The sequence below is a fragment of the Melanostigma gelatinosum genome, assembly GCF_949748355.1.
Source record: "Melanostigma gelatinosum genome assembly, chromosome: 14".
Classification (NCBI taxonomy): Eukaryota; Metazoa; Chordata; class Actinopteri; order Perciformes; family Zoarcidae; genus Melanostigma; species Melanostigma gelatinosum.
The window spans coordinates 7236366-7362821 of NC_136647.1; the positions used below are offsets into that span (position 1 = coordinate 7236366).

Consider the following 126456-nt stretch of genomic DNA (forward strand, 5'->3'; position numbering starts at 1 on the left):
AATTTAGGTTAGAATATGTTAAACTTTATTTTCAGGTGTGAGGGGCACACCAGCAATTACTTTTCAAGTTGTTCAAAGCAGCGCAAATTGTGCTGATGACCTCTGTGCCCGTGCAAAGACAGAAGGCAGGTTTGAGTTTTATTGCCCGGACTACCAATCTTGTCTGTTATGCGACCCAAAGGAGTAAGCCTGGTCACATGAGTCTGTGTTAGCTGTCATCAAAGTGACTGGTTATCTATGGTGGGAGAAATTAGGAAGACAATGAGAGAAGAGAGTGTAGGAAGCTGAAGGTCACCTTTTGTTTCATGAAGCCTTGTGACAATAGGATGTGACAATAGGAAATTAGACTGGGCCTGATCTATTCTGAAGCCATTTTATTTCCATTAGGGCTGGTCAAAAAGAATCACAGAAAGTGCCACTTCCTACAATGAAATGCAAATTCACTAAATGAAGTGGTTTGTTCACATTATCAATCATTCCTTTCAACGTTTTGCTTGTACTACTGCAGTCATTCATCAGCTCCATTTCCTAAGCAGAAAATCGATAAAAAAAAAAAATTTGTAACTGATATTGAACGTTTCAGTAAAATAATGTGCTCATTGTGCACAAAGACATCTCTTTATGTTTGCTTCAAGAGGATCTGCTCAGTCTGAAGTTTACAAAGGCCCAGTAGAACAATTATTCTTTGATTTCACAAGGCTACTGCCATTGTGTGACTTTCTTTCAAAAGTAATTAAAAAAAGAATGGCAGGCTATACTTGTCACTCAAATTATGTGATCAAGAACTGACAGAACAAGCATTAAATGAACCTACACTTACGTGAATAAACACAAAAACTACATTACAGACAACCAGAATGTGTTATGTTGTTAGGACAATAAAAACAATTCAGCCAAGAAAATCAATGAAACAGCCTAGTTTGCTTTCAAAATAACTGTAATTAGTTTGTTGATAAGTGACAGACAGTTTTAGAGTTTGTCCAATGGGTTGATGGAAATCTGCTAAAAATCACGTTTAACACTATATTGTTTTGCCTTTGATGAAATATGGGGTAATTGCTGCAGAGATTATGTTCACCAAAAACGTTTCACCATTCCGCTGAGTGGAACAGTCTTCTAACACACAGAAGTTGAAGGGAGGTTGTTGTGCTGGAGGGTGAGTGTGTGTTTAGGTGTAAGGTGTAAAAAACTTGGATTAATGTCCACCTGAGCAGAGAATGAATTTGCTCTCGTTCTGAGTTTTTGTCTTCTTTTGGCTTGTTGTATAGCATTTAACATGACTGCAAGCAGAGGATTATAATGACTGTGTGGTGATGAAGCCAGTGAGTTAGCCTACACATTTCCTGTAAAATCTTTCAGAAGTTCAATGCATTGTGCATCAAAGTGGAACTGCAGGAAGCATTTACTAAATGTACATATTGACCGCAACTGTCACATTTCTTGTTCTTTTTTTAACTCTTGATAACATTTTGCAAATTATTGTGGATTATGTCCTCTGTCTTGTTCGTAAAAGACAAATGTTCACGTTCTGCTTAAGTAAACATAACATTTGAAGAATTTTTGGGATTTGAATGATGGGATTTCTTTGTTGGTTCTTTTGTGTATAATCAATGAAATACTGTAGAAATCTACTGTTACATGCTCACATGAAGTGTTATGACGTCATTGTGAATAAGGCAGTTCTGCTACTGCTTACATAAACAACCAGGGATGGATGGATGCATGTGACGGATTATATTAAAACCCACTCCCGTGACACTCCAAAGAACCAACACAATATTGCAAACACAATTTTACGATTCAAGCGAGACATAAACTCATCATTCCTTTATTCCTCATGTATGTGGGCACATATTTTAGTGCAATGCTTACAGTTTATTAAGTGTTACCACGAATAGTTAATTCATTGCAAACACAGGACTTTAACCCAGGAGATCACTGTTCGTATCCGTATGAAACACGTCACGTTGAGTTATATTGCCATTGTTCTATTACGCAACTTCATATTATAAACCAAACCACAAAATATTACTGGACCCAAATAAGTGTATTTGTACCAAATCAAAGGGTTGTTGTGTAAGTAAACTTAAAAACTAAGTAAACCTACTTTGGAAGTCCCTGACATGTCTGAAACTGACGCTAGATGCATGAATCAATTATGATGTATGAAACAAAATCCATCTATCTGGTTTTATCTGGTTTCTAATAGAAGTGCATGAGGTGAATATGCCAACAAACTCAATGAGGAGAAAATTAAATAAGTGTAACCTATAGAAACTAAGGGTAGGCAGCATATAAAATCAGTTTTGCAAATCAGAGTCCTTTAATAATTGATTTACTGGTGAGGAAAATATCAAGTCAATTGTATTTATATAGCCCAAGGGGCTTTATAAAGCGTACAGCATGGGCCATCCTCTTTCCTTAGACCCTTTATTCTGATAACAGAAAACTCCCATGTCAATGTGGGAGAATGAGTGATGTAGCAATGAAAATAGAGATGATTGATTTACTCTTGAATTATTGAACTGTTGTCGCCAAGTTTTAACTCCTACATTTAATGGTATATTGTGTCAGTGACCCCCTTTACACCTTGCATTAATAATGCGCTTTTGGTGATTAGATTGGATAGTGCTTGACAATGCTCTGTCTGCGCTCACCGTCTCCTATTCCTCTGTGTGCAAGTAAAGACCTACCTCAAAGTCACATTTGTGGGCCCTCTCCCCCTAAACGGTGGCGTTCTGAGGTTAATGTGTCCGCGCCGGTAACTGGCAGCGCCCGGCTGCATGATTGGATCTCAATCGAATGTGGCTTCGAAATGCAAGGTGTAAAGGAGGTTAACGCCTTGCCATTTCCTAGTTGATCAGTTGTTTGTTGGGTTACGAACTTTGTTAAGATCTCTTCCAATGATGATTTTTGAATCTGTGAATTTGTATGATGAGAAAAATCTGTGGAAAACAATACATTATCTAGGTCCATATATATTTGCTTTAGTGACATCTGCGCCAGTAATGGTTGACTAATAAGTTTCATTTTATGAATCAATAAAGACCAAATCTTTGCCTTGAATTGCAGACTTGACTAAATTCTATGGTTGTTAGGGCTTGATGTGCAGGATTATTGAAGTTGGCATATATTAGGGTTACATTTATTTGAATCAATAATGTAACCCTATTACCCTATTAGCATAAGCAGACCAGCAATCGTTCTTGGTTTATTCTTATTTTATTCCTGCCAGTTCTAACTGTCCTTGTCATTTCACACACTGCCTTCACCCCTCCTGTCCTCAGCTTTTCCTGCCATTCATGATTAGCACCTGCCCCTCATTCACTTTAATCAGTCTCCGGCTTCACTCATTTGCCACATCATCTATCTTGCCTCATAGCCTAAAAGTGGGGACTGGATTTTGCGCCCCATTCATTACTGTGAAGAGCAGGGTATTTGCTTCCCGTTGCAAATTGACCTCGGCTCTCGACTTCAATCGGATTTCAGTCTGATTTAATTTTGACGTGAAATTGTGAGGCTCTCTAATGTGCAGCTCGTTTGTGAGAAGGGGTGGGATTGACCTGCCTTTAATGAAATAACACAAGCAGCAGAGAAGAGACGTTTCTGCTTGGTGGCAGTTAGTGCAAAGACAGTTCTGTAATGACAATACAGTGTAATGAAGCTGTACATTATAATTTACAGCTTTGTTCATCTGCATGCCAAACTACCTTGCCCAATGTCCTGTTCTGCCTGCTTTATTATTATTTGTAAACTGCCTTTTTGTTGCCAACCTTGTTTCTAAGCAGACGACATGAACTGCCTTATTACCTTCTTTTGCCTCTGCACACTGCTTCTTGGTCCTCACAGAATTTGCGATGTAGGCATTTTTCACAGCAGACATTTCTACTTGTCATAGCACGTTCAGCGCAGGTGTTACTAATAACATTAACGAGGTCCATATAGGTCATGGCAGTGTGATTGAACCAGCATTCATGAACCAGGAGCCTAAAACCGAGGCAGCTAAAGAGAATCCAGCCGTTATTCATTTTATTAGATACACTTGTGAACATATGGCGGTTTATTATATTACTGTATTAAACATATTTCACTTGAAATGAAACTATAGCTCAAAGCCCCAGCAAAATGCTTTGAAAGTAAATTGGAGAGCTCAATTTTATGGAAGACCGCCTAAAATTTAAATCAGTTTAAGAAATTATTTTTATGATTATCATTATTTACAAAACCAATTAAATCAATGTGCAAATATAATCTAACTTCACTCTCTCTTCGGACTGTGGCCACAGTCAGAAAACAATCCTCATCACACTTTTTAAATCTTTCTTAAGCCTTATTGTCCAGTCCTTGTCCCTGTGCTGCAAAGTCAAAGGGCATTATCAGATCAACTCTGGTGCTTTGCCAATTTTCAGAATGCAGCTCCATATAAAAAGGTCCAATATCTAGATCACCAGCCACCATCAGTAGGAGGCTGTTACTGTCCTTAGGCTCCAGTAGCTTGAACATATGGAATCACTTCACTACTCGTTAGCCTGTTAACCACAAACACCTTAAAGTTGTGTGGCATTAGCTTCTTGAGAGGGACATGTTGACATTGTGTTGAGATAATGTTTATTTTCTTTCACTTATTTTAGATGATGCCGTTAACATTTTCCGTTTTTGGGCTAGTTTTAGTCAAATACTGTTTTCATGACATCATGGATGTTAGGCTCTCAGGACACAAGGAAATGATCTAAGTCAAACAAAAAAAAAAATCATCTAATGATCCTCATCCTTTGGCAACATGGGGAGCTCTTCCAAGATAATAACAATTATATGAATGAGAAGAAGAAAAAAACAGCCATAGAGACAATTTTAGTCGATGCAAATAAATTGCCACTGCAATGAGGATGATTCTGGTCTTCCTGCCCGATGATGTCTATGTTCTCAGACCAATTAATTCACTGCAGCATGAACTCCATCTTGCTGCGGCCCGAAACGCCATATAAATAATCAAAAAGCAGCATAATGCAATCGCTGCCTGCGGGAGCCAGGCGAGCTGAGACTGAATACAGAAGCGATGGCTGACGTGAGCCTGCTGCCACTGATGAGCTAAGAGGAGGCACTCAACAGGGAGTGTCTGAGCTGTGGCGCCGGTGCAGCATTGGCCAGTTAAATGGCCAGGCATCCAGTAACCAAACGGCCTTGAGGAGGAGCCAAGAGGGGCTGGCTAACTCACCGAGTGACTGACTCACCCTGCACAGCCACATGGTTTAATCAGAGAGCGCACAAACATGAGGCTACATGCTGTGCAAATTAACATCCACATCATTTGTCACATAACCATGCATGCATAGACTGTAGACCACACTCATTAATACTTTGGTTTATGACCAATACCTGCCAAACTAAAGAGTCTCAACTGTAATCTTAAAACGTGATGGTAATCATGGTTAACATTGTACCTGCTAAGTAGCATCATGTATTATGTTAGCATTGCTAGCACGACTGTGTCTGCGTACAACCTCACAGAGAAGCTGCAGAAGGAGTGGCTGTTGTCTTGTTGTCTGATGCAAAGGGGTCGGCTTGATCTCAGAACTTATTATCGATCACATTGTATTGAATGTAGGATAAGTCATCAAGCATATTTTGATAGTAGTTTCAATATGACATTTTATTTTTGACATTGACTGTATGTAGCAAACACAGTAGATAACTGTTCATTTGTCATTTTATGGACCTTTTGCTGAAAATGTCAGCAACAGGATTAATGTTATCAGAATTATTTACAAAATGTAGGAAAGGTCACTGACGAACTTTTACTGGTGCACTGTAAAAAAAAAAGGAAAGGTGGGAAAATAAAACCAAGATTAATTGTATTTTACTCTGCAGTCTTTTTACAAACTATCTCAGGTGGTTGTTTTTTTGCTTTCCATTTAAGGCTGCATACGAAGTGCATGGATCTCTATGTCTGATGAGGTGTCAGCATTTAAACATGTTTGATCGCTCTATTTGTTGCCCCACTGCGTTGCTTATTCATCTTGGAGATGGAAATGCTGGAAAATGTGCCTGTGTCAATTTGATGACACATAGGCATGTTAAATCTGTTATCTGTCATGTATGTTGAAATAATCACAATCTCGGTGTAGGAGATATTATCTTGGATATCAAAATACAGCCAGAGGGAGACCAACTCATCAAAGCATAAGAATGATTAAAGAAATCTCAACGGAGAAACAAAACCAGTTTCACTGTGCTTCTTGTTATGTTGTCATGTCCAAACCAATAACATATTGTCAAAGTGATACGGCTTGGTGTTCGAAAACGCGAGTACCTGAATGTGCTTGGAACATCATGATGAAAAATAATATAACATAAGGCAAGAAGCATCAATGTTCATAACACACATGCTGGCAGACTGACAGGAACTGTCATACTGCTGCCATATCAACTGTCTCATGCACATAACTACATCTCAATCAAGTTCTGATGATGCATGTATGAATGGTTTTAATAATGGAGCCGCTGTGCTGCAGTTTTAAAGGAACATGACCTGCAATGTGGCCCATTTTTCAAGCACCAACATATTTGCTCTATCGATCCATTTCACAACCATAGCATATATTTATTTCGTCTTTTGAGTGTAGTGTGTTGAGTGTGTTTTGTTCGTAGAAGAGAGTCAATGCAGCTCAAAAATATTTATTATTTCCCTACCAGAAAATGTAATAATAATATTTGTCTGTATGTGCAATGTGCTTTTTCTATTATGCCTTCGGTTGTGAAAATCCCTGTTAATGCGAAGAGGTTGTGGATCGTTTCTCCCACACAACTTCCTATTTTTTTTTTTCTTTTTTTTTTTTTTATCCCTCCAAAATGGATTCAATCAGAGGCACAGGATGTCTAAATTATTTAAATAGATTTCTGGTATAAGGATTTTATAATAATAGACTTGCTGGTTTGTTCAATATTTAGCATCAAACGATTTAGAAGATTATGGACAAAGAAGACTGCATGTGTATGTGATGTCTATATTTGTCAGTGATCCTATTCAAGCCAATTTTTCCACTTAACCTGAACTCACTAAGAACTGAAAACATTTTTATTCCAAGCTGGCATAGAATAACATACACTCACAGTCTAATATGGATTAATATGTGCAGCTTAACAAAGGGTTGCATTGGTTAAGATGTTCATCAACAGAAGAACACACACATTTTGTGGGTTTTGAAACTGTTTGATTCTCTTTTCAAAAACTAATATCCCCTTCCATGCTTTTGATGTCATGCAAATGAGGCTTCCTGGTGCATATGTGCTGTTCAGGGTGTGGAGATGTTTCCATGGATGTATAAACAGAATTGTGTATATATAGCGTTGGGGACGGGGCCCCATTCATTCCGATGAAAATTGTTAAGTGACCCAAAAAGCTAAAAAACTTAGACTTCTGTGTATAAAATGGCCTCAAACTTCTCCCAATCTTCTGCATTCATGGATCCACAGAGCAAGGGCACTAGTGTTTCCTTCAACCCCGCCTATAAACTCTTGTTCCAGCCTCGTTTTTAAATATATATATATATATATATATATATATATATATATATATATATATATATATTGTGATTTACAGACATCTCTTTCCCCAATGTAAGTCTATGGGAAAAACAATTTGTAGGCACAATGTCATCACGTGACGGACTGGAAGTTGTTATTCCACGGTTTGAACGCTATTTAAAATGTTCCTGCCTGGTGCTCTGCCCGGGGGGCTTGGCTATTTTGGACATTTCAAGCCATATCATTTTGTGCTAAAGTGGCTCATGAGCAGTTGTCTTTGCTGTGACAGAGGGTCGGCTTCTTCCTCCGCTTGTCTTTCCTATCGTCACAGGCATAGAAACACGTAATTATACAACATTTGTGCACAGTTAGGGCACCCTGTGGGATCCACCTGGCATATGAAGTCAACGATGTGGGTTTCACAGCGCCTCTCTTCCTTGACACATGCTACTCACAGGAAGTGGAGGTCATGTTGAATGGTGACCTCATCCACCCCCAGCACTCCATTGGCTTTCATACTGTATACTGTACACAGTGATGATCATTTCACTGACATCTGTTATTTTAGAAAGCCTAGCCGGAGGGGGTTTTTGGAAGATTGTGTGCAATTTTCCATCAGTGCTGTTTTTTTGGGTCTTTTATTTTATTTTTGGCCAAGAGCATTAACTGAATTCCATCCGTCTGTTATTGTGTGTAGATATTGGTGTGGTACGCCATCATCTGAGCATTTTTCGTTGACTAAATTACTGTCTGTTCTAAACTGCACCTAAATCAGGACATTAATTACCACAGTACAGATTCATGAGAGAATATGTAACTCTCGTCGTCTCTTTGCTTCATCAGGAGTGACCTATTTACATACACTCTGAGCAAAAATCTTCAATGGTTGGCAGCACACATATGAACTACGCATGCGGTTCTATTTATGCTTGCACTATAAATGTTTAACATCAAAGGGCATGTGATTAACATGCACGATCAAGACAGCAAAGGGGGGGGTCACATGCATCATGGAAACAGTGGATTGGAAGACCACCTCGTGCGTTTGTATGCAGGTGCGTACTTCTGTGTGTAGGTGTGTGTGTGTGTGTGTGTGTGTGTGTGTGTGTTCTTTGCCCTCTAGTCCTTCTGGTTCTTTGTTGATAAATAGGCATTTGGCTTGGATAACTGGTATCCACAAGAGAATTTACCAAATGGGTACATCTATCATGTAGAAAATGGTCTGTTGCCTGGCTCTGCTGAGGTCTGAATCATTAGAAAAGACCAGCCGTGTTGAAATTCATATTTGTATTATTAAAGTCCTTTTTTTTTCATCATCTTTTGAGGATTCGTCTGCCAGTCTGTAGTGAGAAGCAGGAAGAGCAGGAAATAAGTGGCATGGCTATGAACAGAGGATTTCAAATGTCTGTGAGGGACAACTTGCCATTACAAAGCATGTTTCTAAGTCGGTCTTTGTTAAGATCAGTCTTTAGAATGGCCTGTAAGTTGGTTGCACCAACCAAACTTAAGCCTAGTCTTATACACACCCATTATTGGCAATGCAGGGACATGTGAAAGGCCTCAAAACTATAGCTATTACCCAGCAGCGATGGACCCAAGAAAAGGAAATATCATGGTCATTGAGAAACAAAAAAATAAATAAAACAAAGATAATAAATAAGAGCTGTAACAGTTAAAGCCCGACACAAAACATATTGCCATTCTGTATGTAAAGTATCATCATTGTTTGTAGAAATCCAAGAGAACATCATATATCATAAAATAACTGCAGACTAGTTTCAATAGTTTTCAATCATTTCTTCAAATGCTGTGTTTATATCATATTGAGTTTATGCTACGTAGCCTAAAATAGTTGTGTGTACCTGCAGTGTCCGACTCTTTGTGAGCCACAGAACGCACCACGGTGGCCACGGTGCTTCCTTCTCCAGTCACCTAACCCGGCACATTGTCACCACCGATAGCTGTCTTATTAATAGCTTTTCACTTTCAAGTGGTTTCACGTCATTCAGATGCAGAGAAACTGTGAATTATTTTAGGAAATGATTACATTGGTCTGGACCTTGATGACCTCATAGCTGGCTATGGCCATGAGGCAATAAATAATTGTTCCGACTCAGATTTTGACTTTGAACCTACTCCTGATCGGCGTAACTATTCGCTCGGGTTTAGAACGGCAAGTTACAAACAACTTAGCTCAAGACCAGCCAAAAATCCAGCAAGTGCAACCGGTCTCGTGACAGAAAGCATGGCTTCAACCCTGTTTGAACCCATGGACGGTGGGAGGTTTGTAGCTGCCCTATGGAGATTTGTTCCTTGAAGGCTTGACTCAGTGTGTGGACTGGTTTATGTGAAGTCTAGTTTTTTTTCTCACCTACACCCTTTTTGTATTTCACTATATATTCACGTGCTGTGAGGTGCAATAAACTAAAATTATTAGCGGTTTCCTGTAATTTGTCTGTGTTTGTTAACATGTAGCACAGAAACTGAAAATATAAGAGAAGTGTTACTTAACAAATGTCAGGTGCAGGTGGTGTAAGGAAAGAAGAGCTAGTAAATGCCAGGTGTTGCCAGCAGATTATTTGTCAGCATCAAATAGGCTGATAATGTCACAGTCCTAAACTGTTGGCAAAATGGAACATCAACACCTGTCAGCACCCAATTCTCTCAACATCATGTGCACAACCTCATTTCCTAAGAGGCTGTTAGACCACTGCTAGGAAGCATTATATCTGCTCATGACAAGTGTATGTGTGTATAGCTTGTATTATGACTCTGAGCTGGCAACAGTCTTGACCGGAGGCAATATGTTTTCGGGGGTTGTCCATCTGTCCGTGTGTCTCTCTGTACGTTCCATTTTCTAGAATGCAATATCACAGCAATTTTCAACAATTTTCTATTTTGACGAGGTGACAAGTCCAGGGAGTGATACTGTATATTCCAAGGAGCTATAGGTAATACGTTTGAATTCAAAGGAAAACCTATTCTATTACAAATGTTTATTTGGCTTTTGGCCTAGAATTACTAAACGGTTTCTTAAAATGGGCTGTGTTTATTTGGGGACCAGTGCGGGGCACTTACAAATGTGTTTTCTCCTCCCAGGCTAAACAAAAGAGAAGTGTTTTATCTCCACTCATTGTAATTCTGCACCTCCCACACAAGGACATCAGCGCTTATGGCAGGTCTGCTGTAAATTGTTGTCCTTCATCCACCAACCTGTCAGAGAGCTACGGTGCACTTTTCAAAGGGTATGAGAAAAAAGGTATGCTCTAATGGCTTTTGACTGATGGCATCCCAGCACTTCAGTCTCTGATCATTTATTTCTTCTAACACAGTTCTTCCAATACAATTTCACATATGAAGATTTGTAGCTGTGACAGACGAGGAGGAACAGCATTTCATAATTTGCCACTGGGACAATTTAAATCATAACCCTTGCTTACGATGAAAAGTGTTTGCTTTAAGTAATATTAACCAGTGTTTGCTGAGGAAACAACTACATATTACTGTAGCTGTCAAGGTATTAAAGTTAACATTTCGATACTCTTTGTAAGGCAAGGCAAGGCAAGTTTATTTGTATAGCACATTTCAACAACAAGGTAATTCAAAGTGCTTCACATGAAACCATTAAAAGCATAAAGGCAAAAGTAAAGGAGATTTAAAACATACATTGAAACAATAATCGATGTCTCCCTGAGACATTACGCTGCACGCAATCAACCATACACTGCCGCAATTCTGCAATTACTAAGTAAGTGAACTGGAAATGTTATGTAGCTTCACTTCCCACAGGTACAACTTCGTAAAAAATGAATCTGAGTGGTTTGAGGTACACATTTTATGTCACACTGTAAAAAACAACAACAAAAAAGTCCTTTTCTCTTGTTCCTCTGTTTTTTTCTTTTTATGTTTATATTACATGTTATTGTTGTGTGTCTTTTACGATGTTTGCACGGTACGTGTGTGTGTGTGTGTGTATACAATTAATTTCCTTTTATGTGAAACACATTGTTTCTTCTTTTGTAGGGTTCAAATGACTAATTCAGCAAACATGTCCAGCTTGTTGCCTGCTGGGCAAAACCGTATCACAAAACGTTTTCACAAAATCCTGGTTTAGTTTAATGGTTAAAGCCACAATAATTGCTTGTCACAAGATCAATCTGTGATTAAGGTTGTAAATGTATAAATCTCTTTAAAATTTCCGCCCTAACCTTTTTAGACAATCTTAAAACGCAGCAGCTTGCACACAACGACCATCTAAAATGTCAAAACAGACTTAATTGACCAGTTTAGAGCATTTCAGTCTTTGACAAATGAAACATCTCACTTCAAACGCTGATTTATGTCCACACAACACGTGTAATATCACCCCGCAACAGCCTACGTGGGTCTCAGTCCTTCTTCAAGGGAAGCTCAGTATGTGCAATCAGACTGAGTTCTATCAAAACATCTCTCCCTGTCATAAATGTATGTAATCTTTGCAATTCATTCTCCAGTGCATATACATCAATGTTCACATCAATCACGGTGCGCTACTTCATGAGCAAGTCATTTGTGAAGGCACGTAGTATCTCCTTTTGCTATGTAGAGAAGCTCCCTGCACCAGAGGGGCGTCAATCTTTCCTACAACCTACACATGCTGTATTCTCACTTCATCTTTGCAATGCACATGGCACAGCATGTGGGCAATGCTGTAGAAAGAAAAATGGAAAAAAAAATCCTTTACAAAACAGAAATGAATAGAGGGGAACACAGAGACAGAAAGAGAGGGTGACTCACATGAAGAGAAACTGAAAATGAGAGTGTGACTCACATGAAGAGAAACTAAGAGGAAGAAGGCAAGAAAGAGACAGACAAAAGGAATTGTTAATGTGACTTATTCTGGCACTTGTCAGTAAACTGTTGCTATGGTGGATGTAGCCTACAACATGAGGGGAACATTTTGGGATTTTCCTCCAGGAGGACGTCTGCTTGCACATTGCAGCATCAAGGTTCAAAGTGACATTGTGCAACACAACAGAGGTGCAAAAACACACACACAGAAGAAGACACATGCACGCCCCACAACCACACAAATAGACCCATTATTAGACCGATCATTGTGTTCCTGACTTCAATTCAGCGTGTGGTCTTCTGCAAGCCCAAATCAGAGATTCGCACTCTGGCTACAACTACAGCTTCCAACAAATCCAGCTACACATTTTCTGGCAGAACATGTTCACATCTCCATGTTTTTTTATGAAGTCGTAGGTCAGCATTGTAGCTGAGAATCTGTTTCATTTTCTACATTGTGTAATCATGTTGGAGCTCGGGTGATTTCCTCGACAAGCGAGCCAGCAGCAAGACGCGCACACAATCGCACCGACACACACATTGCGACTGGCTGACAGTATCTTTGTTCTAATCAGAATCTTAATTAGTCTGCCAGCAGCGTGCCATTAACATATATTCCTCCTAATTAGCTCGGGACACACACATACAGAGCGACAGAGGCTGAGCCAGAGAAATTAAAGATGTTTCTTGAAGTCTTATGAAAGGAGAAAATGAATTAACAAAGCAGAAAAACAAAAATAAAGTTGAATCTGTCAACCTCGTTCTTCGAAAAAAAGCTCCGATCAGCTCCAATAGCTTTGGTGGGCAAAAAGACCTTGCTCACCAAAGTCGAGAGATTTTAAGTTTTATAATTCTAGCACTCCTTTCAGGCCAACGTTTCTGGCCTTGTCAAGTCAGTCATGTTACCTAGTTTCTGTGTGTCCATATTTCCACTGGACACATGACTGAATGGAAAACAAAACAGACTTATCTGTGAACACTCGACCAAAACAGATCTCACCATTGACTGAAACGCCTTTAACCAGGAGTAAGTTGATGGCTGGAGAAAAATCAAGGAGACCATTCACATCTGATGGCAGACATCTTTTATACACACACACAACACACCTCACCCCAATGCGTCAAATACCGCAGCTTCAAACTATACGCATCAAGTGATATCGTGGAATAATCTTTCCTTGCACTGGTGGCCACAAGACGAAAATTATAATCCTTTAAAAACTCTAGTAAGTGGACCTTGAGTAGGTGCAGTGGTACTTCTCATTATGTATGTAATGTGGGAATGTATTTATTGAAGACACAGTTCATGATCCAGTGTAAACAAATGTATTGCCCTGTGATGTATATTACAAATTTGGACTGGAACCTTGGCTTCTTCAATTGCTTCGGATGCAATTTCTCACAAGGCCATGCTAATGGATGAGTCACCCTCCACAATAAAGCTGGTGTGATATATTGGCGAAACAAACACTGCTTTCTTTTGTTAGTCTAATCTGAAACACCGGATGATTTAGAAAAAATGCTGCCGTGGGTTGTGCACAGACACGCACACACACTTTGGCTGTGGGTGATGACCAAAAATGGTGTTGTAGGTGAAAGATGAAAAGGAGCATTTTTGCATTCTACTCTAATGTCTTTGTTGTAATGCCAGGCTTGCCCACAGTTCTGTGTCATGACTCATGTCCTATACAAAGCTCCCCGAGCTCTATTTCTACACCAGTGTGTCTCAGTTTCAAATTCAGCGTCACGCTGTGCCCGTATGAAAAAAAGCAATGGAAACTAGAAAAGGTCTTTGTTGCTATGGGATGCAGATTTTTTAGATTAAGCTGGTTTACGCTTTGCTACGTATGCATTTCAAACACGCACATGAGCTGGAGATGGGACAGAATGTGCCAACAAAAAACGTTCAGTGGAACTTTGGACTGTTTTAGTGCTTTGCCCAAAGGCACTTGAGTTTTTGTTTCATGGCTTTTCATTCATCCCCATTTCTTTAGAAGCAAAATTCTGTCAGATATTATAGAGCAGGGGTCTTCAACGTTTTTCAGGCCAAGGACCCCCAAACTGATAGAGAGATGGAGCAGGGACCCCCGACTCTATATATATTGTATAACATTGTGTTTTATACAATGGGCCTAGTACCGTGTATACCTCTTGATTGTGCAGTCAATACTAAGCTATTCAAATAATACACAGGTTCATATATTCATGTTGTTATTTTAAACATGAGAGGTACAGTGAGTAGGTACAGTAGGGAGGCCGTGCCACTGCCATTCATAAACACACCTTGTCAGCTGATACCAATGCTAATATCAACATTGTCTGTTAATTGCATGATAATCATGCATACAAGCTACTCAAATAGATGTTTTCATTTTAAACGTGGAAACTAAAAATGAGTGATGGCCTACTAGTACCACTGCCATGCATAAAGATACCTGTTTATAATTCATACAATACTGAACTATTATAATAATGGACACATTCATGTTTAGAGATTTATTTTTTATTTTTTTAATTATTATTTTTTCAATTTTCTAATCAACCAAAAATGTTGTGGGCCCCCTGCAGTACCTCCGCGGACCACCTAGGGTCCTCTGTTATAGAGGGTGCAGTCATGTGGCACTGCTTCATATCAGCAGCCTGTCGTGACAGATGTCTTCCAGAAACCACATTCACTCATTAACAGCTCCATGTCAGTAATAGGATTTGAAGCAGCACAAGACCAGGGTACAGATCACACATGACCACTCATCACTCATTTTTTTTTTGTCAGTTTATGGTGATTCAGCGTATACGTGTGTCATACTGGTGCCCACATGACTGGGAGGGAGGATGTCTGAGCATGAACACGGTGGAACACTTTTCCTCTTGTAAGTCAGCGTGTTTGGTTGTGGTAAACTGATCCAATATCATGTTTAAAACTGTTCTCACTCCCAATGTGTCAAATACTGTTCAGTATCTTAATTTCTTAATTTCTAGGAGACCGCTATCAGTGTCTCGTGTCCAATGTAAAGTTTATTTCGTAACTAAAGTGACACTATGCATGTAACGAGCGTATATTGACAAGTCCCTGACATGTTTAAAATTGAAGCTACAGGGGTGCGTAGAGCGTCATTGGTTGAAGCTACAGTTATGTAAGTAAAATCATATTAAAATATCCCTTGGCTTCGATCATCAAAGTGTTAAAGAGAAGATCATTAAGTTTCGGTATGTTAAGGTTCTCATGGCGAAAACAAACTGACTTAGGTCACAAACTCAAGTTTCCGTCTCTGGGTGCAAGTTAATGAAAGATAGAAATAGACACGAGTAGAACAGGGCTGGGAAATATGTCCTCTTCCATCTTGAGACCTTGACAGATATCTCTAGTATTATATTCTGATTGATTTAATGAGCCAGGCTGCAAGGCCTCTTTGCTGTGTTGAAACCTCCATAAAACTCTGACGAGAGTCCTTGTTCACATCCAGAATCATGTTTTCTTAGAGGTTACACTTCTCCTTTGACCTCTGACAGCACATTCTTTCAAACGTACACTGACTATTTAGACTTTGGTTGTAGTCATCTTTGATGTGGTATACAATGGCAACACATGTATTGATGATGATCTACTGTTGTCATATGGCTTACTACCTGGTGTAGAGTCATTTTTACCAAATATATATGGCCAATAATTTATCAGCAGCCTTGATGCATTGAACGTGTGAACTTTAGAGCACTCAAATACGCAATGAGAATTTGATATACCTTCTTCAAGGCATACATTGTATGATGTCTTGATGAACTCAGTAATAATAGAAATATTAAAAGAAAATATTGATGTAATAATTATGAATTTCCTGGAGGACGAAGCTCCTGATCCAAAAGTCTGGAATGAGGCAGGAAAGCCTCTTTACTGAATGTGTGGCAGGGAGTTGTAAACTGCCTTTTTTTTTGTTTCAGCTCGCTAAAGATCAACTTGTGAGAGTTGATCTGCTGTGTGGCAGCTGCCCGTAGATGATTGACAGCATAACTGGTCGGTATTAGTTTGAACTGTTCTCAAGCAGATTGTTAGGGATTTGCTGATACCACACGACTCGAGCAGGGTCTCTCAGCATGACATAATCATTATTTCCATCAACATTTGAATGCGTATTACTGATCTGTGTGATGTGAAGCCTTGGGATTGAAATTGAAATGCATGAGCAGTGGTTTGGACAATTTAGCCACTCACTGCCAGCAAGTGTCGAGGTGACCTCAAACCCACTGAGCTGTGGAATAAACTTTGGCCATCAGCATTAAATCCACAAATCACATAAACTACAAATGAGTGTACCAGAATATCATCTGTACCATATTACGTTTTCCGCAAATCTTTTTTTTTTTTTTTTGAAAGTATGGTTACTGACTTATAAAAAATTACAATTGTAGAACAGCTTGTACACATAACGTACATGTACTTAAGAGAAACATAGTTTCTGGATGTAATTTGTTAACCTTTTTCTCTCAACATGGATGAGATTTGAGGGGAAAAAGAAAACACATTTCATACAACTTTAGCTGTGTTGTAAGTTCTGTGGTGTTACGTGTTATTAATTAGTACAACTAAGTAAATTTATCCCAATTAATTGTGTTATTTGAGGTTTTTCAAGCATGATACACTATAACTTGTCAACATGCTGGTCTCACTGGGTTTATTTAGCTTATCAACTTTTATTATTTATTACTTCCTGCAAGTGCGAAAATAAACACACAGATTTAGAACTGTATACAATATTTATTGACGATGTATTCATCTCCATAGGTTTTTCATAGTAAAGACAGACACTGACTTTTACAGGGCTTATCTTTGAGAAGGGTACAGCTCTGGGTTTCAGGGAATGTTCTCGTGAGTGGCACATCCAGGGATTTTTCAAGGTGGAGGGTGTTGAGAGGGTAGAAGGATTAATGCTCCTTGGAGTGAAGTCCAGGGTAGCAGGAGGCTAAGGCTTCTTCTGTGAGTGTGTGCAAACATACACTGTCACCAAGATGTGTCATTTAGGCTTTTAGGATGTCAGTCTGTCCTTGCTCTCCAGAGAAGACTCTGATGCTGTCTGATGAAAACCTTGCATTGTTTTCCAGGAATGAAGAGATAAAAGCCATTTTCAAACCATGTAAACCCATGCATTTCGTTCAACTTTATACAATGGATCTTGACTGGATTTTTTAAACATACCTGTATTACGTTTCCAGAATCACTGGAGGACAATGTATTCATTCTGTATTGTATAAATGTGAAAATTGCCAAAATTGGATTTACAAGGTTTTGCCAAAAACAGTGTTTGCATTTTTTTTTTCTTCTTTTTTTAAAACACAGGAGTATAGAAGTATAAAAATATATGAAACAGAAAAGCGCTGTGAAGTACAAACACATATTCAAAGAGTAGAACTTATGAAGCAGACCTTTCTTGCCAGGTGTCTGACGAACATGCATCCACCACACACTCGTATACCATGTCATACCACATACAGTATTAATCTGAAATTGAAGAAATTTATATTGGATAAGTTGAGACATGTCCTATGGCTGAGGTGGATTCAGTACCTTAATGAATTTTCAAATATTTGAGGTGTTAATATTCTGCCAATGCTAAAAGTGTGCCTTTCTGTTTGTACTGTAAATGTGCAATGTGCACAGTATGATAGGCCTTAAACAGAGAAAGCAAACGCAGTACAGAGAAAACATCTGAGACAAGCTCACTAAGGTACTTGTCCAATTCTATCCAAAAGTACAATTCTTGCGTTTAAAGTTGTAGTTTGTGGTTGTATTGTTGTTTGTGTGAATTGTGCTGACCTGAGATGGTTGACTTTCGGGCTGATACAAAGGCATCGCCAGCCAAAGCTGTTTCCTAGCTGATCATTGGTACAGGAAATTGTATTACTTTTGCTGACACATTTCAGCAAATACATGCTGCAAACGAATGTCAACTACATTCATGAATACAGTATATGTTGCATTTTGGAAAAACCAAAGAAATGCGCTTTGACAAACGGAGCAAAAAGAAAAAAAGGTGATCAAGTGACACTGTAAAATAGACTATTTACATAGTTCAAAATCAGCCTTTGCATTCGCTTAACATTACAGTAAAAATGATATTGAAAATTCCATTGAAAGTTATTAGCTATTTATTTCCATGATTAAAATGTTCCAATTGATGATTCATATTATATTATCTGATATATACATATTTATTTAAATATGTTTGTTTTGGGACGAGATCCCAAATTTGAGTGCAACTCATCCTCATCTATAGAAAAAAGTACAATGCCAAAAATCAGTTTAAGTAAACTTCAGAACCTATCTCAATTCCCTTTGTGTACGTTTTTAATTCTTAAAAAATAAACAAGAAAGATGAGAATAATTGTTTGACATAATCACCAGAACTATCAAAAACTCCCAAAACTAAACAATTTACTTGCGCAGTTTTCAATACTTAGATCAACACAATGTGAAAATGGTTGATTTTGATGAGTAACATGTAAACACCAGTGAGGTTATTGTAAGTTAGAACTGTGCACAATGTCAAAGCTTACGCGTCAGTTGTTGGGCAGTGCTTGTGAAAATGCATCATTGTGTCATTCTTAAAACAGTTGGAGCTGTTACGTAAATGCTTTTTAGAAAAATGTAAATATTCTTAATAACATCATTAATATTTGAAATACCAATCAGATATAGTTTCAATAAATTGTAATTACAGATTTATGTATGCTCAATTGTGAATTGAAATAAAGTGAAATGAGTGGATTAAACACAAAAAAAGCACAAATTAATTGAAAGAATTTCGTGAGAAAGGACAGAAGTGAGCAAAAAACAGAATATCAAGGTGGTACTACTGTACAGAGCATGCAATGAGACATAACTGTATGTGGCTACATTTTAAGTGACAAATTATAACATGAAGTGTTTACACACACCTTCACAATCAAAATGAATGGCATACCAGGAGTTTGATCTTTGTTGTTTGGTGAACTCAAAAGAATCACGTGAGACAAAGGCTCCAGTTCCTAGTTTGCATTTTAACATGATTTGTGAAGGATTTACCTTCTCTTCCTTTCTATGAGCCTTTGTCACTCGCACCGGCTCTAGCTCCTGATTTGGTACTTTGCGTATGCGGGAAAGAGGCCATAATGCCAGAATTCATTCATACGGACATTGTGGCAAATCTATAGGGAGAGGGATACGAAACTCTTATGTATTGCAGCCCTAGTTTTATTTCTACATTTTAACCTTGTAACTGAAACATAACGTGTGACTGTAATCCTGTTAATATAGTTCCTCCCTGTAAAACAGTCTCCATAAGCACCAGGTATTAGAAGAGCAACACAGCCTCTATGGCTTTTAAGAACTTGTGTGCAAAATCCTTTATACAAATCTACGTTGTGTCCAAAACACGGCATCATTAGTAAATAATCTGTAATTATCTGTTACATGTTGGTTTGGGATTCACGGCTATATCCTTTATGAGCATCAATACATTTTTCAATGGCAACAATGCTCGACTTGGAGGTTTGTAAACTAATGATAATTATATTCATTGGCTTGCTTGTCAGATGCAATGTATAAACTCATTGGCAACAAAAGGAAAAATCATCTGCAATATATATATATATATATATATATTTTAAAATAATGTCAAAGGCTGATATTTGAAGGTTTGTTTGTGCTTTGTATGCATTGTGGCCTTTCTATGGACCGATTGAGTCCTTTATTAAGCTTTAGTATCGGTGTTGTTGTTGAACCTTGAAAGAATAATCTTTTCTGTGAATGTGGTAAATACATATCCAGGAAGTCAGTATAGAGGGCTGGGAATTTTGTGGGTCATAGTATCCCTATAATAAAAGCTATACATGTGATATTTATGTGTATGTATATATATATACATCTAAAGACTAAACTACTTCCTTCAGATGCAGTCATCCCCAAAGACATTCAGACTGTGTATATGTGTTTTGGGGTATAATCCAATATCAATAATTATAATAATATATATTTAAAGCCAATTTGGCAAAAGACACATATTTCATATTTTCTTTCTTAGTGCAATCTAAGTTAAAACCTGGGATTTTTGGAATGTTGTTGATATTACATAATGCTTCCATATTAAAATGGTTTATGAACTGAGAAGATCCTTAGAAATAAATTATTAAATTATTATTTAGTATAATAAAGTAGAAAAAGATTGATACATTACATCCATGTTACATTATATTGTAAAATGTGAACTCCAGGCCCTTACAATATTAGTATGAAATCAATACTAGTAACAATACATTTTGTGTTTGACATAATTAATCTTAAAAAACTCTGCTTTAAATTATCATTTTGTGTCAATTGGTTTTTAACTGATATATTTTGGCAAAGATTTATGTGTGCTGTAGATCTAACATAATAAAAACATAAAAAAATATGCAAACAAACAAAAAAAATGGCAAGATACACAATGCAAAGAGTACCGGTATGTACAATTTAAACAATTACTCAGGATCAGGCACCTTATATATTTGTAATCTCTCTTGTATAAGGTTTTCACGTGTTAGCCAGCAAATGGGGTATTCCAAGATATGATGTTTCCAGTCCTGAATACTTCAGTCCAGTTTTACAAGATCACGTAAAAATTAAACAAACCGGATACAAACAACAAATGAGCAACATACTTTGCGGTTTGTTCTTGCACTCACTGATGTCCTTTGTTTCTTTTAATTGACGTAGTAAAGCCAGTAAACAATGTTGAAGAAGGAGAAGGCAGTGGGGAAGATGATCCTCGACCATTTGTCAATAGAGTTTACATCAGTCAAGTCTGGGATGTTGATCTTCAGCTGTGAAGCGCGCCTCCGTAGTCTGCTCTTCTTTTGAGTCATGCGGCACTCCAGCGTGTTTCGACCAAAGTTGTGCCTGGCCAGCCCTGCTTTGCGGGACTGTAGAGTCGAGCTATCGTAGGTCAGCATGGTATTTCGTGGGTCGTTGAGACCCAGAGCCAGCTCTGAAACGCCCATGTCGTTCTTGATGTCCAAGGTGCCCAAAAGGATGTTTTCATGTGGGTCCATCTACCCAAGAAAAAGAGTCACGTTTGCGTCGTGTATTCATATCATGCAACAACAGTTTTCTCGAAATTACATTTTTCTAAAATAATTGAAAAGCGAAGTACCAAAATTATATTTCATTAAACTATGGAGGAAAGGATTTTGTGTAACTAGCTCCTAGTGACAAACCCATAGAGAAGTATCATCTATAGAGTGTTTCAGCATCTTCGATCATTGTTTTGGTTTTACCTGCCAGCACCAAACATGGTAAACATGGAACTCCTACGAATGTTGGACCTACATTCACCAGGCTGCCAAAAACACATCTTCAAATATATGCTGATGTTAAACCTCTGTCTGCTAGATGTGCAAACCAGTAACCTCTTTTCAACTTAATAATGGAATAATATGTCAATGTTGTGTTTGTCCTGCTGCCTCCAAGTGGCCAAAATACAATGTAAATGTAAATGTGTACTCGCAGTTTAACACAGTTTGACATTTTTTTTTAATTTTTACATTTTAGCATTACCTTGTTCTTTTGTTCGCCAAGTCCAATTGCTCCGTCATCCACAAAGATTGGTTCCCACATCGAGTCATGACCATCAAGATCCCTTTGTTTCATTCTTGCATACAGAGTATCGTCTCTGCCGACTACATTCCCCACCAGCCACTGCAAACATAATCACGATGGTTACTTGGGCAACTGAAAAGTAAATGCAAATACATGTGGACATGAACTGCAGGTAAGGAGAAGTGTTATCAGAGGATTCAAAACAAAAGTCCAGTTTGACTGTCCTCCTTTGCCTTCACGTGATATTACAGGATATCAATGCAACGTTTTCTGCTCAGTAAGGACAGTGTTTTGCATTCAACTAATATCAGCACATCCATGTGCAGCCACGTTGTGGTGGCCATTTTGTATCTCTGCTAGTAACTGAGGAAGTGAACACAACTCTTTCTGTCAAGACAAAGAGCCAAGTGGCTCTGAGACCTTCTTTCCCTCGGTTGCAGCTGGCAACATGTCTCATTTGTATTTGAAACAGGGCTAGTAGAAGCTTATTAGGCTGCCTTCCTTGGCACACTAAAGGCAGGAAACATTAGGTCAACCCTCTATTTGAAGCGGTGACATTTCTTTTTTCCCCCCTTGTAATTATTCTAAGCTCCTTAGACAGCTTTATGAATAATTCAATTGAAATTCCACTGCAAAGTAAAGAAAAATGTGATTTTGTGAATCTAGAGCAAAGAAAATGACTTGAAAATGTGAGAATGTGGAAGCTCATCATCGAGTCTGTGCCTCCACAGAAGAAAATGCATCGATGGAGGCGTTTTTCAGAAACGTATTCTGAATTTGAGGAAATACAGGTTGACAAACTAAAGGCTATTTTCATTGTTTGAATCGTGCAAAATAAATAAACGAAACAAACTCCAGGCTACGGTATTCTTGCCTTGTTTGGATCCATCCTCATCTTTTCATTGTTAGCTGTAGTTAGTTTCTCAGCTGCCCTTTTCTGACGTTGAGGGCCTCGTCCAAAGAATATGTAGTTTACCAGCGCATACTCCAGCAGAGCCAGGAAGACAAAGACAAAGCAGCCCATGAGGTACATGTCTATGGCCTTGACGTAGGGGATTTTGGGGAGGGTTTCTCTCAGGTGGGTGTTAATGGTAGTCATGGTCAGCACCGTGGTGATACCTGAGGACAAAGACCGAATTCATTACATTATAACAGAAACAGTATGAATCAATAATGTTGCAGTTGAAAGTATTTCATTTTTATGTAATGCACTCACAAATTGACTTCTTCCATTTTTCTTTTTAGTAAATCAATAGCAACTAGAGACCACCTTGTGATGAGATCACACCAGCTGTGAAGCCAAATTGGGTCAGGGGCGTAAAGTGGGGTATTTGACTTTCCATTGGATTTGTTTCTGTGGTTTTATCACATTATGTGCCACCATCATTTCAAAACGTTACTCTCTGTACTGTTCGTATACTGAATGTGTGGCAGTTTTGTGTTCTAGTGCTTGCGACTGCGAGCCATCTTTGTGATTTACTTGATACCATGTCTGTGCTTGATTAAGCCTGCCAGGATCAATGAACCCAAGTGACTTACCCCCATGACATCAAACCATGCATCGGGAGACGAGCTAAAAGACGTGCACCTGAAGCGCTGCAGAGATTTGAAATTCAAATGTCATCCTTGGTCTTGTTCATTAGCAGAGAACGCCGACTGAGAAAAGTTGTAGACAGTTTTTAAATCCTCGCCCAGCAAGCTGTGGCTAATAGTTAGTCAGATGGAATTTGCATATCAACGTGTTGAGTTTCTGCTTATTATGATTGACACACTTACTTTTGCTGGTAGTCATTTAATTTCCTATTCTTGTTGTTTTTGCAAAGTAATGTCTGTTGGATGTAGTGTGCTTACAATGTGTGTCTGCAGTATTATATTGTAAATGGCAGGAGAGGCCTGATTCTAAAGCTTAAATGTGATTTTCCTTGCATGATTAAATAATTGTGTTCTCAGCTCTTATAGTGCTCACAAATCCTCCCATGCGCACCTGTCTATTCTACTGTGAAAGCACACAAAGCATGGTTTTTAAGGCAATTTCTATTGAGAGTCTCAGTAAACAATTACTAAATTATTTTACAGCTGTCACAAAGCTTTCAGGTGACCAGCGCTCGAAATAGGTTCCAGGCAATTTCCCCAAGCTGTTGCTCCAAGGGCTTAACAATAACAACAAAGGATTCCGACAGCACAGTGGCCATGTGATTCAGCCATTACAGGTCCATTTTATTGGCAGGAACCAGGTCAGGATAAAGTGGTTCCTGAATCTGGTGTAGACTAGGGGGTGACCCAACATTTCCCAACTCTGCTGACCCGCCTCCATTATGGAGTATTACCTTTTTTTTTTCATTAAATCCCATGCATGCCCTACCCCCGGATCACTAAATGCAGCTCAGTCGTCAATCAGCGAAATTGCCTTGTCGGCTAAAGCGAGGGATGGGTTGAAGGATGGATGAAGCTGGGTGGAGTGAGTTGGGTGAAAAGAAGACAGGGAGCGTCCAATAAACACTGAGGAAGCTAGGAGCTCAATACAAACCTCACAGGCTACACTGTCATTACATATTTTAGGATGACGGGGGGGGGGGGGGGTATTCTGACTACCAGAAAAGCTCAGAGGCTCTTGAATCAAGCGGAAGCAAATCAAACTGTTCATCCACCATAATCTCTCTGTGGGACACAGCAACATTTCTTGTACTTGGATGAATATTTGACCATGTTAACATCCACAGTGATTGTAAAAGAAGTGAAACAGATACAAATTAAAATGTAACTTTCTGGCTAATCCTGGTATGTAAAAGTAAAAAATAGACACATTCCCTAAAAATAAACTAAAAAATAAACTAAACTACAACGAAAAATGTGTACAGGTACAATTTTAAGATGAAATTTGAAGACTGGTAGAAATAATATATATATATATATATGCTTCATCCTTTGTCAGTATACTGAATGTTTCGGTCCACTTAATATGTTCTTGCCTGACTTAATTTGAAATATGTTCTAAATATTTTTTCCTCAACTTGTTACCCTCAGGTTACTTGTCTCCATTTGCCCTTGGAGTAAATTATGTGAATGTTATGAGGTAACATTTTGAGGAAAAAATATAATCGTATGTTTAGCCTTCCCCTGGTCAGTCTATTTTTAAAGTGTCAACCCCAATCTCCTGTCATTCTGTCTATATTTGTATTGCAGGCCTCACCCAGAGCCACTCTGGCAGCCGAGGCGTCATAGTTGATCCAGAAGGAGACCCACGAGAGGATAGTGATGAGTATAGAAGGCATGTATGTCTGCAGGATGAAGTACCCGATGTTTCTCTTCAGTTTAAAACTAAGGGACAGACGAGGGTAAGCACCTGCAGAGAAGAGACAGGGAAGAAAAAACAGTGATGGTTTTTGATTTGATCTATGGTAAAGGTAGAGTATGGTTGAATAGGCACTAAATCGTACTTGTTTATTAATGTTTGGGAATGCCATTTTTAAAGATTATTACCATCCAAGTTTATGGCTATGGAGTAAGGATGCTAGCTTCTGTTTTTGTAGTCAGCCATGTTCGTGCACTTATTGTTAATCATAGGTTATAAATCATGTACAAAAAAGGATACCAATGTTCAAACCTCCTTTGAGGTTGACATTGTAATCCCTTTTTCACAACAGGATAATAACATCACGGTACATCTGCATTTTCTAATGAATGCTCTGGAGAGAGTCTCTCAAAAATCATAGAAATAAATGAATACTTAAATTATTCATGTATATGTCCATTTATGTTTTGTTTAATCAATGTACTTTTGAAAAGAACAGACTGAAACATTTTCATTTAAATTTCCCTGGGCCTTGAGTTACGTTTTGTCCAAATAACAAAATAGAAAGACTCAAATCCAGAAGAGGGAGGCTAGCAATTTTACGTCAACCAAAAACAACAAATTGATTATAAACGTTGATGTGAGAGAACCCTAAAATGTAGACTGTATTCTTCAACAGTTCTTCTTCCAAGCTCTTTTATCAACAATAGCCTCTAGTCTAAATATCATATCTGTTGTGTCCACTGAACTGACGCATCAGCACTCTCTAGAATTACCCCTTCTCCACTGCCTGTGTTTGTACACAATATTACAAAATGTTTGATGGTTTGTCTGTTGAGGGGCCCCTTTTTTTTTGCTGATCTTGCTCTATTTGAAATAAGCCCACAGCAGGAGTTTTGGGTTGGGCAGATTGCATCACCACACACATTTCTCTCCTTAGGGAATTGGCTGTATTTTGGGTTCAGTTGCATTGCAACTGTATGGGGCAAGGAAACAAAAGAAGTGCTAGAATACACTGCAATATAAAGTTTATTGGAGAGTCATGCAGAAACAGAAGAGGGGCAAGGAAGGAATATTAAGTCGTTGTAATGAAAGCATCAACAACCCACCATGCCTCCGCTCCTCTTAGAATGTCATGGACCTGCTTTTTGATTTAGCTAATGTTAGCATGAGCCACTGAGATAATTATTGAATCATTTATTTATGAAGTGAGGAAATAGTTACATGTTACTCAATCATGTATTGCTCCTGCCCACTAGTCTCCTTGCTGTCCATGTCTCCACTGATTGGGCCAAAATGAGAGCAAAAGAGCGAGTAGCTGTGGTTCAGATGAATATTAATGGCCTTGCTACAGGGTAAAATGACAGAGCCGAGGTGTAACATCAAATATTCATAAGGCAACAATGACATTGCCTATCCTTGGAGTGAAACATGTCACTTGTATTTGGTAAATGCACAGCCACTTGTGCTGATGTTTGCATCTCTGTGCCCCCCAGGTCATTCACTCCATATCGCAGTAGACAGCAAATTAAAAGGGAATCCCCGCTTAACATATCTCTGTATAAGGCAATAAAACCAGGCACACTGCAGGGACACATTGGGTAGCTTACAAACACATACACTCATGCATGTACAAACATTTTGCATACATCAGAAAGCATTATGTGATTCATTATTAATAGGGTTGTACATTTAAATATCATTTTGCCTTTCTGGAAATTAGTGGATGCTATTTCTCATCAATCAGTGCAAATTGTAAAAGGGTCAACAGTTGTGAACTTCCATAATGCCCTCTTTGCAGCACCATAATGATAAAGGAAATGAAATGAACCTTAAAGACAGAAAATACCATCAACGATGATTCGTGCATTTTAACTTCCTTGTTAGCATTACCTGTTGAGAAGACGACATTCTTGGAGATGAGGTTATGATCCACAATTGAAAACTGGGGCAGTTCTATCTTGTCCACCCCTGTCACAGCATTGACTCCTCCTTGCCAGTAGAACTCAATGTCATCTGTAGTGTAGCCATCTGAGATACAGATACAGAGCACAGGAATTACTCAGGATTGTTAATTGTGTGCACATTATATGTATGCTCATAATCATGTCCCAACTGGATCCCGTACAGTCCAGTTCATTAATCACTTTACATGATTAGGTTTGCATTCATCACCATGTTAGATTCTGCTGACAGCAGACAAAGTAATTTGTCTTCGGTTCACTGACTTAAACACATCCTTACTTTGTGGAAAATCTCGTATTTGAATCCAACTTTTTTGCATTTACAGCATGAATACACTTTTCTACGGATGCTTCATGAGGGCAAATTGTCGTCACTTTTTAACACACTGGGTTGTCACTTAAACAGTGTTTCCATCAAGCAGTCTAATTCAGTTCATTTTAGTTCATTACACATTATTTGTTTGCGTTTCCATGAGCAAATGTTTTGCATCGGTCTAGCAGCCGGTGCTTTTTTTTTTTTTACCACCTCGGTCAAGGTTCCCAGCAAGCTGAGTCAATACTAGATGGTCGAATTTAAGCACTGCAGACCATTGGTTGGTCAGAGAGAATTGTCACATCTCGCACAAACCCATGATCTTTAAATAGCCAAGCTACTGTCAATATGGTTTTCTATGAATTGAAACCAGATTCTTTTTTTAAATGGCAGCCCCAAAACACTGTGCCATACACTACAACAGAGTGCAGACGTGCCTCTGTTTGGTTGCAGATAAAAGGAGAAAGTGAGTGTCTCTTGAATATGATGTCATGGCAGTTCCATGCAGCTTAGCTGTGGCCATCAGCTGAGAATTTCTGCTGACACTGAGGGAGTACTCTCCTCGGTGAAAAACAAAAAGAGAAAAGCACCTAAATATGGCCAGAACCTGCTTTTTTATTCTCGACCCGAAAACATCCAGGCAATTTCTTTTTATCATATCATCATATGCTATAACATATGGAACACTACATGATTCAGATTAGTGATCTAATTTAGAGGAAGATAGAGCCCAGGGTGTATGCATGTAGCATATATTCATTTATGTTTTTGACTATTATGAATAGAATAATAATACATAAAAAAAAACATTCCAAGAACCACCACTGGCCTGTTACCAAAATTGTGTCTAGTTGAGCAAAGCAGCTCCACAACAGATCTATCCCTTGTTCAAGTGCAACTTCTAAGATAGCAGCAACTTCTAAGATAGCCACAAGCGAGGCCCATGCTTGTGCTTATTCATAGTCTGTTAAAACTATGAATTATGAAATGATGTTACGACATGCAATATAGCTGAGGGAAATCCTTACATATGTGACTATTATATGTACATTATATATATATATATATATATATATATATATATATATATATGAGTCAACTTTATTATGTTTTGTCCCATGAGCAACTAAATTATTAAATACCAAGAGCAAGAATGATTAAATAAACAGGCTTTTTTTCATGTCTAAAACCCAGTAAAATCTTTAAAGGGACAAGTAGCAAGCCTATTAATATTCATCTGAACCACAGCTACTCACTCTTTTGCACTCATTTTGGCCCAATCAGTGAAGACATGGACAGCAAGGCGACTAGTGGGCAGGAGCAATACATGATTGAGTAACATGTACTTGTAGTTGAAGACAAGTGCCGTTATAAAAAAGGAAAGAAGAAAAGTAGAAAATGTTCATTAGACCATGAAACTTGGCTCTTGCGTAATCCACTGCCTACTGTCTGCGCTAGTGCAGCTGGCATGTCTGCTGGCTCCGAAGCATAAGAGTAGTGGTCTCAGAGAGAGGATGGGAAGGAGATGAGGAGACTAGGTGAGACAGGAAACAGCTGAGGTTAGTGCACTTCTGTAGAAGAATGGCTTCCCATTAACGACGTTGGACTCAATCAAATCAGCAATTTGCAGAATAATATATAAAAAATGTATTTATTTTCAGCATTTCACAACAGAAGTCATCATGATAAAAAAAATAAAAATGGCAGAATGCTGAAAAAAAGCCACAGCAGACAAGCTTGTTGTAAAGCACAGATGGCATTATTGCCTTTCAATATTGGGATTCTTTAGGGCTACAAAGGGGTTGTGAAGCGACACAGAGCTCATTTTGATAGAGCAACACAGTTGGATTGCTATATTTGTATATATAGCGGCGGCAGATTGTCTCAGACGTCTGACAGCTCATCACGATGACTGTCTTGAAGTGTGAACTTGCTCAACTGAGAGGCACGAGGCCGAGACCGGCAATACACGTTGCTGCATCAAGACAAACAACTGAATATTGTAGTCTTATATCATAAAACTGCTAACCACCGTTCAGTCCCTCCCATGAGCAGTTTTACATTTCAGATAACAGCAGGCGATGGACTGAACAACAAATCTGGATTGTTTTTCAGTCGTTCAACATGCAACATAATAATCATTTCTGATGCTCGCAACAGTTGTTACAACTGCCTGTTTGCTGCAGTGGGGATTTACATGCATGCTGGTAAATGTGGCCTGAGCCTTTATTGTTATAGCTCTCATTTTATTGCATGCGTGCACGTTCTTTTTGTGGTGTTTTTGTAGCAGCTAGAAAGTGAATTAATGTTGGATTTGCATCAGTATGTACAAAATGTGCGTGTTTCTGTGGGTTGGGGGGGGGGATGACAGGCCCTGGCTGGATGACGAAGGAAAGCGCATTTGAAAGAACACTTTAGAAGCAACTTTCATGCTGTTTCATTGATTGGTGCTTATAATATGGACCACACATCCTCTGGTCTCTCCTTTTCACAAACACTCTTCTTCTCTTACTTGTTCTGTTTTTAACCTACATTCTCCCACCACTTTTTTTCCAGTTGATTACACTCCTCTCCCTCACTCCTCTCTGTTATTTTTCTGTCATAACTACTATTATGTGTCCGTAGATCTTTCACTCTATACCTTCCATCTTCCTCTCCTTCCGCCATACCCTGTTCTGCGTAATTAATACTTGTGTGACCTATTTAGTTGATCTGAATTATTAACACAGAGTCCTCAGTGGCTGCTTTCAACGCCCTCACACTCTGACATCTCTTGGTCCCCTTGACGAAATTGGAACTGGATGCTCACCACGTTCAGATATACTCAAAAAAATAATATATTTTCAAAACATTCATGTACATTATTATCTTTACCTCACATAAGAGGTAATCAATAAACTCTCAAAATATGTTCCAGAGGAAATAAGTAACCAAAGGGGGGGGGGGGGGGGGGATGGGAAAATTAGATGAATGTGTTCTATCCTCTCAGTTCCAGTAAAAAGCCTGGCAGCTGCATTTTGAAACAACTTGCAAACCGTCTCGTGCTTCTCTACTAACTGCAGAGCATAAGGCAATTTTATTAGTTGACATGGGATGAAATAAAGGCTTTCACACGTTTTCAGTAAGAAAGAGAAGTGAATGGCTTTGTGCAAAGATTTGAGTCAATAATGTGAAATGGCCTACAGTGACCCAATCCACTTAACTCCACGGTGTCTATGTAATTGAGGCTGACTATGCAGTTTTGCATCACCTCGCTTTCGTAATACATGATTACGTCACAGTATCCCCACAGTATTCCCATTGAATGAAATTGACTGAAATGAGTGAGGGTGAGAAAAAAGAGACATGATGAAATACATGATGGACAAGAAGGAGTTAGTGTACTGTATATACGGTATGTAAACTATTAAACAATTAAATAAAAAAGAAGGCAATTACCTTCCTGATTTCTCAGTGGCACAAGAGGCAAGATCATCCCTCATTAAAAAAATAAATAAAACACTATGAGTGTGACAATATGTTTCACGATCGCACAAAGGCTTCTCTCGTGGATTCCAAAGTCTGGGAGCGTCGACAGGCCAAAAATGAATGAAATTGTTCACGATAGCATCAGAGGAGATAGCAATACAATACTAAAGCTATTTAACTGGGACACTGGCATATCTCCCTGACCAAATCTTACTCCAGGCCTTTTCATCAAGCTTATGACAATGTCTCCGTTGATTTGTTTTAATGAGCAAAGACGGATTTTGAAAGGTGATAAAACACTGACTTTGGAATTGCTCTGGCCAACACAATTAATGACAACAGTTTTTGTTTTACTTCTAAATGGCGCTATTTAACATCATATCCCTGTAATACAACTGTTTTTATTGTTGTGTTTTCTAGTACCGGTATGTATTAACACATTTCTTTGACATACATTTTAAAGGCCACACAGAGGCACTAACAATCACAAAAGGCAGTTTTATCTCATTTTCTTCACATCTTTGATAGTGGCTTTTTAAGATTACAGTGTTGACAAGCCTTGCTGGAGAACAGCCCCTTAAAAAGATATATAATAATTCCAATAAGCACCAAGGGAGTCTGAGGGAGTGTGTGTGTGTGTAAATGCTGAAACCTATGATGTGTCCCTTGAAAGCAAAACTGCAGCATTTATGTATGTTTTGGAAAATCTGGCTTTTTTCCACAGTTTTCATAGGAATGCATGTCAACTTAGTGCATATTATTAGACAAAGATGTGTGGTGCATGTCCACAGACATAGGTCAGCGTTCATGAACACATAGAGACACACAGGCTTGCTTGGACCCACAAAGACATCGTCACACACGGGCACAAGGTTCAACTCAAACCCCCTGAACAAGTGCCTGCCTCTGGCTCTTTCCTGTGAGCTGAGCAGGCTTAAATATGTCTCAGATGAATCTTTGTTTCCACAACAGTTCAAAGCGACTTTCATGTTTTTCCTGGTGTCCAATTAAAAATTTCTTGGAAACTTTTGCAGTACACAGCAAGCTGCAGCTGACTGCGTGCCTGGACAGGGACAGAACATCTAAAGATAAGATAAATAAATAAGCCATGCAAGCCCCAAGTGTCGAAAGCCATTCACACCCCACAGGATCTTTGCAGTTTCCAAAAATGGGCTCTGACGGGCAAGGATAGCCAGAGAGAGATAAACTGTGGAAGTGTCTCCATATGATAGGGATCGCTGGTGCAGAAAATATAACTATTACTTGGTAGAAATGCTGTAATGAAATGATGGTGTCATTGTGAGTGCACAGCAAATGTGTAAAATAACAGTTATCATCTGCCTCTCATTCCCCTCTGTGTATTAAAAAAAATAAACAGGGATGTCTTTGTCTGTCTGTGCTTGCATGTGTGATAATATTGTATTGGCGGCTGCAAGTTTGCCTACATTTGTGTTCTCTCTTAATGCATTGCCAAAGAACTTAGATTCCACATTTTTCTGTCTCCTGAAGAGGCATCTGTAAGCTAAAGCAGCTTATCAGGCCAAAAATGCTTCTGTGTTGCATTCAGTGTTTAACAACTTAGTGACCCTGCTTTTAGTATGATTAATTTAAAAGCTGCATAGCAGCTGTACTTGTAAAGTCAATGTTACATCTTTAACTAGAATCAGCTTCTTGTGAAGGAAGGGATACTGTACTCTGTACAGTGACCCAGAACATCAGGAGGTTTAACCCTTTTAAATAATGAGTGAAATGGTGGTTCCTTGCACTGAGGGGAAACCTTGTGTGGCTACTACGCTAGTTGAAGTCCTGGATGACACATGCATTAGATGCTGGGGAAGTAGTGACAAAACAAATGCGGGATGACAGGCCTTGGTTTGCCAGGTTATAAACCCAACCCTTTTACAATACTGCCGAACGAGAGATTGAGGTAGTGTGGTATTTAAGTTATGGCCTTTTTTTATAGACCTGCATGAGTTATGAGCAAGAGTTATAGAACTGTCTCAAAGGTCTGGATCATAAAATTGTGGCCATATCCTGAAACCTTTCACTGAAGAGCTTATGCAGCATTAAGCCAACAAAGACAGGGAAGAAGAACACTGAAAATGCATGGATGTAAATAATTCTTGATTTTAAATACTAATTCTACAACAACTAGAATGGCCATAACAGTCATTCTGACCATTCATACCTTAACAGCATTTTATTTCAATAATCACTGTAAAATCTAAGAACAACTGGATCTGTAATGTCAGAAATTGGTAATGTCTGTAGTCACCACTATGTCGCCTCGCTCAATGACCCGCCCACAGCACTATTTGATTAATTACACGTCAACAGTAATAGCCTATCAACGCTGAAGGCCACCGTACCTCTGTCAGTCAAAGCTGCTGCTGATGCGCATTCAACCCGCGTAGCCCGTTCAGAGACTCCAGTCTGCAGTGTAGTTCATAAACTTCACTGACAAACTAGATCATTTCACCAGAATATTGGGCTTTATGATCAAAATAATGTTTTAGTATCACGCCGACACTTCAGTCCACACTGCACATCTCTCTTTCTCTTCCCCGGGGTCGGTAATTACCTAGAAACACTGTTAATGTATGCCGTCAATATGAACCTTATGGCAATTCAAGGTAGACATACTCATAACTCTTTTGTAATTTAAATTAGATGACAATGTTAGAATAAAATATACACACATTAAGGAAACGTCAGGGTCCTATAGCTGAATGGATTTTATTTTAATAAAGTTATCACATTCCAAAATCTTTTTTTTTTAAATGGTCAAAATGACTTGCCTTGGTTCTAGTGTGGAAATGATTAGAAAGTTCTGCATTTATTGAATGGTGCAGTTTACAATGTAAACTCTGGCCGCAGACAAATCTATTTGATGCCGTTTTCTTCAGGCTGAATGCAGCTGTTATATCGAGTGTGGCCTCAGACGTGTAATATTTCTTGATCTATCCTTTATTCAACAAGTGATAGAACTATTTAAGTTTGGAACAAAGAACAGTTTGAAAATGATTCATTCTCTATTTCGATTTTATTTTGTGTGAGGTAACTAAATAATGATAATAGTTTTATCAACTTTCTTGTAGACTTGAAACGATACAATTGCCCCGTCCCTTTTTGCACAAAATACCCGTGCTGATACAAGAATCACCGTACTGAAACAGCTTGTTATTGCACAGTTAAAATGTTAATCAAACCACAGTCAGCATAACGTTCCTTGGATGTCCCGAGCCAGTGTGTTTCAAACTCAAAGCCTGTCACCAAATTAAAAGGGAAGGATGCCTGCTGGGGGTTCTAATGACCAGTTGTGTTGTGAGGCACACTCATTAGTAAACAGCCAATGTCCCTCTCTGTCTCCCCCTCACTTGCCTCCCGTAATTCGCTGAACCATTGTCAAACAAGTAGCTTAAATGGACACTGCACGGCCAAATTTGCAGTTGCAAGCTCTTCGCTATCTTACCAAAGGCATACCAGGTTCCCAATTAAGTTTGATTAAGGCATTTTTTGCTCGATGTGCCTTTTGGCAAGTGAAACTATCGATGACAAGCAAGCATTCTTGTGTCCATGTCGGCATGAAGGTCATCCTCTCAACAGCAGCATAAGCACACTACTGCTGCTACAACACTCCTAACTGTGCCCTGGTCTGTGACCTTATGTCCAGCAATGGTGTTTCTAAATGTGAGAATCTGAAAATGAGTTGCTATGTTTTTTTCCCCTCCATAATGTCCCATGATGTTGTATTTTTCATGGAAAGTTTTTATTTGATTGGGAGCTGTGATACCAACTATACTGTTATCACTGAAGGAGAGGGGGCTATCTCGAGCCCAGATGTCCTCAGTTTTTCCGATTGAAGATGGACATAATGTGTGTTTTCATACCGCATTCGATACCAACAAACTATTTTCATGGGTATCATATAATTTGCTGCAATATGTAATGCAGTTGGTTTATGTGGCCATCGTGCACCAAGCAAAACACATTGAAGTCCATTAGCTGCAGTAATCACACTCGCACAGAACTTAGCAGGCTGCTGCTGGACAAATGGTCTCTATCTGCGTACATCACCTTTTTGTTATAGAGCTGTATGCATCCTTAGTCTAGCATGCATAAACTATCAGATATTATGATCACATTTCGTGGAAAGTAAAATCTTTACAACAACTATGTCTTGTAAAAATTCTCAAAGCAGTTACTGTTCCTAAAGGCACATTGCTGGGAGTATCAGGCCTCTGCTAAACGTCACTGTTTAACAGTGTTGTGCAATCCTGGCTTTAAAAAAAGAAGAAGCTTAAATCACTTCCTTTGCTTTTTATGCTCTATTTCCTTTTGTATACCAGCACCAGCTGTAAGCTTCCAAGCTCACATTGCACAGTTGAGTACAATAAGCTTAACTCTCTCTAGATGGAAACTACATTCAGATGCATTTATAGTTATCCAGTTGCTTTGACGAAGTCTGAGCAAGTTTATCTACGCAAGTAGATATGACTTTGCCCATGATGGTAGATGAATGGTGAGGGCACCTTTTTCTACCTCACCATTCACCACTAAAAATATACTTTCATCCCTGCCGAGTGTGGCAGAAACTAAGGAGGTCTTTTTTTTTAATTTGTCTTTTTTTTTGCATCGGAGCAGCAGTTAGCATAGCAAGTTATAATGAAAGAAGACATTCATTTGAGAAATGTGAACCTGACATTTTACATTACATTTTAAATGAAACTACAAACATCCTGTACTTTTTACTGTTGTTTGTTTCTGTTATCAAATTGATGGAAAACTGAAAAAGACTTATGGCGATACAGCAAAGGTCCTGGGACACACTCAAACCTTAAAACCTAGTCCGTTGTGGTATATTGTTTTAATTTGAAACTGGTCTGCAGCTTTGCAAAGCATTCGCGATAGCTCTACTTTATCACTTCAGCACCACGGACAGCACATATTACACACAATAGGCTGCCGCTCCAGTGAGGGGAGAGGCACTTATTGAACTATTACCATTAGTTCATTTGATGATGCTCAAATTCATTTTACCTTCCATTCATTTTGCCAAAGTCTGTGTGACACATCAGTGGAGTTGAAAAATATCTTTCTTCTTGGAATCAAATTGTGTGCAATAAAAACAGCTCTACATTAGCTGAACTGATACAGTTATGTTTTTTTGGGGGGGGGGGGGGGGGGGGTAAAAGAACATGGAAATAATACATCTACTTTTACTGGGAAATACAGTAAATTGGATGGGAAGGATTATGTAGAAAACATTAAAATTCTGAGTAAATCCTAGCACGACAGTAGAGCATTAATTGTTTGGACCCAGTGCAGGCCCAGTCACGCACAGCTCATGACAGCTGACTGACAAACAGCTAAGCATATGCCAAAGGGGAGAAACACGTAGGGAAGTCCAGAGATTCAGCTTAAAGAAACAAAATAATAAATGAAACAAGAAAATAATGAGTGAATAAAGGGACAAATTACTCACAACTCTCAATCTCGAGTGTGCAGTTTTGCTCATCCAGTGGATACCTTCTCAGGTCCATCATACAAGCAGCGGTCGTAGTGATCCTGAAAACACATAACACAACATGTTCATTTCACAGCATTGTGGTAGATTTAGCTTGACAGCAAACTGGTTGTTTGTCAGTTGCTGAAATAGTGGTTTGATCAGTCTCAACAGTGTCATGAATCAAAGTTTGAAGATATTTATGGGAAAAATGTTAGTACTGTTTAACGTCATTACTCAAAATACCTATTACATCCAATTAACCATGAGCAACTAAAGACTTAACATCTTCAAAACCTCCAAAACGTAAAGGCAGGAGCCTTTGAGGGTTCGGGGGTGGCGGCAGCAGTGGTCGGAAGTCTTTTGGGGATTACAGAGCCACAACTAATCCTTATGTCCCAGTTTAAGCATTGTTTGGATTATCCTGTGGGTCCTCTGTCAGGCCCCACCAGAGATGTGAGTCACAGCAGGGATCCCACTCTGTGGGATAGTTGTGGCAGCAATAGGCCAGAGATAACAGCGGTAGTGTTGGTTCTCGGACTGGTGCATATTAATTACATTATGTACTGCTTCTACTATATGACAAGAAGAAGAAGAAGAAGAAGAGTGCTTTATGTATTATGAACATTTTGTTGAGTGTGAAAATGTAAAGAATAAAGAAGGATAAAATATATTGTTGGATGTTCTTTTGTGTTTTTCTCCTCAAAGGAGTATATAGGTGCTTGCAGAATCCAATTTTCACATAAAACAAGTCATCAACTTGACTTTGGTAAGCTCTATTTCAGAACTGTCAATGATGAATATTTCTTTAGCATGGAAAAAGTTCAGCGATGATTTCTTTATTTGTTTCTCTATAGAGTAGTTATTTCTAATTGTATCAAGAAAAACACCTCAGACGTTGACCTCAAACTTTGAGTGTCTGTCTACTTGAGTAGCAGCTAAATGAGCCAGCTCATCAAAATGTCAGACACATTGATAAGTTCAACACTATTTGACTCTCAGCTGCTTCAAACATATATCCAAACATATTTTTGACAAAGTATGACGAAGATAGCCTTCTGCTTTACTGCCCTCATCATATGTTGTATGTCAGCATAATAGCGTTTAGCTTTCCAATCTCTATCAAAATGACTCGACAGGGATGGATAATAAGAAACAACAACAGCAGCCAACCACGAGTCAAGAGATGAGGAAATGTTGTCCATCAGACTTTGTGAAGGGACCATGAGGACTCTACTGTGAGTAATAGGCTGCCATTCTTTGCCTGGCTCTGGTCTTGTGTTAGAACTTGACTCCCACTGAGGGAGTTGCCACAGAGCAGCACAGCATGGTGGGTAATCGTCTAGGCACACCTGACAACATAGATACATTTGTGCCAGAGGAGAGGCTCATCTTGAGTCCAATCCTCTGTGTTACACAGCAGAGATAATCACCTTTGTGTGTCTCTGTGCCTCTCTCTTTTGCCCTCTACTCTCTTTGCTCTTTCTTTGCTCACCATTCCATTATTCAGACCAACAGCCACTGCAATGCCAATCTTTTTGCATCACGTAATCTATTTTTTTTTTCTAAAATCCAAGTCATCTAAGGATCACACAATTGCACACTGGACAATAATTGTAAGCAAACGTTTGAAATGATGACGCAGCAATGCTTTCACGATGCTGTGGTGGTCAGTGTTCTATAGAGGCAGCCCATTCCGTCTGTAAATCATGTGTCTAAGCAGCCAAGCTCACCGCAGGCAACATATGGCAAACAGCTTGGATCACACCTACCCAAAAATCCAGGCAAAAATCAAAGGGAAGCTTTTATTTAAAACTTCTTGAAATGTTATTTGAAGGAGTATTGAAATTCACCAAAGAAGTAGTGTTCATGATCTACTCGCCCTCAAGGATGGTCCTCATCAACTTCCTTTACAAATAAAGATATGGCCAGAAGTCAGGGTTCCCATGAAGAGCAAAAGTGACCAAAACAGCTGTTGGATATTGCGCCTCATAACAAGTCATTACATGTTCTTTCCATCTCTGTTTTAGCTGACACGAGGGTGAGTAATTCATTTAAAAACTACACATTTAACATGAATAGTTTGAATTGTTCATTGTAATAGGCATGAAGGACAGGTTCATTCAGAACCAGGTTAAAGATAACACAATGCATCTAAGAATTGTATGTTGGAGGGTAGATATCATTCATTAAAGAATATGGTTTAAGTAGATGGCAAGAAAATCATTTGGAGAATACAGTCTGAGTCATCCACACAGTAAATTATTTACATAGCAGTCAAACCCCGACATCACTGAATCGCTTAATCATTCTCTTTGTAGTTTCTTTCTTTTTTTTGTGTGTTTGTCTGGTTTTCCCCGATTGCATTTGCAAGATGGTTGGTCAAATGCTGTTTTAAGTGTTCCACATCATTGCTTTTGCTGGTGTTACTTTAGAAGGTCTTGAATAAATACAGTTTACAGTGGGTGGCCATTAAGGCCTCTACAGAAGAGAAACATATTATATTGGTCATTGAAAGGCTTTGGAAGCAACCTCGTTTAGTCAAATAATAAATGTCCACTGTTTGTTCAAAAGGATAAGGGACCAGAAGTTCCTGAAGTTATACGCTTTATACCTTTTTATAATCACAAGCCCTACCAAGGTTTATTTTACAAAATTGTTTTCACAGTTTCAATAGGTTTGCTGACTACCAGCCTATGTTTATGTTTTTTGTAAGATGAAGTGTGGCACCTTAAATATCGACATGAAGCACGGCAAAAGATACCACAGGAGCTTATTGATGAAAAGAGAGGAGATGGTAGAACATTTGAGGATAGATGACGTCAGGTGAGTAAGTGAGGGAACTCTCACTACTGTGCCTTTTAATAGCATTAAATCAGTTCAAAGGGAAGAGTTCTAGCATTAACATGCTGTTTAATACTACACACCTCAGGGGTTTCCACCCCCCAGAGTGAGACAGGGAGGTTGTGTGAGCCTAAAGAGGTTTATATGGATTCTTCTTTTCTTTCTTTCTTGTCCCCTGTCTTTGTCAGCATTTATTTATCGCTGATGGATTTGCTGCTGGTGATGGGGCACTGTGTCTTCCAAGTGTTTAACCAAGGAGTAAATTGCTGGTTACTTTCTGGCAACTTTCTGATCTCTGTGTCAAGACGGAGTCAGCGGTGTAGAACTGAGAGCAAGAGCCTCTGGCAGGGTCTTCAAAAAGACAGTGTGGGGAAGGTTAAGGTTATGCATGTCTGTGTGGGGTTATGTGTGTGCATTTGTGCCCATGAGCATGTTTGCTATGTTGCCATCACTCTGTGGATGTGTTTATGTGTAAGTGCCTGATTGTGTTTGCAGCTGTCTCGCTCTCCATTTACCCTCACATTCTGTCTCGCTTTTCCCATCCTTTAAATGATGCACAGCCACATTTCTCACTCTGTCTTAGTGCTTGGTTGCTTGGCTACTACCTGATGACACTGCCAACCGCACCGACTGAGCCCCATATGTTGCGTCACCTGCAGTGACCCTCCATATTTAGCAGATTTTGCTCGAACAGACATGCTTAGTGGATAGTAACTAAATATTTTAACTCATGATCTGGACATAAGACAAAATCTGCTTCATATGGTATGTGGTAGAGTAATCCTTACTTTCACAAAGGCTCTGAATACCTCTCTCCTATTGCCTACAGATCTCTACGATATTCATTCAGAGACACCAATTGTGCCAGAGCTGCATTATTTTATGATTAAGATAATGACAGCATTGAGAGCACTCATCCCCCATTGCCAGCTGCTTCCCACCTACAGTTTACCAAGAAAACAGACAGAGTAGGATGCCCGCAGAGCTGAATCACTTGGATGCTGCAACATTTATATTAAACAAAAGTCACTGCTATTTAATGTTGGAAGGCATAATATTCTGTTTGGCATTTCCTGTAAATCTTAATTCAACCCAATATCATTAACATGAATTATTTAAATTAAATAGTCCTTAAGTAAGGCTCATTGTTTAACCCTGATAAAGAACAAAGGTGAGCCGCTCCTTTACATGTGCCATCTCAGGCCTACCCTTCTGAGAGGCACTTTTGTTGCTTGACATGATTAGCTTTTACACTGTTATAATACTTCCTAGAGTCAATTTCTACTCGTTGCTGTTTTTCCAGGTTAAAAAAACAATTTTCCCCCCGGTTCTTGATATTTATTTTTGTGTACAGACTAATTAAACCAGACAATGTGTTTATTTGTGAGACTCAGAGATGTTTTTTTGTATTTTTGAGAGTGCCATTCTATCTCTTTACCGTGCTTCTTTATGTGAAGCTAAGCTTATACCGACTCTAGATATATTTTGAATAGACATCCATGAGTGTGGCATTGATCTTCTCTTATAATCCTCAAAATGGAAGCAATTATGTGCATTTGCCCAATAAATACATTCAATACATCAACAAAACTCCAACTTTGTCACGTATTTATGATACTGAATAGACCATTATGTAGATCATAACTACATAATTTGTATTAGGCTTTCAGTGGACAGTAATATGCTGCATCTGCATGTGCTGTGTGGATTTGTGTGCACTCACTGACATGTGCAAGATCTCATGAACCAATTTAGGATTTGTTCAAATCTGGTCATCCTACTTACATGATATCACATGTCAAGGGTGATGGATTTCTTCTCCCTCTTTCAATCTAATCCCACTTCATCCAAACTAACATGTGCACTGACTTGTCATAACGTCTGCAGTGCATGGGAAATGTGAAAATATTCCAAGTGATTATGGATTTTCTATCAGCATATTGGTTTCAATAGTTGGTTTGATACTGTAGGTTATCCGATTGAAGTAGAATGCCCTGACACTAGGATGATTTGCACTGTTTCAGTTCTATTTCAGCATCATCTGACCCTCACAATCTGCTGGTGCCTCTCTAGCTTTCTTCTGTGTGCCTTGTCTGCTTTTGATGTTCCAGGCAATGAGCACATCGGCACTGAACGCAGAGGGAAGCACTGCAACGCTGTGATCAAGCACCACTCTTATGAAATGAACAGCAGACGTTGCCCTAGTATTAAATGCCATTAAGAACGTCTTAGGGAACTGACAGTATTTAGGGTACAGTGTGTCCAGGATGTCACTGATTTTATTTAGAAAATTCCTTTATTCCCAGACTGCATCAAATAACTTAAACACCCGTCAGGCAGTTTGCTTGATGCTGTTTTTCCTGTGTGTATGAATCTGATGTGTAGTGCTTTGCCTTTTCATACAATCAAGTGTCTGCTAAATACCTTGAACCGCTATGGTCCAGGGAGAATGGTTATGTCAGTTAACTAATTGTAAATTAGACAGCAGGATTTGGTTTTTACCAGGGGATTTCTGATTTAATCTGAAGGCAATCAATAAAATGTATCGGAGTGTAAAAACCAATTCAAAAAAATCGGATTCTAATTCACCTTGTACTCGTGAAGGCGCCGGCATAATTGGACACTGCGCTCAAGTGAAGGTCCCTTACCCCCTGCAATAAAACACTTAAGGACATAATTACTGTGCCTTTGATTGGCAGATACGTCCTCATGTTTCTTTCTTTCATTAACTGAAGGCCATAGCACTTGTTCCATGTAAAGTAAAATTTGACTGATTGTTGTGTAGAGATCAGGATTGCAGTGCAAGAAAATGTAATGTTCAGAGGGGAAGTAGCTGGCCGTAGGAATTTGTTATGTACTTATTTTCTTTCCTTCGCACTTATCTCTTTATCGAATGCTTTTCTTCATCTCTAAAGATGAAATGACGGCCCTGGTGTCTCCCCTTCCCCTCTGCTCTTGCTGTAACTACAACAATAACCATACCCAGCGACTATTTACTCTTTTTTTTGCTATTCAAGTAGAAACAGTTGGACTTCAACACATCACTTCTATCCATCATTGTCAGAGATGTTGCTTTGGTTGGCATGGAAGTAGTAAAAGTAACATAATGAAACCTTATCTAGATGCCATGTAGGTACTGAGCAAATCACAACCTGCTGAACACTGTAAATGGGCATTGGGCGAGTAATGAAGACGGATAACATTGACGACGACGATAAAAAATCTGACAAGATTTCTTTCTAATTATCTCCTTAACAGCCCTCTCTCTCCTTCTGTGTTCCGTTGTCTCTCTCTATATATATGTTTAATTTCACTCTCCCGCAGCAGTGCTAATGTGCTGATGGCCATTAAGATGTGATGGTTTTCAATAACGTTTTATAGTTCGGGCATCAGAGGCCTATTTGCAAAATGAACTGATGAGACATCAGTGAGGTGTGAGAAGTGCACTGTAATCATGTTAACTTTGAGAGGTTGAAACTCAGTGGAATAAGTCAATCAATTTATATTGTACTGTTGGGGTTTTGTTTTTGGCAACTGGAAAACAGATGGGATGTGTCATTAACATGTCAAACATGCAAAAGTCTCAGCTTGGTGCAATATTCACAATAGTTTCTTAAGTGGCCTCCGAGAGGAATGTTTACAGTGGAAAGATCAAACCTTATGTTTTGTAAAAGTAGTATTCAACAAACACAGAAATCTCAGTAACTCATTCATCCCAATAGGTTTACGATGATTATAAAGCATTACAACCATATTATCTTCAATTGTTCTCTGGTAGGAGGCATGACAAAGATAAATGGATGTTTCAATCATCTGACAAGATTTCATTCCAACTAAAATCCTAATTACAGATCCAATTCTGCGGTCAAAAATAATGTCAGTGGTCAATTTAATGTTAATAGCTTTTCATGATGAAAAGAGGCCTAAAAGGGAATATTCAAAATGTTCCTTTTCCTCTTAGCCTCTGGAGGGGCATGTGATTGAGCAATGACAGGGGAACGGAGAGAGAAAAGAAGAAAAGCTTGTGCTGGAAGCTGTAATGCTCACAAGCCAAGGCCAGACAGTGTTTTATTATCAGTAATAATGAGGAACAAGGATCACGTCAACTTCTGACAAATAGAACATTTGCAGTAAGGTTTTTAAGCGATCTAATGTGTTTTTATTTGTCTTGCAAACTGACAATATGCACTGTTGGTTTGGTCATTATTTCAGTAGGCCATGCTTCAACACAAGACATTTGTTTTAAAGAGAGCTAATGGGAGTTGTTGTTCAAAGTCTACATCCCTTGTATAGCAGGCTGCTGTATGGCTTTCCAGTCAGTTTGACCGCTCGCCGACGATACAACGATGAAGTTACTTCTTTATGCAAATACAAGTTTAAAATGTACACATTTGACTGATTATATAACATAAGTTCTATATCTGGCTATCTGGAGAAGCATTCCAACTGGTTAATGCATAGACAGAGAACATAATCATGAAGACAACATACAGCCTCACTTTCTCTCTGTCAGGTTCTAATTACCTTTTTTTCTGAGGATAACACATGAAATATAAATTAGAGAGCAAAAACCCCCCAATATATATATTGAAATATATACTTTAGCAAAAACAAGACAGAAAGTAAACCTTTATATGTACTTTTGGTGGTGGTGCAAATGATGCAGATGCCTTGTAAAAGGGCTCAATTTAGTGTTACAGAAGCCTTTAGTTGGTGATGTGCACATGTCCAGACAATGCGGATTCAAGTAGGTCACTGCATCAACATTCTGATTTTGCTCAGGGGCCATATTGCACCTCACACCAGCAGTTTTCTTCATCTGGCTCTAATGAGCTAATGACTGACTGAGACTGATGCAGCAATCATTGACACATTCTTGTGTTAAAGGTGGTGGAATCAATTTTTTCTTTTTTTTTGTCTTTTCTTTCTCCCAGGTTGTTTGATAAAGAAAAAAAAGAAAGTACATTGACAAAATATTAAAATGGGAAGTGTCTGACAACATGAAGTATAAATGACTGTTTATTATTACTATCATTTTTAGTGCATAGTTTATCATTCTATTATTGTATCTGGTGCCATGTTCATCCAGCATTTGGGAGATATTACGTATTCTTGTGTTTATTTGCAAATGTAAACGTCGAACACTTTGTTCTTGTTGTGTCGTCAAAAAATGATACTCTCAGAGATTAGATCTCACCTTAGACCGTACAGCACGGTACCATCCGGGTGCAGTCGGATCATTCTATTTTTCACTGTGACACCGTGGACAAACGATTTCTTGTCATTGAGGAAGTAGGTGTCGGGGACCCAGAGATGGTCAGCCACCCGGTTATCTAAGGTCAGGTTGAGGGGGATCTCAGAGTAGGACAGCCGTTTGTCTCGCCAGGCCTGCTGAAAGTACATCGTCAGTGTGTAGTCCTAAGAGTGCACAGAGAGGAGGAGGACAGGGGGGGAAGGGGGGGGGGGGGGGGGGGAGAGACAGATGAATTGGGGAGCGGCCGGGTGAGAAATGGAGAGAAAAGAGAGAGAAGACACGGTTATTCCAAGAAGTGACCATTTTACACAGCTGCTCTGTACTACAAACTCTCAGATTAGACCAGACTAGGCTTCAATATTGGATGAAGTTCACTTAAAAGCAAATGGAACAGTAGTAGAACAGGCCAAACAACTCTCAGTGAAAGGCAATGGGGAATTCTTCTTTTCATATAAACATGAGGTTTAGACACAGTGTGAAAGAGCATGTACGTGTCAGAGAGGGGAAGGGAGACAGAGAGACAGATGGTTTGGGTTTGTGTGTGTGTGAGAGAGCGAGAGAGTTTGGGTCTGTTAATATATGATTTGTGGCTTGATCGTTATATTTGTTTGTCTTTGTGGATGTGACACACATAGCAAACCGTTCTTACTCAAAGTACGTGGTACACAAATGTACCACGGCGCCAGCAACAAGTAGAGAAAATGAAGATGGCTAAATATCAATTATTCATGTCAAAAGCTGATTTTTTTTAAATCAGCTTTGCGAATGTTTAATGAGGATGTTAATCCATTGTTTAGACCTCAGTAATACATCAGAAATATAAATAGTTTATTGCCAAGTAGGTTGGCACATACATCCCTACACACAAAACATTGTGGTGAGAAACAAACATATTTTTAACTGTTTATGTACAAAAGAAAACCTCCCTATATATAGGCCAGTAGAATTACTGTACTTCAAAAGTTCATATTCAAAGCATTCATAGAGATGATTGTTCTAAAATGCAAGCTGGATTATACAAGGATATATGTTCTCTAGTTATGATGAAACACTCAAAACCTGAAACACATACAAGAGGTTAATAATTCATGAACAAATAGAGGGAGTTTGATAACTTGCAGTTAAATTCCATGACGCTAAATCTAGGATGCGCTAAAACAGCCAAACCAGCAGTCAGATGCTTCTGTATTTCACTGAAGTACGAAGCCTACCAATCATCCATGAAAAACTAAGTTCTCAGGGAACTTTTTGTCATGACTGGCACATCCACTTCCTGGCAAAGAGGCTGAACATGCATTTTTGAATATGCCCGTCGGCTACAGATCTGACATCCGACAGCACATTGGGAACTGGAGGCTTGGATATTGACTGGATGGAGTCAGGGAAACGGGGGGCAGGTTTTCTCAGTGAAGCCCTTGTTTGACAAATAGCTTTTGTTATGTTGTTGTTCGTATACCTTATTTGGCTGAAAAACTGAATGGGATAAATGGGAATTTCATAGCAGGATAATCTTGTATTTGTCTTCCTTACAGACTATATAACTGTTGAGGTCTGATATCTTGGTTGCTTTACACTTCCACCAACGGGTCTTTGGCTGCACGTGCTGCCCTCGCAACACTTCCATCCCTGGTCGGTGGTTATGTAACAGCTCACACTCTTCCTGGCAGGCTGCGCACCGCAGTTCATGTGGTAGAAGAGATGCTTGTTGCCATGTCGTCCTCCTTAACTACCATCGCTGCACTCATCAATACACAACATCAAGCAGGCGGATTTACTGTGATGTATGAAACATCAGAGAGGCTTCTTTATGTTTCTATCTTGTGGGCCCGCACACATTAATAATACTAACCACACAGGATGAGACACGGTGTGTACATTTATTTAAGTTTTTAGTTTGAATCGTTTTGTTTATACATTTCAATTGTATTGATCTCATGATTGTTTTCTTGATTAATCAATTAGTTGTTTGGTCTTTAAAAATGTCAGAAAATGAATGTTGAGATCAGTATCTCCCAAAGCGCAAGATGACATCCTCAAATGTTTTGTCCAAAACTTCAAGATGTTCAGTTTACTATCATAGAAGAACAAAGAAACCAGAAAATATTCACATTTAAGAAGCTGGAATCAAAAAATTGACATTTTCTTTTTTTCCTTTTGAAAAGTTACTCAAACCCAGTAATTTAATAGCTGACATCGAATCGATTAATAAATGAATCGCTGCGGCTCATCTTGTTAGAACTCTGCAGTCTGTCTCAATACACAGTACATATTTTCTATAGATAGAACATTTATTTATATATATGTGTGTGGGTGTTTCTTGTGCGTCAGAGATTACGACATAGAAGCAAACAATGCAGCTGTGATTGCCGCCTGGCACTGTGGATGCAATATGTAATATTGCAATATGTCCTTTGCAATATGTTAACAGCAGGGATGAGATAACAAGAATCACGATGTTGTATATTACATCTCTTGCCAGCCCCAGCACTTATAATATGCATCATTTGAAAAAGCCATCAGCCATTCTGGCACATGCACAGCTCTCCTCACCACAGTGTCCACGTTTTGAATCTGAAGTACTCTTAAGTAGCCGTGAGAGGTTCGATAAAAAAAAAAGCTGATGTTCTTACTCCACGATGGAGTAAGAACGCAGGCTACTATGCAACGTAGGGCATATGATTATCAAAAAGTGAATGTTTCCATTGTCATCCCTGGGAGCCTATTGTTGCAGGCCTATATACTTGAGAAAGTTGTGGTTTGCTTTGTGGGACGAACTCTGTGGAGGTGCCACTGTGGCTAGTTTACAGTGAACATAAAGCTGTTGTTGAAGACAGCTATAGTGTGCCCCTCTCCTCCGTCTGTGGGAGGAGGAGGTTGTAAATCGCCAGTATAACTGCAGTGGATGTGTGTAAGTGCAAGGGAGGCTGTCATAACAACAGGCATAATGAGCATCAGTACATAAACTATGTTGGAGAGAGACGGAGAGAATTGGAAAGATAAAGGAAAGGAGACAGAGAGTGATGCAGGAAGAATGATGTTGGATTTATGAGTGCAGGATATGCTGTGCTGCCAAGCTGCCAAGGAAAGGACATTACAAAGTAATCATATTATCTCACTCTAGGCCATTACAGAATGCAAGAGTCCATTATAACTAATAACTAATATATAGTTCCACAGCACCCCTCCTACTGTGTGCCGTTCCCTCATTTTAAAGGTTCTTTGGTTAAATACATTTCTTACAGATCACACAAGCTATTTCATATAAGTCAATCAGTCAATTTTGTTCATATTTGGTCCTCCTGTTATTGTCTATTCAATCCAAAAATACAATTTATTTACATTCGCTGACGATATCAATTTACAGTACTAGAAAAAAAGAAGCCAAACCTTCAAAAGAGGTCTAAAGGTCTATCTTTCATGTAAAAACACCTGCATTATGTGCAATTAATACAACTGCTCAGCACACATGACCATGACACATTAGCTACAGATACATCATCATGAAAGGCCCGCGAGGGTGCGCTCCACTGCTGGGGGAGAATCTGGCGCTGTTAGATCACGAGGCTCCCCTCACCTGACCCACTGACGCCATAATGCCGTACACTGAGAGAGGCACTGTCGTCACCGCTCTGCGGTAACTCGTAGCTATCTGAGCGAGTGAGAGGCAAAAGAAACAGCTGAGTGGTGAATTTCAACTTGTAATTAAAGCAATGGACAGCAAATGACAGTTAGATGTCATGACGTTTAAAGTGCTCCATAATGTGAATGATGGGAACTGGAACTCATGGAGTCAACTGATGATCACCAAATCTATATGGCACGGATGATCTCATGTTCTTCCCTGAGGCTCTATGTTTTCTAATTGAACACATAATCTGTGACAAGGCCCATCCCACACGCTCTGTAGTTCCATCCAGATGATGTGTGCAGACTTCAAATGTGTGTTTCATTCCCGAAAGGGCACGTTTTACTGCCAGAGTCACTGTCGGGGCAGATTTTCTCCGAAAGAGGCAACGATTCCAAACAATGCTATTCATACAATATAAGCTTCCAATAGCAGCTCTTCAGCCAGTGCAATTATGCAAAATCTCATATTTTACAGTTTGCCTTGGACAGGATTTGACTGCCAGGGAGACTCATGGAGGCCAACATTGTTAGCAGGTAACCATCTCACAATGCACAAATGAATAACGGGTCACATGTTTGTGCTTGTTGAGACTCGTCTCGGCTGTCTCGGCCTCTACGTCTGTCATTATTTTCTTAGTATTAAAGAAATACGAACAATCCAGCTTCTTCATTTTGTTACTTCTCCAAATAGATCAGCTGCGATCACTTGTGGAGAACAACAAACAATTGGAAATAAAAATCAAAAAAAGATGTTCCAGCTGCCCACTCTGACCTCGTCAACCCCACTCATCCTCCGAGCTGCCCCGTCCACTAACCCCTCACATCTCATCTCCACCCCCGCAACACATGGCTTCTCTTGGGCTGAGGACAGATTTAGGAACTAATATTAGACTTATTTAGTTGGACCGTTTGAGAACTCTTACAAATCCTACTTTGTGTATTGTTCAATTGTTCCAACTTTGTTTTTTGCTTTGTTATTTATAATTTGCAATGTTAAAAGCTTTATAGCATCTTTCAGTTCATTGTTTTGGATTTGAGAACTGCTTACGCAAACATGCTTTAAATATCTACTGTACGCTACCTGCCCAACACAGACGGCAGAAAGGCAAAGTCAGATACTAGCATGAAGGAGTATTGTGAAGAACCAGATACTTTCCTCTGGACTTACGTTTACAAGGTGGACAGAACTCCAATTGAATGCTAATGTTGTGTGCGTCTGCTGGATGTGTAGCAACTGTTCAAGATAAGTTCACCAAATCAACCTAAAATGTGATATTAAAACACCAAAAATCTATGAGGGGGAATGGAGGATTGAGTCTGTAGGGAGAGAAAAACGAGAGAGGGTTCAGAATGAGGATGGCTTAATACGAGTACTAGTTATATATCGCTTTCTCCCCACTACCCTTGAATGGTGTGGTGAGTTTGCTGGAAGAGATGGGGGGGTGTGGGAGGTTTTTTTTAGAGGTGGAATAAATGAAAGGCACTGGAAAGCTCAATGGAGCAGTCATGCAAAATTGATCATTCCGACCAAACAGACTCAGGCGAGGGAGCTGTCTAGAGAACAAGACAGGTTTTGGATCAGCCTCTCAGGTGTTTTATGGCTTTTTGCGGGCCACATTCAGATCTGAATAGCTGCTCCTCGAAGCAATATAGCTTGGGAGTGTTCATTTCCAAAATTGTCATATTTTGCAGATAGATAACAGGGCACCAAATCAACCACATGATTGCATGTACTGATATTTAAAAAATATTGACAAGCCATGTGATTATCATATGATTTTGATCTTGAATATTTTCTTTTTTTTGAAAGAGGTATGTGTCACTTTAAATTATTTCTATAGTGCACTGACCTTGAATAGTGGCACTGCCTCTGTATCCTCCTCTACCTCTATCCTCTTGGTGTCTTTCTTCCTCTGCTCTTCTCTATACAACACCTTCAGTGGGGAGGAAATGTGATGGCTCCACCACTCAGTCATATGTCCATACCAAACTCTATCATCCCCCGACTTCAGTTCCTCCAAAAAAGCCCTCCAACAACAAGTGGCTTTCAATTTCCTGTCTCACACAGTCCTCATGCTGTCAGCGACAGGGTATGAGGAACCTGGCGGGCGCAGCATTTCCAAAGATGCCTAATAATAAACATTCCCATCCCCACAGAGCTGAGTGACGTATATTCCCCAGTCTCTGGGGATCTGTGTATGGAGTCTTTAGGATTCAGCACAGTATCTGAAACAGCCTGTGCACCGCATGTTGAAATCTGCAGCAGGAACAGGGCTGCTGCAGGGGTTTCGTTTGGTCTGTTTGCTCCGGAATATATAATGCTGATATCTTTTAACCCAACAGTCAGACGGACAGCTTCAGCAAAAAGCCAAAAAAATAAATCAAAACGGATATAAAAAGACAATCTCTGTAACTCGAATGCTTTGATTGATATGTTTGAATTTACATAACGACGTTACTCTGACCAAAGCTATTAGACTACACTTTTTGTATTTTTCTTCTCTCAAGGCCTTTTCATTATTTCATAGCATGTCAGAAACTCGATCACGGATTTTAATCATGTCCAGATTCTTGTTTGTTTACTTGCACTTTGTCTAACCTCCCTTTCCATCAAACTTCTCCTCTCTTTCTCTCTCCCTCTGTGTCTCTTATCCCTCTTTTCTTTATACATCTCCATTTTCCTTCACTACTCTTTCCTGATTTACTCCCGCCTGGACTCTGCTTTCAAGAGAGCTTGCTGCTGAAGGTGAATCACATTTAAAGGAACCTGTTTCTTCCCTTCTCAGAGCTCTCCCAAAGCACAGGTTCACAGCTTGCTTTGCCAGTTTGTTAGTTAGTTTGCCACTACATACTATTTATTAGAGTCGATTGGAGCATCTGCAGGCCCTTTTGTGTCCTCTGAGAGGAGTAGAGTGGAGTGGCAATTCCAAGGGGGGAAGGGTTGGTGGTGGTGGTGGGGAAGAAAAGAGAGGGTAGAGCAGAAGGCAAATTATTAGGTTGCCTTTTGAAACCCACTGGAAGACAGGAAAGAAGTTGATTGGGATTTCACTCTCAGCTGTCATTCAAAACTAGATGGAAGGTTAGCTGGCCAAATAAGTAGGAGAAAAAATTAGTCTGCACATGTCATCTGTCCCATTTACTGCTTCTCCTGCATGAAGAGCTTGTGTGTGTGTGTCTGTGGGGGGTTTGAGTCATTGTCCAGCTAAAGATGCGTAGATGCATGTCTGTTTTACCACAAACTTTGCCAAAATGCCCGCTAGAGCATGAGACAGCTGCCCTTTGACTGTCCCACATACACAATTCGCATATAAATACAATAATCCACTGGAGCAGTCCCACAGCTCATGCATTATGGAGGTCTGGGGAACTGAGGAAAAAGCTGATTGCTATTCGAACAGAGTACCAAGAAGCACACACCACATATACACGTTGTCAACAATGAGATAATGCAATATATCGACATCTGTGGATCGATACTGCGTGTAGATTCTAAATGAGTACAGAACACTGGTTAACAACCTATATCTAAACAAATCCAGCTTAAACACGTGTGTCTCCTGTCTTTTTTCTTTGACTATGTACAGAGTTGTGTGAGCTCAGATGTGATGGCCTGTATACAGTATCTCCTTGAGCAAGGACACCCTAGAAGAAGCAATGTCTCCTCACAGTTGGAATGACCTACAAGAGACACAGGGGCGCTTTAGGGGGTGTCAGCTTCAGAACGTGTGTGTGTGTGTGTGTGTGTGTGTGTGTGTGTTCCCAGTCACGGACCTCTGTGTAGTTACAGATTCAACATTTGTCCGTAGGGCCAACAGGGGACATCTAGTAGGTCCAATTATTTTTATGCTTTAAAACATGCTAAAATCATGTCTAAAATCATTTGTGAATTCATTCCAAATTTAGCCAAGAGGGGAGCTGCAGGTATTTGAACACATTTCTAACACATCATGTTTTTCACACTCCTCTATAGTTTGAATGGCTTCCAGTCCAAGGCAGGCTTTCAGGCTACAGACTCCTTAAAACAATGAATCAACTTCAGTGGATGTCCTGAGTGGTTTCAAGCCTTGCAGTAAAATGAAGGGCTACCTATGAGGCAGAGGTGTATTTTCGGCAGAAATGTATTTTTGTCTCTGGAATTTGAAAGAACTGAGGTCTAGTTGCTGAGAGAGCAAAGTGTGACACAGTCAGTGCTGAAATTGGCACAACATACTATGGAGGTCTGTGGAATTTGCCGACTGTCCTGGGACATTTGACATTTACAAAGTTTTTCAATTGTCACTTTTCAGCTCTTTAAATACCATGAATTAAATTGAATCCATTTCCACCCAATTGGAGTTGTGGCAGAATTTCCATTGGCAGATTGCCCTGTGCCATGATTTAGGTGTACAAGTGCATACAACATATACAATATAAAACATGTTCAATTCTATATAATCAGCCCTTTTATTTGCGTGATGATAATATTTTCATATGTTTGTGCTACTTCGAAGATTTGGCGTGTTAAACACCTTGATTAAAGTATTTGAAATTTTGTTTCATGCATGCAACAAATAATAATAATAATAATAATAATAGTGAACAATAACTTGATTTGAGTATCACAAAGCCTTAATATCCATAGTACTCTGGAATGAATGTGCATCTCACACAAACACGAACATGCATCCTGGTTAACACTAATCCTCACAATGTTATTTGTTTTTCAAGGGAGTTGTTCCTCTCCTCATCTCCCCGTAACTGACCTATTTAACTTGTGAGAGAGATCAAGATCATAGACTTGTCTTTCATTTCATTGCCATTGGCAAAACGAAATAAATAAATACAATACCGATTTTACTTGCAAACAGAGGGCAGACTGGCAAGATTTAGTGCAGAGAACACTATTTAAAAGTACAAAATATGCCCCACAGAAAAAGAGATGGTGACAAAACATAGGAGTCGACTACCTTTCCTGCCAGTTCCTGGCAAGCTCTCCAGCTACTTAACAAGCAATAAAACACTCAGTACTGCAATGCTACAGACACGTGGAACACTTAGGATATTCTTAGGGAATCGATGCTCAGAATAAACCCCATACACGAATACAAAAGAATGGACATACATTTCTTCGACGCAATCGCCATGAGTGGGTGATGCAGAAGTGGGATACATTGAATTATCCATAAGGACCACTTAGATGCCTGGCTAACCTCTAGTCCGGGCTTTCTCTTCTCTTTCTCTTTTCTTTGAATTCACTCCCACAGCTGGCAATATAAGGCTGAATACAAAAGAAATATGGAAAGGGTTTCAGGCTTCATCTATAGCATTGATGCTGCTGGTAAACTCCCTTTAACAGGCCAATAGACAAGAGCAACACTTGCTCTTGGTTTCATTTGACCAACTGTACATTTTCCTGGCATCAAAAGACAGAGGGACTTACAAAATAAGCTCTAACGTAAGACCCAGGGAAGCAAGGCTGTGAAGAAAATGATTTGTTATATTTTCAAATTTGTCAAATTGTACGATACAGTACTAAAATAAAACTGTAAAATTGCAAATCACTGGTATATAACATATGCCTAAAAATGCAGACAACTAAAGAAAGTGAAGTGATGGCAAACGTATCACTCGAACCAAGAGCAACTTCTGCCATACATCCCGCTCGCCGCTATCCCATTATCAGCTTTCAGTGTCATGTGCAGCTGCTGTGTGAAAACCAATCCACACCCGCCATGTCTCCCTTTTTGGCCATTATCAACTTCTTGTATGTTGACAAGCTGTGATGAAGCAGAATCTAATCTTGTGCTCCATTTACAACTGTCAGTTTGCCTTGTGATAGTTCAAGACATGAGCAAAACTACAATGACCCACACCAATTATAAAGCTTTGATGACAAGACACAACAGCAGAAACCATGTAAGAAACACACACACACACACACTCAGAAACACATGTATCTCACACATATCAAATACCAAGACCTTTCAGAATGCAGAATTGTCTCTTTGTGTTGGCCTTTCGTCTACAGTGTTATTATCAACCCCCCGAAATGCAGCTTTCTGAAAATGCTATCCAGTGCGGAAACCTTTAAAACTGCTGGCCACATGTAAATGGGGAAACTGGAAATTCAAAAGTATTACATATATTTTCATAACACATGGTAGGCGATGGCTGATAAAATATTCATGATCTTCCAAGATGGCAATGATACACATGTGTGTATATCTTTGTATGGATAAATACCCAATTCTGATTGGCTACTCAGTAGTTCCAGTTAAACTGTGGATGGTTTAGATGGTTTTCAGTTTGACACTTAAACATACACCTCTCTCTTACTCTGTTTGTGTATCTGTGTACTTGATTACAGGAGTGCGATCAGGTGTATGGGTGTTGGGTGGCAAGCTGCTAATCAGCCTCAATCAATTCTGCTTTAATTACTGGGCTTTATCAGCAAGGCGTACACTATAAAACGCAGATCGGCAGAGATCTTTTCCAGACGTGGTTTGTGTGCGAGTAATTGCAGAATTGCGGCAGTGTATGGTTGATTGCGTGCAGCGCAATGTCTCAGGGAGACATCAATTATTGTTTCAATGTATGTTTTAAATCTCCTTTACTTTTTACTACTGAATTGTATTTCTTACACTGTTTCTTTAATTGTTTTTAAATCTCCTTTTCTTTTGCCTTATGTTTTGATGCTTTTAATGGTTTTATGTGAAGCACTTTGAATTACCTTGTTGTTGAAATGTGCTATACAAATAAACTTGCCTTGCCTTGCCTTGCCTTGCCTTTAACTCCAACACACCGTCAGATCATAGTCTTACCGACTCAGTTAGTCTCGACCCAGCCGTTTGACACTCAGTTAATCCCTTGTAACACCATATTGAAGCTTGGCACATTGAATGACTTGACAGTGGACAGGAAGATGACAAGCTGAAGTCGGGGATCCTCTTAAGAGTAGATGCAAAATGACAAAAAGCTTATCAGATTTCTGTCATTTGTTTCTCATTTATTTTCTCAGAAATACTTAACATTGTCTGGGCCTCCTCCCATTACATGCACTATATTCATACTTTATGCAATGTGGCTGAATTAGCTAATATGGCACATATATATGTCGCTATCTCTTTAATTTATTATAATCACTTCATATCAATTAGTTTAATCTGGGCCTCCTTCCATCACAATGAAGGAATATGCAGTACGGCCCAATTGTGCAAAAACTTGCCGGAACACTAAGTTGTACAGACTTTACTTGGACACAGTTCAGACCATAGACTGCATACAACATGGACCTAGTCTCTGTGACATCACCCATAGTTTTCTGAAAAGCAAAAATGGAGTTCAAAGTGGGCGGCTCCGGCTAATATATAAATAAAACAATGCTGGTGTTAAAATGTCACTCACCCAAAAACTGGAATACATGATTCATTTACATGTCACATGAAATTGTAGAAGTTAACGAAATGCAATCCTGTCAGTTCCTTCAATTTACACATTAACGTTAATGTTATTCACCATAAAGAAGTAGCAGGAGTCTTCTGTTCTTACAGATTGGTATAAAGAGTTGTGGTTGAATTGTGCTCTCTATTATTCCATTCCATTTTAGCCAAGTTTTCAAACATTAGAGTTTCGAATATTTCGTTGAAAACTGATGCCGCCAGCACGAAGGTCATCCAGCGGCAGCCCATTGTCTAGAGTCCACACATTGGCGAGCAGGATGCCAGGCGTACAATTTAGTAATATTTTGATCCTCTTGCCTATGAAAAATAGAGGACCACCTACCTCCTCTACCTCTGTGGAACAGCCTCCTCAAACACACTTGCATGCATGATTTTGACCTCCGTTAGGTCACTGTAGGTGGATGAGCCGAAAATGAAGCAATCTCACTCTACTCACACTTTAGCGGATATCATACTGAGTGTGTCAGTCTGAACATGTTACCTTGATTAACAAGCTAAAAATAGGTCCCACACAATGATGAGTGTTGTCCCCTCAACACAGAGCAGTTGCTTACAGACTCAAGGCAGGAGTGATAGAATGTTTTGCTCTAAACAATGTGCTGCAGTTGAAAGGTCGACTCCTTCTTCACTTCCTCATCCTTGACTCTTTCTTCATTCCTCTGTCCCTGACCCTCAATGATCTCTCTGTATACATGAATGCATTCATTCTGTGGTCTTCTTAAACTATAGAGGGTCAACGGGGATGAAGATCCGTCATGAGCAGGTACACAGACGGACACTGCTAGACGTCCATCATATTCTTTACTTCTTCATTTGTTGACTGCTTTATGCAGAAGAAAAAATGTCAGGGAGCAAAACTATGGTCGCAGTCTTATATATGACACAAGTGTGGAAGCAAGAGTGGCCCGTGCAGGCAACAAGGGCACGAAAAAACAACTGTGCTTGTGTGAATGGATCAACCCAATAGTGACAGCTCTTAGAGAGCGAAATAAAACCAAGTGGTTTTATTGCCAAAACCTAACCTTTTGTTGTTTAAGTAAACCTCCATTGAAAGTTTATTTTAGAGACTATATGCATGTAACGAGCAGAAACTGTACATTTCCTGTGAACTTGGAAGTTTATTCAGAAAAGACACATGTAACACTTTGCACTGGGCCATTGAACAAGAGTTGGAAGTGAAAAAGTGCCAAAACTTAGATCTGTTGAGTCTGAGCCAAAGCACACAGACAAACAGAGCAGTGGGGTTAGTGAATGGAGAGATGCCTCCTGACATGGTAGGTCAGCCGATTAACCCACTTTCATCCGTCTAATCCCCCTGCAGAAGTGCCCCAGCCTAGTGTCACTGTCAAACAGGCAAAGACAACGGATAAGTGAGAGAGACCAGACAGTGAGTGGGGAACCGAGGAATGAGTGAATGTAGAAAAAGAGAGTAACATCAGCCTGACAGAGGACAGGTGTGGGAATTATTGCCCTACAATGAGCGAATCACACAATGCTGTCAATTTCCCAAGCTATGCCCACCAAAATAGATGATGCTGCCGTTTAACAGTTAGACCTACAGCTGCATCTCTGGTGGCTAAACATCCACCCCATCATTCACTGTCACAGGCAACAGTGAATCAGATGCCTAACTGGTGGGCTTGTTTAACCTGGGGGAATTGATTACACGCCTTCCTTCCCCTGACATTTAGAGCTGTGTTATTAATTGTACAATAAGCAGTGTCTGTGACATTAATAATGACTTAACCAGTACATCTCGGCTACTTTATGACAGTGTGTGTGTGTGTGTGTGTAATGCTATTGATGTATGCCATTTCATTTATAAATGTTAGATATTGCATATTATGTTCAATATTGTTGTTGTATACCAAGACTCAAAACAGCAGTAATATAGTGATGATCCTGATCAAAGGCGCAGAATTTTTTTTGTTGTTCACACAACTAAGGGGTGAGCATACATTTTAGTGATATGATTGTTTTTTTTCACTCATTGTTTGATTGTAAACCAAAGATTGTGACCTGATGATGGTGCTAAAGATGAATAGTGAGAGGATCATCAACATACAATATTTTTTGGCAATCAATTCAATATCTGTGGAAATGTGGTGAGCCATGTTTGTTCTGGGAGAGGCACGCTACGCTACATTAGCTTAGCAGGAAAACCAACAGCAGCACACACGCTACAAACTCTCCCCGCAGCGTTTAGGTAGCTACTCCCTACCGATTCAAACAGGGCTAAAGGTATTCATAGCCGCGGATGTGAGAGCCTACACTGGAGTGGAAAACCAGGCTGTACGAACATGCTTACAGACGGCCGGACGTCACGGACTACACAAAACTACCTGACTGTAACGACACATTACCTCCTTACTGAATGGGAGATATGAATGTTCTTCAGACACGCCCCCTTGAGAGTCTCACCAGTGAGGATTTGGCATTTCTGCTTTTTTTGCTGTATTGAAAACGTACCGAACCGTGTTGAACCGAACCGGGACTTTTGTGAACCGTTACACCCCTAATAAATGTTTACATGTAGATACTGTGGAGTTAGAGGAATAGGGAGCACAATCCAGGGAGATAAGACAAATATATAAGAGAGTGTGTTGCAAGGTTGCGCGCTATGCTAGAACACAGAGGAATGGTACATTTAAAGAGAATTCACCGAATGAAAAATTATGCATCTGCAGAAACCTGCTGTACAGACTACTGATGCAATTTAAAGAGACATGTGCAGTGAGTACAGACATAATGGCTGCCTAACGCTTCAGTCACCATTTTCCCAGACATCTTTGTACACACAGCTTATGAGATTTTGACTGCGCAAAAACCTGAGGTAATCTTGTCAGGCCGACAGCTGTTCCGTCTACCTCTCCTCCTTCCTCCGCCTTTAGTTCCTCCTCACTATTTCGTGTTTTCTGAATTCTTCTAACCTCCTTCAGTTGCAGCTTTTGCTCTCGAGTTTCCCCGGTCCTGCTCGGCCGGCAACTCAGTTACCTGTTCAGTCGCACCTCATCTGTACTTAGCTCGAGTATATAGGGGATACTGTGTAGTGCAGAGTTAGCCTCTGCCAGACTGTCTATGTTGTCTTGTTGCCTTGTTGATCTGTTTTCCCTGTCTGTTCCTGTTTATATCTGGCCATCTGCCGGTCTTTTGATTGACTGGCTAACACCCTCAGTATTTTGGATTTGTTTACCCTATCTGATTGACTTTGTTTTTAACAGCCTGTCTATTGACCAAGAAAATACTTAATTACCTCCATCTTAATTGCGTGTCGATTATTGCACTATATTTGTGTCAGGATCATTTTGTTACTACTTAGGTATCACTCTTTTGCTTTAGAAAGAGTGTGAATGCCAACCTATTGGTAAATCTCCGCCTAAAATTATGAATATGACAATAATCTGCCTTAAATCTGTCTTTGTCAATATATATATTTTTTTATGACTAGGTAATTTCCAATACACCGCATGGGCACTTTAGTTTTTGGCAAATACAACTCAAACCAGAGAAAATAGTGCATTTGTTGGTGACTATTTTCAGTTGTGTATTAATACAAAGGTGGTGCGCCAGTAAGTCTTTTTGCGACAGCAGACAAGTGTTTATGGGATCTACAGTACTGAAGTTCATTGTAATGAAAAAACATGTCCCCAGTAGTGGCTAATTTTATCTTTTTGTCACGAATTCCCCTTCATGTTAGTTTGTTTTCATCCTGTCTGCTTGTTTAATTAACTCTCCTGTCATTTCAGATCACACCCGATCACCTCTCACTCCCCTCACCTGGTCCTCCACACCCATCTCACCTGCAGCCCATCCCCTCATTAGCCCTCACTATTTTTGTCCCCTCTCTTGCACTTGTTCCCTGATAGATTGTCTTGTGTGTTATTGCCAAGCTCTCCAGCGTACCTTGATATTGTTCCTGATCTGCCTGTTCCGACCCTGTCTGCCTGTTTTCGACCTTGGATCTTTGCCTGCCCCTTATTGGATTTGTTCGTCTGTTTGACTGACCTCCCGGTTTTGACCCTGCCTGAACATAAGTAAAGAAACTAAACTTGTATTTTTGTCTCCGAGTTGTGCTTTTGGGTTCAAGTATCTGTAATCCTTACAGTTTTAATAGTTTTTGAACAACACTGTTGTATTGTGTTGTAACACTGTATTATGTTCCATTTTGTTGCAAAACCAGCAAAATCATACTTAAATAAAATGAATGAGAAACAAAAAAGTACAACGTACTTACTCTAAGGATGCATACAGAGAACAGGGGGCTCCGCTGACTCAACTAAAATCATAAAACTGATTTACGGAAGCTGATCTGTCGTAACAACAATGGGTGTTCTCAGGAAATGTCTCAGGAAATGTGGCTCCGCCCCCTCAGCTCCGCAGCTTCTTGATGGGTGCCGAACTATGCTCGCCTGCCACAGCTGAATCTTTCCGCTGAACTGACACAGACTGCCGCTGAGTGACGCTGAGTGCCACAGACTGACGCTGAGTGCCACAGACTGACGCTGAGTGCCACAGACTGACGCTGAGTGACACAGACTGACGCTGAGTGCCACAGACTGACGCTGAGTGACACAGAGGTGCCAGTGCCACAAGAAGGATCTCGCTGTCTCTCCTTCTTTCGTGCACTGCACCATAAGTCAACCAGTATATATTTTTAATCCTACTCAAGCTGTTTTTTCATGAAATTGTCTTGGAACAGGAGCTAGGAAATGAGTCAGACCGATGTATCATCTATCCTAAGCAATGAAAATAAATCAATACTGTTATCATTAGAGCCCGGCTTTCTTCATACATTATGTTCTCCCCACCTCCATTGCAGCACCAAATCAAATCCTTGCTGAAGCCGGTCTGTTACGTAATTCGAACAGCTACTTTCCTGGAGGTTACGTTAACATACCAGTTTATGAGGAAGCATGACTGGAGAACAGCGGAGGGATTGGAATTTGAGAATGTGTATATGAGAAACAGAAAGTGAGTGTACACTCTCACTAGAGACATCAAACGTGTACAAGTATGCCCATGTCTACCCTATATGGTAGCAGGCTTAATATAGAGTGTGAATGAGAAAGGAGACACTGCAAGCTATGCTCCAAAGGACTTCAGTCACTAAACATTTTAATGTGGCAGGTTTGAGTACTGTAATTACCCTTTACAGCCAACTCAAACATTTGATTGGTGTGATTAACCGTTGCACATTTACAAAGTAAACTGTTGTTAGTTTGGGTTCACAATATCGAACCAACTATCTACAGCTTTATGGATTACAATAATATATTATTTATCACCCATAATTACATCTGGTCACTAAAACCAATCCCTAGTTGCTCATTAACTTGTTACCAGTTTTGAATATAGTGTGGAGATAGTTTCAATAGTTTGACAGTTCATATTACAACAGAACAAAACGTTTGAGTGTATTTATTTCTCCCCACAGTTGGAATACGTTTCAGTCTGTGAATCTTTGCACATTGCCTCGACACTCTTATTAGTTACTATGCAACCATCATGGAGCTGGAGCTTGGAGATAATTTATGTTAATTTGGTGAAACCCGGCCAAAGAAAAGTGTGAGTGTGCAGTGACAAAAGAGAGAAGTGTCTCTGTATCCTTTCAAAAAAGTTGGATTATATTGAATTTATCATCTTCAAAGATGAATAATATCATCCATCTGTTCATTTGTATCATTACCATTACAATGAGCTGATTAGGGTGAGTTTTTCCTCACTATTGCCATTATAAACTGGTCATTTAAATCTGTGCCATGAAAAACTATTGCTCATCCATTTACAAGTCTGCCCACATCAGCAACAGACAATTTAAGGCTGCTTTAAAATAGATCTAGACACAAGATGCAGACTTCATATCAATTTGAAGCTTTCAGATATGCAGATGAGATATGATGCAATACCTTAAGTACTTCCCAATCTCCCTTGCCTTTTATTGTCAAAGAGCCGAGCAATGAGCTCTTGCCTTTCAGCCTACATCAATTACAATGTAACCATTTGTATAATATGAAGTATAGATCTAGTTTTCAGTGTGATCCTTGTGGATTAATAGCATACATCCTATCAGAGACATCTGCTGAGAGGTGGAAATACCTGGGTACAAAATTGGGGGAGCTCTGAAATTCACAGTCCTCCAACAATCAATAAGCTTCTTTTGACCTTTGTGTGCATCAATAATGGTATTTCTGCCTGTTGGAGGAGGATAAGAACTTTAGTTCATCCTCAGACAGGAGTATTTCTTCCCCTGTGAAAACTGTTGGCTTAGGATTCCAAGTGCCCAGGAGCTCAACCAAAAGCAAATATTGAGACTTAAATGGCAGCAGTTGAAAAAAGTCCACCAAAAAGAATTGCTGGGAAGAATGACAAAGAAAGAAATCAACCAATTCCTCTATATGCCTACTATTCTCCCTTCTTCCTTTGACCAATGCATGAATTAAGGCTTGCCAAGCCACTTGCCTTGGGTTGAATGTCTAACATGACATTGGTATTCAGTGCGTGTGTCCCTATCTGTATGTCCACCTCTGAGTCATGCAGAACTCGGTACATGACCTTCTCTCCAACACCAGCACTGCTTCTGGCTCTCCACATGGTAACTTAGTGATGTGAGAGCACTATCTCTCCTATATATCTCTGTCTGTCTCTCTGTCACATGAATACAGAGGTGACAAATTTGACTCCTTTGTCTTAAACAATCAAATCATATTGCTTTTCTCCCTCGAAGGCTTGGGACTTTGGCCACGACACCCAGGAACAAGTGACCTTTCATGGGTATGTGATGAACACCAGCCACAGCCTCCATTTCACGTCTGGCTCCAGGCCCAAGTGACATGTAATGTCGTTTTTTTACATCGTATATGACTCAGCTAATCCAGATATAAACAGTCACCAGGCGCTACCTTATTCTAGAGGCTTGTCTTAATAAAGAAAAGGTAGAATGGGGTTTGGGGATACGGTTCTTTAACATGCTTGAGTCGAGGTTGTGTATTTGGACCTAAGAACTGCTTACGTGACAAATAGTGGAGGGGACTTCATGTCCTCTGGGGGACTCACGCTTGAAGGCTTGCATACTTAGTTTGGTGACTCATCTAAAGTAAGCTAGAGGCCTGTGTTGTTCCTAAATGGGCTTATGCTCTGTGACATAGGTAACAACGTGCTAAAACAGATGGTTTAAGACAAATCTCTTTGCAGTTCCTTATTTTAATAGCCCTCCTGGGAAAAAAAATCGAATTTATTCACTATGTTCTCACTAGTTCATGTCTCTGCTTTCAATGCGAGGCCTTCAACAGAACACAGTGGTGGGTGATAGAAGAATAGATTGTTAATACACACCAAAGCATGGGTGTCCTGCTCTGCCATAATGGCTAATAGGACACTGCTGGACATACCCTTCGGTAACATCTCTCCATTATCCTCTACCCTGTTTCTCATCTGCCCTCTGAAGACAGAACACAGGATGGTTCCCTCCCCACACCAAAATAAGTGGCAGACAAAGAGCCAGATGGGGGAGAGGAAATGGAAGAAAGGAAAGTACTTCTACACCAGCTGCAATCCTGAAAAGTGGTTACATTTATAGGAAGGGGAGCAGATCAAAGATGCCGAAACCATTACGCACACATGTGGCCTCTTCTTTTCATGAGACTCCAATGGGTCAGGTGGTAATGACTCCCCTTTCACATTAGAGGGTGTTTAGTGGGCCAAAGCTGATAAAGGAATGGGATGATCAAAGAAGTTGTGCGGCATTGGCTCTGTGTGTTTGGATGGTGAGTAGGATTTATTTTTATTTGCCAATGTGTGTGGGTGTGTGTGGATATAAGCTATGACGCACTTCTGGGTAGGAGTAATAAACCATGCAATATACTCAACTTTCTTTCAGAAAGTTATAGCCCAGAGGAGATGATCGCAGTAGAGGAAATAGTAAACACAACACAACAAATGTCAGAGTGTCCTGTTGTTGGGCATGCACTACTATACTGTATACTTGCAACACCATGCCTCACCCTGCTTGGATTTCTATCTGCTCTATGCTATTCTATAAGAACAAATACCCCAAGTATATATATAGTTGCTTGTTGCCTACACAATTGAGTGGCCATTTGACGTAACGAAATCACTACCTTCATTTCTGCTGAGAAAAGCTAAATATAAATTGAATGAAATGAAATGTCTCGTATGCATTAGGTGATTGGGATGTAGATACAAATAACGTCTTACATAATACTGAAGTATTTCATTCCTGGAAGTGCATCCCACACTTACGACATGCATACTGTACTTGCAGGCACTCATTCACACGCCCACAAACACAACATCTCTCCAGCTCTTGCATCGGTTACACACGGAAAACATGCCTTTAATTAAGGAGTCAAGGCCGCTCTGGAGGGCTCTGTAGATCTGCATTGTGTATGCATGTGCCTATGGTTGTGCAGGTCTTCTGGGTGAATGCATGCAAATAGACATGGCATCATCTGTTCTCTCATCTCATCTCTACACGTCAACAAAGTCCAGAGGAGCACAGAGATAACATGAGCAACAGCCTTTGGGTGCTGCTGCCAAAAATATTCTAGCGCGTAACCATTCCCTGAGATTACAACATGACTCATAACAGCTAGCAACACATCAATAACTGCAACAGCAGGAGGCATCTGTGCGAGATGTAAAGAAGTCGTAAATTAAAACAGTAGAGTTCTGTCAACCACAGAGACAATTTTACATGAGAAAAAAAAAAGATCACAGTGAACATATTTAAATGTGATGCATATTTTCATACATATACATTTTTTTCTCTCTATGTCAACTGTATCATACGTGTTACGGTTGACCTTCCATAACAAAGAAAGGCAGCCTTGAGTTTCTCTGTAAACTGAAGTGCAGTTCCAGCATCTCATCACTAGGAGGTGCACTTGTATGACGCAAAACTTAACTTCCACTTCTCATATCCACAGCTCTCAAGTTCTTCCACTGTCAATAGTTCTAGTTCAGCGTTTCAAACCAGCCATAACAGACAATCTAAAACATTTCTCATGGAGCAACATGAATGTCACCAGTTAAGACTTGGGCTAATACTTTAACTTCCCCAAAAAAGAAAGTGGTGATTGGATTGAACTTTTATTTCCCAACATCATTTATTTTGTGAAGTTAGTGATTATTGGCTTTTTGCCTGCTCAGTAAATTAAGCAGCAATGAGTGTATGGGACAGAAAACAAAGCGATCATCTTTGTCAATCAATTTCAATATACCCTACAGGTTCAATTCATGCCTTCAAACCACATACGAAAAGACCGTTGAGTTCTCATACCCCCAGTTACACAGGCCTGTATTTAGAGGGGGTTTCCCCGTGGTTTGGGAGGGAATTCCCCAGGGAGGTGCAGGGATCATTAGTCCAGAATGGTCTCCCATTGTCAAAGTAGAGGTGATGATGGACTACTTACCATATTGACTTCTGACACCATGTCTATGCTGGCTATGTCTATGTTCATTCCCACTTCCACCGGAGGACCTAGAACAGGTCAAAACAACAGTAAGCAACAGAGATGCTGTACATCAGCTGCAGCCTGTATGATTGACTGACACATTTGACGATAGACGGTTGATAATGTGTGATGAAAACACACATTAACACTTGTGAATGTAGCTGTTGTCAGCCGGATAATAGTTTACAGTGTTCATTTCGGGTGAGCTGCAGTGAAAGTGTTGGTAATTCCCCTAAAAGTTGTTGACATTAAATCGTCGAGCCCCAAACATGTTTCCATCGCAGTGAACACATGAAAATAAACAGGAAATGGGCACCGTTTTGTTCTAAATTCCAATAAGCGAGCACTGGGAGTTGACAGCCACCTTCTTCTTTTTTTCCCCCTGTCGTGATTTTTCATTGAAATAAATACGATGGTGTTATCGTCCAGACTCAACCACATCACTCGCGTGTGCTCTCATCATGTCGCTACTCTGGTTTGTTTTGGCACATTTTGCCTCGACTGTATCGTAAAACATAGACTGTGGCAGAATCTGATAAGACATGTCTCGTTTACTTTCCGAAATTGCAATTATGATTTGAGTTATCGGGGAAGAAACACTGTACTATTATACGGGCTGACAAGGCGAAAACTCGATCAGAGTTGAAGATAATACAATTTCAGTTACCTCCGAAATCTGGCCTCAATCGTATATCATAACCTTTCAACAGTCTATCCACCGTTTCTTTTACCAAAGACATATTGCTAGGGGCATTGACACCGGCACTATGGAAGAGAAAAGAGAGAAAAGGTGCACAGGAAATTTAAACACGAGACATTCTTGGACCATAAAGTGTCCAAGTATTTTCCATGCCGTCTGTAACACAGTCACACTTAAAAAGAAACGAGTGGAGCATCCTCCGAACCTGTCTCACTTACCTTTGGGCGCACATCACGGTCACTACGAGAGAGACGAACCAGACGCAAAAACACCTCATTCTTCTGATTCTGAACACTGCCATGCTTATGTTAAATGTATTTTTCTTTTAGTGAAGACAGACGAGGTCCAATTTATTCTTCCCAGTGCAGTAATTCCAATGCCGGGCGCATGCGTATTCCCGACCACAACATCAAGAAGCAGCGCTGCTGCTGGTGATGGTAGTGGCAGATGTAGTACCCGGGCACGGAGGAAATTTAAAGGAGAACCATGACTACAAGTTATTCAGTGGTACACGGGGGTCTCCCTGGTTTCTATGCACCCCTGTGTGACTGTTTTAGAAACGGTGACCGTGAGTTGTAGGTTCAAATCCAGTGGGGGCGAGGTGGAAAATGTGGGTGGAGTTGTCTTTCTCCGTTCGCTCTTTAGACACCCGTCAGCCAACTCATTCAGCTGTCCCTGAGCAAGGCACTTAACCCCGCTGCTCCAGCAGAGCTGCTCGGGGTCTCCCAGCTGACGTCTGGACAGGACAGCTTTTAGTGTACATGTATGTAATGTAACTTCCTGAGCGTGAAGCAGAACGATACTAGAGCATTCAACTGAATCAAGTGGAATGCATATGGTAATGAGATCGATACAAATCGTATTGTCTTATTAGGCTGTACGCCTTATTATATCTGCATTTAATTTGTATTTATTGCAGAATACTGATATTGCACACAGATATAGTGACATTACCATCCGTGCGTGGGTGTGAACTTGTACGTGAGGCAGATACAAGTAAGATAACACTTCTTGTATCTTGCCGTTTTTATGAGCAGTCAGGCGGGTCCCACGGGAAAGCTGAGGGAACAGAACAGATTCATCGTTTGTTCACTCCTTCCAGAAGAAAGAAAAAAAACCTATCTGTTGGTGACTCTGTCCATGGCGCTGGAATGTGTGAATTCAGTCACCCCCTCTCTCTCTCTCTCTCTCTCTCTCTGTCCATTGTGCTGAATGTACTCTCCTCTCTCACTAATGCTTCCCCGCCACACAAACGAGGGGTTCCGTTAATGCATCCCTGCACCAACAGTTGCTCACGCATCGATCTACAAGCATTCAGGCCTCTGACGAGAAAACGAAGAGCGTGGCTTAATACTCAGAGAGGCGCGGTGCCAATGCAGTGCCTCGGGGTTGGGAGTGGGATGCATGGAGCAGAGCAGTATGCACTGAAGCCTACACTCAGCACATCTCTCGCAGCCATGCACGCTTGTGGCTCCAAGCACTGGTAAGCAGGATGTGCGCCACTGTGTAAACTCGGACACGAATCGTCATGGATATGGTGGGATCAGAGTCGGATGCTAGAGCAGTGAGCCCTGTGTAGAAGTCCTACAGCGGCTCTACCGAGTAAGGAGGGGAGCGGAAGTGATTTTACCAGGAAGACGCTAAAGTATTAAGTAGAAAATCGATGGTTGTCCATTAGAGGATTCTGCTCATGTTGGTATTATATTGATTTGTTCACATGCATCCCATTCGACCTGATGGGGGCGCTGTAAAATGTGAAGAATTTCAGTGCCAAATAAAACGCAGTTTGATTGGGTAATGAATATTTAATTTGAAGCCCAATGCACACATTGGTAATACATGTACAGAGGGTTGATATGAAATAGTTGAGAAACAAAGATTAGTTTGCCTGCTGCATTCCTGTCTTTGAATTCACTTGATAAGCCTCCACACATATCAAAGAATCCAATTCAAATCAATGACAACATATTTACAGTATATTGCACCTTATTACCTTGGTTTTCTGTTGCCTTGAAAGAGAGATATCAACAAAATCGGTTGGACGATTAGACATTGTTCATAATAATTTCTTCTAATATCTTAATGCATAGCTATATGCACTGATTTAAACTAAGGATACACAGACAATTGTTCACTCTCTTGGTAACGTAGTTGGTCTCTGGTACGTTGTTGTGGTTTTCCGGTCAACTTTCTTTGATATTGAGTCGTTTTGTACTTTCAGATAGATGCTCCTTCACAGGTTATTTGGTTACTAAGCACTAAGCAATACGTAGAGATTAAATTGTGTGCATTCAGGATGACTGTTAGTCTGGTGACTGTCTGTGGTGGTACGTGATTACCTGCTGGCTGTAACAGTTAGAACTCTGGTGTGTTCCTGAGGATGTGCCTCTGTCTAATCAGGGTGAATCCATGGATTAGTAAATGTCATGAGAGCTATCCATGGTGCTGATCGTACTGCAGTACGATCAGCACCATGGATAGCTCTCATGGCATTTGGTATCGCTGTTGGAAATTTTCCTCATGGGCCTACCAATATGTTTAATAACAAGTGTGTCAACAACTAAAAATAGGTGGCGGTCAGAATCAAACTACCAGTGTTTGCTTTTCGGGCATGCACAGATTTTAGTGATAGGTCATGAAAAGCAAGACAATAAAAGTAATGTACTAGTTTGGTTGTGCGGCACAGGCAGGGCATGATCACTATCCATCAAGGCTTTTCATAACATGACCTCTTTTAGCATGCGTTTCACAGCTCACTTATATAAGTCAGAGGGCGAACAGATGGTGGAACCATAGAGCGCTTTGTCAATCACAATATTGTGAGTATATAAAAAGTTATATTGCAACCCTGCAATGTCAGTGGGTGGATCTTCACATCTCTTTGAAACTGGCACTGAGGCAAGAAAAGAAATATGTTGACCTGCTATGCCGTTCTTAATGCTTGATTTACTGTATTGTTTAAAATTCCCAAAAGGGCTCTAGCTCTCATCTTTTCTCTCTCTATCTATGTCGTTCTGCATCTTTGCACTAAGAGGGAATATAATGACTGCTTTTCTGAGCCCCTCGGTAAAACACCATGCATTTCAGCCAGTGCAATATTCAGGTTTTTGTGTGCTGATGAATAAAAAAGGATGTCCACAATGTCTGAAAAAGGCATTTGTGTTGTTTCATGTCAGTAAAAAGGTTTGTTTGCTGGAATCTTGTCAAGATGATGGAAAATGTCCATAAATAGGGAGGAAGCTTGTGATCTCTCTCTCTCTCTCTCTCTCTCTCTCTCTCTCTCTCTCTCTCTCTCTCTCTCTCTCTCTCTCTCTCTCTCTCTCTCTCTCTCTCTCTCTCTCTCTCTCTCTCTCTCTCTGTGTGTGTGTGTGTGTGTGTGTGTATGTGTGTGTGAGAGTGAGGACTCTGTGCCTGAGTACATAGATAACACATCTCAGTCCATTGTCTGCCATGACATTGACTTTTGTTTTTGCAATAAATAACCAACGTGGTGAAAAAACAAAAACAAATATTGGCACACAATGTCACACACTCAGTGTTTGGTTGGGCATTGCATTGGATGTCTAAAGCTTTAGTTCTTCACACACATATAGACATTTTCATGGTTTACCTTTTTCTTCAGTGTCTCCATATTGTGACTCTGGAAAGACTTTTGTTATACATTGTGAGTAATATAGATAAACAGACACCCGTACTTTCTAATAACCTTCAAAGTCAAATAAAAATAACATATTTTGGGGGGTAGATTTGGAGGGGGGGGGGGGGTTGAGATAATGTTCATCTACTGTATTTCTAAAAAAAAAGAGCTGGTTCATATTTATGACGATGTGAAGTTTTTCCATGTTAAATTGCGTGGCTGTAATTATATCTCTACCCACCACATGTCTCATTTATGAATTTTTCCTCAATTGAATCTTGCCAAAGCTTTTTACACATTTCAGTCATATCCAGAGTGAAGGGTCCTCCCTTGGGTGGATTGCAGTGCTTAACAATGTTTGTGTTGCGTTCCGAGATCTGACCAATTACTTTGGACCGTTGTTATAATAACTAGAGAGCCGATGGGTGAAGCATGAAAAATAAAATCCAACCCAAGTAAAGCCCCTGAAAACTTGCTTTCAAACCTTGTGAATTTCTGTAAAATATATATTTTTATTTCTTGCTAATTTAACACCAAACAAATAATGTGTTTCTTCAGGACTGCGTGGGTGTAATTTAATCGCTTTTGATAGATAATTATATTCATGTCTTTCTAGCTCATCATAAATCACCCACAGAATAATCAGATACCAAAACAAGGCATTTCCTCTTGCATCCAGGCTGTGAGGAGCTGACACTTTCACCGGCAATTATGTTCATGACTTTGTAACCATACCTCATAAGCCCATAGTTGCACTCCATCCATCACTATTTACCTTAACTGGAGGCAAAATAGCCCTTCATCATAGCCTCAAAATGGCCCCTGGATGTATCCTGGACTGCAGGGTTTCTATGCAAGCCCATGCACCAACATAGGCCTGCTGTTACCCAGGATCTCCACCTGTCCCTGGAAAAATGACATGGTGGTGGATTCAACATCTAAAGTGTAGATAAGCAGGAAAAACGAAGTCCATCCACCAAACTTTATGCCTCATTACACTCCTACCAGAAGAGGCGCCACCTGCTACCTCCTGAAGGTTGCGTTGTCCTTCCCTAGTTACCACCAAAACAGCAGACAGTTGGCTGATTCCTCACCTACCTTCACACACACACTCTCTCTCTCTGTCGTTCACTCTGCCACTGACAGACGTTGGTTAGCACTGCCAAAACTGCTGACAGGAGTCCAGGGTGAGTGTCAGCTTTAGCCACAGTTGGAACGGGTGGAAAGATGGAGGGAGTGGCGGAAGCAGCGAGCGATAGGAAGATTATTCCGAGGGCCTCTGCCAAAAGCCCCTCTTTTGGTCACTGAAGTGATAATTTAGTCCATGACACAGGATGACAACACGGCAGTTGGCCACTCGATCGCCATTTCACCATACCACCTGCAGATTACAAAGGTCAAGGGCTACTGTGACACTTGACGCCATTCAAAGTTTCACTTTCAACATGCTAGGTAGATATTACACAACTCTTTTTTTTCTTCAGGTATAAACCCAACAAGCAGTCCAATGGTGCATTATCAAGTGATTATAATTATGGAATACAAGTTTTGGTGGATTTAAAAGTTAACCAACCCACACATGCTTTCAGGTGATAACCAGCTGTTTTGAGCAGGTCAGGTTTAATCGAATCAGCTCAGTCTGAAGACGCAGCTCAGCAGAGTTAGCAAAGTACCATCTCTGCAGGCTCGCTGACTTTAACTTGACATTGATTATTTTTCCATAACTGGAAGTGGTAACCATAGAGACTGAATACTAACTCTCTATGCTTACATCTGCTGAGGGATGAATATCATGTGCATGGAACACATTTAGCATCAGCTGCAGGCTTTGTGTTTAATTTTCAAAATGAAACAAGTGTTGAAAGGGCAAACCACTTAACTCAAAGGATGTATGCACATCATGGTTGATGCGTGTGTGTGTCTGAGTGCACCTTTGGTTGGATTTCAGACATCAGAGTCTGGATATTTTGTAAAGTGGTCATCATTGACATTCAAGGGGGCTTGGTTCAGTAACTATAATGAGGATTGAATTACAGTTGCAGAGGTTTTCATATTGACACAATTTTCGAAACGTGACTGTCTTGAATTTAGCAACAAGGAAGGGAAGTGCCATTTTTGGTGGTAGTGATGAAGTCATTAATACATTTCTTTCTGTGTTGTTTGTGAGTGAAGGCAAATCCTTGTTGCACAGTACAAATGAATGTGGTTTGTTGTACTTAATGCTTTGGGAACTACAACAGTGTTTCAGAAACAGACAAAAAAGTAAATCAGCTTGTCATCCCCAATTCAAATTAAAATGTATGTACCCACAAAATCATGTGTTTCAAACATGTATAAATAATACATCAATGCTTTCACAACCAGTACAAACATGAATTAAAGTTAACCACTTGCACACATAGTTAACTACATATAGAAGCATTTGTAAGACATATATATATATATATATATATATATATATATATATATACATATATATATATATATGTATACATATATATGTATATATGTATACATATATATGTATATATGTATATATATATACGTATATATGTATATATGTATATATATATGTATATATGTATATATATATATATATGTATATATATATATATATATGTATATATGTATATATATATATATATATATATATGTATATATATATATATATATACATATGTTCAACTTGTTTTGACATCTTTGTGCATTTCACTGGAGGCTGTTGGCCAAGTTTTATACTGCTGAAGTTTTCCTGCCTTTTCTTTTTCGTTCTCCTTTTTTGTCTTCAGCTTACAGGTCAGCTGAGGCAGTACCAAAAAAAAGTTTCTTCAACAATTTGTTTGCAGATGAAATTGATCGGTTACCATTGAAATATATATATATATTCTGTACATGCATGTCCTGTGTATATGCATTTCTATAGTTCTGTGACATTTGGAGTAAAGATAGATTAATAATAACATTTACATTTCAATAAAATGTTCAAACCTTGAGGCAATAAAGTTTTGTTCTTTAAATTGAATTTCTGCGTGTGTCTGTACTGCAGGCTGTTGGCAGTTGTCCAGATCAGTTCACTGTGAAGCTTTTGGCTGCAGTCAGGGGAAACCGAGACAGTGAGGACAGCTGTTTTCTCAAAATCAACATTTATTTCATTTTACTATGATATGGTTTGGTTCCCATGGAAACTGCACTGGAATTTTTAATTTTTTTTCCAACAGTCGAATCCACTGAATATGGTGCAGACATCATGTCTGAGGAGCAGAGATTTTAGAGAACGGCTGTTTGTGTTCACTGCTGTGGGTGTGTTTCTATGGGGGAGAGAAAAAGACAATACACCCAGGCTGAGTCCCAACGTTTTCAAACCTCTGAGTTTAAAGTAGGTCTCTTTAGCAATGAGTTCGCTGACAAAGAGGCACTTTGTGCTGCATGTTCATCCAACCACTAACCCAGGTGCATAATACCATGCCCAGTACACAACGTCTAACATATACATTTAATTGGGAATATCCATCAGCAACATATTTTTCTTTCCTCATATCTCCGAACTTTCTACCAACACCTAACCTTTCCCCTGAAACCATCCCTAAATACAAGTCTTAGTTCAGCCTTTCTGACCATACTGACTGAAACTCAACTCACACACTTACCTTAAATGTATTCTAACTTTACCCTACACCCCATTCAAGTCACTTTCAGAAGCAATGACCAGAAATTCCTCACCTTTCTATTCCTGTGAAGAAATTCATTTCTTAATAGCCTCGAGTTACACACACACACACACGCTCATATTCCATCACACATGCTGAGCTTCTTCTACTGTAAGTGGTTACCATAGATACCACATGGTGAGGCTCATGAAGTACAGTGGGTCCAGCTCACGTGGGCGCTATCGTGTATTTATAGAAGCACTGTGGTGAGGCCAGGAATGAGTTTAGACAATGCACTTTTTTGGGCAATAACGAGCAATGAACTGCTGTAACGGGTAAGAGGTACTGTGAGCCACATACTTGTATGTTGGCAGTGACTTTGAATTCTCATCGTGTGTAGCACTTCAGTGTAATATTAATAAGTTGCATGTTGGAACTGTCCGTGGTGCTGGAAGTACATTGAGGCATTAAAAATATTCAGATATTGAGCAACACAGATTTTTCTTCCTTCTGTATTGTTTTTTTCTTTGTCATCCGTTTCTGCAGCTTTTTTTTTTTTTTTTACTCTTCCTCACGGCATGCCTTTGTGTATGTCAGTCTCTGTCTTTCCACAGAAAAAATATAATGACTAGCACTGAGCAAACGACTTAACAATCCTCCGCCCTTTCTAGTTCTGCCATCTGAGAGCTCTTCTTCCTTCAAAAGGTCAGCGAGTTTTGGGAAGTTTCTTGTAATAATCTGCTAGCTCTGCACCAAGCCGTGTACTATTGGGAATCAAATACAGAGTACATATCATGACATGTTTAATTAAATCCTATTTTGTTGAATAATGAACTAATTAACAAACTCCTACTGAAGGCTTTTTTTCTTCTTCTTCTTCAAAACACGTTGGATTTTGAAGTATGTCCCCTTATCTTCCCAAAGTAATTGGACTTCCTAAACTGGCATAATTGAATTGCTACCCACCCTGGCATATGAGGTGTATTGTTCTCAAGGAATGAAGCATACGTAATTTCGATCCATCACAATCACTGCGCCTTCATCTCAATTCAGACCAAAGTCGAATAATGGTTCAGTGATTATGTTTTGTGGAAATATTGTCTATAAGATATAATGGCCTCCTATTATTTAACATTGTACCAATGACACAAGCTTTAAAAAGTAATGAGCAATCATAGAGAGGCATGAATTCGCCCAAATGGAACAGAGAATGAGATGTGAGAAGATGTTGGCTATAGCAGGGATAATCAATAAGGCTGGTGAAAGGATTAACCTGAGCTGGCTATTATCTTTCAGTTAGTAGGAGTAATATCTGTTTCATGTAATGATGTGCATTTACACAGCTCAATGTATCCAGTCCAACCATCTGCTTCTCTGCTCTCTGAATCACTTATGTTTGGCTGGGTGCCTGACGGAGCATTTGCTTCAAGACATGGTACCCAGGAAGACAGTGATCCAGGCAGGAAGACGAGCATTACATTATAATAGATGTAAGTCAGGCATTCTTCCAGCCATTCAGGAGACGCATCAAGCTACTCGGTACACGATTCTATAAAGGGGCCATTTATCCAGCCAGTTAGACAATCAACCAGCCAGCCAGCCTGGAATATAATCACTATGCTGACAGGACAAACGGGACACAGATGTATGCAAGAACACACACGTGAGTGCACATGAAAAATCTTGATTTCAGCCATAGCAATCATCTCTAATCGAATCAATATTGTTTCATCAAGTATGAATTCAGTGATGTATTGTGCTAATTGTGTGTGATTGCTGGAAAGACTTTGTGACATGCCTAAAAAGCAGAGATTAATAATGACTGCATGATCGTACCAGCCACAGAGGTGGATTAAAGACTATTGGCTCGTGTCTGTGTCATGTGAGTGTATACACACAGGTCTCTGCTTGCTTGTGATATGATAAGACATTGCATAGCATGCTATATAACACATTCGCATAAATTCACTCTTGTCCTGGTTCTCATCCACGAGCTCGTCTGGTGCTAGCAAAGTGAATCAGGTCAAGAGCCTTTCATGGTCAGTGGGCTGTGGTTGGTCAGAAGAGCTGACCTCATTGTTGATAAGATCAAGTTGATCACAGCATTAGTGTCAGATTACTTTGTCCAGCAGCAAGCCAACGAAAACATCAACTTGTTCACAAATTATATAAGATTCATTCTCAATCGCCACTGCATCTACTCTCGTATTACTTTAACTTGTATGAATACTGCTGCTGCTGGTTCTCCTACTTACTTGCTTCTGCTACCTCTATGTCAAACGTTCATACAATTCCTACTGCTACTGCCCATACCGCTACTTCTACTTCTTCTGTTGCTCCAACTCTTAGATGGTGGGTTGCAGTGGATCCTGAGAAGAAAAGAAAATCTAAAGTTTGATTTTATTCTTCAGTACAGCGAGGTTACATATGTCCCTTAACAACACACCAGCATTAGGGAACTCCTTTTAGTTTCTAAAGCATGTGGAATGCAAATTGAAGTTGCATCATGTAAACTTGAAATCGTGCTGAACCTTCTTGTTTTACTATGTCGAGCAAACTCTACTCGTACTCACCAGAGGTTTTCAGTGATCGCCAAGATCTTTCCGCTGATGCAGTTACGTCTAATATTTGAAAGGTCTGACTTTGGATGCGCTTGATCTGGAAGTAATCCATTGTTTTCTGCATTTAAATCATATTTTGAGATCATTATATAACTTTAGTTTTGAGTACAAAGAGACCAGAGTTGAAGGAATATGTTGCATAATCTGTCTCCACATTTGAATGCTGCCAGAAGAATATCCTATACTTTTCTCTCACATGAATTATTGATAACTATGATACCACTTATAATAAAAAAGTAATGCTGTGCGGAACTACTGTATTTTTGTCCGTAGATCAACAGGGACACACTATAGTGAAGATCTTTGCTGAAGATATTTGATCAGCAAACATGAGTTCGATTTTTATTTTTTATTTTCTTATTTCTATTTTTTCAGTTTTATGGTCGGTTATGGTTCGTCATTTTCAGTGCAAGTGTTACAATTAACACATAAGTCACAAAAAAAGCTCCCTCCTAAATGCTTCCCGGTTCACGAACCTTTGAATCTTATCATCATTGCCACCCTTATCATAATCAGCTGATGGTTGTGCACATTGCCAGCGGTGCCACTGAAAGATCAACTTTACTGCGCAACAGTGAAAATGATGCAATTTCTTGAATTGTGTTTTGTCAACAGACGGTGTAGGAATAGCTGACTTTGTGTGGTTTCCCCTTGCTCTCGGTCTATGGATAATGTGAGTTTGAAGTTGCACTAAATGCATCTACTCCAGTCAACCACCCAACCAGTATATGAATCACAGTTCATCATGCTTTATCTCATGTAGCAATTTTCTGTCTTTCTATGGCCAAGCCTTGTGGTTTCACACACACACACATACACACACAGACACACACACGCACACACAGAAGGCAGTCGCAAAATGACGTAATATAAAGATTATACTGCACTCAAAAGGTCACTGGTATACTGTACATTGATATGATAGTATTTGTGCACTGCTCCCTCCAGTCTCTTTTTTTCGCCCTCGCTTCTCCTCAACCGCCTTCATTAAATAGGCACAATAACCGTCATCAGCTCCATCAAACATGTTGTAAATATGTTCTCTTGAGACCAGAGTGTTTCGTGTAAAGTGCCCGCTAATGCCCCCCCTCGTCCTTCCTCTTCACTCTCTTAAAAAACTCTTCAGGTTTTTCCAACTGAGCGATTTTGAGGCGGGCGCAACCGCACTAGAGAGAAAGTCAGGTCGTGCTGGACTGGCGCGATATCCTCGCGTGGTTCGCAACTAAAAGAAGACCCGACCCGCATTTAATCATGCTTTTAAATGATGGAATATGCTGATTTTAAAAGTTGACCAGGGATTTCTAGTTGTGGGGTGTTTGCGAGGCATGGCTTTCCTTTTAACTTGCTTATTTCTGTCTTGGTGAGTATGACAACTCTTTTCTCGGCATGTTCTCCGACTTTTACGCACGGGAACCAAAGACCGTGGATTTATGTGCATCTGAGAAACTGTATTTTCAGCAGTTTAATTATTTGTTGGAATAATTGTTTCATTCGTGCATATCTACTTTAGTTACAGTGTGAGCAGTGTTTGGGGAAATCAGCCCGGTGGTAGCAATATCTATTTGGATGACATCACGCGCATTTTGGATAGATTACTGGATGGCTATGACAACAGGCTGCGACCTGGATTTGGTGGTATGTTAATGACCGTGACATATTTTACGATATTGCCTGATACATTATTGGATCAATGTGTCTTTTCTCAGGAGATAAAGTTTTACTCCAGCAGCTGTGTGTGTGCCCTGATGTTCATCCAGCATGTATGCTGTAAAGGTTCAATATTATTTATGTTATTTTATATGCTTATAAAAACATTACAGCTAACAACTGGAAACTCAGTTTGAGAATCAGCTCAAATTAATTGCATGTTCATTTTTGATTTTCACTGGATATTTTTTTTTCATAGTCTATATATTAAACAGCTTTATTTCTAACTGCTTTATATGTTGAAAAAAAATTGTCAAATGTCTGTACCAAAGTTCTTGTTTTTGTCTGTATCAAAGCAACTACTTATCCTCCTGCTGTAGGCCCAGTTACAGAGGTCAAAACTGACATCTTTGTCACCAGCTTTGGACCTGTTTCAGATGTTGAGATGGTACGTAAACCATGCTGACCCCTGAGACACTGATACAGGATGCACACGGTCATTCACTGGCCGCCATACACATGCATGCGTGTGTTCCATCACTCGTTAACAAAGTCAGTGTGAATAGAAAAGAGAATATGTACGGTTTTCCCGGTAACATCAAGTCATGGCTCTTCCAGCCTTCATTATTACAGCATTTGGCAGGACGTCATTAGTGCAGCTTAGCATTTTAATCTGGTTGACAATCCCCCTGTCAGGGAGGGAGAGAGAGATGTGACTGATGTTGGCACGGGATAGGTTTTCATGTGTCATAGGCTGAGTGCTGTAGGTCTGTATAGTACTCTGTTCAGGCTTTAGCTTTCACTGCATCTAAAGCCCACTTGAACTGCCATGTGATAGGCTAGTGGCAGCTCTATAGAGATGCATGTGAAAGGCTTGTCAGGGCAGCATGGCCATCCATTTGCTCTAAAAACATCCTAGACTTTATGCCGGCTGTAGATATATTAAACTGTATTCATGTTCAATGATTGTATCATCAATCAATCAACAAATGTACTCGATCTTCATTAATGGCAGTCCGTAGAGAATATGATAAAAACATACATGTTGCAAATTATGTTTTAGCCTCTTGGTATCTTTATTTGCATTAAAGGAATTGAATGTGTATGATGAAGAAAAATCATATATTTTGAGAAGATGTCAGTATGTCTGTGTCCCACATAAAATCCCATATATGAACTCCCTTAAAAGAAACAACAATAGATTAATGTCTTGATTGTAAAATATTTGAATCAGCACAAATCTACATTTTGAATTTCAATAGTACTGGCAGCAATAGTAGTCCAGAAATGGAAAGAAAAAAACTATAAAAACAAAGGACTATATTGCCATCCAGCAGATCCAACAAAAAACATGGCTCACAAACCCATCTGCCATTCTCTCCGGGGTTAGTGGAGATAGTAGTGGCAGGAGCAGAAGCAGCACCAGCAGTGGGATTGGTAGTAGTAACTGTGGTAGTAAATACATCCTTTAACCCACACTCGAACCTCCATCCAGGAATACACCATGGACGTCTTCTTCCGTCAGACATGGATCGACGAGCGGCTGAAATTCGAGGGCCCTATCGAGATCCTGCGGCTCAACAACCTGATGGTCAGCAAGATCTGGACGCCGGACACCTTTTTCCGGAATGGCAAGAGGTCGATCTCTCACAACATGACCACCCCCAACAAGCTGTTCCGCATCATGCAGAACGGAACAATCCTCTACACCATGAGGTAACAGTGCTGGACGGTGAGCTCCAAATCCAGCCAAGACCGGAATAGAGTATTAGCCTGGAAAGCAAATCAAACAAACAAGCATCCAAGAATATGCACAGACATGAAAAGAAACGAGGAGTGCCATTCGGAGAAAAAAAAGAGAAATGTGCCATCTGATATTGAAAACAGGCCTGGAATGCGATTCAAACAAACATGACTCCAACTTTGTTCCAATGTAGCATGAACAAAATAAATCCCTTTAAATTACCGATGGCACAAAAACAGATTCAAAAAAATAATTTGATTGTTTAAGTGGATCAACTTGACTGAATAAATTCAAGATCTTTATTTAATCCGCAATGTGTTGTTATTTGCCTTTGCAGGAGGTTCAGTTTAACGATTCCCTCTTCTATATACATGTTTAATTCATTTATGTTTTCTTTTAGTCAGCCATTGTACTGTATGGCACCACAATGACTGGTTTCAGTAGTTGCTCAGCAGGCAACAGTGTATCAAATATATATCAAACACTGCTTTCAACTCTTCTCTATTCTGACAGATTAACTATAAATGCAGAGTGTCCCATGCGTCTGATGAACTTCCCGATGGATGGCCATGCCTGCCCGCTCAAGTTTGGGAGTTGTGAGTTTGTTTTTGTTCAGCCTCACGGGTCTGACAGATGGTGTCACTCTCAAATGATCGCTCTGTCACCGAGCAACTGACTGTCTGAAAGCCTATGAAGTCAAAGATTTCAGTTTGAAATGTCTCAGACACTAGGCTACCTTCGGGGAACTGTATGAATAAAACTATTTCAGTCGACAAAAAGTGTCTCGAAGACCAGGCCCGCAAAAATGTTTATGAAATGAAAATCTAAAAGTTATCTTCTAATTTTTTATCAGCAATAACATCAGCCATTTACCCATGTAGCCTTGAATGATGTTTTTGGATAATGTTTCAGTTGCTTGTTAATTTTTCAGGGTTACTTGTTTCCATGCTTATTCATTCATTATATTAATTTATTTTCTATTTAAATCTATTTTTGTTGTTAATATTTGATTTCTTATTTTGGAGAACGTAGATAATCAGGTCTGCTTTTAAAACCAGAAACCGAACGTATTTGTCCCTTTTTGTCTGTTATCCTCTCAGAGTCTCAAAGTTTTGTTTTGTACTTTGTGTCTTAAATTATTTTAAAAAAGGAAGAAAAAAAAAGATATGAGTTGTATCAAAGTTGTCATCCATCCCGTCCAGATGCTTACCCCATCAGCGAGATCGTGTACACTTGGAAGAAAGGTCCTCTGTCTTCTGTGGAGGTGCCACAGGAATCATCCAGTTTGCTGCAGTACGACCTCATCGGTCAGACAGTGTCAAGCGAGAGGCTAAAGTCCAACACAGGTGAGGAGAGATTCTTGGAGATCTGCTCAGAAATGTGCTTTGCAATATGCAGTATGTGTTTTATACTTACCGGTATGTATAACCCTTCAGGTCAACATTTCACAGCCCTGTGTTCTTCTATGTGATACATGTTTTATGAGGTTTCTCTGGGGTGAGATAGTATCCTGTAATATACATTATTAAAGCTTTTATTTTAAACCATGTATTCAAAAAAGACACAGTTATGTCCATCAAAACATTTAAACCACTAATTGCGTGTCTATGAATTGCTGATTTGTACAAATGTCTTTGGTGTTTCCTCTTTCAGGTGAATATGTCATCATGACTGTCCACTTCCATCTGCAAAGGAAAATGGGCTTCTTCCTGATTCAGACATATATTCCCTGTATTATGACCGTCATCCTGGCCCAAGTCTCCTTCTGGATCAATAAAGAATCGGTCCCAGCGAGGACGGTGTTTGGTAAGATTTCTTTGAATTTCCTCAAATGCTGTAAAAAATTCCAGTTCAAGTTTGAAGTGTAGCCTTAAATGACAATGTAAGAAAAACACATGCTGCACATTGCTGTCCTGCTGGGATGGAACTTTCTCATTTTAGCAGCCAGGATTGTAATACAATGATTTGCAAATAATGGAGTTTTTTTTCTTTCTCATAGCCATCTCAGTTGTTGTTTTACGAATATATTTTACTGAGTAGAACAGACATTGCTAAAGCTGTGCCTCTGATTGATCATCCAGTATGAAGTTCTTGTAGTTCTGATGAGTCAGATGAGGTTTGTACTATGTTGCAAGCGTTTCTATCAAGTTTTTGTTTTCACTCAGTTATCACCTTGAAAAAACATGATTGTTTTCAAGTATCCAAAACTCAAATGAATATGTATCAACTCACCGCCCACTGCTCGACCCCAGTGTGAATCCAGCTCTGCAAGCTTTAAGCAAGCACACCTATCGCTATCTACTGCGCTCTGATTGGGTTTGAACTGCACGGAGTGGTCCTTGAAATACAACCTTCGGCCAGAGAACAAAGACAAACACAGTCATCAGAGTATGTTTTAACCTTTCTTCATTATCTCTCATCCTCTGTCACTGTGGCGGAGCTGAATTAATTGGGAATAAATGTCCTTTTTGAAATTGGTCATGCCAGGGCAATGAGAGTGAGGATGTTTACTTGGCCCTCTTCCGAGCACTCACAGGTTCCGCTTGGTCACATTACATTACGCTACAGTTGCCACCGAGCTCTAGCCTCGGGAGCAGAGAGGGTCAGAGACACTGACGAGAGACGGAGAAAATGAGACGAAGGGGAATGAGAGACAAAAAGACAGAGACAAAGCAAGAGGAAAAACATGGGGCAGGTGTGTGAAATGCCTCCCCTTTTACAATTACTTTTCCCCTTTTGTTAATTTTCGACAAGCTGCAGCTGAGCGGAGTAACATTGCTGGCCCTTGGAGATTATGGTTCTGTAGTCCGTGCTTCTTTTGGCAAGCGAGCCAGCGCTTCGACAACCCTGCACGCTTCTTTAGAGATTCGATCCCAATCACTAGTGTTACCATGAAGGTTGAGGCCCCGTGTGGAAAGCAGAGGACAGCAATCGAGTCACCAAAAAAAAAGCCATTATCTGATTAGGTTTTATTAATACTCTCGATGTGCGATGGAGCGTTGGAAATGAGTCAAAGGAGAAGACAAATTGTTGTATGGATGTGCTCCACTCTGACAGAACATTAAGTCATCGTATGTTGTGCTCTGGATTGTCAACAACCTCTCTAAGAGCTTGAAAGTCCCTTGAGCAAAAGTCTCACAGACTTAATTGAGTGTGGCCTAATTTGTACCTTGCTTTTTTTCATGTAAAAGCACATAAATTCCCCAGGCATTTCATTTCTATCCTGTCTTTATCCTTCATCCCCCTCCCTCCTAGACTCTTTCTCTTGCCTCTCCCTCCTACCCTGACAGGCTTTCTTCCCATGTCCCTCCTCCCCTTCGCAATCATTTAACTTGTGCTTGAGCATGAGACAGTCAGCGTTGGCTGGCTATCGGAGGGGGTTGTATTTGAGAGCTGTTAGCTTTCACTCAAGTGTTGTGGCAAACATGCTTTTGATACATTAAGGGGTGCATTAAATCCCCCATAAGTTCCTACGCTGCAAATTCAATTGACACAACTACAGTGCACATTTGCTGAAAGCATGGGCCGCAGTATTCAATGGCCCCTTTTCCCTGCTTGGTTTAGCTTGATGAAAGTGAATTAGACATGTACTTTGTTAATGGGCCATTAGAAAAGTTGTTCAATGTCGGGATCTTTATCTGACTTAATAAGGTTAGAATCTGGGCAAGACAGGTAAAATCCCTTTCTAGTGATTAAGAGCCATTTTTCCAGAGGCAAAATTGCACTTCATATCTATTTTGAGTGTTTTGATAGTATTATGCTTCATGGATGGCCTGCAGTCTCAAATCTATACAGTGTTTTTCTTAATTGTGTATACTGTGAGGGTGTGCTCAAAAGGATCTTTGCACTCTGTGCTTCAATCTGGAGCCATGGTCAGGTAGAACTTTTTAGAAGAACTTTTGACAGCTGCTAAATATATCAAAAACAATATTGCTTATCACTCAATTGATACGTACAGTTTTGTTTTATTTTCCACACATCCGTATTTCAGGCTGTTTATTCTTCCCTATCTGACCCGTAGCTTCGATTGTGAAGTACTTATTAGCAGATAAACAAATATTAGCAAATGCTTTGTGGCTTGCGTCTGGGTCATCTTTCTCGAGAATGTTTACAGATGTTTGGTTTAATATTGGCGCGCCAGTGCAGGGGCACGGGTTCGTCTGCTTATGGACGGATTAGCTTCCGATGAAGTGACTTTTTGGCAAAGCTTGCAGGGCAGAAATGCCACATGGCCTGCCATTCTAGTTATATGGCATCAAACAGAGTTGCTGCCATGTGTCAAAGATAATCCTTGGGAAAATGAATTGTGGACTCAATTATTTTTTTATTCTTTTGTTTAATTAAATTACATTTACTGCGTACCTCGTTGTACTATTAACAGCTTGGGTGTTACCCATGCTGTGTTACTTTATATGTATTACGGTACTATGTTTTTTTTAGACCAGAAACAAGATTTTTTATTTTGGCATCCTCCTGTCAAATGCATTAATACGTGATTAACTGCATTCAGTTTCAATTCGATTATTTAGTAGTTTGCATGCATCTTTAAAAGTTGAACAAGGATCTGTCTTAATTCTAACACTATTGGAAAATGTAAATCAACATAAAGCACTCAATCCAAAGCTTCAGTTTGTATGTAATTAGGCAGTGCAGGCCACGGTATTTAGACAGAAGTAGACATAAAAACTCAAATTCAGCCCTTTTAGAGAAGGCTTTAAATGGCATCTACACATATGAGTCATAGTTCAATCTCATGCACCTGTGGATTTTGTGCATTTGTATTCACAAACTGAGTCCTCAGAAAATCACTTTATCCTCGTGTTGATAGCTGCCAGACCTGTATGCCAGTGATTAATTATGGTTCATGTTAAGACCTCACTCGGAGGTTCCGCAGCATTTTGGTCTAATAAATACTGAAACCACAAGGGATTCAACTGCTATCATCTCGGCAATGCTGATGTGATTATAGACACTATTTGCCAGATGGTAAGAGATTTAAAATGGCTTTTTCAAAAGACATGCTGCAGCTTTGTTTGTCACTTAAATGATGTTCGTGAGCAGACCTGATCTGTTGATTTTAAGAAAAGACACGGTAGCTGTGCTTACCCTTAAGTTGCTTTAAGTTGTTTATAACATTGCATTTGTTTACATTCGTGTGTAAGTCTCGATGTGTCTGTCCGAATAAAGCTGGTTGCAATGATCTCTCATAATCAAGCTTCTACATTGTTATGCATTGAAACAACAAGCATCTGTTGACTTATATGATGGTTCCCAGAAACAAACAAATAAATGAGAGTGTTACCGGTCTTATAAGAGTTTCAGCCAACACGCTGCCACAGTTTGCTACGACAGTAAACACAAGAATAGACAAGCCTTTCAACCCAAGTACCATAGGATGATAGGATGTAAACGGAACAGTCATAACTCCTGTCTCCTCCCTCCATCCAGGTATCACCACTGTCTTGACCATGACAACACTCAGTATCAGCGCCCGCCACTCCCTCCCCAAAGTTTCTTACGCCACAGCCATGGATTGGTTCATCGCCGTTTGCTTTGCCTTCGTTTTCTCTGCCCTGATTGAATTTGCGGCCGTCAACTACTTCTCCACCCTGCAGGCCAACAGGGAGCTGAGGAAAGCAGCAGCCATGAAGGCGGCGGCTCAGGAGGCTGCAGCCGCAGCACCGGCTGCAGCCTCGGGGAACGACGGAGACGTTTCCTCAGTAAGTCTGCTCCACTGTTTCACACTTGTTGTGTTTACGTGCCTTCATAAATCAGCTCTGGCTCAAGTTCAAACCTGTGTGAACTCACTAAACTGTTAACTCGAGGAAGGAAATCAGGTTTTCCGAATATGTTGTTGTCAAATTGCAAATGTTACATACAGCCGTGCTTCATTAGGTGTCAGGTGGGATGGAAACATTATACAAAATACTCTGTTTTTTCTATTTTAAAATCTGCAAACATCACTTCTAGTGTTTCCTTTTTAATTGTCAAGCAAATTCCAAGCCACCTCTTGAAGTGTCGCCAAAAAGAAATGTGAAATAGGCACATATCCAGCAACTGGTTTGAAGCAAATAAACGAGGCTGCATTGTTTAGTCAGATCGCCTTGGCCGATCCACGAGAGAGACATTTTCTCAAGAATCTGTTTCAATTGGCCACCTTTTGATTGTTCTTTCATGTCAGCTGATATTGGCCATGTTCCATGCTGTCTGGACATGAAGACAATATGAATATATTTCTGGTCATGTGAGTTGAACGTTCGCTACATCAGCTCACATTCATCAAAGGCGATTCTATATTCTATTTAGAGCAACTTTTATCAAATTTTGTCATTCACATTATGCTACTTCAATGCAATACTTGAATACAATGCTACAATGGAAACAAGGCTATACAGTGTAGAACTAATTTAGATCATTATTCTATGTGTCACTTTTCTTCTCGTCTTATTAATGTAGTTTACATGCAGAGGTAGGATTACTTACTGGCGATTCTGTGATTAATGATGATCAGAGTCATGCTGCACTCACAGGAAAGGAAGAGGGCTTCACTTGGCCTCATTACATGCCTCTACATCTCTTCATCAAACCACTCCACTGGCTCCACCACACTTCTATCTTTTTTTTTCTCACAAATCTAAACTTAGCTGCTAAATAACATAACTCTCCGCAGGGCTTTTAACTACATTTGCTAAAAGTTTGTCGTTGAAAAGTCAGCACTCGTTTTCGGAGCCGCTCTCCCGTGTTGGACTTTGGACAAGTATTTTGTCTATGTAATGTTTTGGAGATGTGCATCAAATCCTATTTTGGTGGTGTTATCTGACTGCCAACACTTCTACGTACACGTCAATGATGTACCATTGCTTTTACATTCGCAGTCAGTGAAGCACCTGCAGAAAGGGATGGTTTTAGTATCAGCTGCAGCTTTGGACCATAAAGTGAGTCAATACTAGCAAATGCCTTTTTTAATGCGGATCGGTCATATCGGGCTGATGTAAGCCTAAACTATATTCGTCTACATTTTTGCTAAAAGCAGCTCCTGTTTGCACAGTAATCATGTGTATACAGATCCCACCAGCAATATGCTTATGACATGACGGTCAGGCTCCGGCTTATGTAGCTGATCTACTTCGCCCCTATTCACCCGCCCGCACTCTCAGGTCAAATGCTCTAGGTCTTCTGTCAGTCCCACGCACACGATGTAAGAGCCGTGGTGACCGAGCCTTTGAGGCAGTGGCCCCGAGGCTCTGGAATGCTCTGCCTGCAACTCTGCGCCTCGCAGATACTGTGGATACTTTTAAAAGCCAGCTCAAAACCCACCTGTTTAGGCTGGCGTTTGTGTAAAAGTAAACCCATGTCCTAGACCTGCTCTTAAAATATGTTTTACATTTTAATTTTATTTTTTATTATTTTTTATTTAATTTTTTAATTTTCTCTGTGTACCGTAGATAATTTATTGACCCTAGGGTCACATTGTGTTTTTTATGCTTTTAAATGTCTGCTCTGTTAAGCACTTTGTGATATTATGTCTGTGAAAAGCGCTATAAAAATAAAATCCATTCATTCATTCATTCATATTATTCTGGTTGGAGAAGATGGGCCGTGATTTTTGCAGGAATGATTGTCATGTGGGTGCGAGGGGTTAACCCAACAGAGGGAAAGTAATGCCAGTATAGCCTGCAGTACTGAAGTCGGATACTATTCTGGATTTATACATGTATTCAGTCACTATCATCTCTCTATATGTCTGGTTTTCATCGTCCCTTTTCATCTTTCTGCATCTCAGTTGTTGTTGTCTCTTGCTAAACACATGTCTCTATTTCTCCTCCTGGCTGTAGTGTTCTGTTTGTCTCCCCTTCAGTCTAAATCCATTCTCAGATCTTTGCCTTTTTATAACAATTTCAATGTTCTGATCTTTTTCCCATTCCAATTAGCTTTATTAGTATAACATGTAAACACAGCTGTGTTGCAAAGGCATAATTACAAAATGAAAAGTGGATCGAGAAAAAGCAAGCAATTATAAATATGATACGAACCGCTGAACAGATGCGAACAGCGAACATTAAATACAATGATTAAATAGCACATGGTACTCAAGAGAGGTGTATGAAATTGTGTTTGATTCTGACTGATTTAGATGGTTTATTTTATTTTGATATCACTGATGTAGAATTTCTACTTCATGACTTGCTCTCAAGTTCTTTCTTCAAATGCACATTATACTGTAATGTGTACATTCTCTTTCATCCTCTGCCCCATCCCACACTAAGTCTCACGCTCGCCTACATCTAATCCATAGATTCATCCCTCTTTCCTTTCTTCCCCCTCAAACACATGCACACACACACACACACACACACACATACACAAAACTGCACCAACATGTAACATTATCCCTATTTTTGTGCCTCTTCTCTAGCCCCCTGCGGTGCTCTTCATTTGAACCCTTTATTCTTGATACACTCTTTTTTTTAAATGAATATTTTCTCTCGCTCTCTCTTATGCACACACACACACACACACACACACACCTCCTTTTCCCCTCACTTTTTGTTTGAATGTGCTGTCCACATATACACACTGAAACGCCACAATCTCCACTTTATCCACGCTTGTCCTCACAGCCCAACACAAGAACGCACGTCCACACATAATCTGCGTCACACACTCAGACCCTCATACAGGCCTGTATATATGCACAATCGTAATCTGCAGCAATTGATGCCCCCCACATCCGCACAATTCCCTCATCACCCTATACGATGCCTTATCCATCCATCCATCAGCACATCTATCATCAATCCATCCCTCTCTCCCCGTCCTCTATTCTGCCCTGTAACTGTGTGATAACCACAGAGTGACACGAGGCGACAGCCAGTGGCTCTGTGAACGATGTTGCTGCAGATTATGTAACAGCCATAGATTAAGGGAATATCCAGCAGATCACTGCAGGCTCACATGAAGAAGGGCAGCTAGTAGAGTGGGGGCTGAGAAAGCTGGCCCAGTCCGTTTTTTGTAGCGCAAGATGGAGAGATGGATGTGAGGGACCAGTGGGGTTTGTTTTTGTGTTGCGTATGTGAGAGAGAGAGAGAGTTACACTGAGCAAAAGAGAGAGTGGGAGGGATGCATCATGGAAAATGACTGCTTTCAACAAATATGTAGGAGGAAAGATTCTTCATTACACAGAGAAAAGGGAAAGAAACACAATGGTGTATCATTGGGGATAGAAATAGCCATCCAACAGTCACGCCAAACATTACCTGTTATGACTGTCAGGTAAAGCCATAACAGGAAAGGCCACCTCACAGCAACAAGATAAATGTTCCATTTAATGAGTTAGATATACAAATTTTCAGTGGCTTGTGTGAGTAGGCGGTGCAGTATGTGGTGCAGGAAATAAACAGAAAATAAAATAGTGGTGGGAGGAAATACAGGAGAACAGAGAAAGAGAGGACCTTTATTTATAGACGGGTCCTGATTACATCGGGACAGGTTTGATTTCCAAGCGTTAACCTGGTGTCACAGTGTTCTGATAATTAGTCCTGAGAGTTCTGATTTTCAAGCTCCGGCCAGAGATTTGACAACAGATGTCGTGCACTGTTATACCTCGAGCTACCTGTGGAGTTTTCTCGGTTGTCACACAATACGTTGTGTGTATCCTTGAGGCGTGCCACTAGAACTGTGCTGTGATCAGTGGAATAGGTTGAAAAACCAAGAGACCCCCTTTATGTTAATTTGGCAATCCATGTTGTATGGCTTGCATGCACCAAACATTTGCATTACTGACTTCTGCAATCAGCAGGGAAGGGTATTTGGTCAACCTCCTGCTCATGCACGTCATCATGTGTGATGTGAGAGAATAAGTGTGAATAAAACGTGGTAATGCTCATCAAAATTTACTCCAAAACACTATCTTTAATTGTCATACAGGTTTAAGAATTTACATTTGGGGGACATCAAAATGTTTTTGTTTTTTTTAACCAATGTTATTAGCCCGCGGCCTGCCACAGCGCGCTAGCAGACTTAACATTTGTTCAGCAAAGAAACAAATTCGAGCAGTGTCTGCTGAAATGATGGCCATAAATGTAAGTTTAGCCCTGAGCAACCACTGTATCACTCCGAATAGAGAAAAGGCATTCGTGAAATGTTTGACTTTTCCTCTAAGCTTTGTGTAAGAGAGAATATATGGTGATATGTTATCACTTGCGTTTTAGAAGGCCTAATCGGTTTTTTATTGTTCCCTTTCGGGCAAGTCACATAGGAAGCTATGGTTAAAGTATGAGCTTGTATAACTAAGAGAAGGAAGAGCAGGATTTGTCATAACCAGAAGTCAGAAAAGTTTTTCAATGTTTTTTTATTTTTCTTGCATGTCGGTCAACATTGCTGTAAGTTTTCCACAGTTCATGTTGAGAATGCAGTGTAATATTTAGAGGATGTTGTGAAAGACGTAACCTTATTTTTATATGTAGCTGATGATCAGGTAATCTCTCCATTTTCAGCTGTATTCCATATCCTACTGGTTCAACTTGTATGCTTGCAGCACTTAAGAATTAGTGACACAGAAACACACCAATTCATAATATTTTATTTTTAATCCCGACTGATGTTTATTCTCTTACTTTCTAAAACTAAACAATGAAAGTACAGCATTATAGCTGATGCATTCAGTACGTACTGCTCCACCTCTCCACCATTTATGATCATCCATAAGTGTATACACACCCACTCAACACCCACTCAGATGAACCTCATTGCTCTTTCTCCCATCCAATATTGGTGGTGCACAGTTAGAGGAACCTTATTTCACACACGCACCTAGGCAAGGCAAGGCAAGGCAAGTTTATTTGTATAGCACATTTCAACAACAAGGTAATTCAAAGTGCTTCACATAAAAGCATAAAGGAGATTTAAAACATACATTGAAACAATAATCGATGTCTCCCTGAGACATTACGCTGCACGCAATCAACCATACACTGCCGCAATTCTGCAATTACTCGCACACAAACCACGTCTGGAAAAGATCTCTGCCGATCTGCGTTTTATCGTGTACGCCTTGCATACATAATGAAACACACTTGCATGTCGCTCCCACCCATGCATATCAATACCCGCACCCAAACAAACATCCATACATACATCAGTACATCCATCAGTCAGTGCCCTTCCTCCCTGTGTCAAAGTGGTTCTGTTGAAATTCTCAGCAGTGGAGGAGATGATCCCTCTGGGATTTGACTAGGAAGAAGCCATACAAGCCTGTTGTCATGATCAGAAATAGCATATCGGATCAGCTGTGCAAATGTGCAGTACGCCGCGCACGCAGGGCATGCACGAAATCTGTACTCACTGCATGATCTTTAACAGCAAAAGGAAGCATTATAGCTGTGTAGGAACTGAGATCTGAAGCTGCAGCCTGATGTTGTTGCAGCTTCTGACACCAACTGGTTACAACAGAAAACAAAAGACCTTCAACACCAAATTACTGGGAAATTCCTGGGAAATGTACAAACGGGCAGTTATTCAACAGCAGGAAGCGTACCTAACTCACATATAGGGGCACAAATAGTAATTCAGTGATGAGTAAGCTTTACGTCGGGATGACCAGCTGTTGGATCACCAGGACCCACAGCCCCCCCCCCCCCTCTCACAGCCCCTCCCCACTGTCTTGTTGCTAGGGTTTTACAAATCCTGACAGATTGTTTTTTATCCCTTCTCCGAGCCTTTCACAGTGCCCTATTGCTTTTTAAGTATAGCTGGTGTCAAGAGTGAAATGCTGATGAAATAGTTGTGAACGTTCTCACACTAATGAAGCCTGAAGAGAATTAAATCATTTGAATCATAGTGCAGTATTTTACCTTCTCTTCTCTCTCTTTGTCCCTTGGTACTTGGTAACTATCAGTATTTTACCACAATAAATAATTATATTGTGTTTTGAGGGTACCATGGATCATTATTACGTTTTATGGTTTACCGAAGAAGAGGAAAGTTATTCTGTATTTGTTTCAGAAGAAAGAGACTGTGTTTCTTAGTATATGTAGTCAAGCCATGCATCATACAACACCTTCTATACATAGACATTCAATCAATTCATACACAATTGGAATGAGGATGACTCAATCTAATTAAATCAGCAGTGTGAATGTGCATGAATTGTACATCTCAAGATGGCTGCCTTACAACGACTGATATGGTGTTTGTGAAGATGAGCATCAGGACAAAGTCATACTAAAACATCATTTAATAATTAAATACAGAATCGTTTTTGATTGTAAATGTATTGTTGCATTTGCAAATAAATTAAATAAATCAAGTTTTGGGATATAAATAAATCAAAGTTATGGAGTTAAATTGTAAGATTGGCCAGTATGCATTTTTTGAAGAGTCCCCCTCAGCTAGATGATTGCAATAGCTTGACAGTGTCTTAACCTGTAGAGGAGCATGTAATCCTGTAGCCTCACAAATCCAGCCTAAATCTCACAAGCACAATTTTTGCTCGAAGACTATAGTCTGGAAAAAAGCATGCACTGTGAATGGAATAAGATTGACAGTTTTAAACTGGACAAGTCAGTGAACTGCATATGAAGTGTATTTCCTCAACACTGCACTGAACATCATTCTTTTAAAGTATGGTTTACTTAAGAATAATTAACATGATTTGGTGAATAATTTAGGAAAACTCCATAAGCACATGTGGTACTGTTTTTAAATTCATTTGGACCTATACGGTGCTTTTATGAGTCACTCCATACCTTTTATTAAAGATATAATATGTCCTAGCATTGTCGGTTGCTTTTTGCAAACACCTCTTCTCAACTAGTGAGCAAGAGAGAGATTGTAGCAGAGGTTGAGGGAGCTAGGGAGTAATTGAAGAGTGAGATTAGTGTCTGTGAGAACAAAACCGCGAATCAAAAGAATAAAACATTATTTTCTGATTGTTTCACGATGGTTACGTTCTAAGGAACAGATAAACACATTCATACTTCATCGCAAACCTGCGGGAAGGTGGCTGATTTTTTTTTTAATGAATGCAGCCCAAGGCACGCTTCCTCTTGCTGTGGTCCATTCTCTGTGCATGCCGGCCTGTGAGGTATGTGAGCCTCAGCACACTGAAGGGTGGGATACAGCTGCAGTGTTTGACCTGGGAATGAGAACGAGCTGCCCTTCCTGCTCATTAGCTGGGGGCTACACGCCCACATGGCTTCCAAATGACCAAAAAACAAATGTAAACATTGTATGACATTGTATGTCTTGCAATCATACGGTTGTATGACAATATGCTAAATATTTCATTGTTATGTTGTTGTTTTTATAGAGATAAAATGCGTAAATGTTCAATAATGCTCATATCCATAAGGAGCTACTGTTAGGTCATTACTTGATCTATCAAGAAATGGCTGTTTGTACAATTCCTATGGCTCTTCAGGTTGATACAGTAATTTAGAATATTGTTATCTTTATAAAAAGAAATGTCTCGCTCTCTTTCACTGTCTCTCTCACTCTCTCCGACACTACAGGCCACACGGTGTTCCTTGACCCATTTCCAAGATGTATTCTCCCTTTTTGGCTCCATACACATAATGTAGCTGATTTATAACTGTTGGAGAAGGGAGTATGTGCTGAGATCACACTGATTTAATGAAATATGATGAGGCATAGCAATAACTATGTGTAAATACACTATAAAGTCTCTTTTGTTTCAGATGTTTTGTTTGCTTCCCATAACTGTATCACTCTTAATGGAACGGGTTGATGGAAATCACATCAAGTGGAAAACAGAATATCATTGATTTCCTTTATTGAACTTAATTACTTGTGGTACTCATTGGTATCCTAGACAGTTTTTGCAGACACACACATTTCCCACATGCGGTGATTAACTAGCTGTGTAATTATGGCACTAACATCAGGATAATTTTTTTATATAATTTGTCTTATTCTCTGTATAATGTGTTGATATATATTCCATTATAGCAAGTTGTCCCTTCAAATTGCACAATCAGTTTGTGCCACAGCATTAACATTTTAGCACATAACATACGATGATTTTATGTCTCTGGAAACTGCGCAGCACCCGTTTCATTATTAATACCCTCATATTACATCATGCACTATTCTCTTTAATGTCACTATCCTCATATATACATTTTCCCTTTTCCCTCTCCAAGGTGGATGCCAGCAGTGTGCTAAAGAAGAGGATGAACTCTGCCCCGCTGTTTGACCGCCCTGCCAAAACATTTCCCAACCCACCTGTCAATGCCCAAGCCTTCCTGCAGCAGGGTTCAGCTGTGCCAGACAACAATGTCCTGACGGGCACCAGCATCATCGACAAATATTCCCGCATCCTCTTCCCACTTTCGTTTGGCGCCTTCAACCTGGTTTACTGGATTGTCTATCTCACTAAGGACACGATGGAGATGTCCAGGTGAGTAGATGGCATGTTTGTTACGAACAATTCCGGCACCTCCTCATCTGAAAATAATTTGTTTGGGTAAATCTCGCTCGACCGCAAACATACGCACAAGTTCTGTATTTGTGTGTGCATTGATGAGATTGGTAGGACACGTGAACAAGTTTACTTTCAACTTCTAATTGTGAACATATTTTTTTATATTTATTAAAAAATGAATAAAGACCAACCGCAAAAAACACATGGCCTGTTTTAACTTTTGAAAATGTTTTCAAGACGATTATTTGTCAGTTTTCGTAGTTGGTGCATTATGCTCTTCAGCTGTTTGACTTCATCAAACTTGTTGGATCTTGCAATTTGTTATTGTCTTATTATTTAGCATAAGAATAGAGAACTGTCCACAGAAAGGTAGGCATGCAGTAAGTTATCAGTGTCTATATGATGTTGCAGTTTGTACCTTTGGTCAAAAGCACCACATCAACACACTGCATAGTAGATTGCACATTGAGTCTATGTATGTGTTTATTCTGAGCACAATAATCCATATTTAAAGTCACATTATAAGCCATACCAGATGGTTCAGTGCACAGAACTATCCCAATATAATCTGGTTGTAATGTCTAAGTTGATGTATTATTCAGTAGCCACACAAAGCTCTTACACTTCCAGCTCTAATTATTTACCATATGGCTTTTTTTCAAATGTGTCAGCAGAGTGGAAGAGTTGGTCACATTCTTAATACAACAGTTATTTTACAACTGCGATATAAGACCACCAGGCAAAACTGGCAGGCCGTGTATTTGTCATTCAATGCTTTCGATGTGTCTGGCACTGTACACTGCCAATAGGCTGCAGTACTCATAGCCTGTAGGTGTCTGTGCTTTACATACACAGTGAACTATCGTCTTAATGATTGCAAGAAAAGTAATTACAGGTTTCAGATGGTGATTAGAAAAGCCTATCACACCATAACCCTACTGGCCTGTTTCCTTTCTACTGCTGCTGAAGCATTTTAAAACATAATAGCTGTGGTATCTGGTACTTTAGTCAAAACACCACACAACACAAAGAATGCCACTTGGAAATGAACACGATAGTTACTGTCATTGCCAGGGTGGACTGTAGAGGCACATTAATGTCATTTTCGCAAGTGGCGTCTTTAAATGCATGTGATAAACTGAGACCGATACATGATTCACGGTTGTAACTCATGGCAGTCCTCGTGGCGTTGTTATTGCCAAAGCAATATGTCTGTCAACAAATGAAATCACTCTGTGGTGTTTGGATGACACCAAGAGATGTATGTTGCTCTCATACATCACCTCCATGGATCCTGTGAGCGCTGATGATTTTGCCGGTTGAAGGAAAAAGCTTTATTTATGCACGTGTGTGTGTGTATGCAAGTTTGGGAGTCTGATTTGTCCCAACCAAATGCTATTAACAGATGCATATGAATGTCAGCACACATTCAAATCTACTGTATGACTGAACAAGTGCAGTGAGTGGGGGGAGTGATGACAGGAACGAGGAGGTGACACCATGCCCCAGGGCGGATAACTGTAAATCCCAGTGGTGGTTGAACCTGTAGCTGACCAGTCAGTGTCAAGAAGAAGTACAGCCACAGATTGTCGCTGTGATTGATTTTGGTTACATCACTCTCACCATGAAAATCAAGATGTCTAACAATAGACAAAAGCTGTTACACAGGGTTGCTGCAGATAGTGTGGTAGACTTTACTTTAACTTCAACAAAATGTCTGCGTAACCAACAAGTCGAAGAATCCAACAACTCAGTCTACGTTTGACAAAATAATTGGAAAAAAATGTCAATCTTTACTGACCAGATAATACTGGAACTAGCCAGCGTCACAAATAAGTATATCAGTCACATATAAGTAGAACAAAAACTTACATTTACAAAGAAGACTTAAGATACTGTTCATGCACAGCATATATCTGATCTCTAATCAATGCTTCCCCTGAATGATCTGTGTGGATAATGGAGCAGTGATCTGCGTGTTGAGGGAGTTGCGTGAGCCTGTGATGATGAGCAAAAACAGCATCAAGTACATAATCAAAACCCTCTGGACTGGAGTATGACTTGCCCTGATTTGCATACAGCCCGGTAAAATGGGATCTGGCTAATGAAGATGAATTTGAGAGGCTGGGTGTTAAGATTTCAATAACACACATATGATGTGGCTGAACTGTGAGTCTGTTCAAAGTTGTGTAGACGCGAGCTGTGGTGAAAATGAAAGCATTCCTGCTCAGTGATCTGGGCCACAGCTGAATCACAGTCCACCGTACAATGCTTCACACTTCCATAGTTAACACTTCACATTTCATAGCTATTTCTATGCAGCACCACCCACACTAGCAACCCCTTAATGCTCAGTCAGATCCACCTTAATCCACATATCACATCAATTAAATGTAAGCAGGCCGTCCTTTTCACTCCAGATAGATAAATATACAGCTCCATAAGCCCCGACTGAAAGCAGATAGCAGTGCATGCAGCATACCTCTTTATCTCTTTGTAGCTTTACTTTTAATATAGAGGGCCCTCCTGCAAAGATGAGCTGGACCAGAAGAAAAGACTCTTTGTTTGTGCAAGTGTGTGCGCAGGTGGATTTGTAAGTGCGCGTGCGTGTGTGTGTCTACTTCTGTGAGGATACAGGCGGACAAGTGTATAAATGTGCCTTGGCAGCAGTGCCTACCGACTGGAGGCTATTTTAATGAATAGCACCATTCAGGGCGAGACGTGAAGGAAACACATTTGATGAAAACACTTCCTTCCATGAAGGGCCCCAGCTGGTTGGCTGACTGGTTGCAGGCTGGCTGGCTGACTGGTGTATGTGTGTCAGAGTGGGTACAGCAGGCGATAAGCCTTGCCCCTCTTTATTGCCCATCAGACTGCCAGGCTTGAAAAACAACTTCCTCATTGTTGGTCATAAATCAAAACTACTAAATGCTGTTTCCAACTCAATCCCTATTTTCGACTGCGGGGCAGTAGCCATAACTTTGGTGTAATGATCATTCAATTACAGGCCACTCAGACAGGGAGCGAAGAAGACCAATATAAACAGCCTTCCCCTATCTATCATATTTCTCGAGGGAATTGCTACATCTGCTTTTGTCACCTAGTTTGAGCGTTTGCGTGTGCACATTTCTCACACATCTACCTGTGTTTACATGGACGTCTGTGTGCCCACTCCAGCGTTGACATGTGAACATTCACAATTCCTCATAAGATAAATTATCACACAAGAAAATTGATCTCTGCCCCTACTTTCACTCCACAAATACAGGCGTTCTCTCTTGTCTACCATCCCTCACACGCAATTGATTTCTCTATTTCTCACTTTATCTCAGTGTCACTCTTTCAGACACACACTCTCCCTCTCTCTGCTACCCCCTCCCTGCCGCTATACTCCCCAACCACTTCTCTCTCTCTCTCTCTCTCTCTCTCTCTCTCTCTCTCTCTCCCTCCCTCTCTCTCTCTCTCTCTCTCTCTCTCTCTCTCTCCCTCTCCCATGGTGAAGTGCCTGTTCCATGCTTCCTCTTTGATAAGACAGGATGAGCAGAGATGGTGTCCCTCTATCTCATCTGCTCAGCATTAATCATCCAGTCATTTCCGTGCAAAGCAGAATCTGGTCCCCATAGGACTTTGCAAATGTGTCTCGTCTATCTATCTACTTTACTAGACTGTATAGATGCATATTGGCCATCTGGTTACTTTGGCAAATACAGTTCCTGCAGCAGGGCAGTCCGTCTAAAGAGAAATGGTCCCATCACCAAAAGGTCAAACGTTCAGTTTCTGCAAGAACCAACATGAGTCTGTCAGTGACCTGTCAGTGTAGGCGATAGCAAGACACTGACACTGAACGTTGCTTGCTCATTTTAGGTGACAGTGGATACAATTATGAGTTATTACTTGCTAATGAGGCTGGTTCTTACTACAAAGTAACTGATATGTGATAGCCTGTCAACAGTTAAGATTGCCTATTGTACAGAATGGACAAATACAAACAACATACTTATTATATAGAACTAATTATAATACATTATGAACAATATAGTTATCATACAATTTTGCTGATTGGCTGGTAAGTATGAAATTGTTACAACTTTGTCGACAACAGTTGTTAAAATCAGTATGTTCAGTAACATAAATTAAACTGCAGATAGCGATATCAACATTTAGTTTCAAACTGTGTCACTAGTTAACTCTCAGTGGTGACATCTAACCACGTATAACTACAGCTTGGCCTTTTGTCAAACTAGTTTTTGATTTCATCCCTTTTGTCTTGTATAAATATACTGTGTGGAATTGTTTGCCTCCAGTTATAGCGGTGTATTATTATCATATGCATGCCAGGGACACCATGTTCTGCATTATTGCTTATGTTTAGCACCATCACACTGAAATATAGCTTTTCCATGCTTCCCATCCCTCATATGAAAACAACTCAGTATGCTTATGCTTGCACGTTTACTTGCAACCTAACGAGGTAAAGTTGGTAGACTGCCAGTTACCAGCATAGCCGTGTGGATTATTCTGCCAAGGGACCGACTACGGTCTGAACACTTTTGGAAGACAAAAGTCCGTAACATAGTGTTTAAGGTAACTTTGCCTGGCCCAGACTCAGGCCAGGTGGGCTTCTGGTTTAGCCAGGGGTTCAGGTTGCTGTCTACAGTGACTGCTCAACTGGAGCCTGCAGCTGCTCAGCAGGGAAATTAAGTCTGCATCAGTGTATGGGTCTATAATGGATCTCGGTGCCACTTTCCTTAGCCAGTATACAGTGGCTTGCATGCCACCGAGATCTGTCGAACAAGTAAAAGGCGGCTGGCCCTCGCTGGTTGGTGACATGTGTCTCTTGTCAAACTACTGTTTCATGTGACTTTGATGGTCTGAAACCTTGCCACTCTGTTGATGCGCTGCTGGTGGTGCACCAAGAGGAAGCTCCAGCTCACGCCCCATCATTAGAAGGGCTTAGGAGCTGCCCATAGTGGAGTGTGGTGTTGCCCGGTAGTGTGGCAGGGTCCGGAGCAGTGCAGCTGAAAAAGGAAGGTCATCTGCCAAGTGCACTCTGGCACAGTTTTTTAAATGCCTGGTCGAACCTCGCCTCATTTGCGTCCAGGTGGTAGACAGCTCTGCGGATGTGATGGAGTCCCTGGTCCTTCACAAAGGTTTTAAACTCTGCAGAGACAAACTCCTGGCCGTTATCCGTAGAGATGATGTTGGGGATGCCCCACCGGAAAACAGACAGCCAAGGAGGTCTGTGACCACCTGAGCTGTAAGGGACCCTGTTGCCACTTTGAATGGAGGTTGTAGGTTACCACCAGGAAGTGCTAATGCTGTGGGATGCCATGGAGCTCCCTGTAGATGTCCACCTGGATGTGTTCCCAAGGCTTGGGTGGCTACTGCAAAGGCCGCAAAGGTTGGCAACGGCGGCTGGCAAGTCTTCCCTCTGACAATGCAGGCTGTGCCATCTTTACCAATACCTGGCCACCACACTGAGCCCCTTCTTTCACAATGCTTATGTGACCTTTGTCGGTAGCACGGCCTGGGAGAAGGAGGGGCTGGAGGTTGCTAGTTGCAACGCCAAACCAGCCACAGATTGAGAATGTTATTTCCATCTTAGCCTGTGTTAAATCATCAGGGGACATCACACGTTTCAGGTTGTTAGTGTGTTCCGCTAGCTGGTCTCTTTTCTGTTCATCCTCCAGTGCCCCAAACTTACACAGGCCCCTGCGGTCGGCTACGCAATGGTGGACTTACTCACAATCCGCCGCAGTATAATGATCTGCGATGCAGTGGAATGTGAAGACAGCCATACGACACATGCAGCGTATATGAAAACCGGTTAGAGAGTCAAAATAAATCAGCTGTCCCTCGATTCCCAGGTTGTGGATGAGTTTGGCTCTCATCAGGTTGTTGCTGGCGTCTGTTAATCCGATGGCCGCAATGAATGTTTCAAACGATTCATGTCAGTGTGTCCATGGATCCAGCATCTCACAAGGCAGGGTAAGGAACAGAGAGACAGGTGGAAATGGAAAATCCAATCCTTGTCGCCAATGTCATGTCCAATAACCTGCGGAGAGCAGCTTCAATTCTGCCGCACTTAACAACTTCAACTCCTCTTCTTCTCATAACAACCCGAAACACAGCAGACTGTCATTACTGCAACAACTATAACCACGAATGGTGTAGCTCATAAACAACATGACATAAATCATGTACAATATGTATTCTATTGAGCATGTGGCCAGGCGACTTATTATTTAACTTAAAGATTCACACTATCCCACAGTCACATATAGCTAATACAAGCATATATTTGCATACGGCAAACAGTTTAGCAATTGTTTTCATTAGCTAAGTCATTTAAAGCACATGGACAGAGTAGCTATTCTACTATTTATTTATTTATTATGTATTTATTTATTTATTACTATTAGTGATTTATTTATTTATTTTTATTTTTTTATTTTATTATAGTTTTTTTATGTTTTAACTATGCTTTTTACTATGTTTTTACTATGTACTGGCTCTGTGGCACTCTGAGATTTAAAAAAAAAAAAAATGAAAAGTGCGTTACAAATAAAATACATTATTATTATTATTACTAGTCCTCCTCACCTACCTACCGACCAACACAAAAAGTTTGGCTTTTATTGCCAGCAGCCATATAAGTTCTCCGGCTGAAAATGGCTCTCAGTGCTGTCAAAAGTGTCTCCTGCTTTAGCACATCAGGCGGAGGAGGTGGAGGTGTGAACTACCTGGCAGAGGTTCCTAGACGGCTTTCACAAGGTCTTTCTGAACAACATTGGCAGCGAGGGACTGAATAAATTCAGATTTTAAATTCAGCCTCGCACGGATGCCAAGCTTCACAGCAAGACTGATCCGGTGAATGCTGTTACATCATACCAATGTGCGTTGTACAGGCTGATGTGGATGCATGTGAGATGGAGTAGGTGTGTGTGGAGGTGTGTGCATTTATTTGTATATATTTGAATATGATCAAATAAAAAATCCATAATTGGATGAGAAAAGCTTTAGATACTCTTGGCAGCAGACCAGGGTGCCCCTCTTGCTCTCCCCGTCTCTCACACTCACACACTTTACACAAGTGCAAAGTGTGTGATTCCGCTAATTCTACCTTTTTCTCTTCTTTCTGTGTTACAGGGATACCGTGTAAGCCAAGTGTTCGTCTTCCTGGAAATGAGACGTGCACACACATTTCATACACCTGCACAGGCACATACATATACACACAGACACACGTACACATATACACAATAAATAGATGACAGACGCTTGCCAAGCACTGTTTTATGCCGCCTCAGTGCATTGTAAGTACCTCCCTGGAAAGCGAGTGTTTTGAGAGCACATGTACCAGCTCCTATTGCCAACTTGACCTGGGAGCTCACATCCTGTGGGCCCCAGGCTCTGGAATCATTTCAAACAGGCACAAAATCTCTATCTGTGTCTTTCAGTTCATTATTTATTTTCCCCAACATTTAAAAAAAGTTGTAAGACACTTTTTCAGTGTCTGTCCTGTGTTCTCTGTCTTGAGTGGGTGGGGCAGGATGCAACGGCTAAGCTAGCTAGGCTGCAGAACCAGAGGCAGAGACACTACTTTTTTGTATGTATTTATATCGTTATGCGTGCAACATGCATGCAGTTCCACACATAGTGATTTTGCATGTTTGTTTGAAATGACACAGTCCCTTCTATGATATTTCGAACAAATTTGAGGGAATGAGTCTACCCTTTGTCCTGACTGAATCCAATGTGACTGGCTGAACTCCCAGCTCTTCTTTCCACTCTTTATTTTCTTTCCCCACAACACCCGCTATTTTTTGGTACATTGGCTTAATTTGCCTCCACTGGTGGAGTACAGAGGATGTGAGGCGAAATCTTCAAAGTGTTTTTAAGGTGTGTTCTACAGATACATAGGCCTGGTTGAATAATAACTGCCACATGCAGAAACATTTCCTTTAGACAGGAATAAACTTTGAAATATTATTATATATATGATCTATGATTGAATGACCATCACAAAGTAAAAGCTCAAATCTGTAATCCATCTGGTATAAACACAGTAGGAACAAGTGAGGAACACACCCAAATGTATGACATGCAAGACTCTTCAGTGCAACAATGGATGCTAACACTTTGGATGGTAACTGCGGAAAAAAAAAAAAAAGCAACATACAGATAACCTACTATTACATATCATTGCTAGCGTCTCATACAGTAGCCTGTATCCTGGCAACAAACCCGTCTTTCCCCAGAGAATATTTAGTCCTTTAACATCATTGTTCTTTTATATTGTTTATACTTATTGTAGCGGTTTAATGTTAAAGGATGCTTACACTGGCTGCCAATTCTTTTTTGCGACGACAGCACAGGCTTCTTTTAAAAAAGCAGCAAAAGATAGACACCTAAACCTATCATCAATTATACGAAAGACCAAAACATTTTCATGAATATGATTTCAATGCACACTTGTGTGGATTTGCATATTATTATGCAGAGCTTCTAATTAAGTAGATATTGTAACATGTTTAAGCCACGTGCTGTCTAAATATCAACTGATGTGTGTTTGCTTCCTCATGACATCATCATCCGTGAGGATGTTCTCATTGAAGGTGTCTCTTATTAACACAGGCACCTTTTGAAAGAGGAAAAAAACAAACTGCACACGGTGCCAAAAGATGACAGTACAGTTGAAGACTGTACACTTCCTCTGGTTCTTTAGTGGGTGTTAGATTTTGATGACAAATGTTAAATAAAGCTGTACAATAGGGGGAAATGACCCATGTGTTCTTAATCGATCTTGCTCATACTGAGGGACCTATCTATAGAATGTATTGAACAAAAGCAACATGACGTCCTGGTTCTTTAATATTGTGTTTTGGTTTGGGGTTTTATTCGGGTTTGGAAGGAAAACTCTTCATTTGATGTAATTATGTATATTTCCTGTGAGCCCTCTGACTTGTGACGAGACCAGAATGGTGGAGCTCAGTTCAACAATACTGACAGCATAAATAGATAATGCATGATTCAAGTGTTTCATCATTAACATAGAATACATATATGCAATGCTATAACAATGCAATATAGACTCTGGTTGGACCCCCACAGTTTGGATCCATTGCTTAATACCATATTCTGAAGTCTTTCATGAACTGGTTGCAAAGAAGCAACTCTATCACCAGAACTTATTGGACAATTCTACAACACCTCGGATTACATCCGGTGCCAAGGATTTTTAATTATTGCTTTCTACAATATCCATGAATTACAACTATGATATGACTGAGGTAGGGTTATGGGTTAGGCTACTAGAACATAAAAAGGAAAACTTGTGACAGGACACGAACTCACGTCTCCAGTGTCAATTATGGGGTGCAAAGGATTTCTTTATTCAAAGGCCTGTTGTTGCATGTTCTTTTTTCTTTGCACCCCTGAGGACTAAGAAAACAGTGGTGTCAGACTGTATGAACTATCTTTGCACCCTCCCTCTTTCTCTACTTCATTCATCACCCTCTTCCTCCCTTAGTGAACTAAGACTGCTAGAGAACTGCTGGCTCAAACCCAATGGAGTCTCAGAACACCAACGACCTCCCACCTCCAGCGGTTTTCCTGCAGAGTAAACTTCAGTGGAATAGTCCAACAGAAATAAGCTACAATGGGCTGGTGTGTATGGATGTGTGCGCACGTGACTGAGTGTGCTTTTTTTTTTCATTTGATTGAGCTCGTTAGCTTTTATCAGTGACACTATTGATCTGCCCTCTGACCCCAGCCTATAGCGGCTCAGCTCCATCGCACCACGGCGAGAACCGCACTTGCATGGCCTCTGACCCTTTATGTCCTTGTTAGGGTTGCTGAATGTAGAAGGTTGTAAACTCCATAGAATGTAGAAATATATTGCTATGGTGACTGCGGCCATGAACTGCCCTTTAGTCATTTCATTTCATTCCACAGGCATGGGCTTTATTGATTGTTTCATTTCGTCAGCGTTAATCTCTTTTCTTTTTTCATTTGTACACTTCATAAGTCATTTGCCTAGAAATTGTGGATACAATTTAGAAGACAATTAATGCTCATGCATCATGATTTGTATCTGTATATTTTGTGAATATGATTAAGTATTTATGTAGGTTGCTATTTGTATTCCAACTAATTGACCCTGCTTGGTGATCAGCTGCACTGTTAACATTTGTACTGTTTGAATGACAAGACAACCAACTTTTGTATTTCAAGCAGTTTAGTTCATCCACACTTTCTCCTTGTACACATTTCTCTATATTAGTTGTAATTGTCATCAGGAAGGCCTGTTTTTACTGCAACAGTAAATAATATTTGCATTTCCAGGTCTCTTGTCCCCTGTTAATTGGTAAAACCCTGCTCACTTTCCCCACATGATTGTATATTACTATGTTCAATAAAGCCAGGTTATGTATATAAACGCATGCATTTCTCTCTTCCACTTTGTATGACAATTCCACTGTGATATAGAATTTAAAAGTAACATTTGAGGCTCTGCTTATTTTGAAAAATACAATCTTTGTTGTAAGACTGAAAATGCAATCTCTTAGCTGGACATTTTCTCATCATCATAGCCACAATTTCCACTCTAGGACATGTAAATTACATTTATGAATCATTGCAGTCTATCCTTATGTAGAAGATCGCAATGGTTTAATCAAACCAGTTCCATGTTTTACTTTGAATCACACGATATGAAGCCAATAATTCTCATTTCACACATGAATACTACTGTATGCGAGTCCTTCACCGCTCCCGGTGATGATAGTAATGATGTTATATGAGACGTCAGGAGACAACTATAGGGATGTTGTTTTAGTCAGTGACTCACACATTTATATATATATATATATATATATATATATATATATATATATCAGTCTCAATGTGTTGTACTCTGAATGGGTGATACTACAGTTAACTACAGATTACGACGCTGTGTGTTGGTTGGCATTCAGTGACACATAATGCAGCCTATATATATAAACATGAACAGATATACATGAAGTACATTTCCAAATCATGAAACCAGTCATTCAATGTTTTTTTGTTTTTTGGGGTTATTTTTACTAAAATCACGTAATGGTACACATAAAGGCATGCATTGTAAATAAATTCCTAAAGGAAAGTGAGCTTCTAACCCCATCAGTGATAACTCTCCATTCAATCACCAAGAGTGGTGTAACCTCCACCCCCTCCCCCAAGTCACTCTGCTTTTATTCCTCTACACTAAGAGCAGCCAGCAGCAGAAATAACCAGAGGCCTGAACAAAAGGTAGCTGTATCATCCAACTTCCTGTTCCATTGGGATGCAAACACATGTGCTTCCAGACCTGACTTTGACCACCGTAGCCAATCACAAAAGGGTAGAGTGCCACCTATTGGTGCACAACCTGAATCCTCTTTCCTCTTCATCACCACCAAACAGCTCTCCCTCCTCCTACAGGCACACTGGCGCTTAGCTCCCACACACTGACTCACCATATGTGTTTTACACACGCACAGAGAAATCCACAGTTTGAGTATGCACAGCACCCACATGCACACACACACTGACATGTAGAAATATCTCGGTATCTGCATGCACAAATATGAGCAGAACCACAGCACACAGATTCATTCATGGTGCAAAAACCTACATTCTCATCTCAATAGAAAAAGTTACACAGTTGAATAATGTAACTGTAAAACAAAATGATATTTATAATTTTGAATCATGGGTCTCAAAGACCCCCCTGGTAGCTTATAAGAGTTTAAAGTACTAATTATTATCCACAATATCCCAGTTTGAGACCATCTTGGGACCTTTGTGATTCCTCCTTATTTGCTGTCCTTGCTCCACTGTCAAATATATATTAAAGGCATAGAAATGCCCACAAAAATTATATTTAAAAATGCATTGTCCTAATAATGTTTCCACTGTTGTCATTTGAGAATACATCTATTCAGTATGTAATACCTCTAATTGTGTGTTTATTTAATTCAATTTAAATTCAATAGTTACAGTTCAAAGGGTCTTTTTGTGACTCTTCTGGCCTAAAAATCACGATTTTTTTATGGCAATGAAGAAAACAAAGTCATTATGTAACATGAGTTTTGTGAGAACCTACTTTGTTTCCTGTAAGCCATGATGAGAGGTGGATGTGAGTATCACTTTAATTCGTCCAGGGAAGCTCAAAGCTATCACTGTCATTGTGATGTGAACTCTTGAAGGAATAGCTGTTTGAGACAGGATGATAAGTGGAGGCAGAAAAAAAGGAAGGCGCCTTATTCTGCTGACCTTTGACCCCCAGGAAACAAATGTGGATGCACACACACACACGCTTCCCCTATGCTGATACACTAGCAGCAGAGTGAGTGAGGGCAGCTGGGCCAAAGTGTAGCTGTGTCTCAGTGCTCCTCCACTGTGAACAATTTCCACAGCGCTGTCAGCAGGCATCATATTAACCACATCAGATTCACTCAAATGCCAGACTGTCCCATGCAGTCTGATTCATCAACTTTCCTCACTGTCAACCCAGGAGAGAAGAAGATAGAGACAGAAGGCGGGAGAGATGAAGGCGGCCGAGAGGAAAGATTCAAAGATGGAGAGGTGAGCGGACAGTCAGGAACAAACTGAGAAGTGGATAGCGGAGTGAACCAGATGGAGAGAGATGTATTAAGTAGAATGAGGGATAAAAGATTTGGATAAAAGATATATAAATAAAAGGGGGGCACACAAGCAGAACAACAGCTCTCCTGTGCCTGACATGCCAAGCTGTTAGCTCGAGGAGAAGCCCAACGGCGTAAACCAGCCAATAGCCCGGAACGCTGAGTGTTACACAGATGGGAAACATACTCGGTCTCTCTCTTTCAGTTTCTCCCGGTGTGAAAGAGCCACAGAAGCGCTAGAGGTGGTGTTTTGTGTGGAGATGCCGGCCGAATCTCATTTCATTTTGTCCCGTCTCCTTTTCCTCTGAAGGATATAATGTGGTGGCATGCACACAAACCTCCAATTCCATTTGCTGCTTAGTAGCAGTACGTTACATGAAACAATGCTTCGGATGTTTCACCTAATGTGGAACCATCACCAGGCATATCGCATTTGAGCTGCTGAATATGTGGAACTATGTGGGCCGAAAGTGTTTTGGAGATCCGGCAAGGCTTCTTATTCCGTCTATCTTTTTTAGAACCCAAGGAGAAAATCCTGAGTGTTAAGTGATATTATGCAATGTGTCACTGTTCGAAATGCAAATGAGGTCTGAAGAGGCTCATCACAGCTGGAGGGAATTTCTAACTGTCAACTTGTTGAAAAATAATTTTGAACATGGAGAGTTTGATGACAACATAATCGTTTTAAATTTTTTTACTTGTTCACTTTACACACATGGAAATTGGTCTTATTTTTGTAGAATAAAGGAATTTTACCTGAAATAACATGACCAAAAAACAACAACATATGTTTATTTTTGTGTTTCATCATAAATACTTCAGATTCAGAAAGAAATTCAATTATCATTTACCAATAAATGTCTTTCAGTCTTTCATTCATTTCAAATATGACTTTGTCTCTGTGTTATTGCCTCATTAAGAAGTAACTAACACGCTTAACCACCTCTGATTATCAACTGAAGTGGAGAAGTTGCAATACTCCACCCAGTAGCCTAACCCGCCCATGTAGTTGAGTTAGCCTGCTGCATCATGGTAGGGTACATGTGCAGACCCAGTCTCGTTTCATGAAAATATATTCCTGGTTAATTTGATGAGGAAACATCCTGTTCTGATTAGACCTGCACACGGGGGACGGTTAAAAATAACCCCAGAATCAGCGACGAACGACCTCCTTCGGTGTACTACGAGGCTCCACACGCTCTTGGAACAGAAACACTACATGGGGCAGATGAGAAGCTTCAATTAACATTTCAATGTAAGATAAAAAAAAAAGAGTTTCTGAAAAGGATTACATTGAGAGCATTTGTCCATTGTTCTCTTTGAACATCATTGGCAACACTGGAGATTGGTTTTGATCAATTAGACAAATTTTGTTTAAAAATTCAAACTTTAAAATGATTGCAGTCTTTAGATATCACAACAAAGTTAAAACAAGATCATAAGGATTACATGCATCAGTTTTGAAAGCTTATTGCTTATTTCTTTTCAGGCAAATATTTTGGCCTGGTTCAAAAGAGGTTGAACACCAGGACTCAGTGATTCATGTTATCCCACATGGATGTGACAGAAAGCTGCTTTCTTTGTTTATTTAATAATAACATCTGAATCCGGATCTGTATTTGGACCAGAAGTGGACAGAGCCTAAACTACAAGTGGTGGGAAATGATCTTGACTTTTCTACTGCCATTTATACTCATCAGGTGTGCATATACTGTAAGTTAAGCTTCTCACTAAATAAACAAGATAGTATAATGTATTAAACGTGCACAGTTTAAATGATTTAACAGGGGGAAAGGTTAGAGGTGTGTGAAAGGTTGCGTTTAGCCTAATTGGAGGACGCGCGGATGAAAATAGAGTTGGTCTAATATGAAAAATATTTAAAAGTTTTTTTTTCCTTCGAAAACAGATTTACGGATGTTTATCCTCACTGGCCTCCAGAGATCACTCCACTATAGTCTGGAGACTGTGTGTCTTGCCTGTGTGGACCGATTCAACTGTATTATGACTATATCAAAGACAATGGTGGAACAACAAAATTAGGGAAGAAATTTGGACGCAGCTCGCATTTGTGCAAAATCCTTTAAATTCCAAAGTTTGTATGACACGTCGTTTGGTTTATGCATTGTATATTCATGGTGTAATGGTATTCTGTGCAATTGTAATACAAATGGAGAGCAACATTCACCACTAGCTGGGCACTATTTAAAGAAAATAGTTGTTCAAATCACCTTTTGCAGTCGCCATAGTTATGGAGGTATGGTGCACTCTTTGGGAGCTTCTAACTGGTATGTATCAAGCCTCGAAATTCTGTAGCAACAGCATATCATTAAAATTGCTCTTGATACCATAGCAACCAAGTTTTTCTCATTGCAAGAGGTCAGTTGGAGCTTGTAGAGAAGATGGCATGGTACCAGCGACTGCGTCTCCCACGCTGGGAGGTGTAAGGACACATCTCAGCTTCTGCACCTGGCTTGTGCTCGCCTCCAACAAATTACTCAGTGCACATCTGCTTCTTTATTTGTGTTGGTAACATCCTAGCTATATTTCCCAGACGCTCAAAAGCGCTCACTGAATGCCATATTCAGACTTCTTGTTTTGCTTCTCATCGTCTTCACAAACACCTTTTACACCAGCCACTGAATTCATACATTACAATCTGGGACACAAATATTTCCCATCAAATTAGAAAGTTCCTATGTCAGTTAATGAAACTGAAAGTATTACAAATAGATTTTCAACGTCAGGGAAACTAAATAGCATTTGGTATTGAGTGTAACATATTATTCTAAGTTGAAGGCTACACTTAATAATGAAGTTGCTGCAGTTTGTATGACCAGTGGAGAAATGAATAGATGTAATTTTGTGGCCTGGGCGACGGGCCAACTGAATTATAATCAAAACCATCTCATTTAAGGAAGGCATTACAGCTGCTGTGTTTGTGTTAGAATACATACGAGACAAAATAACAAAACTGTGAAACACCTTTCTTTCATATGCCATTAGCATGCCTGGTAATGTCGTTTTAAATGAAGTGCAGGTACATACAGGAATAGAAAATACAGATGCAAAACCAATAGGTCTTTTAAAGGTAAGACCAACTTAAATTTCCAATCGTGACGTCGTTACGGCTGGTGCTTTAAGCTGATGTCCCGTGTATAAGCAATTTGTAGCCTGCATCACCGGCAACATGATTTTTGCATTAAAGCATCTCTATACATCAACAGAGCTTCCTGGCTTCATGCACTGAAGAAGGGAAACTATTTTTATTGGAAGGAAAACCTGCCTTCTCGGCAGTTAGTAGCTCCTCATTGAAATCAATGCATTTAGCATTTATTTTTTGAGGCATTTTGCCATGAAAAGGCAGGTTGAGACTGGGATGAGTAAGGACCAGACTGATGGAGGGAAGAGAGAGTTCATCAGCCAGTAAAGGAGGTATCGAATAAAAAGTGAAGCAGCTCAGATTTAGGGTAGTTGAGGGTTTCTTGTACAACAAAAGTAGTACAGTTTATATAAGTACACTGACTTTATTAATTCGATTAATAAATAATAATAAGATTAAAAGTAGATATACATGTAAACACCGAAATGCGACTGACATTTTTAATTACCTTTGGTCGAAGTGTTCTCTAGGCTTCAGCACAACTCTGGGACATTTTTAAAATCTGCATTTTCAAAATGGGTCAAACCACTTGGCTGAATAGTGAGTCTTTTTTATGATATTATGTCGTCTTTTGGCACATGGAACTACAGGTTAATCAATGTAGATTTTGTGGCATTTCTCTCAGAAATATAGGCCCATGGGCCCAAAATGATGGCAATTCACAAAGTACGCAGATCTAACCAGCATTAAACTCAGATTTGTGCACAGTCCTCTGTGGTCTGAATTTTTCTCCTCCTTTTTTTCTGCTCCAAGTTTTCATATCTTAAGTGGAAGATTGCTGACAGGCCTCACGCTGGGGACAGCACCTATGCTAATGAGGAACACAAGAGACCTCCCTTGGGTTTAGAAAGTATGTTGAACGAAAGTGGCAACTGTGACTCTAAGCACAGCGGGTGACGTTGGATCCTGCTGGCAATAGGTGTACATATGTGTGTGGGCAAAACGGGTATACGCGTGTGTTTTTCTAGATGGCTAAGTAAACATGTTTAAATGGAAATCTATGTGAGTAGGTTTATGTGTTTAAAAGTATGGAAATTCATGCTGACATTGTGAAAGAAAGGATTCGGTGCTGTGGGGGTGCAGTAGAAATATTCGACACAAATAAGGTCAAATCAACATTACCATGGTAACCCACCAGAAGAGACCAGCTGGTCCATCTGTTCTTCGGCTAACTTTGAGTCGGTTCTCCCACACCTCATACCAGCTGCTGTTGTTATTGTCATACAGGATCTGTTCACTCAAGCAGCAACATCCTGCGCTATGCAGTTTCACTGGAAACAAAAATCAAAAACAGCAAAGGAAGACACCCAGTATGCATTTATTGATTACTGATTGAATGTGTGGTTCATTATTATTTATTTGTTTACCTACACGGTGGCTTCTTTCAACAGTTTTCAGCTTTCAGTTATCTGAACTGTAATCGAGACAAAGTGACACTTTAAGGTAACTTTTAGTCAAAAATCGGAATCAGATGTGCATAAAACAAGAGTGGGGCACGAGAGAGCTATCTGTAGGAATACATCTCTCGTAGTAGGGCAACTAAATACCATACATCAGATTATAATCACAATTGACTTCAATTATTTGGAATCGTGGGATGAGGTGGAAATAATACAGTGCTCAGGCTGGTGCCTGTGCCCAACTCACTTATTCAATGGAAGTGGTGATGTTTTGATTTCACAGCTCCTAAAAAATGATGCATGAATTGTTGGCCATACATTTGGCAATTGTCAATTTCTCTCATAATGTATAATGTGGCACATATTGTGAAAATGTATGTGCCATAAATGTTCTATCCACCAAATGCCTTTAGACTTTTCCACCAGCCGGAGCCATATCACTGACTTTGACTCCAGGCCCTCCACCCTGGTCCATTCCCAGTCACCTGACCTTCTCCACCAACCTCCTCACCTGTTCTCACTTTCGCTAATCAGCCCTGCAGTTGCCTGACTTTCCCTAACCACCTGCTTCTCGTTTTCCATAATCAGCCGAGATATAGGTTACTTATACCGGTTAATTTCCCATCACGGTTGTGATGCTACGTTGATGTGCCATGCCATTGTTTTCTGTACAAGTACCTGCCTATCTAAGCATTTTCTAAACATCGGAGAAAATCTTTTTTCCCTATTTGCATTTGGGTTCGTCCCCTGTTGCCTCGCACACACCAGTGACAACTTAAAATATAATTCAACTTATGAAGTCATACCTACATTTTCTCAAGACACAAAGCCATTCATTTGGCACTGATGAACAGAGGTTACCAGGGCAAAATGTATTCCTTAACATGGAAACCAGTAGATGCTTTTATATGAAGCATCTTCCTGCACAGATTGTCACATTAAGTGCACCCTTTGTTGATAACCGTTCCCACAACACTGGCAATTTCAGTGAAATACGCTCTATTCAACCTCAACGACTCCATTGCTTACCATTGCCAGTGGCAGCTGAGAACAATAACAACCCTCTGTTGTGAAATTAAAATGTATCCTAGCACAGGGCCGGCTTCCCAAACCCAAGTTTAGGAGGTGTCTCTTGTGCAGAAGGTGCCAGTTTAAAAGGACAATTAAATAAAGCCCTTTTAATTAGTCCTCTCAATCAACGGACTGGTGTTTCCTGCCCCACAATGCCTCCACTGCTATAGAGCACACGGAGACCAGGGTCACGGTTGCATAATAGTTCCTGCTGGAGTGTTTCAGAGCCGAGGAGTTAATGAACTGCTTTCATAAAGTCTTTAGCCAAGGTTGTCTCTCTCTCTCCGGCAGGATTTCTGGAAGAAAAAAAAAAGCTCACTGTTCACTGGAGCAGGGCGTTCATATCATACATGGGCTTTGGGAGAGAGAGAAAGCAAGCAAGAGGGGGAGAATCGATTAGAGAGGTAGAAATAGAGGGAGTGTAAGGAGCAAGGGGGAAAGTTGGAACAAATAACAGAGGGATGGTTGAGTGAGTGGATGAGAGGGGTTTAGATGGGTGGATGGATTCATCCATTCCTGGATGTACACTTTGGTTTCAGCTCAGAGATCTAGGGAAAATGAAAACTCAAATGTCACTACAATTATTTGACCTACAAATACAAATGCAAAGGGTGCATGAGATCAAGATGCAGCCCATGTGAAATATCTGAGCAAACCTTGACCAACATAAATACATGATCTGATCTTACTGAATAAGAAACCTTCAAGTGAATGATGAGCACTGACCAGACAGTTGTGTCACATGGGTCAAGGCACGTTGTTTTGGTTGAATGGTTTGCTTGTCTGTCTGGACACTTGACCTACTCATGATTGCTTAACCCTGATGACACACACACAAACAAATTAAATAAAAAGACAAGAACAAATATCCGGGGAGCTGATTTGCCATTAAGGCTACTGCAGACCAGGTTAATAAGACGCACTGTTACGCCCACTGACTTTACTCTGGCTTCTTTTGGTTTCAGGTCTGCCACGCCCCGTTTCAGTGGTTGACGCACCCACACCTCAGACTCATCAGTCCGTCAGCGGAGCTGGATATCATATTGTTTTTCTGTTTGTTTCTGTTGGACAGTTGAACTCCTTATTTTCTAGTTAGTTTGGGGGTTTTGTTTATTAATTTGGGCTTAGAGATCCTGATGTGCCTGCTTCCAGCTTCCATGTGTTCCAGCTGCCATTTATTTTCATTTTGTTTCAATTTTTGCAAAGGTTTTTCAATAACTAGTTACGTTGCTCCATGTGTACCCCTATAGACACAATCAATAGGCCGTAACAGACACAAAACAATGAGTTGGGGTTATCAGCGTTGTAGTATTTAAAGCCGAACAAGTTAAGGGTCTCATATGACTGCAGCATAAGTCTTTGTTTACAAAAGTATTATGGCTCTTTAAGGATTACGCCGGTGATCCAGCGAGCACATTTTAATCCGGAATATCCAAATATCCGGAATACCCAAATATCTATGAATTTGAAGCACTGATCCCCCACTGGCTTCCCACCCACAACACTACCACTACACTTTTGTAAAGTGAAACCAAAATTAGGCTTTTTCAATACCTTTTTTTAAATTAATTTGTATCTTTACAAAATGTAACTAAAATACACAACTTTGTATTTCTTCTTATTATGTTGTTTTGTTCTTGATTGTCACCTACTGAAACTAAATGATGATTTGCGTCTGACTGGCAATAACTCTGAGGACATTGTAGACCGTAGCACGACGGATGTAACTGTAGTATAACTCGTCGAGTTAAGCTTAATCATTAACATCAATGATTTCTGGCTACTTGCTGCGGGCTTTGCAGTCTTATGTAAAACCTGTGTATTTCCCACTGGTGGGTGGTTTTGCATGACCAAGCTGAAAGCTAAATTTAAATAATCCCTGCTGAGTTTACAGTGTGAGTAAGATTGATATTTTTCAAATTAATTTACCAGCTATTTTTTTTCCTTTTCCCACTGAGTAACAGACTACATGACATAATGTGGCTCGATATGCAAGCAAAAACATTTTGTGATAGTGTTTTATAATAATCAACACCAGCTTTTTTCATGTGTTAATGTATGAGTCACTCCTCAACCAGCTTACTGAAAAAAATGATTGTCTGAAGATGAGCACATACAACCATGCTTGCCTTTATACATTGAGCTATCAACTTAAATTATTTGTCTGTATTTGACTGGATTTGCAGGCTAAAAAACAATTTGAAGCTCTACTAATGTAACATGTAAGTAACATCGGTAAGTATTCAAACTACCCAAATGAGACTGTTAAATGCACACTAGGGGGCATGTCATATTGACTAATAAGGGCAGCAGGGTGAGGGAGAAGAAGGGGAGTGAGGGAGAAGGACAGTACATGTCATTTCTATGAAGTAAGGGGCTGGTAGTAGTAAAAGTCAGAAAGGGGCAGTAAGAGAATGATACAGAATAATATATTATAATGTTAGGAAGACCGAGACATGGGGGATTGTCAAAGGTGAAATGATTTGCAGGGAAAAGGGACAGCAAAAGAGGAGAGAAGACTACTGTAGAGGATATATGTGTAAGTAACAGATGAGAAGGAGAGGGAACAATCCAGCCAGCAATGAGGCAAGTGAATGTGGGGATAAAAGGATCAGGGCAGGGGCAGAGAGGTGAGGTTGTGCAGAAGACACCAAGAGTGAAGAATAGTAGGGCGGAGGGCCGAGCAAAAAGGGAATTGGAAGAAGATAAATTAGCATGGGGGTTGAAATCGGCAGCGGAAGGATGAGAGACATACTGTAACCGCACAGGTGAACGCAGGATAAGGGATGAGTTCCGGACGTAATGGACACTGTGGGAGGAAGATATTTGGCTGGATGGACAGATGAACGTATATGGGTGAATACATTATTGGATGATAGCTGGATGGGTGCGTGGATGGATGGATGGATGAAGGTTATAAACGAGGAAAGAGGAAGGTTGCCGGACAAAACAAATGAGAAGGGAGGAATCTCAACATGGTCAGTGTGCTGAAAATATGAGGGTGGAGAAATAAGTATTAAATGATAACAGAAACTGATTAGAGCAGAGACACAGGACAAAAAAAAGTATAAAGATGTGATGCATTAATTGATGTATAACAATAATGATGATAATGATGAGGATGCTTCAACTCGAAGTTCAACCCCTCTATTTCCTGTCTCCCCAGCATGGATGGCCTGCTAGTCAGAGATTGCTGCCTATAGAAATACACATAAGGACTTGTGCCGTCGTGTTCTACATCAACCAATTCATAGCCTAGTCCAATATGCTGACGGTGCTCTAATAAATATTTGCTCCAAGAAGAACCTTCCGGCCAATGTTGAGTTGACATATTTCACATCAGCAAGTATCACTTTAGACCTGACACTCAACCCAAACAAAAGAAAACATCCCTCTTTTGAACATATGTAGCTAGAATTACCGGCTCGCGGTTAGGCCTCCGCCAACCACTCAAGTTGCAGTTTACATATTCAAAATGTCATGACTTTGGAAAGAGAGTGGCCAGATCATTTTATCTTATCAGACATTTCTGTGAGATTTTTATAATTAACACAGCAGTTCTTGAGTTATGGCCCAAAATTCGTTTTGTGAGGTCACAGTGACCTGAATTGAAGACATTCTGTAAAACAGGTGTAAAATGATTAATACATTTTTACAAACTCTTTCAAGTGACCCTGTTTAATATCCTTTTTTTATCCAAAATGTCCAATTTAATGTAATACCATTTTGTAAATGTTGTTCTTAGCCGGAGAAGCACTTTGAAATGCCACGTCCAAAAGACTTTATCACAGCATACATTTTCCCTTTTCATTAACAATTCTCCATAAGTCTCCATAAGCCAGTGTGACCGTGAGCAAGCATGCACAATACCAGGGCCCGATTCCAATGCCCACACTGGACTGAATCACAGACTTTGAGTTGCGTTCTCACGAAGTCCATGAGGACTTAGTGCTGTCCCACTGTCAAATTGTCAGATGCTTGAGGGCTCGCTCGCAGACATGTTGAGCTCTTGCACACTTTCTGTATCTCCCCATTTCTGCTAACTTTGCCTGAGGGAATTACTTACAATTCATAGAGTTGTGACTTTAAACATGAGGTTAGCAGGGGAAGACCAGGGAGTATACAAAAACATGTCAAGAAAGAGGATGGCACAGGAATATTAACATTAAGGTTTTAAGATGTGTCAAAAAAAATGAAATCAGAAGAGTGCAAGCATATATATAGGCTATATTACAAACGTGGTTTGTTCATCAACCATTTCTTTTAATTTTGCTTATTGAAGTTGTTTTGACAAAAACAATGAAATAGATTATTGACAATGAGACAAGAGCCTGGAAGATGTTCAAATCAGGCAGTAAAAAACTCAACTTTTGGAGTCATCAAGGTAATGCAAAATGTTGTTGAAAAGTACTGTCCCATTTGTCTTTATCCAATTTTAAGCCCTTGTAGCCTCTCACATTCAACCATTTACCAGATGAAGTGTTCAGGGCTTAATGTTTACAGGGGACATTGGAATTGGGTCCAGGACACTGGAATTAATTAAAGCACGGTAAATGGAATCCAGTCATCGTTATTTTTGGTATTTAAACCTGTGCTTTTCCTACTGTGACATTTCAAAATGTGACCGCAAAAAAATTCTATTAATTTTGATCACCATAAAGAGGTGAAAGATTCCAACAGCGCTGTTTCAGAAAAATACCGACCATCAACTGGGAAGTTTAACGAACCCCCATGTCCTGGAATTTACCACCCACTTTGACACAAGTGGCATCACCGTACAGTGGATAGGTCATCTCAGCAGACTGAATAGCTCCAGGTGTCCTACACAACTGGGGAGGATTACAGTGTTGCCTTCAGGGCTGATGTGATATGTAGCTCAAGCGCAAGTTCAGACAGGAAGACACTCACTCGTAATCTCTGTCTTTCCTCTCCTTGTAGGCAAGGCAAGGCAAGTTTATTTGTATAGCACATTTCAACAACAAGGTAATTCAAAGTGCTTCACATGAAATCATTAAAAGCATAAAGGCAAAAGTAAAGGAGATTTAAAACATACATTGAAACAATAATCGATGTCTCCCTGAGACATTACGCTGCACGCAATCAACCATACACTGCCGCAATTCTGAAATTACTCGCACACAAACCACGTCTGGAAAAGTAATTACTCTATCAGCTGATTGGGGGCGTGCACTTTTAAGTAACCAACCAGATTCTGCACACCGGTTCCTCAAGCCAATCATATCGTTGCTGTCAAATGTTAAACAGTGTTCTCCTCTCTGCTGCTGTCAGTTGTCATTTCAGCGAAGCAGATGCAAAGCGATACTATTTCCCTTACATTTTAAACAACTAGTTGTGCGTAACTGAGACAATGACGGATTCCGACTTTGATCGTTTCAGGTAGAGTCGGGTCTCAACATCGTGTTTAGCCGGAGCCGGCATTCAGCTCACCAGGTGGCCGGCGTAGGAGCACTCGCCCAGCGCAGCGCAGCGGCTTCCCTCAGACGAGCAAGAAGCCCTCTTGGCTCAGCTAGTAGTTTGCGGTGGTGACCTAGTAAGTCTAACAGTGACTCACGATCAGTCGATCCATCGCTGGGCTCATCCGAGCTCCGCAGGCGGCGTCCCGTACTCTCTCCACCAGCACTCCTGGCCTCCAATGCAGACAAAGCCGTCATTTCCACCGGGTAGCTCCATCCACTCCATCGATACGGGTCATCAATCTCTGGTAAACGATGCAGCTTCTGTTATACTGTTAACATCGGCGCCACCAGCCGCCATGGTAAATCAGCTCCACGGGGCAGTTCAGGCTCCTCGCTGTTTAAATGGAGACTTTGGTTCCGCTCCTAGTCATTTTCCGACAAATGAGGAAGTCATGTGGCTGACACACGTCTGGAGCATCGCTCGCATTTAATTAGGAGAAAGGCACCTGTCCCAGTAGTGGAAGTGGAGCGCATTCATGAGACTACAAATCATTTTGAGCCGAAATAAACACAACTAAGCAGCAGTTAGTTAGCAGTGAGGTTATCCTCTTCGTAGTGTTGGGCGCGATGGGTACTCGCTGCACGTAATCACGGCAGGCGCGTGATGCGGGTAGGCCCGCAAGTGGTCACGGTTCGGTCAGGCACCGCCGAATTCAATCTGGCACGGGCGGTTCTCATGATCAATTGTATATCACGAATAGTGAACTGATAAAACACGATTGACATGTCTGGGGATTATAGGAGATGGGCCAATTATTTTGAGAGGCTTCCGAACAGCCGGGTTTTCATTTGGAGTGAATGTTGGGCAGCCAAATCCAGTAGTTTACAGGATATTTAACCTTTTGTTTCTTTATGATACAGTTAATACTTTACTTTCCCCTAACAGGGCTTGGCTAAGGCGATCAGTATAGTTTATGAGTGAGGTTACAGATGACTACAATCCCTCCTCGGCATTGGGAAGGTAGGCCATGGCTTGTGTCAGCTATGCCAACGTTCTATGAGTAACACGCCTCTGTTATTCTTCACAACCCATGTTGTTGGTGCGCCTCTGGTGTTTCCGAGAATGACAACGCATAGAGCAGGGTGTTCAAAGGAACTTTAACAAGCCCAGTTTGAGAGCGGTTCCTCATGCAAAGGTCCGGAACATCACGGTCGGTCTAACGTGCGGGATGATTTAGTCCCATATAAATTGAAGCAGCCTAACAGTTGTATCAACGTTGGTTGGTTCGTAGTCAACAGCTGATTGTTAAATCAAGAAGTTGAAGGAATATGTCAGGTAAATCATAGATTAAATTACATAACATAAGCTTCTAAGAACTTTCATCTTAAAAATATAAAGTACCTAATTTTAGTAAATTAATGCAACTGTATCATCATGCAGCTTTAAATTCAGTACAATCAGGGGGAAGTGATGTGAATGGAAGTATTACATCGTACGTTGAAGAGGATTGTGGGCAGCAACATTATTTGTTGTTGTTCAACATTTGGTTCAGCTCTATTCCTCTTGGTACATCATAGTTGGGCAGTGAAATCATGTGATAGGATTCTGATTATTGGGCTCGCCATATGTTTCGGGATCTGTTGAAATCCTACCATACTCCACTATGGGCTGTCTAACCCTGCACTATCCTGTCTCTGCGGTCTTCCAGACCCCCGTATCCTAGTCTGCAGTCCATCGTGACGTTCCTCTGTCCTTTGCTTTGACTCAACCGGTCCTCTTACCTCTGGTCTAACATCTACTTGTTCACGTTCTACCCTTAGAGTTCTCTCATGACTAATTGTCTATTTTCTTAGGTAATTCACCACAGCAGTAGGTAAGGTATGTATTTATTTATTCATATAAATACATGTCTTTTTGGGGATTAGGCCTGTTGGACCTCAGTATCCCTACCCTCGGTGATAGTACTTCCGGATGGAGTCCAATCGCCAAAGACTTTGCACTTTTCACATTTGAAGCTTGTATAATAAATCATTGTTAAATTATGAAACAAGTCTCTCCTGATTGAAATGTAGCTCAAGCGCAAGTTCAGACAGGAAGACACTCACTAGTAATCTCTGTCTTTCCTCTCCTTGTAATTACTCTATCAGCTGATTGGAGGCGTGCACTTTTAAGTAACCAACCAGATTCGGCACACCGGTTCCTCAAGCCAATCATATCGTTGCTGTCAAACGTTAAATGGTGTTCTCCTCTCTGCTGCTGTCAGTTGTCATTTCAGCTAAGCAGATGCAACCCGCCTCCACCCCAGTCGCCTCCAGTCAGCGTCACAGTCATGCTCCTGATTCATAATCAGATTGCACCAACTCCTTTCATCACCACCACCAGTGTCTGGACTCCAGGGGGGATTAGGCCTGTTGGACCTCAGTATCCCTACCCTCGGTGATAGTACTTCAGGATGGAACTTTGCACTTTTCACATTTGAAGCTTGTATAATAAATCATTGTTAAATTATGAAACAAGTCTCTCCTGATTGAAATATGGCGAGTCAATCACCCTCTCAAAAGGCAATACACATTTCTTTCCACATGCCCACATTTACCTCGAATGTACAATATTGTTATTGAAAAAGCAGCAACAATTGTGATTCACAAAGTATCATGCATGCCATGACTCATTTTGATCATTTTGTCATTATTAACTAAAACAACGGATTCTGATATTCTTCAACAGAAAATTGGAAAATATGTACAAAACAGAAAAAACAGATGCTTAAACATAACTATATTTGAACATTTAACATCAATGCATTTCAACAGTGTTGCCTGTATTCAAACCATTCAATTCCAACTAATAAAGACAATCAGCGCCACATTATGCAACCAAGCTGACCGTCTGAAACACTAACAAAATGCTTGTGGCTAAAAACTTTACATTTTAGGACGCTCTCCCGTATCTTCCACTTCTCTCCTGCTGTTGTCCTGTTGCCTGAAATTGCACGTAAATCTCCCATATTCTTTATTCATATATTGGTAAAATGTGCCACACAGATTTGAATATATCACACGGAGGGAAAAGCGATGTGAGCCAGGATGACAAATCTGCAAACCTCCTCTGCCAATGACAGCATTTATAACTAGAAACTTTTCTGAGGCAGATCAAGTGATCAAAGCTGAGATTGTCAAAGCTTTGAGGTACTGGAAATGTTTCCTTATTTTAAAATTGTTATGTTGACAGGTATGAACTATCCCCATCTATATTCAAAGAAACAGCTACACCACAGTAATCATGCCAGTTAATGCTGTTATCTGTCAATAAAAAAACGCTTGAATGGGATGAAAAGTACAACTCAAGGCTAGTGTAATTCATTTGATAAAATATACACAATTAAATATTAAATCTTTCTTACAAGGTTCAACATACCAGATCAGAATTTAAATAGAAATTCTCATTTATTCTCATATGAGCAACCAGATAGGTCTTGCAGTTCCAAATCAATGTTAATATTCCATAGCAGAACAAGTCAAACAAAAAAAAGAACTCTTGTCATGAACACGTGCTCGCACACACACACACACACACACAAGTCCTCATTTCACTGTCTGTCATGTACTGCTGCTAAACACCCAAACCATATAATTAATCATACTCCTCCTCGCAATCAAAAAGCAGAATTAATTGAGCCTCATTCCCTCTAATCTTAACTGATACTAATGCCTACCCTTCCTGTTCTAAACCTTAACCTGAACAATGTCGTCACGGCGGTGTCTCTCCCTGAACCGCCAAACCACTTTAAATGTGTCATATGATTCATAGGCATAAATATAGACACGCGCCACCACAGAATGTCAGTGACAAGGTGACACGTTTAGTGTGTGCATGCAATGCACCCATACATGGCATTATGGGCAGAGCTACTGACATCACATTAACATAATCTGTGGCGGACTTGTTTGACTGTGCAAACACAGCCTGCCTCTTTCATTCCTTCAACCACCTCATTAGAAAGGTCGGCGTTGCGCATATATTATTTCCTACATGTTAAAAATGTGGTCCACGAGAAACTCATAGGCACATTAAAGGACACACATACCCTACAGAAATGTTAACATAGCCAGTTACCCAGAATCCTGTTAAAGAATGTCTTAGGGATTTGAATGGGATGATTTTTCAGCGACACCATTAAGAGCACCCAGTCATGTCTTTTAAATATCGTTCTTCATTTTGAACAGCAAGAGCCAGGGTTGTTTTTTTGCGCATTGAGAACCTGCCGAATAATTCTTTTCCATTCACATTAAAGCCACACGACTGACTCTCAAACTGCCATAAACTAAAGGTTGTTTCAGCCAGAGCGTTTTATCTGAAAGGGAATTGATGCTTAAGAGAATGTGAACCTACATTCTACTGTATGTGCCACTAATACATTCACTGCAACCATCTACACCACCATCACACCTTATTACGTTTGTGAGCTCCAGTGGTCACCTCTCCCTCAACACCATGGTCTAGTGCCCGTCATCAATCATGGTCAACTAGCTGTAGAGCCTGAATGGTTGGGGTTACAAAAAAAAGCAACCGGGACAAGGTAATGTAGCCGAAACACACAGCCTGTAAGCACTGTTTACACATATATGACATCTTATCAGAATGTAATCTACACTTCTGACATAGTTTCTTTGTGATATACAAATTCCCGTGGGCTTTTTTAGACATTCTTTCTCACTTTTTTTCTCCTGCCTGTTTACACCCAAACACACAGCCGCACAGCCAGTGCTGTCAATTTAAGTTCACATCACACCATAGTCAATCTTCATTGAGCATTTCAAGGTGGATGTGGCCGTCGAAGAATGAATATCACCTAGCACAAAGCTAGAGGGCCGTTGTGCACTACATGCTTTTTTTTGTCCGTTGGTTGTTCACTGTGCAGCACTGCTTCATTATTGCCTTATTATTTATATTTCAGTGTATTTATGTGTATTGTTGATGCCTCTATGTGACTGGCAAAAGTACTTGTGAGAAGACTGGGTGTTTTGTATTTTATGATTCTGTATGCCAGCCGCTTGGTCGGCCCTGGCTCTCTAATAAATTCAAATTAGGGAGCGAAAGCTGTTATTTATATTCCAACAATGGGTGTAACGTTTTACTTTACAGACCACATCTTTCACTCGTTATTGATCGCACCACAATTAGAGGGACTGCAGTGTACCTCATCAGAATACAGTACATCCTGTAAGCTGTTTATTCAAAAGACTTTTCTGTTTGAAGCTCTTTCTAACGTGAGGCAATGGTGCTCATGCTAATCTCCAAGCATTTTGTCCACAGGGGCTTAAAGAGTCAGCCAAAATCAAAAGTTTAAGTCTGATTTTCAAACCCCCCTGAAACAGGCGATGCACCGTTTGTTATTGATTTGTGGATGGGGTCTGGTAGTGCTCTGAGATGTTTTATTAAGACTACTGCTACTCCTTTTGATTTCATTTGTTCGTGATTGAACTTCACAACATTTCACCGGAGCCATTTTGTTGGTGGCTTGTTGCATGCTTTAATGGAATCCATGGTAAGTTTGTTGAGCGTCCATTGAGACATCTCCGACTTTCCAAATCACAAGAGGCTCCAGTCCAGTCTCCTCAATGACTTCATGGTTCCAATTAGTGAGCCAGATTGCTATTGATGAGGCTACCTTATTGTGACGTTTAGAGACTCATTCATTCCATCAGCTAACCAACCTATCAACCAGCCTATCCCAAGTTAATTAGTTGTTGCAGTAAATAACCAATCACATTAGTTCAGTCACCAGACTGACATGCAATGGCTAATTATGTGAATTAAGTAAATGTACAGCTTTGATATTTGACGACTAAGCTCTGACCTCATCACTCCCCACGAGGAACCACCACAGCCGCAAATGGGAAGGGACAATAATAACTTCAACCTTCGTGGAGCGTCGTGGTTACGTCAGCAGAACAGCTGTTGCAACAACAGTTCTGTGCATTTGTTTCTGGTACGACAGTGTTTACAAGCAAACAACTTGCATGTCAACGTCCAAATATGAAGGGCTGCCCTAGAGACTTTGGATTTTTTTTTCTCTACAATTGTTTTCACAGAGTTTTAGCAACAGAAACCAGGGAGATTGTTTTAAGGCTCTGGATTAGCGAAGCGTTTAGAGACTGACTTGACGGGGAAAAAATGGGTATCAATTCAAATGTATTCGTATCATCCAAATAAATGTCATAATACTGTTATTTTGTGGTATATCATAACTTTTTTTTGTTTCTCTCTACACTACTTACCCTCTCTTTAACGACGAATGTAAGTAGGGCTGCTGAAGGCCAGCTGAGGGGCAGACACACAAGCAGACACTTGTTTTTGCTGTTCCGTAACTTCCTCTTCGTCTATTTTGTTACTCCCTCTAACATATTCTGGCTGAGTGGCAGTGGCTTACGCTGAATGAGTGCTAAAAAAGCGAAAACAAAAGCAGCCATCAAGTTTGTTCATTTCTGTTCCTACTAGACGCTGATTAAGGACGGATAAATGTAGGTCTGTGTGATGTGTTCATGCCAGCAACAAGAAATTTAAGTAAGGATGTAAGGTAGTGATGTTGTTTAACTCCTTCTATGTGACTCTCTCACCCTGCTGGTTCTTCCTCTTCATTGGTGACCTGTATAACTTAACCTGACTTGCAGGTGTTGCCGAGTTTGTTAACCACTGCTCAACACTGCACAATAAAACAAAAAGTGTTCCCATTACAGTTTTGTCATTTTGTCGGCAGATTATGTATTTTTTTTACAATACAGCATGAACAATGGATTTGATTTTACAGAGAGTGAAGGCTAAATACATTTGAATGTATCTGCAATGTAAAACTGTGTCTCACATAAGATAATCACTATAGTTTTTTTTTTCTTTTTCTACAGAGACCTAACGGCAAGGGTAACTTCAAAGCACACTGCAGTGCACAACAGCTGAAGCACCGTCACTTTGCACACACTGTAGCTATATCATCAGTGGTGGTGGAAATATGTGAGCATTCCAAAGCAAATCGTCACAGTAGACTGATCTTCAGAAGGATGGAGATTCATTGTGGAAATTCATGTTTTTGCAGTGTATGCTGTCTTCATTCCATATAGAAATGTGTACAGCAAGCTATTGTTCTGCACATCATACCATTTGACTCAATGAGATCTTCTAAGAACAACTCTTAAGGCATTAATCACAATAATACGAGTCAGAAAGAAATATCCTCAGTCTTGGCTGCATGGTGGGAATTGAAGAACAACTTTTTTTTGTATGTGGCTGCAACCCAGAATAGCACCGCCATACACATTCACAGTTTTGCTCAGTGACTGAATGACAAGCTCTAATGAGGTAGGAATATGTGTGGAAAAAATTACTTTTCCCTCCGTTCCCTTTCTTTATTTCTGTTTGTTATGCTGTCACTTTCTTTATTTCACACTTACACATACACACACACACACACATAGAGAAAGACACATGCACGCACACTCTGACACCAACCGTTTCTCTCCCAATCACACAGGCACAAATGCACACGCACGCACACACACACACACACACACACACACACACCTACACACACACACACACACACCTACACACACACAAATACTCCTACACTTCCAGAAATAGAGGCAGCAACAGTCTCACTGAATCTCTCAGCCCACATGTTGATGTCACCTTTTCAGTGTTTCATTACCTTGTGCTAACAATCAGAGAACCTCTCTCTCTCTCTCTCTCTCTCTCTCTCTCTCTCTCTCTCTCTCGCTCTCTCTCTCTGTCTGTAATTTCCATAGTTACATTTATGGTGCTACACTGCCATTTCTCCATCACATCTGGAGAGGAATAAGAGTTTATGACACATTCATGTGCTTACGTGAACTTGTAAACTGCACTCTGAAGAAATAGCGGACAAATGGAGGACACTACGGAAGCGAGGTCCACCGCAGAGGAGGTTGAGTCATGTTTACAGATGTGGAAGGCTCCTCAACTATAACATACGGTTGCTCTTCATAGCACTGACAAACCACTGGCATGATCACACCTCAGTTCTATAATAGGGTTGCAGCAGAAGTGCTAACCTTCCTGTGACACTTGCAACAGTTTGATTTCACAAACACTGACTCCACTTGTGTTATAGAGAGACATACAAAGAACTGAGTGTAGGCATTCCTGTTCACAATTTCTCATAGACTTTGGGAAGACAAATGTTCACTGAAGGGTCAGCTAATATTACAAAAGTATACTGAAATGAACACCTCATAGGTTGGTGCTGGATAAGTATTACTTTTCAAGGTCTGCAGGTTGTGTCTGGTTGTATGCCTGGGATAACATTCACTTATCTTAAGGTGTGCGGCCAAGAAATCTGTGTAGGAATATGCAGGGTAATAACCTGTCAGCATTTAATAAGCATGTCTTGCTAAATGGAATGCATTTGTAGATGTCCCTGTAATAAATGACTCCATTAAAGTAATGTGCATAGTTATGCAGTGTAGAAGTTATGGAATTAAAATCGCATGACTGAAATGAAACATCTGTGCTAACTACGGTTTCATTTTTGTGCGATAGGGATGTACGAACAAGCATTATACAGGTATGCTAAGTATTAACGTAAATGAAGAGAAGAGGGATCCATTATCATGAAAATGTGTCTTTCATCACAAGCTCAAACAACCATTAGATACAAGAAGGAATATAAATAACATATACAAAACAGAAAGGCAGTAAAAGACTACTGAAATAGAGCTCTTTCTCGTTCGCAATCAGCATGCTTATATGTCATCAATAATCTATTTATTTATTTTCATTTACTACCATTTTTATTGATGTTGATAATGATCAATCATAGTTATGTACAGCACAGTAACTCAATGCTTTCCAACAAGGACAAAACAAATGGAAACTTTTGAGCTAAAACAAGTAATCTCATATTGTTGCTCTCTGATTTTTGACTGGCAGTAGCTAACATGTTCACTCGGTAGAATCAGTGCCCAGAAAAAGAATTTGAAGGAACGCAACTAAGCAGTGGAACAGATGGTCCGTGAGATTTTAATGCCCAGGCCAAACTAAACTGTTACACATCGGTTGGATACATCTCAGGGTTATAATCAGTGTTATGTGAACTGGCGAGTGAGAGCGCTGCTGCTGCTGTGC

At 40.1% G+C, this 126456-nt stretch overlaps 2 protein-coding genes across 3 annotated transcripts; one reads left to right on the plus strand and one right to left on the minus strand.

Annotated features, from left to right (window-relative positions):
- Positions 1-21063: 21063 nt before the first annotated feature.
- On the minus strand, positions 21064-66139 carry gabrb2b (gamma-aminobutyric acid type A receptor subunit beta2b; the record flags this gene model as incomplete). Of its 2 annotated transcripts, XM_079283142.1 has the most annotated exons (10): positions 21064-21411; positions 21917-22057; positions 22833-23077; positions 25149-25301; positions 27144-27281; positions 36481-36563; positions 44543-44763; positions 65097-65164; positions 65806-65903; positions 66057-66139. In XM_079283142.1, 10 exons carry the CDS (start codon positions 66137-66139, stop codon positions 21064-21066), a joined length of 1578 nt encoding a protein of 525 aa, XP_079139268.1. The 2 variants fall into 2 exon arrangements, with proteins under 2 accessions (XP_079139268.1, XP_079139269.1); XM_079283143.1 differs by lacking the exons at positions 21917-22057; positions 66057-66139 and having other exon boundaries at positions 65806-65890.
- A 10875-nt stretch (positions 66140-77014) lies between these two features.
- Positions 77015-93557, plus strand: gabra6b (gamma-aminobutyric acid type A receptor subunit alpha6b; the record flags this gene model as incomplete). Its single annotated transcript, XM_079283441.1, has 9 exons — positions 77015-77103; positions 77254-77378; positions 77771-77838; positions 78886-79106; positions 79648-79730; positions 80337-80480; positions 80788-80940; positions 84583-84854; positions 93297-93557. 9 exons carry the CDS (start codon positions 77015-77017, stop codon positions 93555-93557), a joined length of 1416 nt encoding a protein of 471 aa, XP_079139567.1.
- Positions 93558-126456: the final 32899 nt, after the last annotated feature.